Here is a 109249-nt window from a genome sequence, read left to right as displayed (position 1 = left end):
GGCTAAGAAATGCAGCAGAAGGAGGCCAAGGTTGGCTACAAGTAAGCCTTGCATCCTGGTTTATGGATGCCATGCTAGCATGGCTCCATAAGCAGGAGAAATCAGCCTTCTCTGGTAATAAGGCAAGCACTAAGAAACATATTGCTTCAACTGACTCTTTTACTAACAGTACTGGCAAGACTTCCTCTGAAATAATCCCCCAATAAAAAAATCAATAAATACAGGGCATTTCCAAATCTCATCCATTGCTCATTGCATCCCTTTGTTACTGTGGTATGCATATTATAACTATTTTATTTTTTAAAGATTTTTACTCTTGAATGCGTTCTGTTGTAAACTGTTCCGAACATTTCCTTTGCAGATTAAATTCAGATAAAATGATATCCAAGCAACAAAGAACAAATATATAGATTGTTCCGTCACATCAGTTCTTACATGAGGATCAAGCTTTTTTCCCCTTACGAACAAAACATTGTGTTAGTATACAGCTTGCAAATCAAAACAAAGAGCACCTTTAAGTTAATGAGGCTTATTCTGCTTATTTTGGTAAGCTGTCAGCTAAAGAACTAAAATAAAGTGTGTTTGACAGCCTGTAATGACATTAGCTACGGCAACTTTTACAGTTGTTCACTCCTGCTGCCCACAGACCATAAAATAATGAATTAATGTTTATCCTGTGTGGTGACAGGATAAATGAGAAGGTGGTAGAAGTATACTAATGAGTTAAGTCTACATGTTGATGACTTCCATGCTCCTGAAATTAAACAAAACTTCAATTTGGATTAGTCAGTGACTCATTCTCTCCCTTAAACACAGGAATCAGGAATCATGCTCATAAACAAGACACTATGCAATAAGACTATTTCATTCCGCTGCTTGTCTGCCAATTTTATTTATTGATAGATCTTTGTATTACTTTGTAATCACCTTGTTGACCATGTAATTTGTATTCCCACCTTTAGATGCCCAGTAATGTGTTAAAACATGTTCAGCTCAGTATATCATGGAGCTAAAAATAGTTGGAACTATTTAATACAACATATGTTTGACTTTAACTGCTGAAAATAGTCCAAAGGGTACTTTAGGGGTTTTCCTATCAAAGAACTTCAGGTAATAAATAGATTATAGATCTATCACTGTTGGCATAGAAATGCCCAAATGTAATGCATATCGGTGCTGTGGCACTAAAAATCCAAGATCAGCTGAAGTCCTTACACACTCAACATGAATAAATCTCACACCATGGTAGGTTTAAGCTGTATCAGTCTGTTTTGCCTCCAGAGCCAGGCGGCTGCCAGTCCGTCATTTCTCCAGACACCAGCTTTCCTTTTCCCTAGTCTGGTTCCAAAGGGTTTGAGTTTGAATCAGACTGACTTTATGTCCAGTACGTAAAAGGACTGCAAAAGCTGAACAAAACTTTTTAGTGGACATTTCTGGTGCAGGTGTCTCTAAATCTTTATGCATGTTTGTGTATAACTTTATGAAAAGCGACAGTAAATGTGCACATCAGAACTAGATTTCATGTAAGCCTTAGAAAGGCAAATACCCACTATAAGAGGACTGCAACAAATAGAAAAATGAAACAAGTAACTGAATCAATAAGAACTGATAAAATCAAGAGCACAATACAAAAGCATTTGTGCGATGGGGATTCCTTTAAATCATTACATTAAGGGCGCAAAACATAACCGACTCTTACACAGTGAAATCCCATAATCATCATCTACTTTCACGTCCACACTCGCACATACCATATGCTGGTAACAGACCCAGTTGAGGTTTAATTAAAACAATTACATTGCTTTTAATTCATGGCATGCTAATGTTGCTGGCATCACTAAGTCTGCTGGATAAATTTAACAGGATTACAAGTTCATCTGAGCGAATAACTAAGTAAACAAACAATTCTGAAATCAAGAAAGCTGTTATCAACCCACACAGAATAAACACACTGCCCATCAGAACTGAAGCTGGCATCAAATACTCAGAACCCATGACAAGCCTAGATTTCATCAATGTCCAAAAACATTTTATTGTCTCTCTTTATCTCTTACGTAAATTAATATTATTTATTAGATGGCAAAGCACCAAACGATGTTGTAACAAACTATCCATCCATCCATCCATTTTCTGCAGCTTATCTGGGGCCAGGTCGCGGGGACAGCAGTCTAAACAGAGACGCCCAGACTTCCCTCGCCCCAGACACCTCCTCCACCTCCCCAGGCGTCCAGGGGGCATCCAGAACAGATGGCCGAACCATCTCAACTGACTCCTCTCGATGTGAAGGAGTAGCGGCTCTACTCCAAGGTCCTCCCTGGTGACCGAACTCCTCACCCTATCTCTAAGGGTGCGCCCAGCCACCCTACGGAGGAAGCCCATTTCGGCTGCTTGTATCCGGGATCTCATTCTTTCGGTCATGACCCAAAGCTCATGACCATAGGTGAGGGTAGGAACGAAGATCAACCGGTAAATCAGGGGCTTCGCCTTTCGGCTGAGCTCCTTCTTCACCACGACAGACCGATACAGGAACCGCATGACTGCGGACGCCGCACGGATCCGTCTGTCGATCTCACGCTCCATCTTACCCCCACTTGTGAACAAGACCCCGAGATACTTGAACTCCTCCACCTGGGGCAAGGACTCCCCCACAGACCCAGAGAGGTCAAGCCACTCTGTAGCTAGCCGCCCCAGTGCGTGCTGAAGGTCCGGGTTTGATGGAGCCAACAAGACCACATCATCCGCAAAAAGCAGAGACGAGATCCTGTGGTCCCCGAAACGGACTGGTTGGGCGAATTCCCATAAACCCTCGAGCACCCGCCGGAGAGTGTAGAGCATTGTTCCTCTTGGATCCGAGGTTCGACTAACGGCCAGACCCTCCAGTAACATAAACCATTGCATTCAATTCATATACATGAAAATGTCAAGATATGGACAAAAAAAAGGACTTCAATGCAGGAATCTTTAACCCTGTCAGTCTAGTTTGGATACATATTGCTGGGCATCTCTGGCTACTGAATGATGGGTGTCGTGAAATGCAAAACTTTCTACAGCTGAGCCACTAAAGCCAACAGGCCTGTGTTTACACAACAAAAAGGCTAATTTAGAAATTCCCTGCACCAATTAACATAGTTTATGTATGCTGGAAATTGCAAACAAAATCAAATGGCGCTTATGTAGAATCAGACATACATGAAACCAAGAGAGAACCTTTCGCTATCTCTAAGGTTAAATAATTAGTCAGCACAAAGTGTAGCAATTCAGGGGACAATAATCAGTCAATCAGTCCCGCACACACAAACTCACATACACACCTGACCTACTGATTGACCTACTGATTTCTATGCACTGAGCTGCAAAGTTGGCTGTAGCTGTCTCACACTGCTAGCTTTAAAAAACTCTGTGAACTACAGTATCTCCAAACCGCTGACATCTTGCTTCTCTCTGTCTACCTGCTCAACTTATTAGGGGCGCGCACCGGCAGTAAAGTAGTATCGGTGCCGTTTTATCCAAGTAGTTTTATGAGTTTGAGTACTTAAAGATGGTAGGAGACCAATGGTGAAAACTGGTATCCCACTCAGGGATACCACTCGCCACTCTTTTGAACAATTACTAACAGACACAGAAACACAGCAGAGAATAACATTAAAACCTGTTCCTACCTGTTTATTTGGATAAAACAAACAAAACAATTGATCCTTAGACATTGACAAAGTCGCTGAGCTCTCGTGCACAAAACTTCCGCTTCATGCGTCCCTGCGTGACCTGACAGCAACCTAACCTCTCACTCTGTCCCTCTTTTTTTTATAGATTTAAAAATTCATAGACAAGACATTCAGTTATTTAAATACAAAAAGGAATGTAAGAACAGATATTTTATTGTGCCAAATGTAAATGACAGATTACAGTGAGAAAGGCGCTGAACCCAATATGGCAGGTGCCGGATATTGTTCTGGCAGGATTTGGAACAAATTAAGCACTGCTCAACAAGGCATCCATGTCCTCAGTTCAAATCACACCCCGACTACGTGCCTTTTCTTTTTCTGTACATGGTAATGTTAACATCTTTCACGCATGCGCATTGAGGGTAAAACCCATTGATCTCATCTCATCTGTGCGATCCCCTCACGAGGGGCGAAGTGGGGATCAGGAGCTGGTTGGGAGGGGTTTATCGGTGCCTGTTGCATCCTGTATATTAAACGACTCAGGATTAAGCTGATTTTTGGCAAGACTCAAAAAATTCTTGCACGACTCAAAAATCGGCCCAAAGCAGCAAAAAAATCAGCACAGTGTATCCCCGCCTTAAAGCAGTGCATCTGGCAGGTGTGATAATGGTGTGATGATTCAATTCAACTCTCAAGCAATTCTTACCTGACTGTCCAATAGGAACGTGGCCCCCGCCCATGACATTATTTTCAAGGTTTATAAAGAGAGAAGAAAAATGTTTTGATAGAAAGAAATGTTTTCACACTGATAGCAAAATACATATATATATATTTGACAGTTAAAAACATATTTTTTATAAGTATTTTTATTTTTTTCTATGGTATGAAAACTTTTTTTCACTCATAACATGCTTTTTTGCTATCAGTGTAATAACTTTTACTCGCAAACATTTTTTTCTTCTCTCAGATCATTTATTTTCTTGCATACAATAAATGTAAAAACTTCGACCAATGTCGGCACCAATGTGAGAGGTACAGAGAGCGAGTTAGTGCTGGATGCATTGAATACAATCTTAAAGAGACATCGAGTCCACTGTTTCCCCAATAGGAAGAAACATGGAGTTAGCTTTCGTGCCTTGGTTCGTTTTGAGCTGATAAAGAGACTCTATGGTCACAAAAATCACAGTCGTCTGTAGCGCTAACTTTCGGCAGGAAAATTATGTGCCTGGCGATATAATAGAGTTCAGGATGCGAAGCCAGGACCGGGTGACATTGATGGCAGGTATGGTCCCATCAGTCGGCAACTGCGGGTTCACCAGCAGCAGCAGCCTTGAGCCCAGCTCCCAGTGGCAGAAGTAAACAAGGATCTGTCAGAGAAGCTGCCCGACAAAAACGATAACTGAGCACCGGAAGTCTTACGTTTTGGTTATCTGAGTCCACATATAATAATATCATTGAAGCATGTGATGTCAATAACCCCTTTTCATCGAAGGGGGCTAGGGACAGAGCATTACATGCAGCTATTGCTACTGCTAACAGAAGGAAGTAGGAGAAAACACACTAAATAGCATTTAAAACCAGAAAAAGCATAATATGGGACCTTTAAAGACTCTTGGACTGTTTTAATTATTTTTTATAAACTGTACAATTTGTACAGACCAACCACCGTGTCACATGTTGTTTGAACAGTGTTACCCATACTGCAGAAATAGCAGCTTTGCCGTGCCAGTGCATCCATAACTTATTAAGAATGGTTTTTAATTGCATACACATGTAAACAGAGGTATTTGTTGCTACATTTGACTTAAAATGTTTCTGTTGTCATTTCACTGCAGGTGTATTCTCATATAACTGGAGCTGCAGCTTTAAAAGAAAGTCTCAACTCACTCTGTGCCCTGAGGTATCTTATTCTAGCAGATACATATCAGAGAAAACAATGCATGGATAAGATTTTACTTTAACTTTTTTGGATCTGTCCTCTGAAGCCTTGGGTAAGTCCTTTGGGTTGAATTTAAGTAGGCAATACACTTTATTCTTTATAGCCGGGATCTATAGCAGCTTGTCAAAACAGTCTGGAGATTATTGCAAGTGAAGACCATTCCCTGCAGTTAATAATTCCCTTGTCAATAATGCATGAAGTCATGTCAATCACAATACTTGTGTTTATCTGGCCTACACCAAGGTTATTCCTCCTCTTTTTCTCATCTATTATTTCTTCTCATGCAGACAGCCCTCATTTCCCCCCAATATAGGTACATTTCCCTCTCATCTTTCCCTCAATCCAGGTCTTCTTACCATCTCTTAACTATTATTCAGCTATGTAAATAAGTGATGACCACCATGGCATGTTTGTGAGGTAATTTGTTTTCTCTGCCAAAGGGCACATCTGTACATATGTGCTCTCTAATGACTGTGAGCGTACATTCACGTTATTGCAGCTACACTTCTGAATCCCTGCTGAGCCATCACAAGTCACGGCTCTTCAAATTAAATAACACAAAATTTGATTAAAGTAAATGAAACATTGCTGGGGAGCATGAGGACGAGAGGATGGGGATTGAGCAAGGATAGATGATAGGGGAGGAAAAGAGGGAGAATGGATAGCAAAAAAAATAGCTTAAAGGTGAAAGAGAGGTTGAAGAGAGGAAGAGGCGAAGGAGAGGAGAGAAAAGGGGAAGGTGAATTTAAGGTGGAAGAGTGAGTGATGGAAGAGTAAAGAGAGTGGAAGAGTGAAGAGAGGTAAACAAAGACTTGATGAGAAGCCAGGAGGGCTGTGTTTGTGTTCTGGTTTTTGTGTGTTAGAGCCAAAATTTGAATAACCTTAGATCTTACTTTGCAAACCTTATCTGAAGGAAATGCATGTCTTTTCATGTGTGTATCAAGTGACAGGAATACTTAACTCAGCTGCCATGGGGATTGTCATGGAAACATATTAGCTTACTGAGTCATATGTTCATTGGTGAACACTTGGAGCTGTGCTTATTTTGAGGACACACGATCAAACCTTTCATGGTAAATGATACAGTCCCATGGCAATTTACCATTTGCAGAATCACAACAAAAGGCTGTTTTTTTTTTTACCATACCACCATTCACTATTTGAGGGGTAATGCTCTGCCTCTCTGGTGGAGAAGTGTCCCATAAACTCAGCAGTAGGTGAATAGTAGAGCTCTATTTCCTCTTGTTTTAATGGAGCACTAAACCTGAAACAGCGGGCAGACTAACGGGGAGGGGACTTTCATTCAGTGGTGGGCAGTAAATCAACTGCTGCTAGTGGGCAAAAGGAGGATGACACCAGAGAGAGTGATGGAGCTCCACCTGCAACCCCTGACACCCTCAAACCCCCCTCGACCTGTACCCTGTTCCATTCACCCCAATGGTCTAACCTTCCCCCACCCTCCCCCGTCCAGCCATTTCTCTCTCTCTTACACTCCTCTGCAAGTTTTCCTCATCTCTTTCCAGTGTCTGTACCTTCATTCAATTTACTCCCTTACCTCTCCCTTTCACCAACCCTATTATCTCGGTTCCTCATCGACAGTTGCATTTACTTTATCACAAATGACTCCCATCCTTGATTCCTCCCCCATCCTCTCTTTTCACCTCCTGCTGGCATGATCCCCAGAGACACGGAAAAGGAGGTCAGCCTCGTCACAACATAGGCTCACATTTCAGCATTCAGACAGCCAGGTTGCAGGATTGATGGTTTGGCCCAGAGAGGAAAGGTAGAGAGCAGACATCCTCTACCGCAAAGAATACAAAGAAAGTCGAAGAGAGCAGGTTAGATAGTCAAAAGGAGCTAAATAAAATATCCTGTTTGAGATTACAACTCTTCAAAAGTAAAAAGAGAACAAATGGGAAACACTGGATCCTTTTGTTTGTTTTTTTGCGAGATTTCTCAAGTTAGTGTTTAATTTTTAAAAGCAGTTACAAAATGTATCTGCCTTGTCTTTTTGTGCCTCTAAAGATCTTAAAGTAGCATTAAAAAGGGTTTACAGCCAACTTGACAGCAGCTAAAGAAATAATGCAACGCTAGTTTTTTACTTCTTCCTACTCCTTTTTGAACATGTGTACTTATAATTTATTTAAATACATAAATGTATGGGGTTACATCCAGTATGGGGGTGTGCGAGAGATTTGCAGGGTGGGAGGCAATATCAATAGCCTAAAATATCAAGAAGTATTGGCTACCTCTTACAGCAGGATGGTGCTCCATCGCATACTTCCATTGCCACATCAAAGTTTCTTGAGGCAAAGAAGATCAAGGTGCTCAGGACAAGCCAGCCCAGTGACCAAGACATGAACATCATTGAGCATGTCTGGGGTAGAATGAAAGAGGAAGCATGGAAGACGAAACCAAATAATGTTGACGAACTCTTGGGGGTATGTAAGACTGCCTTCTTTACTATTCCTGAAGACTTCAACAATAAATTGTATGAATCATTGTCGAACCGCATGAATGCAATCCTTCAAGCTCATGGAAGTCATACAAGATAATAGATGTGGATCTCACAGCACCACTACTTAATTCACTGATGTTATTCAACATATTATTGTAGTTGAAGTCAATTATTTGTTTAATTTTCACATTACTCTTTGCAGATGACAACTTGTGTCTTGCCAAAATCGGACCTTCCTGTGTTCGTTAAATGATCAATCTTTATTCATTGAAGCAAATTTATTTTAGTGTATTAAACATAATTTGGGAGTGTTTGAGCTTTTATATGAGGCATTTCTAAAACCAATTGATTTATTAAAAGTCAGGTTATATTTAGTTTCCAAAATATAGATAAGTAAAAATGGGAGCTTCTAGCTATACCTCTCCTGTTGAGAGCAGTCCTTTTTTTTGCTATCTCAATTGTAATACAAATTTGTTATAGAAGATATGTTTGTGTTAAGAAAAGCATGTTAGGATAGTTTTGTGTTGCTATAGATTGTCTTGAAGAGGCAGACTTCTCTTAATGTGTGTTATATTCAGTCACAGTAAAGACTGACAAAATGATGTGCTTATTTTACAGAAACCATAAACAAATTTTATGTATTAAAACAATTTGATTAAATGAATAACTCCTCTAACTTCTTTTGGTATTCTATTTTATCCAAATATGCAGTGATGATTGCTGGGTTATATGTGATCATGTGATGTAGCTAGTTATGCCCAAAATCTGAGGCAAGCTTAGTGCACATCTCTGAGCGGACTGAAAAATCCACAAGGCCTTTCAAACACAAAAGCTGATGTCAAAAACGACAGGAGAGAAAGAAATAGGATTAGAGGGTAGCAAAGCTCCCTAAATCAGACTCTTTTGGTTTTACAAACAGTCACCAACCCACAATTGACACCCTCCTTCATAGGATCAATGCAACAGCCATGCAGCAGATAACGTGAGGATAGACGCTCTAACTTTAGCCACAAATACTCCTGACATTAGGCCAGATTATTCATTTTATGATAAATTATACCTACATGTTGTTACAATCTAACATGTGTTAGATTGTAACAACATGTAGGTATAATTTGTTGCTAAATATATAACCTAATTGTGTGTTTGTGTGTGTGCTTGGGCACTAGGGCCTGTCAAAATAGCTTGCACTGGGGCCCGTCGTGACTACCTTGCACCACAGCTTAAATCTATCACCGACAGTAATATTTTCGATCATTCCTCAAAGCTTGTGGTGAGGGTTGGAGATCAACTTGCATACCAGGTCAGTTCAATCTTCCTAATGAAGGTTTGGTACAATGCTTGCATTCTGTCTGGAGCTGCATAAATAAGAGTCCATTTTACTCTCACTCATGAACAAGATCCCAGTGAACTACACTTGAGGCAGAAAATTACACCACATAGGAAGCAATCAGCCATTTCTTCGCAGCTGAACCCTGGCCCAAGACACAGGTCATCACAGATTGGATGAAGCCAACCCATAATTGCAATTCAGAGGTCCAAAGAGCAAACACCACTCTCAAACTACTTGTAATTTGATATTAAGTCCTGAAAATTACAAACAGAAAAGGAGACAAGAGGCAGCCATAGGAGAAGCCATCAACCCCTGAGAGTGTGCTGAAAATGCAGATCCAACTCACTTTGGTTATACAGGGAATATCTGGCTATTAGCAACGATCCTGGTACACCAAGTTGGTGATACCAATAAACAAAATCAACCTCAAAACTGCAAGTATTTATTACATGATGTTATTCAGTGATTTGCTTTAGTTTGAAATTAACATATTGCTGCTTGTGTGCCAAATTCTAACGCTTACCACATGCATGAGCATCACATGTTTGACACCTTGCTGATGCAGTTGCTGAATGAAACTGACACAGAACCAGGGTTGGATGGGCTGGGTCTAAAGGACAATTTCACCTTTAAACAGGACAGCCAATCAGAAGTTGTTCATCGATCAATTGTTTTGCAGCCCTACATAATTCTTCTTCTTCTAAAGTCTTTCAGGAGCTTTGGAGAAAGGAAAACCAACAAGACAGAGTGTGGGGGAAAAACATGCATCTATTTTTTTACCAACAGAAACATTAACAACAATTCAGTTTAAGTCTATATGTTATGACATAACATGACTAGGCTATATACCTTTAAAACTCAATCTAACTTTGATTCAAATAAAACCCAGAGCATTTCTTAGCAGCAGCAGCAGCAGCGATAAAACGTTGGCATGAGAAGATTGAATCTCCCAATCGATCTTACGGTTATCAGTATGTGTGTGGCCATGTGTGCCCTTCTCTGTGACTGTGATTGTGTGCATGTGCATGTCAGGATAAGTCATGTGAGACTCTTTGCAGAGTATTGATTCAGCAACAAGAAAATCAAAGACAAGCTAGGAAGAGAGATGTCATTGTAAATATTAAAGGCTAGTTTGTGTCACACAGCAGCTTTAAACCCCTTGTTGAATGCTCAGTTGCTCTTTTCCTGTGTGTGAATGTAAAGAAGAACATCAAGGACTGCTAGGATGAATAGGAAAACAGAAATAGAAACATCAATCGCTTATTTCAGACTTGCAAAGAATATGATGAAGAGGTTTTATGCAATTACACTGTTGCTGGTGTTAGGAATGGGTATAATGAAGGCTGTGTCTAAACTATTTTTTTTTTTTTTCCTCTGTCTTTGTGTGCTTATCAACTTCATGAAAGGAAGAGCCAGAGATATAATGGGGTTAGAATTAGGCAAATGATAAGAGCATGGAAAGGAGTGAGTTTGAGTGAATGAGGTATTTGGTCTTGGGAAAATGTGGAATCAGGCAGAGTTGTCATGTTTCTCTGTATAGGTTTGTTGTTGTTTAGTTGTTGATGTATGTGCTCTGTGTTTGCCCACTATGTGTCTCTATACAGTATGTTTGAGTCTAGTTATAATGGGACTCAGGAACACATCAGAGGAAGGACACAGGGATCAAGGACATACTTAATATGGAGAAGAGCTTCCCAATAACATGACAAGCTGACGGCAGAGTAACAAAATCAAAGCACCTTAATTCCTCTCACTTAAAATCTCATCTCTGAAAGTGCATTTCTCTTGTGAGCTAAAAATGCTCTTATTCAGCAAAAAAAATAAATTAAAAAAAAGACAATTGATCATTAATTTTCCCTTTGTTCTCTTTTGGTAAATCCCAGATGAGATTATTCAGTTAGCTGCCCGTGCTGTGGTGTACTGGGGAAGCTAAGGTCAAAGGCATTTTATAAGCTGCTGTTGTGTGATAAGAGGCACACTACTCAAACTTCCTCTGGGCATTGTGAACTTCGGAACATCCTTCAAATCTGACTTTTTTCGGAAGTTTCTCTTACTAGCTAACATTAGATGACTGTTAAAATTCCCATTTTATTAATGCTGTGGTGAAGACTTACGCACTGGTGCATAGGTACATTTCAGTATTAATTGACTAGTTTGATTTTCTGATACAACAGTCCCCTAAACAACCCCCTTTGCATCAGCTTTCAACAATTCCATGAAATGCAACAGTTTGTATGAAGTGCAGGAAAGGTGCAGGACATGCTTTTATATTAGTAACTAAAGATGCACTTATTGCCTGTAAGTAGATCCAAAAACTAGCTTGATTTCAAAACTAGCTTGATTTCTCTATTCTCCATCTTCACCCTTCCCCTCTGTGCTCCCTAAAAAGTCCCGCCCCTCACTTACATGCACTAGCGCCATTGGTCGAGAAACGTATTTCAGCTTGTGCTTTGAGTGTGGGCTCATGCGTGCAGGCTCATGTGAGAGGCTTAATAGGTTAAATAAAAAATGAACCTTCATCCAACATTGGTCGAAGTTTTTACAGTCTGACAGCTGCTACAGATGATGGATTTTCTTTGTTCTTTTTTCAGAGCACATAAGATCTTAATTACTGTCAGGACATGAAGACAATTTCAACCAAAACATTAAAAAGTGTATCTGGGGGAAATTACCTACCCTACCTTAAATGTCTGGGACATTTTAGACAGCCTATCCCTTAAATGTTCCTGTGTTGCTTGTCTACTTGTCTCTCTCAGTAGAGAGATGCAAGTCACCACCAAGCTCACCACCAACTTTAGAGAAATTAACAGAGGTGTAACAGAAATGAGAGGGGATCAGCTGAGCAAGCAGGATAGTGCAGTGCTGTGTTATGGGCCTGTCTGACTATGTGTGCATGGAGCTCCTGCTGTGTTGTGCTTCTGCAATGCCAATACACAATAAGAATTCACAGACTGGGACACCAACATTACACCTTTGCATAATCAATATGAATGTACAAAGACATCATGATGGCAGATCTTAGTTAGGGCACTTTAAGCTGTTTGAAAAGGGCATAACATTTTAAAAAAACCAAAGCAGTGAACAAGCAAAAGTTTGACGCTGTAATAAAAGTTTCTACTTATTTATTAAAAGGCCTAAGTGTAAATGTATGTTTGTGCAGTATCTTGCAGAGAAGAATGTACAAACACACAATTTTCCTTAATGTTTAATGTGTCACAACCATTGAAAAAACTGAGAGAAGGACCCAATTGCAAAAAGAAAATTATTTATTTCAACAAAAAGGCAAACAAAAACTTACTTAAATGCTGATCCAAAAATAGTCCAAAAGAAGAAAACAAAGGGAGCCACACGAAATGAAATGAAACAAGGAACATGGGCCTGTACTAGGAAGCAGGATTGGAGGTTAGCGAGGTAACTTAAGGGTCAACCCTGGGTTTTCAGTCCTACGAAGATTGTTCACTTATTATCTGGGTAAATCATCATGGTAATTATGCTGCACACCTAACCTGCACTGGAACAAGTTATGTTGGAGATTAGAGAGCAAACAGTGAAAATCTCTGTTCACTTACCATCAGATTTTTAGATCATGGAGCCCCTGGAGCGGATCGAGAGGGGAGAGGACACTTCATGAGTCCTGCATGATGTTACATTAGGCTATAGTCCGTTTAGTTAATGATTCTTTTTTACTGATATCAGAGAACAAAAAAGCACCGGAGCATTTGAGTTGTGTTTTTAGGATGTACAATTACGAATAGCTTTGTCTGCTTTTAAATTGTATTTTCATATTAATGTTTAATGTCTCCATACTGCTCTCTTTGTGATGATCAGAGCTGCAGCTGAAGCACACACAAAAGTGTTATAGGCCCACTCGCCACTTTAAAGAGTCAGAGCAACACATTTCAGTTCAGAGAAGAAACAGGAGTAATTATAGTCAGTTCTAAATGAACTAATGATGGGACAAATATAATAAGCCGCAGTTTTTACTTTAATACTCGCCAATTTTTCTTTTTAATGTCATTTTGTCCTCCCTGCATTTGTTGCTACAGCTGTGTAACTTTAGTCTTTTGGAGCCAGTTAGTCTTAAATGTCTCTATATAGTTAATATACAGTAGTTTGATCAGAGTTTGTAGATATGACAATCTGTTAACAGCAGACACGGTGATGATTGTGCCCCTTTATGTGAACACGCATTCTGAAACTCTGGGTTGACGAATCAGGTTGATAACCAGCTCTGTAGGACTATTAATCACAAGCTCTTATGTCAGAGTTAGTTGAAGCCAGATCCCCCAAAGAAACCCTGAATATGTTGAACTCGCGTCGTAGTACAGGCCCCAGGAAAACTAACATTGAACAGGAACATACAACACTAAACTGACACAGATGGGAAGAAACTCAAAAACTTAATAGACAGGGTAATCAACACAGGTTAGACAGGTGAGGGCAATCAGGGCAATCAGACATGAGGGAAAACACACAGGCAGGATTAACGCAACACTGAGGACACTGAAGACACAGAACTCAAGAATGTAACTACAGTAGAACATATAAGGAAATCATACATGGAAAAAATTACACAATAAAACAGGAAACATTATACAGGAAAAATGTTATTTAATTTAAATGGTCATCTATGCACACTATAATACTGTAAGAAAAAAAAAAAAAGCTGTTTAATTAATCATCTTGATGCACTACTCACCGATGCAATATTATCTTATTTAGTCTTGTACATGTTAGTCTTCAATTACTTGTTTATATTTTTAGTTTATTGTATTTAATGTTTACCTTTGTACAAAGAGAGCACGTTTACATTTCTTGTGTGTTAAACGTACCTGACCAATAAAGCTGATTGTGGTTCTGAAATCTAAACTCTGAAATACAACATAAACAAGACAAAACCATGACAATCTGCTGGGTTCACATATTAGTTCAGCCCAGCTTGTCCTAGAAGTTTTATTCAGGGGCTGGTAAAAAAATGTCTGGAAAAAGATGCAGCATTTTCATTAATACATTTTGTCAGCCTTATGTTGTAGATGGAGTATTATTAATCTTATAATACTGACCTTACAAAGTTTCTAAGTGTAATTTAAAGGGGAGAGAAAGTAAGCAGAAGATTCAACAAATTTTCCTTGAAGTTATGTTTTTGTTTTTGTTGGGGGTTTTTTTAACAAGAACTGAAGTATGAGCAAGACACTGAGCTTTATTTTTTTAATTGGATGAGAGCATCTTCAAAACAGGAAAGCACAGATGTACCCTGTAATGAGGGATCTACTATGTTTACATAGAGATCTGTCATCTGAATTTATCAAACAAATTGGAAGCAAATGGAAGTTTAGTCTGAAAGCAGGAAACATTTTGTCTCAATTTTTTCTCTTACATGTGCAAACAACCCCCCTTAAAACGATACCCTAACGCACACACAATTTCACAAACACACACCTAAGGCATTGTTAACTACTGACACAAGGATTCTCAAGAGGGCGAGAGAAACTGTGAGGTTCACGTGAGCATCATGGAACCTGTAGTGCCCTGCAGCATGGTTGGACCTGTGGTTATTCCACTTCATCACTGTCGCTGCCAGTTGGTCACATGATCAGGGACGAAGTAGGCCATAACAGGGGGGAGACTGGCAGAGTAAGAGAGAATTCTGTGTAGAGAGAGGGAGAGATATAGGAGACAAATCAGAGACCGAATTAGCATAGTCAGACACAAATACACTTACAGACACTTAATAATAATATAATATTGCAAAAAAAAAAAAAAAAAAGGGAAAAGATGCCAAATCATAGATGATCGAATGAACAGCCGGAGGATTTAGTAGGTTGAGCCAAAACAAACACACATTAGCCTCAGACAACAACAGAGCGTGTTGCTTTGCACAGACATCTATCAATCTGCCGTGCGCACTTTCCTCTGCTGAGTCATCTCCTTCAAATTGTTTTTGTTCAAGCCAATTCACATCTTAAAGCGGAACAAGTGAAGGATTGACATTTGGGTTGCAGAGTTGGAGCAAATGGAGTGGCTCAGATTGGCTCCTCCAGATGACACCATAAATGTAATTAGTTCAGAGTGTGTGGGGCCTAATGTTTGTTAATACCACTTAAAAACAATAGGCTTCTAAAGACTATGTAATTAAAGCAACTATAATAGATTTTCTTTGGCAATTGATCCCTGAGAGGCAGTGGAACATGATGCAAAAGATTTGGATGCTGTCAGAGCTGAGCACAGAGACGAGAGCCGCTCACCTGACCTAAACTCTGATGGACCAGAACATTACTACTCTTACTGGACTTCCTGTGTATTTATTGAGTGTTTATTGAGTTTTTATTATATTAACAGTTTGGTTTTACATGTCCAGAAGTCTTAGAAGTTTTCTTTCTGGCCATACTGTAGGTCTAATATTCACTCTCCTTTAGCTCTGCATTTAGTCTCTGCAAACTCAAATATGTCAGTCTTTTGCTGCGAAATGCTCCACAAAATTCATCAGCAAACATTTTACGAGGATAAAATACCTCAAACACAATCTATCTGGTAGTAAGCAACGATCATCTCAAAATTGTCATTTGCACACAGCAGTGTAAAATTCTCCAGAAAGAAGTAAGGAAGCATGATATTTTTTGTATTTTTTTTTTCCAACGGAAGAGTGTTCTATTATTTATTCTATCTTGTTCTTTATATTGTTACTTTTTGTTACCTGCTACATTTTTTATTGTATATGCTGCTGGAACCTAAATTTCCTTGAGGGAGTCATCCCAAAAGGATCAATAAAGTTCAGTCTAAGTCTAAGTCTATGTCCAACACAAATGGGAATTGATTTATAAATATATTGGATGAATAATATACACGTTTAAATAAGGACGGAAACATTTATTATTCATAAAGCCAATATCTAATTGTTTACTTAACCTGAGGAACTTCTTATCAACTAATGACTTGCAGTTCACTGATGCTCTCTTGAATTTCCCATAGGATAAATAAAGCATCTATCTATCTATAGGGATGATTATATGATTATAGGGATTCTGGAAAAACTTTGGCCACAAACAAGCTCACAAATGCACTTCTATCAATATATAATCTGATAAAGATGTCACCTTCACCAGATCTGTGCCGCTAAGCCAAATACAGTGACCTCCGACTCCAGTCAATGAGAGTTGATGCTAATCATAACGTATATCTGACCCAGCTCATGTGGAATGACCTGTAAATGTTACTTTGAGTGAGGGCGGCCTTCATGGCAGAAAATGATGCCGCAATATGGGGTGGATCATAATGTAAGCTTGAATTCAAATGTTTTGGAGTGGAAATTCCCATTGGACCCAAGGATGCACTGAGAGACGCGAGGAAACAAAGCAAAGGAGAGAAGGTGCAAGGAAATATGTTTTAAGAGACACAAGGCGTCCTTTCCCTCTAAGTGTAAAATTAAGTGATCTCCATGCACCTTCACATGAACAACCTGCAATCGTTTAAAAAACATACAGACCATCTCTACTGAATTATTAGACAAATTTCTGCCTCTGACTCTCACAGGGATTTTGCTTATCTCTTTGAAAGAATTGCTTTGAGCATTATATGTTGATTAGGAAAATGACATTAACAAATGCCATTTACTTCAACACTGTTGAGTCAACCCAAAACTTTTAGTTGTGAAATATTTTGAAGCTGAAATAGATATATTTTTGGAATGCAATACTTCTGTTATTTAATAAAGGCCCAAGTGGGATACCTGTATTGCAAAATTATTAGATTTTGAGAGGATGATTGGCTTGATTCAATTTCTGTAGAGGATTGCCCTGACAGCAACTTGTGCTGCAGCTGACTCAGACTGTGTGTGAATTACTAAGCAACTGAGGGAAGACATTTACACTGCAGGGTCTTAATATGTGTGTGCATGTTAGCAGGTTTTAAAGAAGAAAGTTAGGCTTTCATGTTTATATGTATGTGTGTATGTGTGTGTGTGTGTGTGGGGGGGGGGGGGGGGGGGGGGGGGTGTTACAGTAATCTGATGCTGATAGCTTTTTCCTCTGTCATTACTGCATGGATTTGCATCTAATTGACAAAGTTTATCAGCAAAGCGAAGTCACCGTCTGTCTAGTTGTTGACCGGTTGATACAATAAGAAATAAGATGTAAGTTATGGAGCCTTGGCTGGTATAATGAGAAGAGGCACATACTAAAAATACATAGTCTACATACAGTGCACACGTACCAAAAAGCAAAATTTCCCCCGGACAGAGGAATGTACTCAACTGTGTTGAGTTGTAGCCTTTCCTACACTTTCTGTCAAATAAAAACAGTGCATCTTTTTATTTAGGGATTCAGCATATGCCACATAAAGTTTCTGGAAATGGAGTAAAGAATGAAGAAAAATATCTAGTGTTTATTTTTGCATAACAAAGCTTATATACCTCTATTGTGCATGGTTTGGCATTTTGATACAAATTACATTAAAGCTCCTGTGACAAGCTTTGTGCCAATCCTATCCTATCCTTCTTTCTGCATCTTGTCTCATCTCCCCCATCCCATTTTCAAGCCCAGCACAGATTAGCAGATGGCTGTTCCGTCATGAGCCCGGGTCTGCTGAAGATTTCTGCCTGTTAAAAGGAAGTTTCTGTCTTGCCACGCTATGACGGATTAAGCTAAGCTGTTGTAAAATAGCAATAAGTAAGGTCCTCTACCTGCTTTTTGTAAAGTGTCTCGAGATAACACCTATTATGAATTGACGCCATACAAATAAAGATTGATTGATTGATTGATTGATTGATTGATTGATTGACAGTACAAAACTATGATCCAGAGACAACCGATAACTACACGCACCTTCAGAAAGTGGTCTCCCGAGGCAGAGGAGGCCCTCAGAGACTGTTTTGAGACCACTGACTGGAGTGCCCTACAAGAGACCCATGGTGATGACATTGAGGGGGTCACACACTGCACAACTGACTACATGAACTTCTGCATGGACGTTGTGGTTCCCACTAAAACTGTGCGCTGCTTCCCGAATAACAAGCCCTGGATCACCAGCGATGTCAAGGAGATCCTTAACAGGAAGAAAAGGGCATTCAAGGAGGGAGACCAGGCAGAGCTGAAGCGGGTGCAGGGGGAACTCAAGGTCAGACTCCGAGAGGCAAAGGAGGAGTACAGAAGGAAGGTAGAACAGAAGCTGCAGCAGAATAACATGAGAGAGGTCTGGGAGGGCATGAAGACCATCACAGGCTGCAAGAAGAAAAACAACAACGCAGAAGACGGGGACCCTAACCAGCTCAACTTGTTTTTTAACAGGTTCGACAGCCCCGTCGCTGCAGCCAGTGCCTGTCCCCCCAGCACCCCTCTACACACCCCCTCCCCCCCTCTCACTCCTCCCCCCCCCCCAGCACCCCTCTACACCCCCCCAGCACCCCTCTACACACCCCCTCCCCCCCTCTCACTCCCCCCAACACCTCCACCAGAACAGATACAACCTCCAGTGACAATCCATCCCCCCTCCCCCCCACCATCACCAGAGACCAGGTGAGCAAGGAGCTGAAGAGACTCCGCCCCAGGAAGGCAGCAGGCCCAGACAAGGTGTGTCCCAGGATGCTAAAGGCCTGCTCTGCTGAGCTGGGGGAGCCACTTCAGCACATCTTCAACATGAGCCTGCGGCTCGGGAAGGTTCCTGTGCTCTGGAAGACCTCGTGCCTCACCCCTGTCCCCAAGAAGAAGAACCCCAGTGAGCCAGGCGACTTCAGACCAATCGCTCTGACATCCCACGTTATGAAGACCTTCGAACGGCTGCTGCTCCAACACCTCAGACCCCAGGTACAACACGCACAGGATCCACTGCAGTTTGCATACCAGGCAAAGGTGGGCGTGGACGATGCCATCCTCTATCTTCTACACAGGGCTTACTCTCATCTGGACAAAGGGAGCAGCGTGATGAGAATCATGTTCTTTGATTTCTCAAGCGCTTTCGACACCATCCATCCCCTCCTACTGAGAGACAAGCTGACCGAGATGAGGGTGGACTCGCACCTGGTGAGGTGGATCACGGACTACCTCACAGAGAGACCACAGTACGTCAGACTGAAGGACTGCACATCAGACACGGTGGTCAGCAGCACCGGAGCACCACAGGGGACCGTGCTCTCCCCTGTCCTGTTCACCCTGTACACCTCTGACTTCCAGTATAACTCTGAGCTCTGCCACATGCAGAAATACTCGGACGACACTGCGATAGTTGCTTGTGTCAGGGATGGACAGGAGGAGGAGTACAGGAGCCTGATCGAGGACTTTGTGATGTGGTGCAGTGCCAACCATCTGCAGCTAAACACCTCCAAGACCAAGGAGATGGTGGTGGACTTCCGAAGGAAGAAACCACATCTAGAACCTGTTTCCATCGGCGGGGTCGACGTGGAGGTGGTCAGGACCTACGGGTACCTGGGGCTGCAGCTGGATGACAAGCTGGACTGGTCGCCTAACATGGACACTACCTGCAGGAAGGGACAGAGCCGTCTGTACTTCCTGAGAAGGCTGGGGTCCTTCAACATCTGCAAAAAGCTGCTGCAGATGTTCTACCAGTCTGTGGTGTCCAGCGTCCTCTTCTACGCAGTGGTGTGCTGGGGAGGAAGCTGCAAGAAGAGTGACGCAGCACGCCTGGACAGACTGGTGAGGAGGGCCGGCTCTGTGGTGGGTACAGAGCTGGACTCACTGGTGACAGTGGTAGAGAGGAGGTCTCTGGACAAAATGCTCTCCATCATGGACAACACACACCACCCTCTGCACAGCACCTTCACCGGGCAGAGGAGCATGTTCAGCGAAAGACTGCTGTCACAGTCGTGCTCCACGGACAGACTCAAGAACTCTTTCGTCCCCCTGGCAATAAGACTGTACAACACGTCACTGTCACGGTAGGGAAGAAGCGCACGGTGATCCCTGGACTCTTTTTTTCACTTTTTTCTCATTCCTCATCTGCACTGCTGACCTCAGAGTCAGCCCCCAGTTGGACACTGTAATGCATATTGATAGTCACCTTACTGAGCACTGGTCACTTTAAAGATAATCACCCTAATCATGTCTGGTTTCATCCTACTGTTGTGTTATGCTACATCTGTAAGGGTTGACATGATCACCCTAATTAGGTCAAGTTTCACTCTATTGTCTTCAACACTTAATGCTAATCTGCTCCCCAATAGTTGGGTACTCAATGATAATCACCCTAAGCACTCCTGGTTTCAGGTTATTGTCTAGGACACTTAATGCAAATCACTGCTCCTTTAAGTTGGTGAGCCAATTTACATTCCTGCATTGACTGTTTAACGACTGTACTCACACCTCTGGCAATACCTCCAACACCTCTGTACATGCACATGTAACTAGTTTCTAGAAGGTCAGCACTTTGTTTCTAAGGCTCTTTAACTGTTTACAGGTCTCTTTTAACCAACACATGTTTTTCTCTCCTCACAGGTTATGTACGTTATGCTATATTAGTTTTAAGTCTAACTGCTAATGCTAACTGCACAGGTTTAACATATAATTATGTTTATTCTTAGTCACATAGGGGCTGCTATATCTTGTTTGGGGGATTTTGTATACAGAGGGGAGGGGGGAAAGCGGGTGTGTATTGTAACTAATGTCTTGTGTCCTGCCTGTCTGTATACTGCTACTGGATGCCTTGAATTTCCCTCGGGATCAATAAAGTATCTATCTATCTATGTATCTATCTATCATATTGATGTCTCAATGACCTAATAAAGTGTCCCAGCTGCCACTAGGTCAGCGTCAGACACGGAAATTAACACTGTGCAACCAAAACAGCCATTACATTTTCCACATGCAAACTATGACAGAACAGGAGGATTTTCTTTCATTGCATAACTTCACATCAGCAAAGAGATTACATACAGTGACTACCGAGATTGACATAAAATGTAAGTGGCAGAAAACAACATGAACATTTCAAAGCAGGCCAACTATTGACACTGCAAACCGTATATGTGACACTCAGTTAGTTTCAATAGAAACCCCAAACAATTCTTTTTTAAAAATGTGTCTTGCACAGCTGATGTGCTCATAGCGCCACTTGGCGAAAAAAGAGTGAAAGAGAGAGCTGTTATAGGAGTAACATAGATGATGCTAGTTTGAAACTTGACTGTTGCCAAGCAACATTATCATTGTCTTCAGAATCACTGAGATTTGCTACTTACATTGAACTAACCCTGTTTGTCGTTTCTTTAAAAATTAAGCACAGAACACTTGTGTGAGTGTATTAAGATAGAGTATAGCAGTTATTTCTTCATTCTGAATTTTAATGTACATACTTTACTTAAGATGTATTTGTGTTGTATTTTGATTGTATTTCTGTTGGTACTGTGCTTGTGTGTGTGTGTGTGTGTGTGTGTGTGTGTGTGTGCCAGATCCATGAGAAGACACAGGAGGCACAATTGAAGCAGCAGCACATATTAGGGGACATATTATGAAAAAATCCCCTTTTACAGTGTTTTTGAAAATACAGTATAATTGGGTAACCTGAGTGTATATCGACCCACAAAATTTGAAATAAATCCATCCAGTCCTTTGTTTGTGGTCTGCAGGAGTCTTACCACACAGAGAAAATTGCTCCGTTTCAAATTTTCCCAGTTTGTGACATCACAAGTTGGATTCTGGTAAGAAAATACCCTACCCTCCCCTGGTATCTCCACCCATGGACTCCACCTCCAGCCTGAGCAAAACTTGTGCACAGGTCCGCCATTTTCATTGTCTCTACAGAGGAGTGACAGCGTCTACGGGAAAAACTCAGGAGGGTCTCATTGTATTTAAAGAGACACATACCAAAACAGAGCGTTCTGAGAGAGCTGCCAACCCTGCAATTCTGCGTTTAAAAAGAACAACTCATCAGTGAGCATTGATTTCTCCTCGATGACAATTGTTAGTGTACACTTTTTTTCTCAGAGCCTCTGTCATTCCTTGCCATGTTCATCAAGGTGTTTCCAAGCATGAAAGTAGCACACTTTTAGCTGCAGTGGGGCAGAGCAGTCATGATGGGATCAACATCTCTGAAGAAGCCATACATAATACTCATTATGAATTGACGCTATACAAATAAAGATTGATTGATTGATACGTCAGCCCTCTAATCTGTGTGTAACTCGGCTTCCTTATATAATTCTACGGGAAAAAATGGCTTGATTCCGTTTGTATTGAATGTGTGAGGAAGTGTGAAAGAAAAGCATTTTATTTTAACCACTTGGTTGTGAATTTCCTTGATGACAACCTGTCACCTGACTTTATAGTCATCACATGCATCACGTTCATGGAGAGAAAAGTATTTGCATTTTAGCTTCTGCTGAGACGAGGCCTTCAGCATCCAATTACTTCACTCCTTTAATGCCTTCAAAACAAAACGCATTCAAAGATTCTCTCATTCTCTCTGTGTAGGACACAATTTCCGACAGCGCTGCTGAGAATGCAATCGGATCTCTTAATGTACCCATGCCCCTTCTCTCATATCACTCTAATCTGTGTGCCATATACCATCAGACAGTCAGCGAACACAGATGTGAGAAACAGTTTCAGGGTTTCCATAGTTAAAAAGGTTGCGAACCAATCTAGGGGTCAAATGAACTCTCTGAATGATTCTCATTCTTCCAAATCTGAGATCACTGTGGCTGCTGCACATGGTGATGTGATGAGTTTCTGTGAGGGGAAACTCACACCTTCATCCACCTATCTCCCTGACTCTTTTTTTGGTTCTTGGAAATAATTTTGTGAGTGTAATCATAATCTGGTCGAGGCAGATCTATCATTGCCATTTAAACATGTTGTGCAAAAAAAGTCAATTTACCATCAATCACTGATAGGGAGAGTTTAATTTGTATTGCAATGGGGCCAACAGTCCACCTCATTTTGCCCTATTTAAAAACATGCATATACATGTGTAAAGAAAACACTTGGGTAAGACCACAAACTCCATCATGTTGGATTGTGAATTGTGGAACACATTGATTTTGAGTTGCCAACAACGCTGGTGTCACAGCTTCCTTAATAAGGACAGAAACAGCCAGAACAGTGTGGTGTATTGCTCAATATTTCCATGACTGCATTATATTACCTGTAGTTGAAGTGAGACCTTTGATGTTTTAAGGTTAGGTTTAGGTTTAAGGTTTAAGGTTTAAGGTTTTAATCTGGGGTATATGGGCAAATAACTCGAGGAGTACTCAGGGCTATAAAGTGCCTTTTGGTTTCTCTATGAACACAAAAACATTTCTATCATGAATCATGGTCTGGACTGAAAAGGTCACTTTGTAATGACAATGTTTGCCATTATCACCTGTGTTTTCTTTTTTGGCTAGTTACTCCTGGATTTATTTATTAAAAGCTCAATCTCAGTGCTCCATAGTCTGGTCTTTAAGTCTGGAGATAGGCAATGACTGAGAATAACAAGCAGCAATGAAAATATCAAACTATTAATAAGAATGTAATATTCTAAACACAAGCTGTACTCCTGATAAATGCAGAGCATATGAAACGGGTGTTAAATACAAGGCCTCCAATGATTTGATGCAAGGCCTGTGGGTCCTTTCCTCCAGGTCCTTCCCCGCACTCCCACTGTCCTCGCAAATAAAGGCAAAGAGCCTCAAAATACAAAATAAATCTAAAGTAAAAAGTACAAGCAGCTATGAAGATTTAGAAATAAAAATCCCCACTTCTCCTGAGAGCTTTTAGTGTATTTCATAAGATTTAAAGTATCAAGTCAAAATCTTTTTCTTCTATGTCATTACTTATTACACACTATTAAGTGATTTAAAAAAAAGTCCTCTATTAGGACATTTTGATAGTCCTTTTAAACCTCTTACTAGGCATGCAACGAGTCTCAATAAAATATTGAACCATGCGGTACGGCCATCTATGGTTCAGTACTGACTTGTGAATAGCTTGTTTTACATTATTGTTTTTACGGTTTGGTGTTTAACTAGTTTTTCATGCATTGTATTGCTCTCTAAATTGGTTCTGCCTGTGAGTCAGCATGCAGGGATGAGTAAACCCCACTAAGTAAGTTAATTGCCAATCACCAAGGACCAAAGTTTGGTATTGCTGACAACAACATTACTTTAGGCATTGCAAGCAGTGAGCAGCAGCTACGACTTGAGGAAGCATAGCCGTCTTTAAAAACATTTCGCTTTCATCATCAAGTCTAATGACAAGGAAGAGAAAATGGTAAACAAACAAATGACTGTCTGTAAACATTGTTTTACACGTATCGCTTAGTTAAATGGAAACGTTTCCAATATTTCTTCACATCTGCGATGCTATCACCCAGTAAAACTTCCACCAGATGTGTGTACTGGATGTACGCTTCGGTGTGTGAGGGCTTTGTGCTCCCTCGTCCATTAACACCCACTGTCTGCATCCAGCTGCAGCGTGGAAAGCACAGCACTGGAGCGCAGAGAGAAGTAAATCCTGAAGCAATTTTACAGATACGACAATGTACATAGTATAAGGCACCATATAAGCCTTATAAACTCATGAACACAGTCATATGGTCATTTTTCTGAACCGTCAAAACACTTAACACTGGAAACACTTTAACAGCCCGGGCCGTCAGAACCAAACTGAGCAGTAAAGACCAGTAGACCGAGGAACCGTGGTATGACTGTGTTGTTGCATCCCTACCTCTTACTTTCCTATAAACTACTTTGTAAGTCACTAATGCCAAATGAAAGTGATTATATGATCTTTTGAGCCCTCTGGTGGTAAACCAGAATACTAAAACAATGGGCCTCATTTACCAACTTTTTTAAAAGAATCTAAAATCCACTTCAGCATTTTTTGGGTGACAGATTGTGACATTAACCAAATATTTTTTTTAGCTAGGATTAGTTTGTAGCTAAGAACAAAATCTCATTGACACTCAAGAGAACTCTTTGATCATCACCCTACAGCTGATCCAAATCAAGTAGCCTATGTGTCACCTGAATGATGTCTCAGTCATGTCATCAAAGATGCCTAAACAATGTAAATGTGCATTTTTAAGTAGACGTTCTTGTTTGACCATTGATAAGGAGTAGTATGCTTACCTTAGTAGTACGATTTGATTAACTGTACTAAACTTAACAACACAAAAAGCAGAACTGAACTTCATCGCCACAACATGGCCATAATAATAGGCTTTGGAATAGGAGATGGAAAAAAAAAAGTTTTCATACCAATACAAACTATTACAGCGCACACAAGCATATTCTTTATTTTATCAAATTAAATATTTACATTTTGAATGGATTCTCAGTTAACTGTTAAAGTGAATCAGAGCTGGGCTTTGCTGCATTTTTTGGATTTTTTTCTTTTGAAATATTTCATTAATCACTGAGTAAAAGTCAGGTTAACGCTATTATTTTTTAGGGACATACTTCTCACAAATGTAGGACCTGTGGACATGCATTACTGGAAAGATGTCAGAGTGGGGCTGTTACACAGGGAGCAAACCAGGGTTTGTTGCTGTGCTCAAGGGCACCTCAGCAGTATTTGGCACCTCTCCAGCTACCAGAACAACTTTCGTATTTTGGTCCGCACTGGGACTTCAACCATTAACCCAATACGTACTAAGCTACTTAGATATAATGCCACATGAGCAACATGTCAACTGTGCTGCACATGGCTAAAATGTTCACATTGAATTTCCCTTGTGATCAATAAAGCATCTATCGATCGATCTGTCTATCTTGAAAGAAACCCCTTAATATGCCTTTTATTTTTATATCTTACTTTCTTTAATCTCATCAGTTGGAAGCATAAACTAATCTGTTGATAGAACAAGATTCCCTTGATGTTGTTCCCAGTACAAACTGGTTTAAATTCTTGGATGTTTGGATAATTAGCGTTAGGGTAAAAACCCAAAGGAAGTCCACCTCCTGGTTATCACCTGTGATTTGATTTATTGAAAAATCCATACACACTGGTAAAGAATGTAAGTGAAGTTTAATATGGCACATTCAATCATTCAATTGTCAAGATGCCAATCAATCATTGTATTATTTTAAATACAGTGAATGTTATTTTATGCAAATTCAACTGAATATTATACATTTTAAAATGTCTAATGCAAACGTGCATCATTATCAATTTAAAAACAGCTCTTTGTCTGCCAGATATCAGATAGAAAATAAAACCGCTATGAATGATCAATGTTGCAAGAAAAAGACATACACATGTGGATGTACAATAACGTGTGGTTGAAAAAACATTGAAAAAGAAATTAGTTGAGCAAAAGAGTTTTTTGACACAAATCAAACAAATCCCTTCAATAACACAGAGAAAAAAAAATCATTTTAAGCTTGGCAGGAAATGACCATTTCAGAAAAACAACAACCAATACTGAATTGAATACAAGCAAGAACCCACAATGACTGACCTGATAAGAGTGTATGGTGATATTATTTGGGGATTTATAGTCAAAAATAAATAAAGTTAAAGATACAAGCTAAGTCATGTAGCCCATGTGTTTTTAACTAAACAATAACACAATCTCATTTAAAACAAAGACCAAGGTTTGACACTCAATCATTTATAGCCATAAAAACATCAATGTTCAGTTCATAATGAAGTACATACAATACACCGATCCAAATAAGAAAACATGTCTTTGTTCTCTCTGAAACTTTTATTCTGGCGTCTTGGCCAGGACCCTCCTGAAAAAAGAGTTTGTATATCTTGAGTCAGAATATTTTCCTGCTAAAGTAAAAATTCAATTAAGATATGTTGGATGCCTGGCTGGAAATCTGGCCTTCAGTCTCTCTGTTTGTAAGATCTAATGAGGAGTGTCCAAATTAAATGTTTATAGAGGTTTTCTAATCTCTGTGTTTGTGACATGTTCTGACTTTAACACATGAATTAATACTGGAACTTAAAATAACCCTTTAAAAGTAAACATCGAGCTAATAATTAAAGTGGGAAACACACACAGAGACTCAAAGCTTCAGTGATTGTCGCCAACACCCTGAGAAGGACATAAGCTGAGGATAAAAAAACAAAACAAAAGAAAGCCATCAATCTGCTATTTCTTTCAATCAGTCTAGATATGACATTAATCCCAAAATTAATGCAACTCTAAGGTTAAGCACAGTAACAACATGATACAAGTTAAAACCCAAGTAAATCAAATATTTCAAAAATAAACTTAAGGCACTGAAAACAAAACACACAAAGGTTGAAATGGTTGACCCTTTAACCATCTTAATGACAAAAAAGGCACTGTTTGGATGTCAGTAATAGCATGTAAGGACCAATAAGTAAATACATATGAAAAACAAAGAGAAACACTGCATTTGAAATGTTTACTTCGTCACATCTTGACACTTTCCTTACTCTACTCAATTTGCTTGGAGTTGCAACAAATTTTCATGACTGAGTTTTCGAACTACACTTCATCCAAGAGGAGTTTTTTAAGTCTTACCCAACGAAAGCGTGCTAATGTATGACTCAGTACTCATTTACTGTGGCATTTGGTTATCTTTAAAGGTATTCTTTTTAAAAGCGTTTGAGAATCCCTTTGCTTCTTTGAAAGAAAATGAGCCAAATCTTTGTATTTCTAATGAGAAATTACTTAAATTACAGGATTTAATCTAATGTAGGAAATGTACCTTAAACCTGTCTGTGACACATTTGAACTTCAGTCCTTTCCAAAATGTTGTGAAGGTATTCATGTGTTATTTGTCGTTAGGATGTGATTGTCAGCTATGTATGCTGTAAACAAAAAAAAAAGAAAAAACACTATCAGCTAATCAGAACTTGTTCATACCTCCATCCTCAGCCCCAACACATAGGACAGCCTGTGAAACAGTAGTAGATGTCTGTTGCTTCGGTTGATTTCAAAGTCTTTCCAAAGCACATAGTCATGCCGTATGTACGTGTCTGTCAATTTACCATACCTTTAGAGATAGCACTGAGCCTTAACAGCAAGTGTCCTCCTCCCTCATTTTGCAGGATTAGACTCAAACCTCTTCAAAGTAGGCCATTTGAGACATGTACGCAGAGTTGCGCTGCAAATACAAGAAAAGATGTCATTGATACCTTCCATCACTACTTCATGCGCACCACATTTCAAATTTTTCAAGCACCAGAACAGTTTTGTTTATTTAAACAGGAAACCTAGCGGGGTTTTTTTGCAGGCAGAAAAGCACTGAATGTGCTTTGCATTAAATATTTGTGCGCTGAAAAGAAAAGCGCTGCATGTCCGTCATGTCTTTATATTTGACATTGTTTATACCTGATCAGACACCGAGCAAAGAGGATGTGAATTTAAGTACGATCCATAGGAGGCTAACATACGGGAAATGTCATACATTTGAAAAAGAGCGCCAGTGATGTCAACAGCACCTTTCTGAAAAGTTAGAAGAAGTTAAAAGATGTTCACTTTTAAAACTTTACCGCTTGAAGCAGCCGCACAAAAAAGGCAGAATGCTTCTTAAAAAGGCACAGAGTGTTGTAATTTTTCTCCAGGTGGCCGCTTTCTGGTGCAAATGCTCTCTACCCATTGAAAACAATTGAAAAAATGTGGTGACACTGAGAAAAAGGCTAGGTAGACACAGGGCCTAATAATTGTTATTTTACCCCAGCTTGGCTTAAAGGTGTGCACAATAGTTGCCTACATAACCTACATAGCCTATTTTTACTGATATGTTGTCTTTCAAAGTGCCTTCCAACCATTTGGCACCATTGGATCTATACATGACTCAGGAGTATTATTTCTAGATTCTTTCAGATATAAAAATTCAAGTTGTCATACGTACATTGCTGTGAGGTATGTAGACAGGAGGCTCCTGGACGTATCCCCTAGCCTCACTGCGGTGGTTGTAGAGGCCGGCCTGCTGCTGCTGCTCCTCCAGCTTCAGAGACTCAATCTCTGTCTTCAGCTCTTTCAGTTGATCCTGCAGGTGTTTACTCTTTTCCATGTACTCCAGCCTGCACGAATGGATAAAACATATCATTAACAAGCAGAGTTAAACTGTCACACCAGACAAAATTGCTGAAGATTTACACTCACCTCTCTCTCTCAATCTCCATAGACAGTCGTTTCATATCAGAGTCTTTGAAGTCGAGGCGTGTCGATGCAGATTCATAGGCACAGTCGACGGCTTCAGGGGGAGCGGGGGGAGCGGGGGGTGTAGAGTAGGCTGCTATGAGCTGGACGACAAACAGATGGTGACTTGTGAAGCTAAAAGAAGTATTTATGCAATTTCTAACTAACTGTTGGCACAATGGAAAATAGGCTAACAGTTAGTTCGGCTTTGATTTTTTTTAGGTTTGGTTTCATGAGTTTTATTCAGCAACTGCATAAAATAAAAGACAACTGTACAAAAAAAATCACAATTGCTAATTTTTTGAATGCAAGAAATTGCTGTAAATATTTTGTTTTTTCTTGTTTGCTGTAAAGATTAAGACAAGCTTGTCATTTTTACCACCAAGTATTAATAAAGCTGTGCTCACACATCTCACAGCTAATGCCTGGTTCACATGGCAGGATTTTAAAATTGTCAGCCAAACCTTAGAGACCACACACATGCTGATAAATAATGGGCGGTTTCACAGTTTTGGTTGTACGGTGTGTGGTGTGCAGCCACACGGCAACATCAACACACCGCACACAAACAGATTTCACTCGTGAACGTCCCCTGATCAGACGGGAAATTTCACAAAACCTCTCGAGATCAAACGTACTTTGATTTATGGATTACATAAGAAATCTGTCACTGTTGGGAATAAATAAGTACAGTTTTGAAATTAACAATACATGTCTTTCTAAAAATGACTTCAAAATTGTCCTAAAACCCCAATAAATTGACTCATATTGTACTTGAATCTAATCTGTAAACAGTTTGTAGTACTGTCGCTAATCAACCGCATTAGTTTATGAAAGGCAATAAACTCAACGTTTACATGAGGCAACAGCCATTTAAACAAAGAGAGGCCTCGTTCATTACCGAAATATAAACTATGAAGGAACTGCAGAGTGCACTAAGGTAAGTATATGATCATCACCGTACAGGATATGTTGTTTTGGTGATCTCCAGAAGCTTCTGTTTGGCTCTCCGCTCAGCATCCTTTGCCTCAGTCAGGTCCTGTTTCAGGTGATCTGCCTCTTTCAACCTGGAAGCAAAGGTTTGGTTTGTTCAAGGCTGCTGAGTATTGCTGAATAAATATGCAGCGCATACTCTGGAGTATGCAAGCAGAATAATTTGTTTTTCATTTATTCTGCATGAAGTCATTGAAATTGGTAACTAGTGACTGGCATTATTATTATCCATTAGATTAGAACATTTGCTATTTGTAGAGCGATTAATTTTTTTTTTTTTTTGGGGCGGCAGTAGCTCAGTCTGTAGGGACTTGGGTTGGGAACCGGAGGGTCGCCGGTTCAAGTCCCGGCACGGACCAAGCCCGGAAACTGGTCTGGTAGCTGGAGAGGTGCCAGTCCATTTCCTGAGCACTGCCGAGGTGCCCCTGAGCAAGGCACCGAACCCCAAAACTGCTCTGGAGCGCTCGCTGTGGGCAGCCCCCTCACTCTGAGACCTCTCCATTAATGCATGTCACTGGAACCCTGTTTGTGCATGAGTGTGTATCTCGGCCTATGTGTGTGTTAGACAGAGTGTAAACCGAATTTCCCCTCGTGGGATTAATAAAGTATAACTTCTTCTTCTTCTTAAACTCACAGGTTTTCCCCTAAGGGAAAACACCTGTAAAGGAGGCATTTGAACTTAAAGCCATAAAAGTCAAGGTAAATGTTCAGATATATAACTTGTAACACGAGTGAAGATGATGCCAAACCTCCTCTCCGATTGCTCAACCAGCTTGACAGCCAGCTGTTCTGCCTCCCTCATCTTCTGTTCCATCAGCCTCTTCTCTTCCTTGGTCTTCATGGCAGTGACCTCTAACCTTTGCCTCTCCTGCTCAGCATCTGCAGCTTTGTGGGCCAACAGCTTGGCCTCCTCCTCAGCAATCTGAGCTTTCTCTGCCAGGAGGTCCGCTGTCTCCTCGGATCGCAGCTAGGCAAAATACATTAAGTTTGAAATATAAAACAGAAAACATTGTACAAACTATTTACATATATGTCAAGAGAATTTATTGTTTTCATGACTTATCTGTTGCAATTTCAAGTGCAGTCTTAAGTTTGTCGTCCTTACAGGAGCTTACAAAGACGTAATGCAGTTTGTCTAAAGAACTCACCAGTGCTTCATTGGCCAATCGTGCCTCGTCTTGCAGCTGGAAGAGTCTACGTTCCATCTCTTCTTTTGCTCGTTCTGCTTCCTCCCTCATCTGTTTTTCCCGTGCCAGTATCTGCCGTTCCATCTAAATGAAGAAAATCAACGATGTTTAAATAATTAGGATTGATGCTTTTAAGAATACTGTCCATCCTGTCTTGTTTGTGTCTTTCATTACTCCGGTGGAGCTAAGAGAGGGCTAACCTTCTTCCGAGCCTTCTCCTCTTTAGCTTGAGCCTTCATCTGCTGCACTTCGATAGAGTCAACCTTCCTCCTCCTCATGAACAGATCATGATTACCAATGCACAACTGTAGGATCTAATGATACAAGTAAAACAGCAACATCTTTTTTCACGTGACTTTCCTTTAACTGTGTTATAGTTGAAGACTAACTTGGACAAAGAGGTAAACTAACCAGTTTGTTGACACGCAGTTGAGAAGAGTAGAACTTGAAAACATCTTTCTTCTTGTCAAGAGGTTTGATTGTGAACTGAGATACAAGAAAGTTACAAAGCTTATTTTTTTTATAAAGTCTATTTCTAAGCATTCTTTCACAACAAAACAACCATGATGCCTTAACAACAGTAAGACTAAATGTGTTGTCTTAATCAACAGGACAGTGATGAGGACATGAAGAACATTACAATCCAATTAAACAATTGAAAGAGCTGTTGCCACAAGCTGTGGAACACTTTTTTTGACAAATCAACTGGAAAAAAACAGGAAACACAGAATATCCTGCCTCAATGCTGGTTTTAACCTCTTTTTCGCTGTAAGAGATGTTGCGGATGCCGCTCCAAGGGAAGGACTTGTTCGGGTTGAGTTTACTGTTGGGACTGTAGATGTGAAGGCCCTGGGCATCTACTCCAAGCAACAGGTCTGTGTCCCTCTTATTTTGCTGTTAATGTAACATGCAAAACAAAAATGTAAAGCAGCATGACAGCAATGTGTGTAGTTGGATGTATAACTGACCTAGATTGACAGAATGAGGAGTAAGTAATTTACACTCACAGTGATGGCAAAGTAGCTGACCCCATACATCTCAAGGTCCTGAGCGATTTTCAGATATTCCATCTCAGCCTCATCCCTGTGTAAATGGTGGAAAATCAGGAAGAGAAATTGTATAAAACTATTACACATTCATTGCTCCAGAACTACTGAATCTAAGATTACACCTTCTATGAAGGCATTATTTTTTTCTTTACAGATTGGATTTCAAAAGGTTTCCGAGGTTAGTCTTACCTGGCAATGCCTCTGTGCTCTGCATACCAAGCTGTAATCTTCTCCTCCCACATATCTGCTGTCATTTGGTATTGCATTAATACCTATGGAAAAAATATAGGATCACAGGAAATGATTATTTCACTTGTTTCCTGTAGTTCTATTCAAATAAAGCTGATTTGTTTTAAATTATAATTCTGTGAGCCTTGTGTTGTGAGCATTGATATTTGCAACGTAGCAAAACAAAGAGTGCAGAATAGCTTCTTGAGCAACCAGCTGCATAATATTTTTAAGAAATGCACAAGAAGTCTCATCTTAACATGAGAATTCAAACCACTTTTTTTCCCCACATCTTTTAGTCACTGTATTTTCGTCCCTGAAACAGACATAAAAAAATAAGTGGTTAATCAATTTTCCTTTTAAAATACAAAATAAAAGTAGAGAACTCTTTTTTCCTTTCTTAATATCTGTTTCAAAAACATGCAAATATATATTTTCAAATCTATTGTGTGGACTTCACTCTTTAATTTCTGTTTTTAAACCACTCCACAAATTGACTATGTATACCAAAAAACATGTCGTTTTTTTACGTGTTCTTTTTATTCTCTTTTTTAAAAAATAAATAAATAAATAGAGTGTATTGTGGAATTTTCCTGTTGTTAAAGAGTGAGATAAAAAGAGAAGAAGATCTATTCTACAAAAACCTCCAAGATCGATCTGGTCTCAATGAGTATTTATTTGCAGCGTTCAAAGACTCCTCTCTCATACGATGTGGAGAGAAAGAAGCCCAGAGTAAAGAAAAACATGAATATTTATCCATTCCAGAACACACCCCTATCACATCACAACAGGATAACTGTTTACTTGGCAGGGTACAATCTGTCCCTGGGGTCATGGGAAGAGCCTATCCACTATTCTTGAGGAAAAGAAGACAAAACATCCTTATCAGAAGTATTGTGCGTGCAGTGTTCTCATACATTTCAACACATTTATATATGACAGATTATATGAGACACGAATAGTACACATAGTGTAAAATTTTCCATCACATGTTTTGTGGTGGTAAGGTTATTGGAAATATTAGACTTGACGAAGCTGCAGAACAATGACAAGAGATACCACAGCATGAGTTTCGTAGATGGCCAAATATACAATGAAAGCAGAGTAGGTCCAGCTTAATGACACTCATACTACAAGATTATCTGGGCAGATATAATGAGATCTGAAGTAGAGAACTTTTCTCCTTTGGAGTGTCCTGTAGGCAACAACCACGTTGGTACAGAGCCCTATCAGTTTCAACCGTTAGCGTAGGCTGCAAGTGCTGTGATAGCTGACACTGAGGACAAGAAGGGGCAGGAGAGGAAGACAGATCCCATCCCTGTAAATATACTATATGTACACACAATATCAGACGAAAGTCAGCCAGTGCGAAAGCAAGGTAAACAGACAGGCAATTAACTGGAGTGTTTATTGTTATTGCATGGCCTTTGGACCAGTCTTTACATTTCACTGCACATCTGTATGAGTATTTAAAAAACAAAACCTTAAAACTGAATTAAAGAAGACCAAGTGAATAACCATTATGTTCAGCTTTTGTATGAAGTGAAATGTGCACAGAAAGATGTACTGTTGACTCACTCTTTTTGGCAAAAGCTCATCTTGGGCCAAGAAACCCGGCTTGTGAAAATTTGGGTCATAGTCCCCGTACTGAGAGTGAAAACAGAACAGCCAGTTGGAAATGAGGGGGAAACGGATGATAAAGAAGGGGAGAAAGTCAATATTAATGCTTATTTTTCATATCACAAAAAACTTAATATCAAGTCTAGCTGAAAATAGAATACACACTGTGCTTTACACTTTTGCAGTATACAGCCAGGATAATCATACTACAGTTGCAGCAAATGAAAGAATGGGCCTTCTTACCTTGGCTTGGACTGCATATGATGCCAATAAAACAGATGCTTCTGGGGAACAGAATATCTCTTCATCTAAGATCTGTTTCTTGACCTGTACAACAGTTTGAGGACTTGTATGAGCAAGTTACATTTTTCAATTCCTTTCCTGAAACATTTTACCTACACTAACAAATCTATAACCGTGTTTGTGCTCAAACACATCAGATCAAATTATGCTTTCAGGGAGAGGTTTTCAGCTGAATTACCTGTAAGAAGAAGAGGTGTTGAGTTATTTCTTGCACCAGCTCTTCTTCTACCTTTTCTGGGAAGAATTTAGCCAGGAAATGAAATGTTATGGGAGAGTCCTTGGGGACCTCCTGATCCAAGACCTTGATGAAAAGTAAAACAATAATAGAGAACCATATAAGTGTTTTTGTTCGACCAACACGCACAAACACTAAAATATAATGCTAAGATCAGTGTCTTTGTTTTTACAAAACTTGACTTTATATTTTATTAAATGTAAATATGTAAAAAACTTATCAGGCAAGAAAGTAGAGCGCATGTTAGTTTCTGCCTTTCAGTATTTGTATTTACTTTCTGTTATTTTACAGATTTTGACTGTTTATCCGAGAAAACAACTCCAGGATGTCACCAATAATTTACATTTCAAATGCTGCAAACAAATAACTATCTGAATTGTGCATAAGATTTTAACCTTATAGTACTAAAAATTATAATTAATGTGTGTGTGTGTGTTTTTTTCCCAATCCTGAGCCAGTAGGACAAACCCAGGAACCCCCATCTTTACTCACTCGTTTCTCTGGTTTCAGCCAAGCGTAGGTATCCTTTACTGTGTACCTGAGTCCAAAGAACCAGGTTTCCCTCAAACCAACAGTGCGACACACCAGGTCAAAAAGGTCTTTGCCTTTCCACTTGACCTGAGAAAATCAGCAAGGGGTAAGTGAAGATGTAAAAAAAAAAAAAAAAAAAGATGCATCCTGATTTTATTGACATAAAATATTGAAATCGACAATTCTACACAAATTGTCTTAAGATTAGACAGCTTAGAGAGACAACTTGTGTACTAAAATATTTCCTTGGGAAAAGCTTAACTAATGCTTTTCTAAGGAAGCTGTAAAACACCTTTAATAATTATATGTAAGAAACAAGTTCAACTTCTTTCTATTTTCTCTCAAACTGCAATGCACAGATGCCAGATCTGTAAAACCAGAAAATGCAACATCTAAAAAGTATGCCATCACTTAGGTATAAGTACTATTATTAAATGTCCAAGGCTGTTTAGGTCATTATTCAGTGAGCTAATCCGGGAATCTGACTCAGCTAAATTTATGAGACAATAAACAATTTTTAAAAAACAACATATGGCTCAACATTAACCAGATCATAAAAATAAAACAACTTTTCCTGTAGAGAAGGATGAAGCATTGATTAGTTTGAAATATTGACGTAAATTTAGTACCTCACAGCTGAACTCCATCTCAGCATCCATGGTGACAACTTTGACTTTAAAAGTCTTCGGCTGTTTCTTTTTTAGCCCTAAAATAGACATTTTCAGTGTACTGCTTCCAAGAATCCTGCGGGGGGTGGGGGAGAGAAAAATTCAATATTTAATTGTGTAACAGCTTTCAGTAAACAAAAACAAGTTAAAATGTAATGTAATGTAAATGAGTTGTTAGAATGATAGTTAATATGGAAGTTAACACATTTAGCAGTGAGACACATCTTTCTCTACTTTTAAATACAACATACATCTTAAATTCATATAAATCTCATTACCACAGGTACGCTCTTCTCCCGTCCTACAAGGCTCAGATGAGCCTAAGCTTTTCTGTGAGGAAGACCAATACTGGCTAACTGCGTTAGCTTTACAACTATGCCACGAAAACGGACCAAAACAAGCTATAAAAAGAGCTGAACTTTCGAAAGCTATCCATGATGAAATATATTATACGAAGACTTAGTACCTTTCAAAATTGTTTCAACATCGCATTTGGAAACAACTTTACAGATGTTATTAATAGCTTAGTGACCTAGCTAGTTAGCTCGACTCTTTAATATCAACAGGACTTTCCAGAACACTTTTGTTTTGACTCCTGAATACTCTACAGGTGGAAACATGAATAGCATCCTGGGATAACGATACTGCGCATGCGCGTGCTTCGAGCACAAATGTCGCCTTCAGGGCTTGTTGGAAATAATGGGCTTCAGGATGGTTTTAGTAAACAGTATTGAGACCTTATGTGGAAGATCATCGACTTAACTTGTGGAGCGCAGTATATTTTCCAACTAAATGTTAAAAGGACGAGGAGGTACACAATATGCCCGGCTGACACTGCGGCTTGGTGAATATCGACCAAAGGCGTCTAAACGTTTCCTGGTCATTACATTATGACCCTCGTGACTGCAGTCAAGTGAGCCGGTGTTGTCTGCAGACTGCAGCATAGTCTGTATTCTACAGTAGTATTTAAAAAGTTGTACCATTATCTTTGTTCCAGCAGTCTGAAAGAAAGTAGTTACATGCAACTGTGCCTGTTCCGTATGTACAGCTCGTGTGTTATCTTAAACTAAACTAAACTAAACCTTGCTAAGCAGTTATCATTGACATAGGCAGGTATTCGTAGTGTACTATGTGTGATTGCCGAATGAATTAACTATAAAGTTACCATAATTACAAATTCGGTTTCATTTGGCTTCACATTTGACATAGTCACCAAAAGCAATCACTGTAGGAACACACTATCACAGAGTACAAGCTCAGCTTTTCATGTGAATGGTGTACAGCCTACTCACTGGGGTAGGATACTAAGCTGTTTACACTAACATCTTTATAGTCTTTAATTATAATCTCTCTGTGTAATTATAATGAAACATCTAATAATTATACTTGTCTCTTGATTTTCCATTTTTAAACAGATTTTTTAAAAATGTCTGCTGGTAGGACATTAGAAAATGTTAGGGCGACAGTCTTATCTGCTCACAAGAACTCCACCTTAGAAGATAAGATCAGCTTTTACGATTCCTGGGCAGAGAACTATGAACAGGTAAGATAACTTAGGTAAAATGAATTATTAAAAAAAAAAAAAAACATTTGTCAAGTTGAAGTGAAGTGTCTTACCTGTGCTTGAATCTGTATTTTTTGGAAATAAAATGCAGTCCAATCACAGTGTATAGCTGTCTTGTAAAATGTAAAGTTTACATTTTTATATATCTTCCAAGTAATCGTGTCTTACCTTTACTTGAATCTGTATTGTTTGGAAATGTAATGCAGTTAACTTCATCTATAAGCCATTTTTTTTTTCATATTTCGTTTTAATAGGATCTGGTTGTTCTTGACTACCGTGCACCAGGTCTGGCAGCAAACATGATCTCCTCTCATTACCTCGGTGACCGTGAAGCAGCTGTTGTGTTGGATGTGGCCTGTGGTTCAGGACTGATGGCTAAACAGGTAAACTCACCATCGAAGGAACAAACTTCAGCACTCAGCCTCTGTCTGAAGAAAACTGAATTTAAAAGTGCAACTTTCTTATAAAAGTTTAAATGTAATTTACTTATCTTGGAGAACATCAAGCTAAAATATGTCTTGTCAAATATAAATCTGTGGGGTGTTGAGTTGTCTAGTTAAACATCTTTTCCCAGTGAATGTAATCTTTTATCTTTACTGAATTGTGCGTTGGATCAGAACCTTTTTTTTAAGAAACCTTTTCTTTTTAAAACCCCTGTGTCCTTAGTTCTTGGTTTTAAGTTGAATAGAGTACCCTACATGTGTCATTTTTGTACAGATGAAGAAACTGGGATTTGGCCATTTTGTTGGTGTTGATGGAAGCAAGAGTATGATGAAAGTGGCTGAACGGAGTGACCTCTACCAGGATCTTAAGCAGTGTATGCTTGGAGAGGAGCCTCTACCTGTCCAGTGGGGTATTGATGCTTCATTGTTTCACTTTTTTCATAGATCTTCAGTATTTGGAGAGAAATCCTCATGCAGGGTGGCTAACTTTAATTTGACATTATTATAGACCTTTATCTATGTTTTCCTTTGTTTCCCCTCTGATTTATGTTACTGTTAAAACCCTGTACGTATATATGTATATGTTATCCGATTTAAAATTACAGAAAAAATCTCTAAATATTATACTATAAAATATTGTGAATTTTGACAATTACCTTTATCATATGCAGTGGTTTGGTAACTACGATGATCTGTTTCTCATCTTCTTCACCTTTTTATCATCAGCTGGATTGTTTGACATAGTTGTGATCACTGGAGCGCTCAGTGATGGTCAGGTCCCTGTTAGTGTAGTCGGAGAACTTTGCAAGTCTACCAAACCAGGTGAGAATTTTTCTTGGCGTGTGTTGATTCCATGCCATTTTCACTGCAGTAATGACAACCAGTAGCTCAAAACTGTATATATGATTGATAGCATTAACATCCTGTTTCCACTAGGTGGCAACATTTGCATGACCACCAGAAGTAACCATGACAATCTGGACTACAAAGCAGCTCTGGAGCGTGAGCTAGAGCAAATGGAAGAAGAGGGGCTCTGGTCTTGTGTTGAGGTCACTGAGGTGGAAAAATGGGAGAGAGCGGTGTCAGACAAGGAGGATGGTTATATACCTGGTGCTGTGTATCTCTATAAGAAACTATAGGAATAGAACATTTAGGATAACATTGAGTCTGGATTTATGATGTTGACTTAATGTTTCAGTTTTATGTTAAATAACATACATTCTACATGCTAAACTATTTAGCAACAACCAACATCCCTTCTTGGCAACCACTTTAATTTAATACAGATGCACAGTAACTTTCTTAATACAAGAATAACAACAGATCCAAGAGGACTGAGTAATAAATAAAGGTTCAACCTAAGTGTGTTTGCTGATAGTTTAATTTGTAGTTTTAGCTCATATAGAGGCAATGTGTTCGACTTTAGTCTCAGAATGAGAATTGTTTATTATTGCCAAGTACATGTACATATAGTCATAGACTCAGTGTTTTGGTGCAAAAAAATAGCGAAGAACTAAAGCAAAGATAGTAAGTAGCTATAAAACAGCTGTGCTGCTGCTGATATTAAAAGCAATGTAAAAATAATTCTAAAAAATATTTTTAAAAAATGCTTTGTTGGACCTGTGCAGTTGTGCAGGTATGTGCACGATTAACAATACAAATAAATGGCAGTATAATTTTCCAAAACAGGGTGCAGTATAAACAGAAAATATGCAAGTCCAGTGTTCAGAAATGTAACGCTTAAAATCTGTTTTAGTTTTAATCTATATAAAGACCAGCTAAAATCTCTTCATGGGAGCTTTAATAAAGACTGAATAAGATGCACTATTTTTTATTACAAAGGTAGACACATTTGACTTCGTGCTATTTTATTTTCACTCATGGAAAGCAAAGAGAAAAAAGCATCCATACCTTTTAAATTGGGAAGCAGTAGCTCAGTCTTTTGGGGCTTGGGTTAGGAATAACAAATACATTACAGACTGATTCTGGAATGTGTCTGTTATGAGAGGTGCCAGTTTTCTTCCTGAGCACTCCCAGGATTCCCTTGGGCAAGACCCTATCTGTTTGGGTGCTTTTTCATGTGCAGCCCCCCACTTCATTAGTGCATGTCCATTGGATCCTATTTGTACGTGTGTGTACTATAGCCTATGTGTCGAGCATGTCTAACAGTGTGAAAGTAATTTTGTGGACCATCATATGTTTAGGAATACAGATTTTGTTCCTCTTCATTGACGGAAGTGACACTCGGATCCATGTTAATTAATGTTAAACAGATGGGGATTCACCGGGACTCCTTTATGTTACGTCACAGTCGAATGCGGAAGTAAAGCGAGCAAACGTACTAAAACGTCTCCAGGAGACCCTGTGGGTTATTAATTTATGAATTTCTTTAAAAATGGCATAATTAAGTCATTTTCATATGACTAGTTCACTGGTGTCTTTAACCTGCAATATGCTCTTTAAAGTAGGCTACCTCCCTCTTTTGAAATAGCTATTAGCCCCATTTTGACCAAAGGCTCCCAGAACTAAAAGGTTCAGGGACATCTCTTGAAGGAACTAAAGTAAAGTAAAAGTATTTTTGCAGAAGTCAAAACAAGTAGTTTAATCTTGATGAACTGTGAATAATGTAAAATACACTTAAAGTAAAACTAAACAAGTTGAAAATATTAAAACACTATAAAGGTTTGAAATCCAGATTAAAACTGTGTCTCTTCTCTTACTTGCTTTTCTATGTATTTTTTAGTTTAGTTCGTTTTATCTTAAAGTCTTACTTATTGTTAAACATCCCTGGACCTTCAGAAAGTATGTAACGCTGAGCAGTGTATTTCTTAGGGGTAAACTTCTACCCCAGAACTACATTTCTACCCTGGTAGATCTGGTGGAAACACATAGTTCTGGGGAATAGTGCTGTTGAAAAGGGGCTATTGGCTTTGACAAGTGGGGTGGAGTGTTGTGCAAGATGGATCCAATGGGAAGAGAAGACAATTTTGTAAAACCGGTTTTTCTGTTACAACCCTTCTCTAATTTTCACCTTTAGGCCTTCCTACCCCAAAAGCTAGGTTTTGTCCATTCATGATTTCTTTCCTGAAGAAGCAATTGAGGCTACCTTACTGTTTATTGTGTTTCATCTCATAGTTGGATTTAAAAAATGTCATGTCAAAGAACATTTGAAGCTGTTAAGGAGAGGGTTGCATTGGTTCGTGCAACAGCTGGGGCTTGGGACAAATTGGCGATGTATGACACCTGGGCAGAGAACTACGATCAGGTTGGTATTTATCATCCTTTTTCGATCAGTTATACCACGGCAGGATTGACACTATTTAAATAACAGTTTACCCCCTGTTCTTGTAATATTCTTTTCGTATCCTTAAACACTCCGATGACATTCAGATAAACATTGAGTAGGCTAGCCTAAGCCTATAGTCAATGTCTCCTAATAATAAAATACTACACGCATGAGGCTACGTGTCCATAAAGTTAACGAGACATAGACTACAGAGAAAAAAGAAGCGCGACTTTCTTTGAGTTATCACACTCCCTGTGATCGCTGCATGCGACCACAACGACCTCCGTGAACCTAATTAAACGGCCGAATTACCAATCAATCAATCAATCTTTATTTGTATAGCGTCAATTCAAACTTCCTTTTAACAGGCAGAAATCTTCAGAAGACCAGGGCTCATGATGGAACAGCCTGTGCTGGGCTTGAAATGGGATGGGGGGGCGCGGTTGTTTGGGCAGGCCATCCTCATCAACAGTCCCAAGGAACCTAAGAGAGCTCAGGAGCTCCCAGAAAAAGGAGAGGTTAGAATATTTAGATTGTGACAAGCAGTAATAAGATATGAAAGCAGAGGGAGAGAGAGATAAGAGATCCTGGTGCCAGTTCCCCTGGTAGTCTAGGCCTATAGCTGAATAACTATGAGCTGGTCTATACCTGATCCAGCCCTAACTATAAGATTTATCAAAAAGAAAAGTTTTAAGTCTATTCTTAAAAGTATCTAGTGTGTCTGCCTCCCGGACCCTGATTGGTAGACAATTGCAAAGGAGCGGTGCCTGATAACTAAAGGCTCTACCTCCCATAGTACTTTTAGGGACTATAGGCACCACAAGCAGGCCTGCATTCTGGGAGCGTAATGTTCTTGTCGGATAGTACGGTACAATTAACTCTTTAAGATAGGATGGTGCCTGACCGTTTAGAGCTTTTAAGTGAGAAGAATGATTTTAAATTCTATTCTTGATTTTATAGGGAGCCAATGGAGAGAAGCCAATACAGGAGTAATGTGGTCCCTTTTCCTAGTTCTAGTCAGAACACGAGCTGCAGCATTTTGGACTAGCTGAAGGGTCTTTAGAGATTTACCAGAGCACCCTGCTAAAAAAGAATTACAGTATAATCTAGAGGTAACAAATGCACAAACTAGTTTTTCAGCATCATTTTGTGACATGATCTGCCTGATCTTAGAGATATTACGAAGGTGAACATTATGTTTTATTGTTTCCTATGTTGTTCGTTCTCCGCTCTTTTGTGGATGTTGTCATTGACATGACGTTTTGTTTATAATTTTAGTGAACCACTTCAGTAAAGTTAGAAAGATATTCACAGATTCGGCTTTCCCGGATCAATAAATCACCAGCGGAACATTGTTTTTACAAAACCGATACCTCTTTAGAATAACATAATTTAATGTTTAAAAACAAGTAAAATTACATGAAAGCAGATTTCCTCAAACTAAATCTTGTAGTATAATCAAGAGGAGTTCACCTATATGTGCTGTGAGTTTGCTGACACTACTTCATGTTATAGTTCAGTTATTGATTATTTTATCACATAATTTAATGTTTAAAAATCATTAAAATCACATTAATGCACATTCTCTCAAACTAAGTGTTGTAGTATAACCAAGAGGAGTTCATCAATGTGTGCTGTGAGTTTGATGACACTACATCATGTTACAGTACCGTTATTGATTATTCTATTACATAATTTAATGTTTAAAAATCATTACAGTTACATTAATGCACATTTTATCAAACTAGGTGTTGTAGTATAATCAAGAGGAGTTCCGCAATATGTGCTGTGAGTTTGGTGACACTACAACACTCCTGTATGAAGCTATTGATTTTTATTCTTGAACCTTTTTTTAGTGTTGCAATTTGCAGACGGTCCCTTAGCATTCGAGCCACAGTCGGCTCCCATAGAGGCCAATACAATTGCCCAAGCGCGGCGGACGGCTCGTTTTGAGGAAAATCGGTTTGTAGCTTGTAGTCCACCTTGCTGTGATTCTAAAGAGGTATCGGTTTTGTAAAAACAATGTTCCGCTGGTGATTTATTGATCCGGGAAAGCCGAATCTGTGAATATCTTTCTAACTTTACCGAAGTCTTTCGCTGACCATCAGCGGAATATTGCTTTTACAAAACCGATACCTCACATCATAGCAGGGTGGACTGCAAGCTACAATCGGATTATCCTCAAAACGAGCCGTCCTCTGCGTTTGGGAACTTGTATTGTTCTCTGTGCGCAGGTACCGTCTGCAAGTTGCAACACTTGAACATCTACAAAAATAAAAGTAAATAACTTCACACTTAACAGTTGTAGCCTACTGTCATCAAAATCACTTTACACATAAGTGATCTCTTGTCGTTTGGACTACATTAGAAAAAATACTTTATTTTTTACTTTACTTTAATATTTTTAGGATTTTTTAATTAAGTTATAAAATAGTAATAGCTTTACAATGACATGTTGGAGCATCATCAAACTCACAGTTTACATAGATGAACATCTCTTGTTTATACTACAACACTTAATTTGATTAAATATGCTTTCATGTAATTTTAGCAGTTTTATCTTTAAAGTAGTAATAACTGTACTATAACATGATGTAGTGTCATAAAACTCACGGATGAACTCCTCCTGATTATAGCCTACTATAAAACTTACTTTGATCAAATGTGTATGAATATCATTGTATTGATTTTTTTTATAATTTAAGTAATAAAATATTAAAAAAACTACTGTAGCATGTTGTAGTGTCATCCAACTCACAGCAAACATAGATGAACGAGGTGTCGGTTTTGTAAAAGAAGTGTCCTGCCGATGAGTTATCGGTCCAGGAAAGCTGAATCTGTGAATATCTTTCTATCTTTACTGAAGTTAAAGAATCACTGATCTGATTTTCTTTCTCAAAAAGGATGTAGTTACTCTGGACTTCCAAGCACCAGCTTTTGTGGCAAAGATCATCTCCTCCCATTACAGCGGTGACCCTGAAGGTGCTGTTGTGTTGGATGTAGCCTGCGGTACAGGAATGGTGGCAAAGCAGGTGAGATTGACCATAACAAACAGAAATCATTATGGCTGTTGTACTCTGGCAGTGATGGCACCTATCTCTGTCTGTCTGTGTGTGTGTGTGTGTGTGTGTGTGTGTGTGTGTGTGTGTGTGTGTGTGTGTGTGTGTGTGTGTGTGTGTGTGTGTGTGTGTGTGTGTGTGTGTGTGTGTGTGTGTGTGTGTGTGTGTGTGTGTGTGTTCACAGATGAAAGATTTTGGTTTTGCACATTTTGTGGGCATTGATGGAAGCAAGCTTATGTTGGAGGAGGCCAAAAACAAAGGACTCTACCAAGACTTGAAGCAATGCATTTTGGTACAAGAGCCACTTCCAGCGCAAACTGGTACAGCATAATTGTTTTTTTCCTTATCAACAAGCTAAAATTTGATTTATTGCCAAGTAAATATGTAGCTTTTTTGAGGTAATAAACTTCATTTACATGATTCCAGTACAAGATATTTGCAGGAAAGAAATATATCAATATTACTATATTAAATATAGTAATATTACTTTTTTAAATTTGACAAATAAAAGTTGAGAACTGCAACCTCATAACCAGATGCTCTTAATCCAACATCTAATTTATAGATTTCAGTCTCTATGAGCTGACTCTTCACTTCCTCCTGCAGGATCATACGACGTGGTTATAATTTGTGGAGCACTAACTGTGGATCATGTTGCTGTGAGTGTGATCAGAGAGCTGTGCCACGTCTGCAAACCGGGTAAATGAAGAAAAAAAAAGTGGAGATTTTAATCCATACTCAATGAAAATTATTATTTCTATCTCACCCTTACTTGTTTTCTCCAGGTGGCTTGGTTTGTATGGCATGCAGACATGGTGAAGACAGTGTGGAATACAAAGCATCCCTGGAGCGTGAGCTTAAGGAGATGGAGATGGAGGGACTGTGGAGTTGTGTCGATGTCACTGAGATAGAAAAATGGTCAAAATCATTGACTGCTGCAGGGGACAAATACATATCTGGATCTGTGTACCTCTACAAAAAAGTGTAATGCAAAATAACACATAGCTGCTACACACAAATTGTATAACAACAGACACTGTTGACAATAAAAAGTCAAAGAGATGCAAATTAAACTGAAATAATTCACTCCACACTTCTGGTGTCAAGTGTCCTTTTTATTGTTCAATATGGACACATTTCTGTAAAAAGAAATAAGATGGTAAACATACTGCAATTATATACTGCTTTGAAGGTCTTATGACAGGGCAAAAAGCAAACAATGACTTTTTCTATAGCTTATTGAAAAAACCCCCCAACTATGATGCAAGTCAAACTTAGTCACTTGTATTTAGCAATTATCTTGAGGTGACAGTGGTGTATTCTATACTTGCAGTTTCACCTGGGCAAAATGGCCTAAAAATGTACATTACCAAAGTCAACACGGTAATGTAAGATAGGACCTGAAAAGCATAGAGGACTAGCTCTCTCTCGCACTCTCTCTCTCTCTCTCTCTCTCTCTCTCTCTCTCTCTCTCTTCTCTCTCTCTCTCTCTCTCTCTCTCTCTCTCTCTCTCTCTCTCTCTCTCTCTCTCTCTCTCTCTCTCTCTCTCTCTCTCTCTCTCTCTCTCTCTCTCTCTCTCTCTGAAAACTACAAACTCGCTTCTGTAAGAAAATTAAGCTTGATTTACAAATTCTAGTTGTTTCTATTGAATTAGCCAGACTTATATCTCCAAACTATATAAAATGTATTAAGGAAGACTATGTATTTCCTCAAAGTTAAAAATGAAGGTTCTTTTTTGTCACATATATTTGCAACAAGTACAATCACAGTGAATGTATTAGTCTTGATGCAGCAGAAAATGAGCCAAAATACGACAAATTCATAAAAAAGAATGACAAACAATATTGATGTTATATATTATATGTTAATAATTCATCCCAAGGGGTGCTTTTATCCTAGTGCTGTACAGGCAGGCTTGGTTCGAATCCCACTTTCTCCTTTCCCACACTCTCTCTCCTTGATATCCAACTCTACCCATGGTCCTGTCTCTCTAATAAAGGCAGAATAAGGCAGGGTAGTCTTTTTTAAAAGTCTGCAGCATTTATCTGTTAGGGCCTGATGTCTTGATGTGTGCCTTTGATAACTAGGTGGCCCTTTTTCATAGATTATGAAAATGAACATTAGTGCGAAAAAAAATCATACTGAAGGGGCCCTCAGGTCATTGTGTGTGTGTGTGTATCTATATATCTATATTTATCTATATATCTATGTCTATATATCTATATATTATATATGTATGTATATGTATATATGTATGTGTGTGTATATGTATATATATATATATATATATATATATATATATATATATATATACTAAAACTTGATCTTAAATGTTGTTAATTTTTGTTGATGTTCTCATTTCTGTAAATTCTTGCCAACTGTTGCAGTTTTAGTAATGCATGAAAGTAAACTTCTACTGGATTCAATGTTGTATTGAGTTTGTTTTCCAAGACAGAATGATTCTAATTTTAGTAGATAATGATCCATCCACACATGATGTCAAACTGGGGCACATGTTTTGTAAACATGACTCACTGAAACCTAATTTGAATCCTTTAGAAAAACACCACTCCTCTCCTAACACTGCACACTTCCAATTTAAGCTTCACTCTCTGTCAAACCAGTTTGTCCTGTGGAAAGTTAATAGCCACGAAGATGACCGAGAGCTCAGAGGTTGTTGTAAACATTGAATGACATGATCTTTTCAGCTCATGTGTCATATGTTAATGGTTTTAATGCATTTATACGCAGAAACAGGCAATATGTTGTTCAATCAAACAGTGCAATTCGTTGGCAAGTACATTTCAAATATTCTTTAATAATATAACATCATGAATCACATTTTATAGTTCTGAGAAAAGCCAAAATCAACACATTTACAGAGATATCTGGTACTAATGCAGCTGCATAAGATTTTTTTTTTTTTTTTAACATTTTATCACAAATAGATGTTTCAAGGCTGCTGAGAATCTCAAAGGGGCACATCAGAAATGCACACAGGTGTTGCTATTTGTCTAGCAGTAGCAAATAAGCTAGAGATTCATCCTCATTCAGTGCATATGAACACTGGGGTAAATCATTGATCCCAGTCTCAAATAAGGAAGCTTTTATAAAAATAAAAATAAAAAGTAGACAACAAAGGCATATTTCATTGCACATTTACTCAGTTTGTTGTTGTATTTGTTTTTAGTTCAGTCTCAGTGTTATTCTTCTGCATGTTAATGACTGTTGTCCAAACCTCTTCCTTTTCCTATAAACTCAAGTCCATTCAGTCCATTGGTCAAAACAACATGCTTGAGTAAAGAGATGTACTGCAATTAAATTCTGAATCAACTTCATGAACTACATGTCCACAGTCAGCACTCAGAAAATAAGCAAACTTGTACTTCTAAACAACTCTTAATGTGTCAAATTTCACATTGTATTATTGTAAATGCATTGTATGAATATGTTAAAGAATTACAGGTATGTTTTTGCTGGATTTGAGGATGTATCCTCATTGTCACTCTTGATTGAGAAATTAGGTTCCATTTCTGCTTGTTTCAGCTGAGACTTTGTAGAAGGAGCCTCACTGATTTCAGATTTGGTCAACTCAGGTCTCTTCATCTGGGACTTTGTTGACGGTGCCCACGATCTTTCTGACTGCTGCCTTGATTCTAGATCAGGGTCATCTTCCCAGGGAGGCCTTGTGAACATCTGAGATTTTGTGGATGTTCCCTCGTTGCTTTGAGACCTCGGAAACAAGGCTCCAACAGGCTGAGCCTTTGCTGAAGGTACTCTGCTGTGATGAGAACCTGTTGGGATTGACCCATTGGAGGACCGGACCACCAGATAGCGGACCGAGGGGCTTTTATCTTCATTGTGGGCTTTTAAAGGCCAATTTGAGCTTATGAACAAACCCCCTCCAAGGATAAGCAGTATGGATGCTCCCCAGCCGATGTAGAGACTGGCTCCAATCTCCCTCCGCTGGGCATCTATAGAGGCACTGTAGAACTTCCTCACAACTGCCCCAGCTGCCCAGGAGGTGGGAATCAAACACAGCAGCCCTGTGGCTATTAACACTGCACCCGCTGCCAAGGCCACCTTGCCCTTCACCCCGCCTCCTTCTTCATCCAAAAAGCGAGTGCATTTCCCCCCGACAAAGGCCAGAATGAGGCCAATGCCTCCAACCGCAATGGCCAAGATGGTGAGAGCCCTGGCGGCCTGCAAGTCTGCGCTTAGGGCAAGGAGCGAATCATAAGGTTTACACTGTATCTGCCCTGTGCTCTGGACCACACAGGTCATCCAGATCCCCTCCCAGATGGTCTGGGAGGTGACAATGGTGCTGCCCACAAAGGCTGTGACCCGCCACATGGGCATGATGCAACTGATGATGACCCCAGCCCAACCCAGGAGGCAAAGGGCGCTGGCCAGCATCTGGATCCCCATCGAGGCCATGATGGAGGGGTGGAGGAAAGATCTATGATGCTGCTCAGTGTATACTCACAAAGTGTTGTAGTCTCTTCTGTGGAATGTCTTCAGCGTTTACCTCTAGTTCCTTCTCTTTTGGAGTGTCTCGCTTTTGTTTGTCAGTCTTTCAACGCTGTTTTCACACGTCTTCATCTTTACATGTTGCTTGAACCTTTCCTTTTCTTTCCACAGATGCAATATTCTGGAGTATATATTCCAGCAACAGAGTCCTATCTGAAATTTTCAGCTGTCTGACAGCTTTAACCTAGTATGAGGCGTGTCTCACTTCATCCTCTGTTCATTTGTTTACAGCCTACTTTCCTTCTGCTCCCCCTCCTATTTTGTATGCCTATCCTCTCCTCCCCCATCCACTTCTCTCACCTATGTCTTCTCTCTTTGTTTCTTTACCTGAGAGTGCTCTTTCCTCCTTGTCACCTGAGCGGCTGCCTTCGTGCTGTAGCCAAGTAGTAGATGCACCACACCTTCTTTAGCGGGAAAAACAAAGGGTAGGAGGTTGTCCGAAAATAAAAACAGAAAGGGGAGAGAGAGAGATAGAGAGAGAGAGAGAGAGAGAGAGAGAGAGAGAGAGAGAGAGAGAGAGAGAGAGAGAGAGAGAGAGGTTTCTGTGAAACAGTGACATCACCTAATCCGTCCCTCATTGTCTTCATCGCAAGAGAGGAGTTTAAAACAATGATCTTTGGATAAAGCAGGAAGCATGATAGGTCTCAATGGACATTAGATTTGATCACAAGATGCATAATCACGAGCTGCAAAAAAGTATTTTTTTATTCTGTTCTTATCTTTTTGAACAAATACAAAAAAAGAGAAAGGGAAGTGGCAAGTACATGTCAGTGGAGGGGAGAGCATGATTCATGCATTCTTGTAACAAAGGAGGATGTGAAACACAATCTCCAAAAACCAGTTTCATTCTTCCACTGGCTTCTCCACAGAAAAACCTGTTTTAAAACACACATGTACACAGAGATATGTAAGCACACACACACACACACACACACACACACACACACACACACATACACACACACACACACACACACATACACACAGACACATACACAACACATGAATACACTCGCTTGCACAGTCCTACCTGTGGTCTAAATGTTCTTAAGTGCTTATCAGTGCTGTGCTTTGAAATATATGAATAAAGCACCAGAGGAGGTTTGTTACCCTGTATAAATCTGCTTTCTCTTTAAATGCAATGAGCACCCCCCCTGAATTTTCCCAGTAAACATCACTCCTTTGTAGCAAGAATACAAATAGTGGCCCTGTGTTAATGTTTTGATGCAGGCAGGGAGTTTATGGGTGGAATACCAGGGGAGGGGATGTATTTTATTTTTTATTTTTTTACCAGAATCCAACTTCTGATGTCGCAAGTTGAGAACATTTGAAATTTTTGTCTGTGTTATAGGGCTTTGTACAAACAAAGGGCTGGATGGGTTTAGTCCCCATTTTGTGGGTCGATAGAGACTCAGGTTAACCAAATAAATGTTCAGAAACACTGTAAAAGTGGATTTTTAACAAAATATCCAGTTTAAGGGAATACATGTTTCGATTCATAATCAAAGCTTTAAGGAAACAAGTTTTTGAAAATATTTTTAAAATGATGGCGACACTGTGTAGTATTCTTTATTTGTGTTAATTATTATTCATTTGGGGTTTTTTTTAGTATTCCACAGCAGTGTTATAAGAAATGGTGACCATGGCCTTAATTTCGAACTTCAACCATGAACTCCAACACAAATGTCTTTTTTTTTATCATTGGGCTTTTTGTTTATTTAGCCCACTTTTTGGCAGGAAGAACACACATACTCTTCCAGTTTGTAAGAAGTTAGTCAGGTGCACTTGTAAAAAACAAAATGTTTTGTGTGGTAACACAAAGACATGTCAATATCTTCAAAATCTCAAACAGATGTCTTGAACATATAAAACCTGCCAAATGGAGAGATGGAAAGAGGCTTTGCAGCAACATACTCTCACATGCACAATCATAGTGTTTAGTAAATTCAATCATTTACATAATAAACAATATAATGTTAAAAAAAAGCAAACTGTGTGGCTCAGAAAAATATAACTACTAAAAGTTGATTTTATATAAATATATGTGTCTCATACTGATGCCAACACATACGCTTTGAATGTCATTATTTCTTTAAAGGGATACTTCAGCCATTTAAATGAAGCTTTGTATCATTGGAAACATGTTTCTAATGATACACAACTTCATGCAAATGGGTGAAGTATCCCTTTAAAAACTGTTCAGGTGATTTTAGGCGATACATAAACAACTAACCAGTCAAATGAAATTTTAAAAAATCACATATTACAGAAAACACGTGAAGATGTTTTTAGAGAGCAAAATACATGCTTATCTTACACTTAACCAAACACATATTCTAAATGGTGAAATTCATCATGGCACAAACAGAGGCTAAACTCTTTGTCTCATCTCTCTAACCAGACTGTCCCATTTCTGTTCCATGAAATTTAAACTTAGGCCTTGCTGCTCTCCTCAGAGCGAGCCTTAGAGTACTTCACAACATACTCATTCTCATCTCTGGGGGGACAAGAGCTGCACAGGAGGCCCCCACCCAGGAACAGCAGCCCTGCTGCACCCCAGCCAAAAGTGAGGCCCCAAGCTCCCTCCTCTGAATGTTGGTCAGGATTGGGTTGTGGGAAATCACAAATGATGGTGTTGGCGGACCAGCAGATGGGAATGAACACCAACAGACATGCGATGATGAAGACAGTTCCACAAGCAATGGCCACTTTGCTCTTCTGCCTTTCATCATCCACAAAGTTGGTACACTTGCCCCCTACTATGCAAATACAAATCTGTCTGCTACACCTGCGATATGTCAGTCAAGAAAACAGATGACAGAACGATGAAGTGAATGTTCAGTGCAAGATTTGTGGCGTTACAGTTGCATACTATAGAAATATTAGTTTGATGTTTAAAACACAATTGGATAACAGCGGAGACCGAAACAGGCAGTCTTGCGTCACGTCATCAAAACAATAACTGGAGATATACTTCCATAATTTTTTATAGAAGGAGCCTCAGAGAGCTCAGGGTGTTTGTCAAGCCGGAGTACAAGATACCAAAAACATTTTTTATTCAAACATAACATCTCAAATCTTGAATGAAAGGAAGCACAGAGAAGAATAATTTCAAGTGGGCTACCAGATTGTGCTTCTTTTCTGGTGGCCCAGTTCTTTTCTTAAGCATTGTACACCCCAGCCTCCCTCTGAGCTATCCTGAAGGAGTCATTGTTGTGCACTTGGGCTACGTGCTCCATCACCCTTGGTGCAGGACGTTCATACATCCTAAAGCTGTTTGGTCTAATGACACCAGGCCTCAGTATGGCCATGTAGGATGAAGGGTCACTGTATTGAGAGTTGGTGTTGTACGGCATGTAGGAGTAGTTGGAGGGTGGGGATCTCTCCTTTTCCCAACAGACACAGCAGAGCAGAATACCACTAAGCAGCAGCAACACAGATGAGGCAAAGCCAATGTAGACCGAGGAGCCCACCTCTCTCTTCATGGTCGCCGCCACAAACGGGTCATTGTAGACTGAGACAGTTGCTGCAGCTGACCAGCTGACTGAAATCAAGCACAGGATTCCTGACAGGATGCACAAGGCTCCACCAAGAAGACATGCCTGTAAACATAAAGTTGTCCTATTAACAATCAGTACTTCTGTGTGGAGTTTTTACTAAAATTGTGTTCATTGCCCTAAAAAGAAGATTGAGACCATTACTGGTGAACTTAGTTGTGGAAGTGTCATTTCTAAATAGCAATATCTAGAATTTTACAATCACAATCAAACAGAAATTTCTAAATGATTCCTTTAAAATAGCATTAATTTGGTTCTGATATATGTGGCATTTAACCACTCCCAAATGTATTTTAAGCGTGTAACCTACCCAAGTTAGTGTAACTTTATTTCAAGGTCAAGGTTTCTTTATTTGTCCGTCGGGAGAAATTTGTCTCAGATATGGGGAAATTGTCGCATAGACAATACATAAAACAATTAAATAAATAAATACATCAGATATTTCCCATGTCAAAACATTAGCTTATCCCTGCTGCTAAGGTACCCAAATATACAATTAAGTATAAATACAGACGTCTTCGATCATCAACCACCCTTAAAGCAATTCGAATAGAACATTTTGAGGTAAAAAGCTAACAAATGTGTTCATCTTTCTTTGCCTTAATCTACTATCAAGAACTGATTGAACTGATTGTTTATTGTCCAATAGATTTAACTGTCTCGTTTTAAATATCTATAGGTCAAATAGCTCCAGCTGCACTGGAAGTGCTGAGAAGATTACATTTTGTCAACAAATTAGACAGACACATTCCTGACCCTGATGAAGGCCACAAGCCGAAACACATTATTTTAATTTGTAAATAAATTTGATCTTCTTACTACAAGTGTTGCTGAAGCTATTTGACCTCTTCTAAGCCTTTCAACTTCATGCACCTTGTCAGCTCTTAAAGTGTGTGCCAAAAAATCCTTGTTTTAAATATCTGCAAGGCCAAGTGAATTTTATTTTATGAAACTTAAATTGTAGTAGCATGACTGAGGTGAACTTTGTCATGTTTGTACTTATGTGACAATAAATTTAGTTCCTACTCACTCTGCCGCCTTGGAGCCAACAAAGCCCATAAGATATGTGGTTCTCCAAGCAGAGCTCAGCCTGTGGTACCTTACCTGTACGTCATTCTCCACTCTTTCCTCCAAATGTCCTATACTCTATCCAGGGTCCTGTCAAATAAGGCATAAAAGGCCAACCCCCCCCCCCCCCCCCCCCCAAAAAAAGATACGTCTTGGAAAGATAAACGAAACATGACTACAACTTTACAACCTTCTTTCTGGAGGCAGAGGACGACGACATGTAGGTGTACGTTGGCTCCAAGGGGTCACGGGGAGCGCTGCTACAGTTGGCCACGCCTCCTCCAAGGAGGGTGATGATGAAGCCCAGGAAGCCGGCAAGTATGGAGATGAGTGTGAGGGCACGTCCAGCCTCAAGGTCTAAGGTCAGTGTTATGGAGGTAGTGTGTCTCTTGCACTGCATCTGACCTGTGGCCTGAAGGATACAATGAATCCACAGCCCATCCCACACCTGAAACAGAGAGAGAGAGTCATGATGTGAGATGTTATGTTGTGTGATGGAGCATCTTACGAGGGCATTATGGTGAGTTTAAGGGTAAAACTTGAGTTTGGGGGCTGCAGTAGCTCAGTCTGTAGGGACTTGGGTTCGGACGCCGAATAAAGTCCTGATCGGAACAAAAAAAATTGAAGTTGGTCTGGTACCTGTTTTCTGAAGAGGTGCCAGACCACTTCTCGAGCACTGCCAAGATGCCCTCGACCGCGCTTACAGTGGGGGAGGCCGCCCTACTCTGAAATCTCTTCATTAATGCATGTCCACAAGTCCTACTTGTGTATGTATTTGATTCAGGCCTATGTGTGTGACAAGCATGTCTTAAAAAATAAGAGTGCAAACCACAATTTCCCCCTCAGGGAAACAATTATATAGAATTAAAAAAAGAAAAAACAAGAAATAATAGAAATGTAATTATCTGTAATCTCTAATTATTTGTGTCATGGAATGGAAAAAACCTGGTAAGCAATGGGAATATAGCATGCAGTATATAACGTTTATTTCTCTGTCACATGCATAAACTTACTGATTGCGCAGTCACAATATTGGCTCCCACAAAAGATCTCTCACGCCACATCGGTAATCCACATGTCACACTCACTGATAAAACACCGATCAGTGCCAGAGCCAGGCCCCCAATCTGCGTGCCCTTGCCCCCCATTTGAAAAACATGCAGTGCGTTTATACTTCCAGAGTTGTTGAGAAATAAAATATCCACTGACACTCTGGAAAACAAGGTATACTCTTAAATATGTCTTGGCAGGAAACAAAGGACGGAGTTACTGTACATTTCTCTTGTCTCGTGTCTGTTAAAATAAAGAGTAAGCTGCTGTTGTTATCTGTTTGGTTTTCCTCTTATGTTAAGTGGTCAGATGACGCAAAAATCAACAGAGATATGTAAACGTGCTGTAGGTTAGATATCTTATCAGCTTTCTGTAAATACACAGAGTGCTCAAATAACTCTGAGCTAAACACAAGTCTTGTTTTTCAGGTTTATTTACACATTGAAAAGAGCATCTGAATGGATCAGCTCCTGTTACTTGCAAATGCATTTAAAAAATTGCAGTTTGAAAATAAATAAAAAACAGGAAAACAGAACTTCTGTACAAAAACTCAAGTATACAAGGTGAATTTATTGTGGGTTTAAATTTAGAGAAACAACCATTCAAAATCTAAAGATCAGTTACTCAAAGGTAATTTCCATTCTTCTTCTCAACAATTGAACTGCTATTATAATTACATAATTTAAAAAAAACATGTTCATGAAGCTCATTACTTTGCCATATGCTGATATGTCATTGTCACTTGTAAAAATAAATGTAAAGAAACCTGCTGTGAAAAAGTTATCAACAAAATCAACTTTCATCATTTGTGTGATACAGACTGAACACTACACCAAGATGGTTGTCATGATACAATGATTAGCTTAAAAAGACTTTGTTTTAAAATATTTCCATGAAAAACAAAACCTTAAACATAATGGTAGTGTACAATTTTAGTGTACCTTTTAATTATTTTTACAGAGATCATGTATTTATAAAATATTACTTGTGCATTTTCAACAAAAATGACAAGAAGAGTCTTGATCAGTCCAACAGTTAACACATTACTGTATGTTTTGACCACAGTCTGAGTTTTATACACATCCTGGCCTTTCTCCTCTGTATCCTCAGCATCTGTAGGTGCTACACAAAACCACTCCTCCTATGACGAGCAGAGCTCCAGAAGCCCAGCCCACATATATTGAAGCCCCGAGCTCCCCCCTCCTCCCCTGAACGGCCAGGGGGTTGAAGAAACCAGTGATGATGTTATGAGCCGACCAACTGACAGGAATGAGGCACAGCAGCCCTGCCACTATAAACACAACACCCCCAGCGAGACCAATCTGACCCTTAGTTGGCCAGTTGTCACGAAAGAAGTTTGTGCAGCGGGCCCCAACCACAGTCAGCCCAATGGCCACCACACTGACAGCTATGGAGACGCAGATCAGAGCCCGGGAAGCCTGCAGTTCCTGTGGTAATGCCAGTATGGAGTCGTAGGCTTTACACTGAGAGTGACCCGTGCTCTGGATCACACAGTTCATCCATAAACCCTCCCAGAAGACCTGAGCAGTGACGATGTTTGCACCAATAAAGGCTGTCACCTTCCATGCAGGAAGTCCACAGATGAGGATGGTGCCCAAAAAGCCGATGATTGCTAAACACACACCCACGAGCTGAGTCTGCATTTTGATAAAAAATAAAAATAAAAATCCAAGGCAGGTGGTCAAGTTTGCCACAAAGTCAAAAACAAAAAAATCCACCCTCTGAGCCAGAGATCATTTTGACAACAGAGCTCTGTGTTGTTTTTGGTTTTCAGAGCAGTTGTGGGAAGGCAGAGCATCGGGGAGGGGACTCTGCTACTTTTCAGGTCAGGTTTCTTGCTCGTCCTGATTCCTGCTCACTATGAAAAGGTGGGAGGAGATAGATGCCAACAAAAGAAGTCCTGTATAAAAAATGTGTTGTGGCTGAGTCTTGTGGCTGAGAAAAAAGATAAAATAATCCTTTATTCATTTTGCAAACAGAGAAATATGTCTCTCCTTTTAAAATCTGTGCTCTTTTGTAATGTTAACAAAGAGTAAGGTCCTTCACCTGCTTTTTGTAAAGTGTCTTGAGATAAAAGTTGCATTTACACTATACTTATTTCCATATTAAGTAATTGTATTCCCATTCTTCCATTATGACCACTTCATAATGATTTACATTTAATTTTATTTATAGAGAAAATGAACATGAGATTTCCCTGGTGAATTCCTACAGGCCACTTTATTTCATGTTCGGGTATCAGTATAGCAATCAAGCAGAGTGATTTCACCTGTGCTAATTAGGTCAGTGAGCCTCAGCTGACCTGCTGGCTCTGCTTTTTAGAGGTTTTGGCCAAAAATCAGGAAGAAAAATAAATCAAATGTATAAGATAGTCAGAGGAATAAAGCTTATGAAACAAGATACAAGGATTTCAAGTTAAACGTTTTAAATTACTTTAGCATTTTGTAAATTGTTTTGAACACTTGTAAATGCACACTGCAAATATTGGTTTAAAATTTGGGTGAGGCCGAGTCTAAAAATTATGTTTGATGCACATTGGTAAATGCATTTAGCAGCCATGTACCCAAAGTTTTTAGTAAGAGGATATATTACTTCTAAGAGAAATTCAGTCGCTAGCACAGACAGTTTTGTTTTACACCTGGCTCATGTAAAAACCAAGCCTTTTTAAAAAAAAAAAAAAATTGTTTTAAGTAGAAACCCCTTTGTACTGTAAAGCTGGTATTCTCATGTTGGCTGACTGTCATGGAACAAGTGACACTAAACAGCACTAAGCCATCCTTAATGCTACTTTTAGCACCTGAGCTTCTCTACCGCGTCGCACAGGATTTTTGAGAACAGAATCACCAAGCATCAATTGTATCATGTATTAAAGTCTGCGTTACACTTTCTGGGAGAAATTTAACGGGTAGAAAACAGTAGAGGCACCCAAACAAGCAAGGTTAAAGTCATGAATAAAATGGTTTATTAAAATAAGCAGTAATATTACACAAACATTTGAAGAAAGCAACTTTTAAGAGTTCTCAGTCCAGTTTCTTGGAGCAAGAAAACAATGCCGACGTGATGATGAGCTTGGCTTTCAAACATAGGCGCCACCACTGGCTGCTGAGCGAGGGGCAGAATATTTAATAGAGTATCTGTCATCCTTACGTTCCTGGCAAGAACAGCAGAGAAGTGCTCCTCCAATGAGCAGGAGTCCTGCAGCTCCCCAGCCAATGAACAGTGCCGCGCCAAGCTCTCTCCTCTGTGCATCGCTCATAATGGGGTTGTAGAAGTCCCTGATGACGACATGAGCAGACCAGGAAACCGGGATCAGGCACAGAATTCCACCAACGATGAAGAACACTCCCGCAACAATGGCCACCTTGCCCTTTGCAACCTCATCGTCAATGCAGTTTGTGCACTTGCCCCCAGCAACAGCAAACAGGAGTCCCATCAAGGCAATTAGAATAGAGATCACCACCAGGGCCCGGGCCGCCTGCAGATCACGGGGTAAAGCCAAGAGGGAATCGTATACCTTACACTGCATCTGTCCAGTGCTCTGCTTCACACAGTTCATCCACAGGCCCTCCCAGAAGACCTGCGCCGTCACAATATTGTTTCCGATAAAAGCAGACACCTTCCACATGGGCAGGGCACAGATGACAATGTCTCCCAGAAAACCGATGGATGCCAGGAAGATACCAAAAATCTGGAGGCCTGCAGATGCCATGATGGTCAGAGGTTTAAGAGCAGCTGTGTGAATAGTTAATTGCTGTTGCAAAGTAATATTACCTAGTTTCTGAACTGCAGTTTTATACCAACATGGTTGATGTGCTTCCCCCTGATTGGTTGTTCATAATTGTTTAAACTGAAAACACCTGTGGTCATTAAGTTTGTGTCATCAAATGGAGAACAACACAGACAGTGGTGGGAATGCAACACATATGGCCACTGCCATAAAACAAAAAGTTTGTATTAAGTGTTATTCACATTATGGTTGATTTGTTGTGTAAGTCAACATTTGATTTAGTGATGGAATTTTGACAGATGTTGTAAATCAAAAGTTGTAAATAAAGAAGATTCAAAAACATACACGTTGCAGATATATGTCCACATGTGACTTTTGTTTTAAATATCTAAATGACAGAAAAATGTCAAGGTTAGAATTTCAGCAGAATCATTGAATTTATTTCCATATGAATCAATTGTATTTTCGTTCTTCTATTAAGACCCATTCATAATTCATAATGATTTACAATTAATTTTATTTATAGAGAAAACGAACATGAGATTTCCCTGGTGAATTCCTACAGGCCACTTCATTTCATGTTCTGGTATCAGTTCAGCAATCAAGCGGAGTGATTTCACCTGTGCTAATTGGTCAGTGAGCCTCAGCTGACCTGCTGGCTCTGCTTTTTAGAGGTTGTCTTTTTGTAAAAACGAATATCCTGTCCCCTCCGTCCAGAAAAAAACTTAAGTACACACGACCTCGTTTTCAGAAAAAACTTCATCCACTCGTAACCATAGATATATAAAAACACCGTTTTATATATCTATCTAAAAACACCGTTTTATATATCTATGCACGTAACCGCAGAAACTGCGTTTTTAAGCACCTTAATATGCATGCCAGACCTTTGGGTGGCAGTAGTTCCCCAAATCCATACAAATCAGAGTAAGCTTCCGTCTCTTGACGTCACTTCCACAAAACAAATAAAAAATAACCGTCCTTAATGTCGTCCTTTGCCTATTTTCTTAAACATGGAGCAGTATCTGGGCTTGTATAAACAAGCCATAAAAATGCGCTTGGACAAAAAACAGAGCCAAAACAGTTGTGAGCAAAGATATATAAAAACACGAGATGACTCACTCGCGCTATTCGTTGACGGGGAGCGACGTAGCAACGTGGCGACCATCTTGGGTCAGGTAGCTTGGGCCGGTCAGTACATCGACGTTAATGATGTATGTTCTATTTAAATAAACATAACTTGATAACATTTCAACCGATTTTCAAACAGATTGATTTGTTATAAACGTCAGATACATAGCTGTTAAATATTTGGCCGGGAAACACTCGTACCTTAATATCCTAAACTTGACCGGTATGGGCAGAGATGTATATTTCTACATACTCAATGCATTATTTTAACCATGATCTTTCATAAATATTGAACAGCAAAAAGCAAAGGCTACACACACAAGGCATTTATATTAAATCATTATAGCATTTAATTGTCCCAGATATGTTACATTAGTAATTATAACTAAATATAACAGTGACGTATAATAGCCTCTGTATTTACTTTAGATATAAAGATCAGTATCGCTGGGTGGAATAGAGAAGGAACAGCATGTTTGTAATAACTTTAACAAAATAGAAAACAATTCACAGAGATATTGAATAATGTACAATCCATTAGCTGAGTTTTTTGCAGTATCCAACCACACCAATCAGCATGTTTCTGGTCATGGTCCATGTTCTCCTGCTGACTCCCTAAAGTAAACAAACAAACAAACACAATAAACATTGCAATTCCAATAATAAAATGTAAATAACAGCTAACAATGCACACATACACCTGTAGATAATTTAGCCAGACACTTACTGTGTTGTATTTTGTTCAGGACCAGCTGAAACATGTAGACAACAGATTAAAGATATAAGTCTGAGGTCAGCTGAGTCAACTGTAACAGTGTGCTCCCACGGGGGTCTCTAAGCCAGTTAGACAGCTAATAAATACAACAACAGCCAGACAGACATCAATGAGGTTGTATAAAAACGTCATTGGTTTTGTATTAGTCTATAAATTAATTTTGATTGTATTCTCAGCCTTGATAAGTTGCACAAATAAGCACGACACAAGTACGTTTCACAATTAAGTCGTTTTTCGAAAACAAAAGAGGCAATTTCAACATGTACAAACATCATGTGTCATACCGACTTATAATGAAGTTTGTAATAAATGAAACTGTAAATTTGTCAATAATTCATGGAGTTAACACTATTCTTGTTTAAGCTTATCACTCACCTTCCATCTGCTCCCATAGAGCGCAGCACGTCAGCTGCCTGACCCAAAATTGCGGCCTGGAGCTACATCGGAGAATCCTGCATGCATCATCTAGTGTTTATATATATCTATGGTCAATACTGTTTCCAAATGTAAACAAAGGTTGCATATGTGACGTAAGAACATATTTTGTCGCAGGCAGTGACGTTTCGATACGCAAAACTTACCCTCCTCCTCATAATTAATTTACCGTCATATCAAGATTATTATTTGACCTGTAAAAGTAATGAAATTGAGAGACTTTGAATGATCTTCGTCTATCTCTTTTTTTTTTCTGCTCGCATATTTATTTTCACTAAGTGCCTATTGCAGCAAATAATGTCATAAAGATAGCTGGCAGTTAATTTGTTATAGTTATAATGCGTAAGTATTTTATACATTACTGCTATCCTGTGTGTTCACCATATGAATAATCTCACCAAATAAATGTTTCTGCATTTTCCTCCTGGCTTATCTTCTAACTCTTTTAATATCACTGGTCAACTTGTTTTGTTTTTTATTATTGACACATTTGGTTTTCAAAAAATTTGAAGCCTGTAACAGCTTAATCAACTATTGATATCCCAAAAAATGTACATTTTATTGTTGAAACTTACAGCATCAGGCATTTGCTCTGTCGAGCATTAACTGAACCACCATGGCTTCATCTTCTTTAGGCTCTCAGAGCTCTGTTGGGGCACCAGAGGGCGTCTTTATTTGATAGAAACTCTGAACCCAAAGGCAGCATGATGGATGGTTTTATCTTAGCTGAGGAGGGGGGGGGATGTACTTGAGGACATCTGTGTGTTGTATAAAACTTTAAACGGTTGGAGAGGCTGCCCCAGTGAAGAACTTAACACAAGAAGTAGCAGGAGCAAACAGAAATGGTGTCTTTAGGGCTGCAAATTCTGGGCGTAGGGCTTGCCGTGCTTGGTTGGATTGTAAATATACTAATATGCATGCTGCCCATGTGGAAGGTGTCTGCTTTCATTGGAAACAACATTGTGGTGGCTCAGACCATCTGGGAAGGTCTGTGGATGAGCTGTGTGGTGCAGAGCACGGGACAAATGCAATGCAAGGTGTATGACTCCTTGCTGGCACTGCCTCCAGACCTCCAGGCTGCTCGAGCTATGGTGGTTATCGGCATCCTGTTTTCTCTGTTTGGCCTGTTGATGTCTGTGGTTGGAGGGAAATGCACAACATGTGTCGGAGACAAAGTTGCAAAAGCCAAAGTGGCCATCTCTGCAGGTGTTTTCTTCATCCTGAGTGGGGCTCTGTGTCTGGTGACTGTGTCTCTACCTGCTAATACCATCATAAAGGACTTCTATAACCCAATGGTTCCGGATGCCCAGAGGAGGGAGCTGGGTGCCTGTTTGTACATGGGATGGGGAGCATCTGGACTGCTGCTAGTCGGTGGGACTCTTCTCTGCTGTCAATGCCCTTCAGGACGAAACCACTACAATGGAGCAAAATATTCCCCGCCTAAGTCAACAACACCCGGAAAGGAATTTGTTTAATTTGCTGCACTGAACTTTACATACAGTCCAAACCTGTTTTCTTATCAAGTTGGGATTTGTACTAACTTTTTTTTTAAACTAACACACTATAACCTTTTATTTCTGAAACGTACATGAGACTGCATGCTAATGGTATTTAAACAGGTAGAATTTTAGTAGGGTTAAAAACTGTATAAATGTTATGCTATAATGTCATTTAACATTTTTAATGCCATTTGACATTACACTTATCAGGATTAGCCTCCTGTGCTTTCTATATATTTCTGCAACATAAACACTTGCCACAGAAGGGTCTTTTTCATTTGGATTGTTTTTTTTATTCAAATAAACAGAATTTTGCGTCAACTGTAGGGTTTTTTTTTGTCTGAAGTGGAGAAGAAAAGTAATACATTTGCTTAAGTGATGAAAGTATGTTAAATTTTGTCATACTTGTGAGAATTTATATTTTATGCCTGATTTAAGGTCAAGCGCTGCCCTTTTTCCACATATTATTTTCATATGTTGATACAATAAATTACTATAAAAGTATTAAACGTTTCATGATTAATAATACATTGTTTATAGATTGAAATACAAGAGAGTCAATTAAGAGTTAGTACAGTGCACAGATTGGAAAGCCTATTACAGCAAACATTAGTGTTAGAAAGAAATTCATTTCAGCTTGATGATGATGGTAATAGTAAATAGTAAAAGAAATCATCTTATCTCCCTTACATTACACACCAGAATGAATAATCCAATATTATATGAAACATGTAACGTTGGCAGGTCTAAATAATGAATGTTTTTACAATTGATGGGCAATTTGAAATCATTGTGCTGATTGTAATAGTTTAATGTATATGTATATACAAATATTGTATTCAACATACAAATGGGTCACTTTCAGGAGGACTTTAAAAATGTTCATATTGTGGCCTTGCTACTCTTTTGTTCTGACTACACCTGATCTCATCTCTTATTGTCCAGAATGGACAACCAGCACAAAAGTGAAAAATTACAGGGAAACATTGTTGTTCTTGTCAGACCACTTTAAAAACTCGCACAAAAAAAAGAGAACCATTAAAGAGCTTCAGGATAAATCATCCTGACAAGACTTGGCAGATGTGCTCTTGCTGTGCAAAGCGTAAATGTCCATTCCTTGGAAGCATTAAATAGTTACTTAGCAACATGAACCAAAGCATACACTGTCTGTGAAATCCATTAAAGACAAGGCACAAACTGTAAATAACGCTTTCATTCAATGGCAGTGAATTACGAGATGGCAAACATTTCAACCAGATACAGTAATTCCCAGGAATCTGCTTTCTTGACTTACTGAGAGGTTGGTCACAAGTTTTTGTTGAAAAGTCAAGTTCCAGGACTATTACTATCTGTGTCCGCCAGTGCAGAATGCACAAAAAAACAATAAAACATAAGAATAGGACCAAAAAAGCTTTATTTGTAACATTTGAACAACAGTAAATGACAGTCTTCATTTAATCAATATACAGTTCAAGTTTAGATGATCAAATATTCAATTCAAAAATAATTGCATTCATCCCAACTTTTAAACATTTTCTAGGCAGCAATCTAAAAAATAATTACATTTTAGTTATTCTGTATTCACATGTATTGTGAATGGTACACCATTTTGACACAGTCTTTGGAAAAAAGTACAAATCCTAAGAATTCATATTTATGTCCAAACATTTTGAGTCCTTAAATTCACAGTTATGGAAATATTTTTGGTGATAAAAGCAGATGTGAAAACCTCTTTTACATCATTTCATGGATTTAATCAGAAAAACAAAATGAAACATTACATAAAAAACAATGTATTTTAATGTGCCATTATTTAAAAATTGTAATTAAAAGGTTGTTTTTTTTAATAATAAACTACATGAATATCTTTTTTTTATTTAGTGGCCAGCAACAGTAACTTTTAAGAAATCTGCAACCTTTAAGTGAGAAGTCAACAGAACTGAGTGAAAAATTGAAGCTGAAACACTCACACATAATCCACATTTGACGAAGCGGTTCTTACAGGGGCAAACTTGGCAGGTATGTAAGGTCTGCTGTCTTTGGGGGGACAGTTGTTGCAGAGCAGGCCTCCTCCCAGTAGCAGCAGCCCGGCGGAGCCCCAGCCGATATAAAGTGCAGCTCCAAGCTCCCTCCTCTGAGCAGCAATCACCAGAGGGTTATAAAAGTCTCTGATCACAGCATGAGCCGACCACGACACTGGGATCAAGATAAGTAGGGCAGCGATTACAAAGATTACTCCAGATACAATGCAGGCTTTGGCTTTGGCCACTCCGTCCTCCATGCAGTTGGTGCACTTTCCTCCGACCACAGCCATGAGCACGCCAAACACCCCAACTATCACAGAGATGACCACCATGGCCCTGGCCGCCTGCAGGTCTTGAGGTAGAGCCAACATTGAGTCGTACACTTTACACTGCATCTGGCCCGTGCTCTGAACCACACAGTTCATCCACAAGCCTTCCCAGATCACCTGGGCAGTGACAATGTTCGCCCCAACGAAAGCGGTGACTCTCCACATGGGCATAACACAAGTGATGATGGTGCCTAGCCAGCCGATGAAGGCAAGCAGCACACCCATGATCTGGAGGCCCTGAGAAGCCATATTTATGTTACTGCAGCCAGAACCCAACCTCAAGGTCTCCCTCTGAAAATGTATGGCCTTGGAGATTTCACTGTCACTCCAGCTTGACCAAGTGTTAGCTTTGCTCTGATAATCTGAGATCTCACTGTGAGAAGATAACTACCCACTTTTGTGGTTTGAACTTTCAGGGTGGAGTTTCTGTGCTCCCAGACAAAAGGGGGGAAACTGAAAACTGATATCCACTACCCTTGTTTTCCCTGAGTTCATTGTTCCCAAACAAGCAAGGTTTGTTACCCCCAAGCAAGGATTCCAGCATGTGAACAATAGCTCTGAATCCACCTGTGCTAACACAAACACATGCATGCATGCACACACACACAGCTCGTCACTTAAAGAAAGCAACATACGCACACACTTTCTTTTCTTCATTTTTTCTGAAGATAGAGAAAGATAATGACTGACCCAATCATTATTCAACGAGGTACAATACTCCTTTGAATGTCTTTTTAAAAAAAATCAATTTAACAATATAAATATCACCCAAACCATCTTAATATCATGGTGTCATATTGAATACTGGTTTGCATGTTGAGGTACTTTGTACTTTAATTCACATCAGTAAAAATGTATTCTAAGAGGAAATAGGCATGCATAGTAGAAGCATTAAAGATATTAGCATATGGATGTACTGTATCAAATGCCTGCACGCTCTTAGTCTGAACAAAGACCTGTTTTTCTTAACCACACCTAAACCTGATCTACAGGATATTCTACCAAAAGATGCTTCTCAAAGGCGTTGACCATTTTTTTTAAAGGATCATTGTTAACTGTAGATCGATGCAGCAACTGTTACTGTCCTAGGATATAAAATAATAACTATTGATTAAAAACAATAGCACCTAATTCAGGTGTTTAGTTTAGTTTTTTCAGTTTTTTCAGTTTAGTTTTGAAAAATAACACTTTCACATTATGTCACACACAGGTGCTGAGAGAACTTGAAAATGATCAAAAGAGCACAAGAGTTTGTTACAAAATATTTATTTACAGCATAGCTGGCATATCATGAATTTCTTACACATGGTTCGTAAAAACAACCCACAAACATTATTTAAAAAACAAGAGGTTATAGAACATTGGTCATTATAGAAAACACTTGAAAAATAACTAGAAATCATTTGCGATTAACTGTGTTAACATGTTTTTCCCTCCTTTGGCTGTGGTTCCTTTCTTGATAATCAATTCCCTCAAACTCTCTCATGACAAGTAGAATTCAGGAATACCTTTGTCTCAAGTAAAATCCTGAAATTCATCCAGGCACAGCCCAGTAGCTTTAGCACCAGTTCCTGTACCAGTAAAATTAAAGTAACTCTACGTCTGCTTCAGACATAGTCTTTTCCAGATGCTGGTGCTGAGGCATCAGATTTGGCAGCCTTGTACCTTGCAGTGTATGAGTCTTCTTCCTTCGGTGGGCAGTTGCAGCAGAGCAGCCCTCCTCCAATCAGCATCAAAGCGCCTGCTCCCCATCCGATGTAGAGAGCAGCACCCAGCTCTCTCTTCTGGGCACTGACCAACAGGGGGTTGTAGAAGTCTCGGATGATGGTATGGGCTGTCCAGCAGACAGGGACGAGGACAAGGATCCCAGCTGCAATGAACATAACTCCAGCTGCGATGCCCACCTTGGATTTGGCTGATTCATCCTCCACACAGTTAGTGCACTTACCCCCGGCTACAGCTAGCAGGATAGCCAGGATGCCTACCACAATGGCAAGAATGGTCAGGGCCCTGGCAGCTTGGAGGTCAGAGCTGAGTGCCAGCAGGGAGTCATAGACCTTACACTGCATCTGCCCAGTGCTCTGGTGCACACAGTTCATCCATATACCTTCCCAAGAGGTCTGCGAGGTTACGATATTGCTGCCAATAAAAGCTGTGACCTTCCACATGGGAATTGCGCACACAATGATGGCCCCAATCCAGCCAATGACACCAAGTGCTGCGCCCAGCATTTGTAACCCAGCAGACACCATTGTAGATCTGTTGACTTGTTCTTCAATGAAACTTCTTTGTCTGGTCAGCTGTGAATTGAAAGTTCTCTCTGTATGCTGTACTTCCTCTCTTGAAGTGACAATGTTTTTTCTTCGGCTGTGACCTCTTTACTCAAGGATTTTCTGAATGGTAGATGCAAAAGAGAGCAGGTACATATGATCTCCACTGTGAAAGAGGAGGGGCCAAGAAGCACAACAGCTTTCTGCCTTCAGTCTTTGTTCTTCAGCTCCACTCCCAATTACAAAACCTGTTTAACCTCTCTGAACCATTGATGTAACAAATAAAAAGATTAATCAGCCCGGCATAAAGCACCATATACATGATAAAATCATCATTATATCACATCATTATAACAAGTATCTTATTAAAGAAGTTGGCTGTAAAATAGGATTTATTTATTTATCTCCCCTCTTCACCCCCCTCCCCCATACCCAGTTTCACCTGAAGCAGCAGGAGGGTGGAGCTAAATCCTGAGTGCCAGGTGACTCAGTCTGTTTTGAATGACAAAACATCCGACAAAAACTGGAGACTGACCAAATATGGTCTTGTGATCAGTGCTTTTGTTCCATCACATATTCACAAAGTATTACTGGAGTTCAAAGAGGTACAATAATGCTTTCAACTAATCAGTCAATCAATAAAGAAACCAATCAATGTTTAAAAAATAATAGTCTTTGACCAAAGTACCATTGTGAGTATTTTTTATAATACTAACACTAATACAATTTTTTTATAATTAGTAATGACAGTTATAATGTAAAAGATTTGGTCCGTAAATTCAATTGCTTCTTTGCAAATGTTGGGCCTGAACTGGCAGGACAGCCCAGTTACTGTGACAACCACTGAAAGCAATGATAAACTAAGATAAACAGAAATCCCAGCTTAATTGTTCTCATATCAATGGAAGAGAATTAAATAATTAATTTAGGGATATTGTTGAAACATGTAAAAACAATAGATCTTCTTGTTGTTTTGAAATTGACATGTCATTGTCATTTAAACATGTTAACACGTCTTTTATTGTGCGTACGTCTCCTCCAAATTGCAGCCTGCAGTGCGTAACACTCAGCTCTTGGATTAGTACGTTCCTTTCAAAGGTGTTAAATTCAGACACCGTCACAATCGCTGCAATTTTTGCATTTTCTCCTCCCAGTATTTTGCACGCTGAGGCAGAAACGCCTCGTGTTGCATATTCATTAAGACAAACGTACTATTTGGACAATATGAGTTGTTTTGCTCATATGAAAGACGCAATCCTCACTGCACGCTGTTAGTAAATCAGATTGCACATTTGCTGGTGGTTTTTTCGCACACGCTTTAATACACGCAAACGTTTAGTAAATCAGGCCCATGGAGTAAAATTTTCCATAACACCCTTTACAAACGTACTCAATTCTCCAAAATTCTGGAAAAACTATTCAATAACCAATGAGACACAGACAGACACAGATTAGTTACTGACAGTGATTTCAGATTGAACACATAAACATGACATGCATTTATAGCATCGATTGAGGAAATTACATCTATAGATTACAAACATCAATTCAAATATTTTTGTTGTTGTCTTTTTTGCCTTTTATTTAATGTTGGTTTATCTTATACTTTTTTTAAATAAGGATATGTTCAGAACTATATGAACTATGAAAATATTTCTTTCTGGGTATGTGTGTGAGTGTTCACACACATGCACACATGTAGCACACGCACATTTATAAGAATATATGTACAAGAATTATATATAGCAATATATTCATTTATTTGTTTATATATTCATATCAAAATCTATTTTTGACTGAAAATTATAAACCATTTATGAATGTATGTTTATATACTTAAACAAGCTAAGATAATTATATTAGTTTTTGACAGAACAATAAATGATTTATGGAGGAGTGATGGTATTAAATAAGTTTATATTTCTTTCAACTTATTTTTGGAAGTGTCAATTGAATTAACTAAGTTTTTTAAAAATGTATTTTGTATTATGTTTTTAGTTGCTTATTATTGTTGTTCTGTGTGTTTGTTAATGTCTTTTCTTCTCTTTAAAAATGTTTAAAATAAAAAACTTCTTGAGATCTTGTGAAATAAAGACATTGGGTGACTGTTTTATTCAGTCTGTGCTTGACCTTTAAATCAGAATAAAGCCTGATTGTAAGTGTGACCATATACATTTTGGTTCTTGAAAGATCACAAGAACCGTCTGTTCTTAAAACGGATGTCAAACAAGTAGTGTGAAAAGGCAACAAGAAGAAGGGTCATATTAAGAGCAAGCGATATAATTTACTACTATCTGAGAGGTCCCCACTTTACATCTTCTAAATGGTGTAATCATGCAGACATACAAGAAATAAAAGCTCTCTAAAGTTTAAATCCTCTGTCTGCTGTACTCTGATTTGCCCAAAGGGAGGCAGTAGCTTCCATTTTCAAATTGACTGTCAACATTATCACAGTGGGAGTGTACTTAGGTGGACTTTATGAAGAAGAATTTGAGATATTATCTAGCCTGAATTACCTGAAAGAGTCAACATACAGAGGAAGCACAAATGATACGAATGCTGTCTTTTAAAAATAGTGTTTCAAGTTTCATGCAATTTAATATAGCTTTAGATTTCATTTGTTTTCCTTTTATGATGGAATTGAAAACACAACACTCATTATTTTTGATCAGTTCTTGTTGCTCTCTATACATTTAGACAAGGAAGTGAATCTTTTATGAAAGTGTTACATCCCCACTTTAAAGACATTTTTACTGCTGTTTGCTGAATCTCTGAGCAGCCATTATCCAAGGTTCCTGACCTCTTTGTAAGGATGTATTACTTAGTAACCCAAGAGCACTCATAGAACAGTATCACATAATAAAAGCTGCCAGTAGAAAATCCAGCCAGCTTTAAAGACGTAAGTTTAAGAGGTTGCTGATTGGGCAAGACATATTTCAAATCTTTCATGCCACGCTATGACGGTTTAAGCTGGGCTCTTGTCAATAAGTATAGGTTTTGTACCTGCTTTTTGTAAACATAACAATGAGCTCGGTCTTTTTACCTGCTATTTTGTAATGTTAACAGACAAAGAGTAAGGTCCTTTTTGTAAAGTGTCTTGAGATAACACTTGTTATGAATTGACACCATACAAATAAAGATAAATTGATTGACTGAAATCTAAATACTGACTCAAACACTTTTTCTGGTTTTATGTGCTCTCGTGTGTTAGGCCGCACTACGGCATACATTTTAGGACATCCTCAGGTCTCAGACGAAGGTGTCAGACCTCAGACGAAAAAGCATCAGTTCTCAGGAAAACCTCCGTCAGGTGTCAGACCTCAGACTAAACGGCCTCAGATGAAACTGTCTCAGACTAAACGTTGTCAGACCTCAGACTAAACTGCCTCAGACGAAACGGCCTCACACATATTTATTTTTAAATTCGAGGGGGGGTGACTAAAAGGCCTCAGACATAATTATTTTATTTATTATTTTACTTATGGCATAAGCAAAAGAGACAGAATGGTGAGTGTTAACTAAAACTCCCTGTGTAATAAAATAATTATGTCTGAGGCCGTTTAGTTAGATTATTATAGATTATTATCAATGCAATACGTCTTCTGAAACATCATTTGCACACACCCAGATCGACTAGATGAAAGATAATGAGCCTGTTTTCTCAGCAGCTGGATAGGAGGAAGAACTCACACTGTCAGATATCAGGCTATAGTAACGGAAACAACATGGATAATTCCCCTGCATACTGAAACTCATTTATCAGCACCCAAAAGAAGTAGGGGCAGTTAGCAGAACTTCTTCAACTTGTGCAAAAACACAAATCCAGTCAAACTACATGAAAGCTACACATGACTTTTACTCAGTAGAGCTTTCAGTCGAAATAGCAAACCTGATGGAGAACTGCTTCCATGACTTCAGTTAGGGTATCACAGTATTGAATTATTAAACAAGCAGGGCTTGAGCTAGAATTTATGAATAAGACTTAAGTTATTATAACTCTGTTTTAAAAACTAACCCACTAACTAAAAAATAACCCCAACCCTAATTCCCCCAAACCATTTTGAAAGGATTAGAGTTAGGGCCAAGATAAGAGTCAGAGATAGTTGGGTGTAGCCATTTTATAGAGTAAACAGCTATATTATTGCGCCATAGCAACTATATAAAATGATTTCCTGTGAAATGAAGTAAGGAGGGAATTTGTTTATAATCCTAATCAGAAGTTTTTTGATTGGTTGCTATATTGTTTCTTTCCTTCCTAAATGCCCAGATAATCTCAATGAATTGCCTTTATCTTATCATAGTTATTGGGTTACCTATTCTCTTGTGAATGTGCTTGTGTGCTAATATGAACACGTACACAAGATAGAAGTGTCAGAGTGTAACAGTGGTGCTGAGGTGATCACTTGGGTTGCAACTTGTTTTAAAAGAAAAGTGACAGTATTATGTAAACCACAACACATCTCTAATCCTCTGGTCTGATGCAATACTCCCTTTACTTGTTCTGTTTATTATATTCACACTGGTCTGAATCCACTTTATTCTGCTAAGTATGCTTATTTATGGTCTTTATGCACTATTCCACTTATTCTGTCTGAGATCAGGTCTTATATCGTATCCATCATAGCACTATGGTCACTTTATTTTTCAGTATTCATCTTGTTTATCCAGAGCTAGTATATATTTAGACTGTTGTTTCCTGCCATGCATCACTATCACTTTATGATTCACTAGCTGCATATAGCTTTACAGTTATATAAAATATGTGTACTCTATTACTGCTCTATAGTTCTGTTATGTCTGTTCATTACTACTTTACATATGCATCATGTCTGATAACATCTTAGTCTGATCACTGTCCACTTATATCTTCTCTGGCACTACAGTTCTTTTTACACCTGTTTCAATAGTCTACTGCATGACATCTTATACATCTGTTCACATGTCTGCTTTCATCTGTTTATATGCATGCCCTTTGACATCTCACGTTGTCGCTGTCCTCTGAATCTAACTCTATGACTTTTTTTTAACTTGTACTAACATCTAGACACTTTACTCTCTGCTGTTCTTCGTATCTAACTCTGTGATTGTATTCTCACCTTTACTAACACCCTTGACACGTATTCTAATAGACAAATAAAGTTTTTTTAATTGAATTGAATTGAATTGAATTGATCCTATCAAACCTTTATTAGATCTGATTAACATTGTTGTTAGAACGTTAGTGTCTGAAGTCTGACTTATAAGACTGACAAAAGTTGTTCACCTGTGCTAGAGTTATCTTTTGTATTCCAGAATCTATAACACAACAATAAGACACAAAGTTATACAATTGATGTTACTTTGTTTTAAAATACAAGAGCACTGTAGTTAATCAAATCAATCAATGAATCTTTATTTGTATTGCGCCAATTCACAATCTAGTGTTATCTTGACATGCTTTACAAAGGGGCCTACGGCATAATAATCAGGAAGGAATTTCCTTCCCCGGCAATGCGGGTCATGGAAGCCATAGTTACACATCTTTAAAATATTTTAATAGAGTATCTAGTTTGCCATTAACTCACATTTAATTGTTGGAATACACATAATACTGTGGGACCCAGTGGATGCTACAAGTTTCTGCAGTAAAACATGATGCATTATGTCACAATGCAAAGCAAAAAACCCTAGTGGATATTTGTACATATATCATTTACTGTCTCATGTGGTCAGTGATAAACCACATAACAAGCTCCCTTGGCCACTCATTACCTCCTGACAGCAATAAAGCAAACACACCCAGAGCTACCATGGGCTAAAGGTTAAACCATAAAAATACTCTCCATTCGAGAACAAAAAAGGCACACAAAATAGCAACAACACACCCAGGTGGTAAATGAGGCCAATGCCCAGGACTCACCTGATTGGTTTGGATTGGTGAGTGATGTCATTACTATGGAGGGCATGACCACTTAGTAATAAAACATTGCACAGATAAGGGTCATTATCTCCTAAACTGCATCAGAACTGAGGAGACAACATTTGAGCAGGAAGAAAGCAGGGAAGATTTGAAAGAAGCATACTCCGACAAAACGAAACTCCTGGACTCTGCAGCAGAAGCCACGGCCTGAGAAGGAGATACACCTGATGGAAGGAAGCATCCATAAGGACGAGCATAAATAATAAAGGACCTTAGGAGGGAATAAAAGAACTGAAAAAAGGACGAATAAGGAAAGACAAATATACTGACTTTCAGTTTGAAGAGGGGGCCCTTATTTCAATTCACGATGGTGTCTTTAGGACTTGAATTAACTGGCATCATTCTGTCAGTACTTGGCTGGGTTCTGACTGTGACCAGCTGTGCTTTGCCAATGTGGAGGGTCTCTGCCTTCATTGGTGCCAACATCGTCACAGCTCAGGAGTATTGGGAGGGGTTGTGGATGAGCTGCGTGTTCCAGAGCACAGGCCAGATGCAGTGTAAGGTCTATGACTCCATGTTGGCTTTACCTCCGGACCTGCAGGCTGCTAGGGCGCTCACCGTTGTTTCCATCATCCTTGGGCTTGTGGCTCTCCTCATTGCCATGGTAGGAGCAAAGTGCACCAACTGTATCGAGGAAGAGGGGGTCAAAGCTAGGGTGATGGCTGCTTCAGGTGGGGCTTTTATCACAGCAGCTCTGACACAGTTGGTGCCTGTGTCCTGGTCGGCAAACACCATTGTAGTTGAGTTTTACAGTCCAATCGTCCCCAGTGGTCAGAAGATGGAAATCGGAGCAGCGCTCTACCTAGGCTGGGCTGCTGCAGCCCTGCTGATGATTGGTGGGTCCATACTCTGCTGCAGTTGTCCTCCACAAGAAGAGAAACCAATGAGGTACAGCTTGCACCCCCAGAGTCGGGTAGCCTACTCGGCTGCACCAAGATCGGTTGCTCAGAGCTCCTACAACAGGAGGGACTATGTTTAAGTGGAGAATGGCTTCCTGTATCCAGTTACCAATAAATATGTTCAGAATTATAGCTAAATAATAACCACACCAGTTAAAATGAAACTGCTTGTTCACTGGAATATGGTAAATGGGACAAAGAAAAGGTTTGGAAAAAGCTCGTTGATAAAAAGCTTGTTGATACTTTTATGAAGAACAAAAAGTATTCAAAAAATATATGAAGATGCTCGGTGGTTCTGTTTAATATAAAAACTGTTGACTTTAACCATTGTCCCAACGTAAGCAGGATAACAGCAAATTTAACAAGATGTTGCCAAATAGAAGAGATTGCATATATATTTATTGTTTTTACCTATAACTGGTACTTTGTAAATAGTCCTATAATGTTGATCATGTAAATACATGTACAGGTGTAATTACTACAACAAAGCAAACGACTGTGACTGGTTTGACTGTAATCAGCCAGAAAATGGCTCTATTTTGTGTTATATGTCTTTCTGTTATTGCATGAATAGAGTCACATATATGAAATGTTATATGGCCAAGCATAATGGGGCCCACAAATTGCTTGAAGACAAGGTCAACACCTAAGCATTTACAGTTTAACAAACCACAGTTTTCTTTATAGTGACTTGAGAGGGTTTTTACTTTTTTTTTTCTTGATTACATTACACATTATGTGGCTGTGTTAGGGTTTGTACCATTTCCTACAAAGGTAGTTGCTTTGAAATAACTTTCTATTTTTTAATAAATATACAGTGTATGTAAGAGAGACAATATGAATCTATTTAACTGATTTATATAATCAACATGTCAAAATAATAAAGATTTCTTTTCTATTAAACATGATTTTGGACTTATTTATCAAGCATGAATTCTTCAAGATGATCATTAAAGGTTTCATAGATGTTATGAGATCCACAACAGCATGAAATAAACAGTGTCAATAATGTTTTTGAAATTAGATGTCCCCCCGAGTACTTAGGTCAGAGTTGCGTAATTATTTTCCTTTATATTTTGTTATTCAGAAATTTGGTGGAAGGGAAGTTTCAGTTTGGTGTGTGATGAGCCTTTGAAACACAGGTACCTTCTTTTTCCTGTTTTGAATAGTCAAATAAAGTTCCATATGGCTTGACTCAGACACTCAACAAACCTCTTTGAAAAAAAAGGACACCACTCAATAGTGTTTTTACTTAAGAGGGGTAAAACTCAAGCATAAGTACAAAAAGTGTATCAAAAGATCCAAAAAAGGACATTGAATTAATAAAGATTGATTAATTCTTTGTGAAAGGTGCTATTTCTAAATATTCCTGATAAATTACTGTAAAAAACAAAAAGATGTGTCCATGGGAAACAATGTAGCATATTTAAAGTACAGTTACAAATCACAAAAGATCTTTAATTATTTTAAAAAGTGTTTATTAAAAGTGTTATTCCTAACAATTTTTCATTATGAATCTTATTTTAATTAACTTGAATTTAGCAGTTAACTTTAAAAAGACATTTGCCTCCAAGTATGTTTTATTATAAAGGTTGTGCTGGGTTTAAAAAAAAAGAAAAATGTCCAAATCCAAATAACTTACAAAAATGTTATATATGTATTTTAAAAACCTTATTTAAACATTCCTATGTGGCTTTTTCACTGTGCACCAACCTTCCTTACACACAGTGTATTGAACCAGGAAGTGTTTGGTCAGAGTAAAGGCTTTAACCGATACTGAGAAGATCCGTTGTCTGTATGCTTAAGGTGTCAGGAAACCAACCTATTATGTTTTCTCTCAGTTCATATTTGCTCTTGGTGCAGTTATTCCGGTTTTTTGGGATTGTTATCCTAACACCGAATCCTAAATATATAAGAGACCCACATGATTGTAACCAGGAACTAAAAAATGATCAGGACAGAGTCTACTTTTGTAGTGTGTGTTTGCACAATTGTGTGTGTGTGTGTGTGTGTGTGTGTGTGTGTTCGTGTGCGTGTCTGTGTGTGTTTGTGTGTGAGTGTTTCTGTGGGCGGGGGGGATATGTTTCTATGCTTACCCACAACAAACTTTCTAAGTGGCTGAAGCTATAGTTTCCTCTCTATGGTTAATGGTGACATGTATGTTAGTCAGCATGTATTTTTAAGACTAAACTTAGATGAGAAATAATTAAATAATCTTGTTTATAATATAGCTTGGAATTACTCATCATAACATCATCTATAGGGTAGATGTAGATGGTGTAAGGGCAGAGCTTTGAAAAGCTGATTTCAAGTCAAGAGGCAGCCATCTTACCATTAACAAACCCCTACTAACAACACATACAAAACAACCACACCTTGCCTCCATTACATCCATCCTCACCTGCCCTGCCTAAAACTCCCCTCCTCCACTGTATGTGAACAGTTGTGGGTTGTTGGGTTTGTTCTGCAGACAGCCTCCTACTGACATCATCACCAGGGAGACTCCTCCTAGCTCCCCTGAGGTATAAAGGATTTCTTGTTTCCGTGGCAGCATCTCATAGCTAAACCACACCCTGTAACAGGTGCTCACACTTTACAAGGACCAACAAGGCAGGTGAATATTCATTACACTCTGAAGGGTATTGTTTGTTTGAAAATCTGCAGACTTCACATTCGAGTTTTGTTCTGTCACCAGACAAAAAGCCAGTATGTCGATGGGCCTGGAGATTGTGGGCATTGCACTTGGAGCCCTTGGATTTATCATTGCCATAGTTACATGTGCACTGCCAATGTGGAGGGTCACAGCCTTTATTGGAGCCAACATCATCACTGCTCAGACCATTTGGGAGGGTTTATGGATGAACTGTGTGACCCAGAGCACAGGCCAGATGCAGTGCAAGGTTTACGACTCGTTGCTGGCTTTGCCACAGGAGCTGCAGGCCTCTAGAGCCATGATGATCATTGCTATTATACTGGGTATTCTGGGGGTCCTGATCTCCATCGTCGGCGCCAAGTGCACAAACTGCATCGAAGATGAGCCGTCAAAGGCTAAAGTGATGATCATCTCTGGTATCTTTTTCGTCCTCGCTGGACTTTTAGTCCTCATTCCTGTCTCCTGGACCGCCAGTGTCGTTATTCGAGATTTCTACAACCCCCTTCTGACCAATGCACAGAGGAGGGAGCTTGGGGCATCACTCTATATTGGATGGGGAGCTGCTGCCCTGCTACTGATAGGAGGGGCGATGTTGTGCAGCAGCTGTCCGCCAAAAGAGCAGAAGTACAAGCCTCCTCGGATGGCTTACTCCGCCCCACGCAGCACTAGCGCAGGAGGAGGGTATGACAGAAAAGACTATGTTTGATTAGTTACAGTTTTGGATTTAAAAAGAATGAACATGTTGGCTGTAGCCTACATTTTTTTGTTTATGTGTGTTGTTTGTTAGCTGTTAGCTATTAGAGAGTGAATCCTACATCCATAAAGACTCCGAAATGAAGAATGTGTGTACAAAGAATATCCTTTTGATTTGCTGGCATTTGTATTTGCAATATTTTAAAGTCATTCTTCTACCTATAGAAGGTAACCCTAACCCTAATCCAACAGTTATGACTTCAGAATTAAAGTGATTCTTTTAGCATGTTAAACAGCGTTCCTCTAAGTTTATGTTGTATTTATACTAAAAACCTTTGTTGCATTATGTGAATTTGATCACCTGTTTCTTAGTGTATGTAGGTGTGTTTGGCTCTATCATAAGCTGTTGGCAGAGCAGGTGTTGGGTTTCACTAAAACTTTCAGTTAAAACGCAGTGTGTGATTTTCATGACAATACAAGGAAGAGGCAGGTATCATTTTACATGGATTTGGTTATGTGATTGTTCTGTGTGTGTTTCTATGTGTGTTTGCATGTGTGTTTTGTATGTGACATTTGCTTCTGCATCTGCTGAGACTGAAACCAAATATGGTTCCATGATATGGCCAGGTTTATTCCTTTCCTCACAGTTTCACTGTTTAAGGACACTGAGGGTTTTATTTTAGTTGACAAATTTCAATTCACTTAAATTGTGAATTTATATGTATGAGCTTATTTTATATTTCTGTATTTGCCATATATTTTGACTATTCATATTTGACTTTGTAAGTCAAGTACAAAGTAAGTTAGTCACTTTGTACTGTTGTTATTGTTTCATAAATAAGTTATAAACACGTTTTTGTCGTTTTAATGTGAAAAGAGGCTACAGCTTGAATAATTCTTTAAAACGAACAGTAAGGGCTGATTCAAAAAAGGACTGTGTGGCATTTGAACCTGCTAAATGTATGCAAATAATTACACATTTTGAACAGTCATCTGCGAAAACTGTTTGGGGTTGGAAAGTGTGATAGCAGGAGCTACAGGAAGAAGGAAATGCATAGGGACAAACAAAACAACAAAAACAATTAATAAACAGATGAATAGCTACAATACCAGTAATAATATTAACAGTAACAACTGAATATGATAAAAGATTGATTAATATTAATAGTAGCAGCTATAATGACTATGAAATAGAAACTTTGTTTCAAATGCTGACAATTAATCTGATTTTTGGAGGCTGATTTACAATAAACGTGAAATCATTTCCTCTTGCCTCCCAGCTTATTATCTTTATGTGGGAAAAATAGTTCTACGTCAACACATAAGCACAGGTCCCCACAGAGAAAAGGGGAAGATAGATTCTCTCTGCATTTAGACACAAAACACTGATATATACATACAGTAACTTAGATATGAGAAAGAGCCTATAGAGGGAGAAAAATATGTATATGTACATTTTTGGAGCTGACCATGAACAATGTTCTATTACTTGCTACTGTCAAATACTTAACTGTACACAATAATACAAGACATTCATACATCAAAATGTTTGCATTGCTTGTATTTTAAATGTAAAGATTTCAATAAAATGTTTAATTGAGTCATGTTTTTTAATATGTCTTCGTTCATTAAAAATACAAAAGGCACTACCCAAAGCATGTGTCACCAAAACAAACAAAAGACTTTCCTCAACAAATTGTTTTAAAAGTTTAAAGCTGAGCTGGTGCGGAGAGTTAGGTTTCAATTTAGCCAGTGGCACAGTTCATTTAAATTCATGATCAGTTAAGCCAGCGCCGACTGATCATCAGATGAGGCCGGTATAGACTTCAGGTACAGTGAAACAAAAGGTTTTAGAAGATGGAAAACGGTTGACTTCTTGGATATTGAACAAAGACTGTACAGAAAGAAACAACATAAATACATACTAAGGCAAAAAGAAAGCATCAGAATCGGTTTTATTACCAAATGAATTTACATACATGAGGAATTTTTCTTGGTGTATTGGTTAACAAGGCTAAAATAGATTAGAATAGCATTTAAAGATTGTCAAATATAAAGAATAATAAAAACACAAAATGTAATAATTTTTTTTTACTGAGGGTGCATGAGAGAAAATACATTTAAAGTCTGGTGGGCGTTAATGTAGCGCATTACGACACAGTTTCAGCCTTCACATTACTGTGATGTTTTAGACTGTGGGGCTGATGAGAGTCTGTGTTATGTGGGAGGAGGGGGAGGGCAGGGACATTGTTCATCAGGCTGACAGCTGAGGGGAAGAAACTGTTCCTGTGGCGAGAGGTTTTGGTCCTGATGGACAGAAGTCTCTTACCAGAGGGGAGAGCCTACAAAAAGTCCATGTACAGGGTACCTGCAGCGTACCAGACTGTGATGGAGAAGGAGAAGATGGACTCGATGATGGCAGTGTAGAAGTGCACCATCATGTTCTTTGGCAGGTTGAACTTCTTCAGCTGCCGCAGGAAGTACATCCTCTGCTGTCCTTTTTTGATGAGGGAGATGATGTTCAGCTCCCACTTGAGGTCCTGCGAAAGTTAACACACAAAAACAGACAAAACAACACATTCCAACACAACAGGGCAACCATCCATGGCGCCATCTTGATGGGATTAATGGCTGTTTTGACAAGGGTCAACCTGGTTAAGGTGATATTTTGCATTTTATTATTTATCCTAGTCATGCTGCGTCCTGTTTCGTTCCTGCCCTGTGTGTCAAGCCCCGCCCTGATAATCTGCACTTGAGCCTCATTGCTCCCTGATTGTTTTCCTGAGTGTATTTACAGTTTTTTCAATCGCTAACAAGCGCTTTGTCATGTTTGGGGTTTTTGTGTGCTTTTCCACGTGTTTGTTTTGTTTTCCGTGTCTGTCTACTCCCTCTGTGTCTCCCTTCCCCCCTTAATTAGTTATTGGTTTCAGGTTTGCTCACAGGTGTCTCCACTTCAATCATCACGCTATTTAAGCCGGCTCCTTCCATGCAGCCGGCGCCAGATTATTGTTCAGTCCTCATGGGGTTGTACCATTCGTGTCAGCTCTTGATTCTCTCGTGTTTTTGGATGCTTGTGTTACTTGTTGTGATTTTTGACCTCTCGTGTTTTTCTCCTCTCGTGCGTGACCCACCCCAGTCCCTCCTGCAACCTCGTCTTCCACCGTTGTCTTGTTCGTCTAGTTCTGGCTCAACCTCACGCGTGTTTGGACTCGGGATTTTGGGATCACTTATTAAGTCACGTTATATGTATAGTAGCACTTTTATTCACATCTTGTCACTCGTCGTTGTAAATAAATGATTGTTTGTAACCTATTCTGTCTCTGAGTCGTGCGCCTGGTTCCAAAGACATTCTGATTCGTAACACGCTTACCCATGCTTCAGATGCTTTATCTAAACTCTTAGCACAGACTCACACTTTACTGTTTACAACAGGAGATACAGTAAAAATACTTTTTACGATATGATAAAACAGAAGTTTTACAGTATTGCTTACATTGAACAAAATATCCATGAAACACAAAAGCGCATTCTGAAAAGCTTATGAAACTGGACATTGAATTGAATATACAGTATTATACTACACTCCTTGACTCTCTCACTGTTGCTCTCAAAAGGAACAGTGTCGAGCTGCTTCATCAGTACTCTGTGTTTGGACAATGTCCGCATGATGGTTGTGAGGCTGATGCTATCGATATTGTCAAATATCTCATGGTCCTCCATAATTCTTGTTTGAATTTCATGCAGTTTTATTGCATTATTTACAACAACCATTTCTACAATGGCAAGCTCTTGATCATTATTGAGGAGCTTTCCTCTTCCCCCAGAGGGAGGAAGACGTTGCATTCTTTAGAGGGACAAAAAAAACTGTATGGCCTTATTGACATGTCAAGTGAGAATAGAAACAATCCATGTAAAATGCAATCCTTACCTGTTGGTTTGTTGAAAGATGCGTATAATGGACCGCCTCAAATTGGGCTACACTCTTTCACCAGCCTCCCTTAGTGAAAGATCATGGTTGATTACATGGTCAATGATAGTACCTTGGGCACGAATTTCATCACTGACTACTGTTCTTGCAGCCCTTGGAATGCCACCACCAGGCATTCTTACAACTCTACCTTGACCTCTCCCTGGGCCTGCTCCTGTTCTTCTCACGGCATCTCTCACTGCTCCTGCTCCTCTCACTGCTCCTGCTCTACTGCATCTCCCACTGCTCCTGCTCCTCTCACTGCATCTCTCACTGCTCCTGCTCTACTGCATCTCTCACTGCTCCTGCTCCTCTCACTGCATCTCTCACTGCTCCTGCTCTACTGCATCTCTCACTGCTCCTGCTCCTCTCACTGCATCTCTCACTGCTCCTGCTCCTCTCACTGCATCTCTCACTGCTCCTGCTCCTCTCACTGCATCTCTCACTGCTCCTGCTCTACTGCATCTCTCACTGCTCCTGTTCTTCTCACGGCATCTCTCACTGCTCCTGCTCTACTGCATCTCTCACTGCTCCTGCTCCTCTCACTGCATCTCTCACTGCTCCTGCTCTACTGCATCTCTCACTGCTCTTGCACCTCTCACTGCATCTCTCACTGCTCCTGCTCTACTGCATCTCTCACTGCTCTTGCACCTCTCACTGCATCTCTCACTGCTCCTGCTCTACTGCATCTCTCACTGCTCTTGCACCTCTCACTGCATCTCTCACTGGGCCTGCTCTTCTCCCTGGGCCCCTTGCTCTTATCTTCCTCGTCCAGGCATTACAGTGATTGTCTGTATTGTGTTTTAACCCTTGCCACTGAGTCTTAGCCAGATAAGAATCAGCAACATAAATCAGCTGTGTGTCAATTATTCAATTGTTTGTTTATTATCAGCTGAGATATATTGTTTTTGAACTGATATCATTGCAGAAGCAGAGGTTTTTATACTGTATCTAAGGTGTGGAATATTGTTTTTGCTATTGTGGGATGTTGTGTGTTAACATTTGTAAATAATACAAAAACAGTCCATGATTTTGTTGGGAGGTTTAGCTTGTCTGTTAAGAAAATGTAAGCATTGTGGAAATGTGTTCACTGACTGCATATTGTGTGAAAACGAAATGAAATGTGTGAATGGTATGGCTACAAAAGACCGATGCAAAACCAAACCATGACAGTTTTATAGTGCCCTATCAAGCCCGGATAACATATGTGTTGCACACTTGTACACAAATGACCAAGCGTGCATGGGATTTTTATAATTCTTTAATTTGCTCTGAGACACAAACACATCAACTTAGCGTGGCTGCACACTCTCTGACGTCTTGGTCAACTGAGCTACGCATGGCATCAAAGACCCTCTGTGCTGCCCTGAGCTGCCCCAAAAGTGCCTGTGTTTTACACTTCTTCAATCCACAAATATACCCACTCAAAATATCTAGTGTCCACAAACATGCCTGACATAACACGGGCCTCACATATGCACAGCTCATGTTAGGGCTCTTTGGGAAGCTGATTTTGGCGAGGCTGTTTCAGATGACGAGTGGGACGGTGTTTGGTTGAGCTCCACAGGCTGCCTGTTTACCAACAAAGCTGGGAGTTGCATTTTAAGGTTGTACACAAGCTTCAAATTACTCCCGTGAAACGTACCAAATTCAACCCTCTGCTTTGAAAATACTGTAATCAGTCCCTCCAGGATTTCGTGGAGTTTTTGGGGGATTGTTGTGGCCTAAAATGCCTGAATTCGCGGCAGCTTTTCCAAAAAAAATGCAATGCATGTTGCAATGTTTTTAGCTGTTTTTTGCAATTAAATTGCAGCAGGAAGCAAAAATTGCATTATGCGCACACACACACACATTTGTGTGTGGCCAAGCTCGCCAAGCTCTTTCATCTTTTCCGAAAGATGCTATTGACTTCCCGTTTGCTCTTTTCAAAATGTCTGATATTCCCTGTATTTTATATCTTCCTACAGATCGTATTTTTTATCCAGACATCTACGCTCTGTGTCTGATGGGTTAAAGAACGATCTCACTTCTTCCACTAGAACTTTATCATTCTGGCTGAAGGATAAACACGTAAATTTTTTTCAAATCTGGGACCCCTTTTTAGAAAATATTGGAGACGATGGGGCCCAGGCTCTTCGGAGTGGTCTTTATGGCCTTGCATGGGCTGGAGTTTACGGGGGCACTCCTGGGTCTTAATGTGCTGTCCGCATATTGCTGTGTTTGATCCCCTTGGTACTCTGATTTTGTAAACCTTCCTGGAGAGTTCTGTAAACAATAAGAAAAGAATGAAAACTATATTCGTCAAGGATGTAAGTATTTGTATGCATCTGTGTTTGTGTTTCATGCTGTACTGACAAAGTTAGTAAGAGAGCAGAAAAAAATGGACCCTGCTAGACCTGTCTTCAAATCATCAAATTATCAAATCAATTGACAGGAACAGTTTCAGTACCACTGAGTGCTGATCAGTTTGGTCAGCACCAATGTTCCCTCTAATTTTTCATGTGTCTGGGCATACACACAAGCTCCCTGAGCACACTAAGGACCACTGTGAGCAACATCAGATGTGTACGCTGTGGCCACACACCAGTATCATACCTGTACAAAACCTTGGATCAAAGCAAGTTACATGGCTTATTAAAAGAATCGAATTACAGCAGCAATTTTCACTAGTTTACTTTTTAAAGTGATTTGACTAACTTTAAAGGAAAAAGACAAAAATCTTGTTGTTCATGAGATGTGTAGTATGTTTTATGTGAAGAGTCTTGCTTGGCCATGTGAAGAGTCTTGCTTGGCCATGGGAAGAGTCTTGCTTTGGCCATGGAAGAGTCTTGCTTTGGCCATGGGAAGAGTCTTGCTTGGCCATGGGAAGAGTCTTGCTTTGGCCATGGGAAGAGTCTTGCTTTGGCCATGGGAAGAGTCTTGCTTGGCCATGGGAAGAGTCTTGCTTGGCCATGGGAAGAGTCTTGCTTTGGCCATGGGAAGAGTCTTGCTTGGCCATGGGAAGAGTCTTGCTTTGGCCATGGGAAGAGTCTTGCTTTGGCCATGGGAAGAGTCTTGCTTTGGCCATGGGAAGAGTCTTGCTTTGGCCATGGGAAGAGTCTTGCTTTGGCCATGGGAAGAGTCTTGCTTTGGCCATGGGAAGAGTCTTGCTTGGCCATGGGAAGAGTCTTGCTTGGCCATGGGAAGAGTCTTGCTTGGCCATGGGAAGAGTCTTGCTTGGCCATGGGAAGAGTCTTGCTTGGCCATGGGAAGAGTCTTGCTTGGCCATGGGAAGAGTCTTGCTTGGCCATGGGAAGAGTCTTGCTTGGCCATGGGAAGAGTCTTGCTTTGGCCTGGGTGAGGTCCAGTTGTGGCCTGGGTGAGGGTCCTGTTCTGGAAGAAGTGATACATATACACCTTTCAGACATAACATTTTGTTCACATTAAAACATTCACATTTTGCACAATGACGTGTGCTGTAGCTTGTGATACAGTGTAAATTCCTGTAACTCTGTCTGTAAAATATGTAATTACTCAGTTTTTTATTATCATTTCTACTACCCATACATTGTCTAGTAGTAACATCATTTAATGATTAATATCCATAAGTAAAAAATCTTTGTAAATGTCACTAGAATATGCACAAATCTGACTTAAATTTTACCTTATTTTTCACGTCTGTCCTTCGCACTTCTCCAATGGTTGTACACTTTGTCCAGGTTGATGGCTTCGTCTGCTTCTTGCTTTGACTTTATGCGCATCAGCTGGTCCAAATGTGCCACTTCAAGACGATTTCTGTCACCCAGTTTCACCGCTTGTTCTTCTATTTGAACATATTCTGACAGCCATTCCATCTTAAAAGAACCGCATTTCTTTTTCACAATGGCTTGGTGAGTGGATGTGTCGCTGCCCGTTCGTTTCGCCATGATAAGGGGTTAACATTTGCTTATCGTAACTCCACCGCACTGTTGTTAGCTAGCTAACCTGCGTGGCGCGAATGGGCAGGGTTAATATGCAAGCACTGTCAATGATTGGCTGCGCATATCATATCATTGGCTGGACACCTGTCACTCACTGAGTTACGTTGCAAAATGGTACAGAAAACAAAAATATTATTGTTATTATTATTGGTTTAATTGATTAGATAAGATTAGGACTAATATTAGATATTAATTAATACGTTTATGTTGAATTTTATTTTATGCGCTGCATAGATTTTCTTGTGCGCTGAGAATGTGCGAGCAGTGCGCGATTGCACAAGCGCGCAGCTTAGAGGGAACATTGGTCAGCACCATTAAAAGGCAAAGCCTACCAACACAAAGCCTAAGCTGTTACTGTACACTTTCTGTATGCATCGGTTCAAACATACTTTTTTTTTTTTGCAGATTCTTTCTGAGCACGTTTATTTGTCCCAATCAAAGAAAAGGGTTCCATTTCTTAAGCCCATTCAATCCTTTTCAACCAATATATTCTTATATTAATATATTCTTATATTATTATTTTTTTTATTTTATTTTTTATTTGGTGTAATAGCATGACAAACAGGTAAAATATGCATGATAAATAAAGCACAAAAACTGGCAATAATGATAATATAATACAAAACAGAAATGGTGTAAGACAGCAGTGACAAAATACAGGACAGAATAAGTAATGAGTGAAGGTAGAGCAGACACGTATCAACTGATTACAACTACAAAAGGCATTACAAAACTACATGAAATTAAATAAAAAAGTTCATTAAAATAATGTTGAGAAACGTTTTATGAAAAAGTTTGTATGTCATTTCCCACTCGGTTCAATATTCAGAAAACATGACCATGGACCAACAATCCATTGTTATGCAGATGACAGTCAAATTTATGTGTCGCTTAAAAAAAACAGTGAATAGGCTATTCAAGAGTTATTTGAGTGTCTTGAGGACAAAAGCCTGGATGGCTCTTAACTTTTTAAATTTTAGTGATAAAAAAACGGAAGTTTTTGGTTTTTGGTGGTACCTCTGGGAACCCTCCCGTAGATCTGGGTTCCTTGGCCCAGTATACTAAGCAGTCCATCACAAACCTAGGGGTTAAAATGGACCCTGAGTTAAGCTTGACAATCAAATCAAGGCTGTTGTTAAATCTAGCTTTTTTCACTCGAGGCAGTTGGCCAAAATAAAGCCAATTCTTCTGAGGCAGCACTTTGAGACAGTAATCCAAGCCTTTGTAACCACTCGGCTGGATTACTGTAATGCATTGTATGTGGGGGTTAGTGGGTCCTCCATTGCCCATCTCCAGATGGCACAAAATGCGGCTGCACGTCTTTTAACTGGCATTCGTAAATATGACCACATTTCCCCTATTTTAGCCTCCCTCTACTGGTTGCCTGTGCATTTTAGGATCCATTTTAAAATTCTTTTATTTGCTTTTAAATCTCTCAATGGTCTTGCCCCGCCCTACCTCTTTGAGCTTCTACACGCTTGCACACCAACCCGCTCTCTCAGGTCAGCTGATCAGCTGCTCCTGAAAACCAAACGGAAGCTCAGAGGGGACTGTGCGTTTTATGTTGCAGCTCCAAAACTATGGAACAATCTGCCTCAGCACCTTAAATAGGCCTCTTCTCTGTCTGTTTTTAAAATCACATTTTAAAACCCATGTCTTCTCCCTGGCCTTTGACACCAAGTAAGATGTTTATTTTATTTATTTTATGTATTTTATTTCTTTAACAGCTTGCATGATTCATGTTTTTTATGCCTTTTAAATGGTTGTGTATTATGCCTTTTTAACTTATTTCATTAATTTATTGTACAGCACTCTGGTCAGCTGTGCTTGTTTTAAACTGCTTAATTAAATAAAGTTGGATTTCCAAAAATACTGTATAAGCAAGCATGGAAAGAGACAGTTGATTAGTCACATTAACAAGTAAGATCATTTATCCAATTTTAATCAAATTAATTTCTTTTTTTGTAGTATGAATAAACAGAAGCAGCAGTACAGTCTTCAGGATGCTCTGAATATCATCACGGGAGATGACAGCGATTTTGAGGGATTTTAAGTCCCCCCTTCCTTAAGTTGGGGACTTAAAATTTGGGGCTGTTGCTCTGCCTCAGGAATCCTTTGTGATTTTGTAGTTAATCAAGGGGGCACTGGCAAAAAAAAACTTATTGGATTGGGGGGTGCTGTTGTGGTCAAGCTGTGTGAAATGCTCCCATCATACCAAACTACAAAGTATTTGCAGTATTTTCTTCAGTGCCATCAGTACCCAAGCTTCTTGAGCAAAATATCTACTTTGTAGGAACATTCTGGAGAAATCGCTTGGCTGGTTGTCAACTTGAAGATGAGAGAGGCAGTGGCCATTGTTAAGTAGTATCATAACAAATTTGTTGATTGATCTCATCCTACTGTGCCATTGACCCCCAAGACAAAGCTTGACGCTAGAGCAAATCAGACAAAGCATATGTGGAGGTCAGCAGGCCACACATTGTGAAAGAGCACAACACTTTCAAGGCGGGCATAGACCTCTTTGATGCATGCGTCGCAAGAAGCAAGTACCACATGAGATCAGGAAGATTTGTACCTCTACCTGTTGTGGCAAATCATGTTAGGCCTGGTCAATGCATGTTTGCTTTACCACTCTGACTGCAAACTACTTGGTGTCAGAAAGCCACTTGAAACAAAGGAGCTTCCTTACAGAGGGGGCGCCCAGCATTGGACAGCCCATCTCCATCATCACTACCATGCAAGAGAGTCCGTACTGGTGTTCCAGATGATGTTCGCACAGATCACATTGCAGACTGGCCTGCAAAATGTGAGAAAATAGATTGTTGCAAACTCTGCAAAGTCAATGCAACCGCCACTCGTCTCATTGAGACGAGTCTCTAAAGACAAGGTGGTACCAAGATATTTCGACCATTTGCCTATTGAAATTACCCACACCACAACTACAAAATATTAAACTCGAACTTTCCAGCAGAAACTGGAATGACTCTCCTCATTTTTCACATTTCCTGGCAATGGCTTAGAATAAGTGAACAAGTGAACTAGACTTATTTAGCATTTATACCCACTATTCATTTATTCACACACCACACAAAATATCTCAACTGGAACATCTCAATGTTTAAAATAAATCAGTGCCTTGTTGTTGGAAGTGAATAAGTGAACTTCAGGAGCACACTAGGGCAACAAATGAAAGGTCAAAACATTATTACGACGATGGGGTGCAGAGAATACAGGCCATTGTTTGTTCAGAGTCTTCAAATTACATTGATTGGACATTCGAATGTCAACTTCTGTTTCCAGCAGGAACATGTGACGTTGACAGGTAGCAGATTCTACACAAACATGATGATGACAGGACAGCAAAGTCCAACAGATAGAGACACTGAAGGTATTAGCGGAGGTTATCACAGGTTTTTTTAACCTTGTTGACTGATTGGATGTGTTTGTGAAACAGATACTTTTGGTTGTAAAACACTTCAGTAAACATGGATCAATAAATCATTTTAAATATTGTGATATGGATTGTTATGATATGGCAAAGCATTTAAGAAACATCCCTTTAGCTTAATGGACTTTGAAGAGTTATGATAAGGTAGTGAAGTTACAAGACACAAAAAGAAGAGATGAGAAGAATTAGCACAAAAAACATTTTGTGTGTGCAACTATTATCACTCACTTAAACATCAACAGAGACAAAAATCAATGAAGACGAGAGGAATCAACATTTGTACAAGTCTTCTGTGAACATTTTTATCCTCCTCCTCATGATTATATATTGATTGTGCCTACATATTTTCATATAAATTGTATTTCAAGAACCTACAGGTCATTCCTGAGTTGTAAGAAATGTTGGAAAAATCCAAATTTTGTAATAATGTAAACCGATTTATCACAGTTTCCTCTCTTCAGTAACATGTAGACTTCAACATGAAAACCAAAAGAAGAACATGACATCCGTTTTAAAAAAAAAAAAGAAAAGTAGAAGTAAAGTTTTTTTTAAAGAGGGATCAGTTTTAACAATGTCCTTTAAAACGGTGTACTATTACTTTTTTCCCTGAATTACAACAACTGAAAACAGTCAAATGGGAACTGTGCTTTACGGGATGTTGTTCTTGTGCATTGCCATCTGACACAGCTTTTGTTGAAAGGGGATCATTCTATCTCAGTTATCCAGAGTATTCATATCATTCTGCAACGCTTATCAGTGAGCTTTGAGCTCCATTTTATGACATTATGAGTCATCAAACCATTATCTGTAAATAAAAGAGCAGTTATGGAACACTAATTTGAGACTAAATAGGAAGAAATATTTTTGCCTTAACAGTAGGGCACAAAAAATTGGAAATATATTGGAGTGTGAGAAAATACAGGAATTTATACCAGAGTTTTTATGTTATTACATCGGTTAAAATGTAATAATACTTTCATTATCCTGGCCATAAAGACTAATTTCTGCCTTCTAACAGTGTGTCTGGTTTCTTTATGAAGTAGAGACAAATCCGGAGGAAACAAATAGGTGAAAGCGATCAATTTTTTGTTATCTTCCAAATAAATTAAAATGTGTAAACTTTATGTTATCAACCATTTGCAATGCTGGTAAAAGTTTGGTTGACAGGTTTTTCCACAGGGCCACGATTCTACACACATTAAAGAAACTGAAAAGACCATCAGAAGGCATTGACTAAATATTTAACTATAAAGGTTTAAGACATAAAAAAATATTCTGTTGGAAGAAATGTGTTATTCTCATAATCCTTTATACCTCTTGGACGCTGAAGTTCCTGGGAGTGTGTCCTAATTTTGATCAGGAACTCTTTTGGGCTGTCAATGTACAATTTATGTCCAGTGTCACCAGTAAGAAAATAAAGACGACAGACAACCATTGATGTCCAACACAGAATATACTCTATAACATCTTGTTAATATGTTTATATGTGTATGTATCAATAGCCCTTTTCAGACTGATTTTCCGTAAAAGCGACCTTTAAGCTCAGCCGTCATTATATTTTTGAACATTTAAATTGATTGTGCAATGGTAGAATATTCTTGTCCCAGTTTTTAAATTAACATTGGTTCACAGCACAAAGCACACGGGGAGCTCCAACTAAACACACAGTCAGACATGCACAAACAATGGGCTCCCATGCTGGCTCTGCTATCCAGTCTTGCCCCTGTAATGGTAAATGGACTTGAGCGTATATGTATGGTGCTTTCTTAATCTTCTGATTACTCAAAGTGCTTTACAATGCAGGTCACACCTAACCATTCACACAATGATGGTTGCTATGTAAGATGACCATCAGAAGAAACTAATCCCATTTATACACACGCACATGCAGCTGACGAAGCAGTGGGAGCAACTAAAGTAAAGTAATATGTTGGGAATCAATCCCCCAACCTTACTGAAAGGTCTAAGTAATAGGCAAATAAATGGAATCACTTTGTTTTTAAGATAAGATAAGGTATAACTTTAATGATCCCCAATAGGGAAATTCGGGCGTTGCAGCAGCAGCTATACAGAAATAAAAAAAAGTCAAAAAACAAATAAAATAGTAACATAAATACAGTTGAAAAATAGTAGAACACGATATATACATAGGACTATACATAATAGGGACAGGACAATGAAGAATGATGTGCAGTGAATGGCATGTTAAAGTGACCAGTGAAGATTTAAGGTGTTTAGAGGCAGCGAGTTATCTTCATTTTTATTTATTTGTATAGCGTCAATTCATAACAGGTGTTATCTCGAGACACTTTACAAAAGCAAGCGAGTTATGTAAACAGCAGATTGCCAGTTATACTGTATAATATAATGTAGTGCAATAAGAGACAATATTCAGTTGTATAGAATGTATACTTAAATATAACTTTTTATTCACTCCATACATAATTCAATATGGTAGAATGAAAGAGTAAAGATTGACACGGTTACCATTTGAGCTCAGTTCTTCATCTGATCTACCCATTTTTTTTTCCTCAGTAGCAGCTGTATGGTTTTTACTTTCAATAACTGGATGATTTGACACAAATTGTTTTAGTAGTGTTTTGTCATACTCACTAAAGTTCTTAAAACTGATTCTTTTTGCTTCTGCCTTTGTTTTGTCTCAGGTTTCACACAATCAAATGGTGTTTTCAATTCCACTCCTGGTTTTTATGAACACCATTAGACCAACAGCATGTGCTCATACTTAACCTGATGACGTTTAACCCAGGTGGTCTCATTGAAGCTCATTTACCTTACTCCAGGACTCCATAGTCTCTGAAAAACTAGACCAATCCCAGTTTAACTAGTATGGCTTAAAGGACTGATCCTGGCTTAATCTAAGCCCTGTCTGTGAAACCGGCCTATGGTATACTTAAACCCAGGCCCGCCCCTCCCTACACGTAGAACACGCACTGTGCGTAGGGCCCCACAATCCATGGGGGGCCCCATTTTGCGCAAGTGAATTGAATTTCCCTCGGGTTCAATAAAGTATCATCATTCTCTGCAAATGCACAAAGGATGCGCGTGCATTTTGCCAAGAGGCGCGCGTAGAGCACCGCCACCAAGTCAGCCCGAAACAGGAGAGAAAAAAAAAGTGACGCACTGATTGAAAGCGCGATGCATCACCATCTGACCAATCAGCGGCCAGATGGGGCGGTAGGCAGTTGCTTGCAGGTAGAGAGAGAGAGAGAGAGAGAGAGATGGCTTCCAAACGTCAATACGATTGGGGAGCTAGCAAAAGAAAGAAAAAGTCCAAACAAGAAGAGCCTCGTGCTTCACTTGAAGGTGGGTATGTTGTTGAAATAAAAAAGAAAAAACTTTGTGGCATATAAACATAAACAGCTGGCATGTCTGCTCGTGCTAATCATGAGACAGCAGAGACGATAATTGTGTCTAGATGTGGACTGGAGATTAAATTTTCAAGCGGCCCTGATGACTATTTATTAAATGTCTTGTTAACTGAATATATTCAGCTTTATTGAAAAAAAGTAAAGTTATTGTTCCACTGTTGATAGAGGCTGTTCATTTGATTCATTAGGGCCCCCACTTGGCCAGGGGTGGCCCTGCTTAAACTGCACTTAGCATACTGGTCCAAGAGAAAGCAAATGTCAAGAAGCACTCAAAACGTTGTGCTAACAGTTATTAGAGAAAAACTGACACAATGCTAAATAGAATAAAAAAGCACACTCATCCACCAGTTCCCTTTTCTTTTTTCAGTCTGGTTTGAATCAAGATCTCCCCTAGGCCTCTGTCACATGCTATCTCTATGGTGACAGCTTATAGCGTTGCTTTCTCCTTGCAGACACGTCTCCCATAGCAATGAATCCTTTGAGTAACAGCAAGGGAGGCAAGGTTGTCTGATTCAGTAGAGTAATGGTTTGCTTGACAGGAACCACTAAAGAATGCAAATCAACTGTGCCAATCCCATACCAGCCTAGAAGAGAGAGAGACAGAGAGGTGTAAGAATGGCCAAACTGATTACATTACTAACATACTGAGGGAAACAGAAGTTAATTGTAATCTAAAACCTTGGTGGGCCATGTTGAGGCTATTGTGTCAGAGAGGCTGAAGGGTGACTTCAATGAGATGTTAAAAATATTGTGGTACAGGTGAGGGAGATATTAGATCTTTTGGTTTTCACCTACTGAAAGCTAGCAAGTTATCAATAGTCATGATTAAGTCTGTATAATAAGTAGCCTGCAATAAATTCAATAGTTAGGTTTGAAACTTGAAAATAAACCATTGGAAATGTAGGTAGGCCTAAAAGCTACCATTGTTGTTCCTTATGCACAACACTTTAAAATAATAAAGGACAGTAACAGAATAAATACAGGAAATTAAATAATACCAAGTATTATTAGTTACATTAGTAATCATATTGTTCATAAGAAAACAGTATCTACAATGAAAAGGACTTCCAAACATATTGTTTGGCTAAAATCACAACACTGGCACCACTTAGTGGTTCAATAAAGTAATACACTTACAAAATGCATTTTGATTCTACTTTCTACAGTCATATTGATAAGAACATTTAAGCCTCTTGTTGCGGCTTCCAAAATCAAACCCTTTTTGGCCGCTGAGAGTCTAAGGTTGGGTCCTGAGGTTTCCAAATTTGTGACTCGCCAGGAGGTTATTATGACAGATAACGCTGAGATCCGGATGCGTTTGGTGCATTTATTATGAACAGACACAGAGCTATCAGAGCGTATAAGGATGGATAAACGTAAAAAGGTGATGAATAAATGAATGAATAGCGCTAGGTAGCGTGGCGTGGCGGTCAACAAAAATGATGGCTTCTTATCCAATCCTGACTCTCTCATCTGTGTGACAGGTGAGTGCGCAACTTTACACACACACTTGCACACGCCTACTCCCACGTGAGTCACTGCCTCTACAACACACACACACAAACACACCGTGCAACTCATCCCCAACCTGTATGTCTCCAACACCTCTTGTATAAACATATAGGCTATTTGTGTTGCTCTCGGTAAAACTTCTCACAGAAGCTTTTAAGCAGAATAATTATCAAATTTTGATCCAAGTTAAATCCAGTAGGTACAGAAGCCGAGAACAGACATTGATTTTTTTCTCTGTTTTCTCGTGATAACAAACTAATGTCTTTCATTATCTCGATATCACAAAATTTGTTTTCTCATGATGATGACATAATGTCGGATTTTTGCCTGTTGGTTAATGTGATCGCCTATAGAACTGCCATTGTCTAGTCCAGATTTTTCCCGGGGAGGTGAAAATGGCAGTCACATTATGGATCTACATATAATGACTTATTTAAATCAAGGCCTAACACAGGCAGAAATTTCTTAGTGCCTTTATGTTAGTTGTGGATTTAGTCCTCGTTATTTAAGGAGAAAACTAGCTAAGCTATTGGAGGGATGTCTTCCAGGAATTTCAGGCAACTGGAGACTTTAATGGGGATTTCATAGACAAGGGTCTCATCCAATTCTGCTTCCTTAAGATTATCCAAGTAAGTCATTCACTGTCCATGTCCTCAGTACAGTACATTTCAGGGCTGTATTTCCTTTTTTTTGGGATCATTTTGCCCCCTACTCCACTTGTCTGTATACCTGTCTGTAGGCTCCACCTGTCATTGAGACAGACACATGAAATAAGACGTAGAGTTTATTGTGTTTTACCGACTGGAGCTGTCATTGTGCACAAATTATGCATGGCTGTGCGCTCTTCATAGTGCCCTTTTTAACTTGAACCTCGTTGCTCATATCAAATCAAACTTTGATTAGAAGCTGTGACACAACTAAGGACAAATTATTCAAATCAAAATGTTGATGAATTACACATGATTTATCAGCATTATGTGTATAAATGTGCTTTTGATTGACAGTTTACACTTAAGTTCTCTTTCGTCTCGAGACTATCTCTCCACCCCGTTACATTCTATGTACGGGGATATGATCCCTTGCTCGTCAGAGTCCGTGGATATTTCTTTAAGACACACCGGCTTAACCGGGCACGCCCCACAGCTCACCTATAAAGCACCTGTGCTGGCGTGCAATCATTGATTGTTTGATCTCCACTCAAGTCAGAGTGTTCACAATCTGTGTGATTTCGAAAAAAAGAAAAAAAAAGAAAAGAAAAACAACAACTATACCACCTAAGAACAGGAGAAAAAGGGTTTTCAGCAGTTATCCACTTACCAAAGTTGGGCGTCTGTCCATGGCAGCCTCCCTGGATTGCTGGTAGTCTGTTCTATTCCCTGGGGCATCGTGTCTGGTGACCTCCCGGTCACGGTGCGTCTGGGGGAGCCTGATTGGCGGCTGTGTCCCCACCGGCATTTCCTTGCGGTGCCGTGAGCTAACGCGTCTGGTGGGTACCCGTGCTGAGCGCAGACAGAAGTCGGCTAACAGCGTGGTGACTGTATCAGCCGAGCCAATTACGGTTCTCAGTTAACTGCAGTGGCAAAGTGTTCTTATGAACGTATTGCTCACGGTTCGTGAGCTCACGCGTTCAGAGGATACGTGCCGAACGCAGGCTGTCTCGTCAACATCGTCCAGCCAGTGTATTGCTCGCGGCTCGCGGGCTAACGCGCTAGCTGAGACGATAACGTGTCTGTGTTGGGCGCAGACTGTGTTGGCTGCAGCAGACACCCATAATCCCCCAAGAGAGTAAAAGAGGGCTTGTCAACATCGGGGAGGTCCAGCCAGTGTATTGCTCGCGGCTCGCGGGCTAACACGCTAGCTGAGACGCTAACGTGTCTGTGTTGGGCGCAGACTGTGTCGGCTGCAGCAGACACCCATAATCCCCCAATGAACGTTTCCCTCTTCTCAAGCCATAAGAAGGGAGGCGTATAAAAAGAAAAAAGAGGAAAGGAACTAAGAGTTAGCTGACAGTGTGTTTGCCGGTTGCCGTGCTTCCGCATAATTACCTGTAGCTCCGCGTGTAGTGACAGTGCCGCCCCTGGCTACTATGGCTTCCCGGGAGGGACATTCCTGTGTGGGCTGTGGAGTCAGCATACCTCTGGAAGATGGGCATGATAGAGGTAATGGCATGCCAGCCTCCCCTACCAGCCGACAACCGGTTAGCCTGGCTAACCTTGGGGGCGGATCAGTGGGTGGTGTCTACCATGACCCGTGGCTACCGCCTTCAATTTTATCGCAAACCTGCCGTGACAAGATTGCCAACCTTCACCACTGTAACCAATCCTCAGCAGGCGCAGATACTGCGGGAGGAACTGTCCACTCTTTTGGAGAAGAGGGCCATAAGAGAGGTGGAGCGAGAAGACCAATAAGCCGGGTTTTTCTCCCGTTACTTTTTAGTTCCGAAGCGAGATGGGGGTCTTCGGTCAATTCTGGATCTCCGGAGGCTCAACCAGTTTCTTCGGCCCGTGAGGTGCAGGATGCTCACGGTTCCCAGGGTGAGGCAGGCCATTACTGCCGGAGATTGGTTTTCCACCATAGACCTCAAGGATGCGTACTTCCAGATTCCCATCTGGAAGGGCCATTGGCGCTTCCTGAGGTTCGGCTTCGAAGGCAGAGTGTACGAGTTTTGTGTCCTGCCTTTCGGGATATCTCTCGCTCCCCGAACATTTACAAGGTGCAGGTGGTTCCTCTTGCCCTTTTAAACATGCGACCTGTACAGAGGTGTCTGTTGGGTCAGGGCTTGCATCCACAAAGATGTCACCAAACAAGGGTGGTTGTCTCTCGGAGGCTGCACAGTGCTGTCCAGTGGTGGAGAGACCCAGCCAACATCAAGTTAGGTCATGCTCTGGGGCCGGTGATTTATCGCCAGCTGGTCTTCACAGACGCCTCCCTACTGGGTTGGGGTGCCGTTCACGAGGGCTGCGGGATCAGTGGACACTGGTCCGGCCGTTGGTTGAACCAGCATATAAATGTCCTGGAGCTGAGGGCTGTTATCTTCGCCCTCAGAGCACTACTGCAGAGACTGAGAGGACATCATGTCATCGTTCGGACAGACAGCACAGTGACAGCTGCTTATATAAACAGGCAGGGGGGCCTGCGGTCTCCCTTTCTGTGCAGACTGGCAACCACTCTGTGGCAGTGGGCTCAGCCCCTCTTTTGCTCCTTGAGAGCTGTGCATGTGCCGGGTCTGTTTAGCTCAGCGGCGGACATAATGTCAAGAGGGGGCCCACACCCTGGGGAGTGGAGGCTTCATCCACAGGTGGTCATGGGAATCTGGCGTCGCCTGGGCAGAGCGGAAGTCGACCTTTTCGCTTCACGAGAGTCGGCTCATTGTCCTCTCTTTTTCTCTCTGAAGAACGACAATCCTCCTCTGGGGTGGGATGCCTTGGCTCATCCTTGGCCACGGCTTCTGCTCTGTGCCTTCCCTCCATTCACTCTCCTTCAGCCCCTTCTCCGAAGGGTGCAGTTGGAGGGAGTCAGGCTGATACTGGTGGCACCATTTTGGCCCCACATGACGTGGTTTTCGTCAATCCCGTCCCTGTTAGACGGCGTGCCATGGGAGCTCCCGCCTCGGCAAGACCTGCTGTCTCAAGCCAGTGGGACCCTCTTCCATCCATTTCCAGCAGGGCTCAGGTTGGTGGCCTGGCCCCTGAAAAGGACAGGCTCCTTGCTTAGGATTACCAGAGCCTGTAGTGAGAACAATGCAAGAAGCACGGGCACCATCAACAAGGGCTGCTTATGCTTACTGTTGGGGTTTGTTTACATCTTGATGTGGGGCCCACAACGTGGACCCCTACCTGGCTACGCATCAGGAGGTCCTGCAATTCTTGCAGTCTCAGCTAGAGGCTCGAAAATCAGCTGTTACGCTGCGGGGCATGGTGGCACCCGCCTTTTGACCCTCTTGAGGAGGTGAATCTGAAATGGCTCTCCTTTAAGGCAGCATTTCTGCTGGCTGTAACTTCTGCCAGAAGAATAAGTGAGCTCCACACACTGTCTGTTCATGCAGACTGCTGCAGATTCTCTCCAGGTGGCTCTGGTGTAGTCCTCCGACCCAACCCGGCATTTCTGCCTCAGGTCTTATCTAAATTCTATCTGTCTCAGGTGGTCGAGTTGCGGTCACTCTCCTCTGGCACTGATGGTCAGGAGGGAGAGCAGAACCAGTCTGTCTTGTGTCAGGTCAGGGCCCTGGCTCAGTACATCCGACGTACACAGGCTTTCAGGAGGTCTGACCAGCTCTTCATTTGCTTTGACCATGGACACTTGGGCCCTTGTCAAAACCTCGACTGTCTCACTGGGTTGTGGAGACTATCCAGCATGCATAGGCCCTCTCAGGTGTGCCTGCTCCATCTGGGATTCGGGCACACTCGACTCACAGTGTGGCTACCTCATGGGCCTTGGCGCGGTGCTTCACTCGCTGACATATGTGCTGCGGCCACATGGTCAAAATCCACATTTTCCAGATTCTACCAGCTCAACGTGGCGGCCAGTCCCTCCTTTGGGGAGCGGGTGCTGGGTGTAACTTCTCGGTAGACAATGGGGTCCCTCGGTCAGCCTAGCGGACTGGCTCATTCAGCCCCTCTGCCTGCTAGGCTTGGACTTTGCGTCTTGCGGCGCCTTGTCCTGGGTGGGCATGTAAATAGTGTATATTTGTAAAAAGTTCATTTGTTACACACTGGTGTATGGGATTGGGTTGCACTGTCTCCCAGCTGGGTGTCTTAAAGAGTTACCCCGTACATAGAATGTAACGGGGTGGAGAGATAGTCTCGAGACGAAAGAGAACGTAGGGTTACGTTGTAACCTTGGTTCTCTGAGTGAAGAGACTATCAAACTATCAATGATTGCACGCCAGCACAGGTGCTTTATAGGTGAGCTGTGAGGCGTGCCCGGTTAAGCCGGTGTGTCTTAAAGAAATATCCACGGACTCTGACGAGCAAGGGATCATATCCCCGTACATAGAATGTAACGGGGTGGAGAGATAGTCTCTTCACTCAGAGAACCAAGGTTACAACGTAACCCTACGATACAACATCATGTAATGTCTCACTATAAGGGGGTCCCTGCGCTGTTCTTCTATATACCAAGGGGTTGAATACCTCTGAATAGCTACTACTACTACACTGTTAACATAAGGTTTAACACTGGGTTCTCATAGGCCTACTCGGGACTTTGTATTCAGCATTTGACCCAGCTAGCTAATCGTGAAATATCTAACTCTTGTGTCCTCAGGTCAAGCATAAAAGGGAAGAAGGAAGGAAAGAGGAAGGCAGGTGGGAGGAAAGAAAGATGTGATAGGGGAAGAATTAAGGAAAAATGAGCAATGAGACAAGGTTGGACAACCATCGCATTCGACCAGGTGGAAACAGAGACCCTAATTATCATGGAAAACCATGTCTGGTGTACCATGTACCAGAGCACAAGACCATTTGCATCCACTACAGTTTGAAAGAGTGGGGATTGTTCTCCAAGACGACATTTGTCTGTGGAAAACAGACATTCCCTGTGACCATGAGCTGCATGAGCTATGTTTGATTGTGATGGAAGAGAACAACATAACACAGTGTCATAACACTGCACAGACAATACAACTTTACAAAGACTTGAGGCCTTTAATAAGAGCACTCCTGCCAGAGCCTCATCGCTGTTATTGCTGTAGAATACAGACAGATGCACTGTCCATGGTTCGAAACATGAGGATGGCATCCCGAGCAATGAGGACTCAAAGGTTTACATTTCTCAAGTATCATTGGACTTTGTGTCTCTTTAGGTTGTATTGAAGAGGGAGATTTGGGTCCGAGAGACAAATTTACATAAAATGGGGGTCGTGCCCCTTGAACAAATGTGTGGATCAAGTCATGAGATGTTGTAAATCACTGTAATGATCGACTGATTAGTTGATGTCATCAACAAATCTGTAAAGTTTGGAGTTTTCCATATGCAATAATTCAAAAGGACCTCGTCAAATATCATGCTTATCAAAGATGTCATTGTATTCTTCAAGAAAATGACTAATTTAGCATGATAATAATGCATCAGAACTGACTTATCTAACAAAATATGAGTAGTCACATTAAAAGTTAAAAAAAAGCCTGGGAAACTACAAACAGTTGAAACCTTTTAATTGATGAAGAATTTTTATTGCAAACTCATACAGTGCCTTGCGAAAGTATTCGGCCCCCTTGAACTTTTCGACCTTTTGCCACATTTCAGGCATCAAACATAAAGATATAAAACTGTAATTTTTTTGTGAAGAATCAACAACAAGTGGGACACAATCATGAAGTGGAACGAAATTTATTGGATATTTCAAACTGTATTAACAAATAAAGAACTGAAAATTGGGCGTGCAAAATTATTCAGCCCCTTTACTTTCAGTGCAGCAAACTCTCTCCAAAAGTTTAGTGAGGATCTCTGAATGATCCAATGTTGACCTAAATGACTAATGACACACCTGTGTGTAATCAAGTCTCCGTATAAATGCACCTGCTCTGTGATAGTCTCAGAGGTCAGTTTAAAGCGCAGAGAGCATCATGAAGAACAAGGAACACACCAGGCAGGTCTGAGATACTGTTGTGGAGAAGTTTAAAGCTGGATTTGGATACAAAAAGATTTCCCAAGCTTTAAACATCCCAAGGAGCACTGTGCAAGCGATAATATTGAAATGGATGGAGTATCACACCACTGCAAATCTACAAAGACCCGGCCGTTCCTCTAAACTTTCAGCTCATACAAGGAGAAAACTGATCAGAAATGCTGCCAAGAGGCCCATGATCACTCTGGATGAACTGCAGAAATGTACAGCTGCGGTGGGAGACTCTGTCCACAGGACAACAATCAGTCGTATACTACACAACTCTGGCCTTTATGGAAGAGTGGCAAGAAGAAAGCCATTTCTTAAAGATATCCATAAAAAGTGTTGTTTAAAGTTTGCCACAAGCCACCTGGGACACACACCAAACATTTGGAAGAAGGTGCTCTGGTCAGACCAAACCAAAATTGAACTTTTTGGCAACAATGCAAAACGTTATGTTTAGCGTAAACGCAACACAGCTCATCACCATGAACACACCATCCCCACTGTCAAACATGGTGGTGGCAACATCATGGTTTGGGCCTGCTTTTCTTCAGCAGGGTCAGGGAAGCTGGTTAAAATTGATGGGAAGATGGATGGAGCCAAATACAGGACCATTCTGGAAGAAAACCTGATGGAGTCTGCAAAAGACCTGAGACTGGGACGGAGATTTGTCTTCCAACAAGACAATGATCCAAAACATAAAGCAAAATCTACAATGGAGTGGTTCACAAATAAACATATCCAGGTGTTAGAATGGCCAAGTCAAAGTCCAGACCTGAATCATATCGAGAATCTGTGGCAACAACTGAAAACTGCTGTTCACAAACGCTGTCCATCCAACGTCACTGAGCTTGAGCTGTTTTGCAAGGAGGAATGGGCAAATATTCCAGTCTCTCAATGTGCAAAACTGATAGAGACATACCCCAAGCGACTTACAGCAGTAATCGCAGCAAAAGGTGGCGCGACAAAGTATTAACTTAAGGGGGCTGAATAATTTTGCACGCCCAGTTTTTCAGTTTTTTATTTGTTAAAAATGTTTGAAAAATCCAATAAATTTCGTTTCACTTCATGATTGTGTCCCACTTGTTGTTGATTCTTCACAAAAAATTACAGTTTTAAATCTTTATGTTTGAAGCCTGAAATGTGGCAAAAGGTCAAAAAGTTCAAGGGGGCCGAATACTTTCTCAAGGCACTGTAAGCCAGTGCTTTCATTTATAACATGAACTTGGCCTCAGGAAAGTGTAGGGTCCTATTGGGAGGGGCACTGCATTATTCAAAATCAAATCAGGCAAAACAAAATCATTTCTTAGAATTGGCATATAAATGAAATGCATATAGTGCAACATATAGGAGGGCAGAACGTAGTTGGAAAAAATCTAAACTTCCAAGTCCACTATCTGCACATGAAAGAACTACTACTGAAGCTGAATTAGATGATCAAAACTACACGAACCAATTATTTCTCTGACCTAATAAGTAAAAATAAACAAAACCGAGGTTCCTGTTCAGTACTATTAATCAACTAGTTAATCCCACTCCCCCCATCATCCACATCTCATCCCCCAGCGACTGTGAACTCTTCCTATAATTTTTCATCGACAAGATCAAGAGTTTGAGATCAAACTTCTCCCTGGCTGACTTACCCTATTCTCCACTAAACCACCCCAACCTAATGTCGGAACTAACTCCAGTGTCCTTACAGAGCCTTTCCACTACACTAGCCCACATGCGTGTTACGAGCAGCCCTCATGATACAGTCCCACCCAAATTCCTGAAATCTATATTCTCAGTCCTGGGCCCAAGTATACTCTCCATTATCAACCACTCTCTCACTTCCGGCTCTGTCCCTGATTATTTCAAAGTTGCCAGTGTCCAACCCCTTCTTAAAAAACCCACCTTAGATCCAGGTAGATGGAAGTTTCATCTTCTCTCTTAGTCTGTTTATTAAATATTGTTTTCTTTGCTCTGTATCCACCATCCTTTCACTTGAGAATAACTCCTTCCAGTTTCTGCCGAAGACACGGTCTCCATATTGAGGAGTAAATTTGCTTCCTGCTTTCTTACAGTGCAGACGCTTTATCTTCTTGCTCTCTGCTTTGCTTACTTTCTTTTGCTGATATCTTCTTTTTTCAAAGCCTAATTTAATTCAGATCTGGTTCTGGACTTTAATTAATCATCAGGAGGACTATATCCTTTGATCCTTAAATTCAGGAGGTCTTTAGCCATATTTTTAAAAATGTTTGATCTTGTCATCACTACATGACTGTGTCCTGACACGAGCACAAGCCTGTGCCACAGCACAAGGTTTTTGCTAATCAGCAACAAGACGCCTCCCTTCTCCAAGGATGATTACCACAAACTTCTTGAGAAAATTGCAGCGCTGGAGAGAAAGATGAATCGCCTAGAAGTGAATGGACTGTGCGGGAATGAAACCACATTACTGCTAATACAGAATAGTGGACAAGAGTAAGCTAACGCATGGCTATGGAGCACAGAGACCTCTACAAAAACAAAGGTGGGCTATAAATCTATGAATGGTAGACCTCCTTGGAACTGTCTTGGTGCTAAACCAAAGAATAAGTCAATTCTCCGGGAAATTGGAGGAACGATAGCAGGCAGAGCACAAAGAGCTGAGATATGCTGCACTACCTCCCCCGCAAAGTGCCTCCTCAACCCCGGTATCTACAAGGACACAGCCCTGGACACCTGCAAAAGGGAAGGCTAGGAACAAACTTCCCCAACAACCGAATGTGGAGCTACAGAACAGATATGCCCCTCTGCTGCAGAGCCCTGGATCTCCATCTGGTCCTCCATCCTCTGACACCAGGGTAAGGACTGAAAACATGCCAAAAAGTTTGAGGGAAAGCTAAAGCCTGGGCCTGAAACTCTTATTGTGGGTGACTTTGCTGTTAAAGATGAACGAAGGATGTGCAGTAAAAGAACAGAAGTGCTGTGTTTTTCCAGAAATATGGTCTCTGATCTAGCAGAAAGGATCCTGAATATTGTGGCTGAACGTCCGACTATGAAGAATGTCATACTGCACATTGGGTCAAATGATGTCACAAAGCGACAGTCTGAAGTTCTGAAACAGGATTTCACTGATCTGCTGAAGATGGTCAGCTCTTTGGCTGTGGATGTGTCTATCAGCTGCCCTATACCAACAGATAGATAGATAGATAGATAGATATATAGATATATAGATAGATAGATAGATAGATAGATAGATAGATAGATAGATAGATAGATAGATAGATAGATCCACATCCAAAGAGCTGACCATCTGACCATCCACCAACAGTCAGAAGAGCAGAGGAGAGATTCAGCAAGTTGCTGACACTGAATAACTGGTTTAAAGCCGCAGGTAATGCTCATTCAATGAATTTTATTAACAATTTTAACATTTTCTGGGAACACAGACATCTTTTCAAGGCAGATGGATTTTGCCTGAACTTGTCAGGGGTGAAGCTGTTTACCTCTAACCTATTTTACTCCCTGCCTCGACCATCAGTTCTCTCGGCCAAGGACATGAGACAAAAGAAAAAAGCTTTAAAGAAAGACAAAACACTCAGAGATGAAAACAATCATCAAGAATCACAACTGTCAGCATCTGAGGATGGACTGAAGGAGGAGAGACATCAGAACCAAGAGGAGGGGTATACACCCGCCATCGACCCCCTCATCAACACCTGTGAAGTCTCACTGCCCCTGCCCACCCGATCAGATCATCATCTCCCTCCTCCCTCCACCTGGAGTTCACTGACCAGATGAAGGAGATGATTGATAGTACGTATTTTCATGGATTCATACATTTGTGGATATATCTTTTAATTGTGTCAACCATGTGAGAGTAATTCATTTAGGTTTGTGAAGATGTACTACATACATGTGTAAGAGATCATATTACAGTAGTAGCAGAGTTATATTTGGTTTGGAGCCAAGTGTTGTCTGAGAGATTTAGCTTAACATAGATGTTTGACATTTGAGTCAAGGAGATGAGTTCTTCATGCCTTATACAGAGTGAAGTGTTTGTGGGCTGTCTTTCTAGCAGAATATAAGGAACACTGTGAAGAAGAATACTTGGCCAGTGATCGTGAGATCCTGGTCAGCACGATCCCAGTGATTGTGAGATCCTGGTCAGCACGGGTCCAGTGACTGCGGAGTCCTGGTTCACTAGCATGTGAGATTGTGAGCAGCATGCCAGTAACTGCAAGGTTCTGGTCATGAAGCATGTCTGAGCTATTGTTTGTTATGTTTTTATGTTATTTGACCATGGATAAATAAATCTAAGATGATCCACAAGTCTGTTTGATAATGTCCTAATCATTCATTTAACACAGATACAGAAACCCCTACCGTTTCAGTGGAATCACGAATTGATTCTAACTTACAATGATCGATGTTGGATTAAAAAGTACACCCTGCCCTTCTCCCTTTTTCTCTTCTATGAACACCCGACGACACCCTCCTTCGTCTGTTCTGATACAGGAGTCAAAGCAACGGCGCCCTGCCCCCCCCCCCCCCCCCCCCCCCCCCGTTCCTTCGCGGGTGAATCATGTTTTGTTTCCTCAAATTAATAAGGATGAAATGCAGAATGTTACAGGGTCAAACTGTAACATTCTGGGTCCAAGCTGCGAGGATATCAGCAGCCATGACTCTCTCCAGGATAAGCCGGGGCCCTGCACATCAGTGGTTCCAAAATCTCTGTGATGACAGGTAATAGAATAAAAGAGAGGAGACTGCCAAGAAACAAAAGGCAGTTGTGTGATTTTCCAATTTTATCATCTATTCCTCTTGATCCACAACCTGTCCCAAAAAAATTAGCAGACGTAGCTCCTAGGAGCCTAAAATGATCACTAGCAGGGAAATCATTTTTAATCAATGATTTTAATATTGAGCATAAGCTTGATTTTATGTTTTTAAACTTGGTTAGACCAAAATAGCAGTGCAGCTGTTCTTATCGAGTCAGCTCCTCCCAACTTCAGTTTCATAGTTGAAGCCAGAGTGCACAAGAGAAGAGGAGGAGTGGCAGTTTTGTTTAATGATTCTTTCCAATGTAAGCAGTTATCTTTTTGAGATTTTGCTTCTTTTGAATATGTGGCCCTTCAGTCAAACCCTCTAGCCATGTTCTGAAATATTTACAGGCCACCTAAATACTGTGCAAACTTTTTCAATGATTTCACTGAACTGCTGTCATATGATCTGTATTGACTTTGACCGTGTTATTATTGTTAGTGATTTTAACATCCATGTTGATAACCCCAAGGACAAAGGGACTAAAGAACTGTGTTACACTCTGGATAGCTTTGGACTGACTCAGCATGTGACAGAGCCCACACACAATAGAGGACACCAAGGTTGTTGTTTCAGATGTTGCCCTCTCTGATCACACCTGTGTTTTATTTGAGAGTACTATCTCAGTATACAAAAATATTCAAACAAAAGTGATCACAAAACGGTGTATCACTGAAAAGCCAAGTGAAATCTTTAACCAGGTTTTCTTTTCCACACCTGCCCTGTCCCGGGGCTCAGGAAGTGAATTTGTAGATAACTTTAATTCTAAAATCACAAACATTATTAATTCTATTGCTCCCACTAAGGTGAAGGTTGTCTCTGATAAGAAAAAATCTCCATGTAGAAATTCGACACTTGTAAGAAATGGAAAAAGAGAGTGTCGAAAACTGAACACAGGTGGCGTAAATCTAATCTCCAGATTCATTATGACACCTATAAAGAGAGACTTCAAGTTTATAATTTACAAATGAGAAATGCAAGGCAATCCTTCTTCTCTGACATCATCACCAGAAACAACAATAATGTTTGTGCCCTGTTTCCTACTGTGGACAGGCTAACAAACCCTCCTGTGTCAGTAGCACCTGAATTTCATTCCACCAGGGCCTGTAATATATTTTCCACCTTCTTCATTGGAAAAATCCAGAAAATTAGACAAAATGTCAGTAATTCAAAATCAGGATCAGAACATGTGCTGTGTCCATTTATAACCAATTTAAACAACATGACACAATTTAATCAAATCAACCTTAAAAACCTGTAGGACATTATACAACAATTAAATTCCTCCTCCTGCTGTCTTGATATCCTGCAAACAAGTTTTTTTCAAAAAAGTTTCTCACGTCATGGCCCCAGTTTTTGTAAACATGTCTCTTTCCTCAGATGTCTTCCCACAGGCCCTGAAAACAGCAGTCATCAAGCCACTATTAAAAAAGAACAATCTAGACAAGTCAATAATGAACAATTACAGGCCTATATCAAATCTTCCTTTTTTAGGTAAAATAATCAAAAAAGCAGTTTTTCAACAGTTAAATAACTTCTTGACATTGAGCAACTATTTCGATGTCTTGCAGTCAGGTTTTACACAAAATCACAGCACTGCGACAGCTCTGGTCAAGGTGTTTAATGACATCCGTTTAAACACAGACAGTGGCAGAACCTCATTCTTAGTCTTACTTGATCTCAGTGCTGCATTTGACACAGTTGACCACAATATATTACTCAATCGACTGGAAAACTTGGTTGGAGTGTCTGGGACAGCACTAAACTGGTTTGAGTCCTATCTAAAGAACAGGGACTTCTTCATGTCTATAGGTAACTTCAAAACTGAGCAAACAAAAATTACTTGTGGAGTTCCCCAAGGTTCAATCCTGAGGCCTCTTTTGTTTAACGTCTACACGCTCCGACTAGGTCAGATTATAAAAAAACAATAAAATAAGTTATCATAACTACGCACACGACACATAAATATATATTACAATGTCGCCAGGAGATCATAGTCCTATCAAAGCACTGGGTAAATGCATAGATCAAATCAATGAGTGGATGTGCAGAAACTTTCTCCAGCTGAACAAAGACAAAACCTAGGTTGTTGTTTTTGGAGCAAAGGAAGAGCGACAAAGAGTCAGCACACAGCTTGAGTCAGTTAAACTCAAAACCTAAGACCAGGCAAGAAATCTGGGCATAGAGATGGACTCAGACCTCAATTTTAAAAGTCACATAAAGACAATTACAAAATCAGCCTACTATCAGTCGTCTTGATTACTGTAACAGCGTCTTTACAGGTCTGCCTACAACATTAGTCAGACAACTGCTGCTGATCCAGAACGCTGCTGGTAGAGTCCTCACCAAAACCAAGAAAATGGATCACATCAGTCCAGTTCTGAGGTATTTACACTGGCTGCCAGTCTGTCAGGGAATAGACTTTAAAATCCTGCTGCTGGTTTATAAAGCGCTTAATGGTTTAGGGCCAAAATACATAAGTGACCTCCTGATTAACTACTGTACGAACCGCCCAGACCGCTCAGGTCGTCTGGTACAGGTCTGCTGTCTGTCCCCAGAGTCAGAACAAAACATGGAGCATTCAGTTTCTATGCTCTGGAACAAACTCCCAGAAAACTGCAGGTCAGCTGAATCTCTCAGCTCATTTAAATCAAGGTTAAAGACACACCTGTTTGTCTTTAACAAAAATATTTTAATAAAGGTTTTACTCTGCACTGTAACTCTTAATTCCTTTTATATTCTTCCTTAAATTAATTTTATTTGAATTATTTTTACTTTTAAGTTTTAATAATTTCCGTGATTTTTTAACTTTTTATATGATTTTAAATCACTGATTTTTTATTCATTTGCTGAGTATTTGTATTTGCAAATTGGTGAGAGTTGGGCTGTCGAGCATCCTGCGGGGGTGTCTCGGAGGTCTGCGCCAGCTTTCTGAGCTGTGACTAGACACACAAAAGATCAAACTGTGAACTCGTATCCTCGGGGAGACGTCCCGGGGTGGATTATTAAAAATACATTTCGTTACGAGTAAGACCAGGAGGTGAATCTGTATCCGGCGGGATATAAGACTTTAACAGTCACAGGGACTTTAAAGCACATGTGTGTGCACAATGAACTGATTATCTTCGTTCGTTATAAACAGACCCAAAACGATTTTAAGAACCTATACATCGTTCTGAATAAGTAATACTGGATTGTTTAATGTATCTCTTCTTTCCTCTGTCATGATGCTTTTGATGTCTTGCGTAAAGCACTTTGAATTGCCTTGTTGTTGAAATGTGCTATATAAATAAACTTGTCTTGCCTAGAAAGTTTGTCTTCTCCAAGGAACTTTACAATTTTCCGGAACAATGTAAAACGTAAAAGCCGATATAATGTATGTATGTATAATATATTATTCACCAATCAATCCATAATATTTAGACAAAGCAGGCTTTAAAAGGGGTCTTTACAGAGAGATTGATTATATATTTGACAAGAGAACACTTTTCTTTGCTATATATCAAGATGTGGTACATATGAGTATGAGTTACATTTAGTCTTTTTTTTTTAAATTGTACTTTTAATAAAGCATTTGTTAAATTTTAAGTAATATTGTTCTAAAGTAACAAAAAACACTGTTTTTTTAAGGAAAATAACTCATTCTATACTTGTGACATGAGTCACTAGTGCCACCTTGTGACCAACATCTGCAACACCATGTTACTATGCAGCCTGCTAAAAATCTGCCTCACATTTTAATTTACATTTCAACAAAGAACACATTAGTCAACTTTAAGAACTAACTGATACAAGAGGAAAATTTAATTAAAATGAATGAACTACACTGCTACATATACTGTATTTGAGTAATGCATATTTTGAGTTTCTTATTCGTGTGATTAATTTATGTATGTATGTATGCATCTATGTATTGGCCTCAAGTGGTGTTCTAGCCAACAAACCAGCTTGAACCTGGTGATAAACCTTGAACTAGTGCCCAGCCTGAACATTATTAGTTTCTCCATGACAACTAGAATGACAATAGCTGGTTTAAGCTTGATACCAACTGAGCCACCAGTTCAACCAGCTTGATACCAATCAATTTAGCTTGTGAATGTAAATACAGGTAATATGCCATTTTCAATGTCCAAATTTATCATATAAATGATTTTTTAGACTTACAACAACCAAATTGGACCAAAATAGTTTTTAATTTGTCCTCGGCCATTCTTGCCAGGTTCTCCTTTTCTCTCAGGGCTGACAGCAACTGGTCCATGATGATAATGATGATGGGAAATATTACCATGGTAGCAGCAAGCTCAACCAATTTGAAACACTCTGTAATCGTGGGAAGCGTACATTTG

At 39.8% G+C, this 109249-nt stretch overlaps 12 protein-coding genes and 1 long non-coding RNA gene across 16 annotated transcripts; 5 read left to right on the top strand and 8 right to left on the bottom strand.

Moving 5' to 3' along the window:
* Positions 1–14224: 14224 nt before the first annotated feature.
* nf2b (NF2, moesin-ezrin-radixin like (MERLIN) tumor suppressor b) lies at positions 14225–36331 on the bottom strand. Of its 2 annotated transcripts, none has more exons than XM_079356602.1 (16): positions 36217–36331; positions 35549–35674; positions 35000–35122; positions 34762–34845; positions 34477–34545; positions 32860–32942; positions 32629–32704; positions 32378–32515; positions 32033–32107; positions 31822–31935; positions 31583–31705; positions 31184–31401; positions 30406–30508; positions 29406–29545; positions 29152–29323; positions 14225–15039 (listed from the first exon to the last, which is right to left on the bottom strand). In XM_079356602.1, the coding sequence occupies exons 1-16, from the start codon at positions 36304–36306 to the stop codon at positions 14986–14988; spliced, it is 1788 nt and encodes a 595-aa protein (XP_079212728.1). In that variant the 5' UTR covers positions 36307–36331; the 3' UTR covers positions 14225–14985. The 2 variants fall into 2 exon arrangements, with proteins under 2 accessions (XP_079212728.1, XP_079212729.1); XM_079356603.1 differs by lacking the exon at positions 14225–15039 and adding an exon at positions 26323–28401.
* A 183-nt stretch (positions 36332–36514) lies between these two features.
* On the top strand, positions 36515–39417 carry LOC306832163 (methyltransferase-like protein 27). Of its 2 annotated transcripts, none has more exons than XM_079356613.1 (6): positions 36515–37066; positions 37671–37798; positions 38074–38202; positions 38537–38672; positions 38989–39084; positions 39199–39417. In XM_079356613.1, exons 1-6 carry the CDS (start codon positions 37048–37050, stop codon positions 39399–39401), a joined length of 711 nt encoding a protein of 236 aa, XP_079212739.1. In that variant the 5' UTR covers positions 36515–37047; the 3' UTR covers positions 39402–39417. The 2 variants fall into 2 exon arrangements, with proteins under 2 accessions (XP_079212739.1, XP_079212738.1); XM_079356612.1 differs by having other exon boundaries at positions 36515–37099.
* A 1774-nt stretch (positions 39418–41191) lies between these two features.
* LOC306831708 (methyltransferase-like protein 27) lies at positions 41192–45803 on the top strand. Its single transcript, XM_079355922.1, has 5 exons — positions 41192–41527; positions 44452–44580; positions 44792–44927; positions 45214–45306; positions 45393–45803. Exons 1-5 carry the CDS (start codon positions 41411–41413, stop codon positions 45593–45595), a joined length of 678 nt encoding a protein of 225 aa, XP_079212048.1. The 5' UTR covers positions 41192–41410; the 3' UTR covers positions 45596–45803.
* Positions 45804–48066: 2263 nt separating this feature from the next.
* Positions 48067–49044, bottom strand: LOC306831168 (claudin-4-like; the record flags this gene model as incomplete). The annotated part of the gene is made up of 1 exon (XM_079355114.1): positions 48067–49044. The coding sequence occupies one exon, from the start codon at positions 49042–49044 to the stop codon at positions 48067–48069; it is 978 nt and encodes a 325-aa protein (XP_079211240.1).
* Positions 49045–52259: 3215 nt separating this feature from the next.
* LOC306831740 (claudin-4-like) lies at positions 52260–59789 on the bottom strand. 2 transcript variants are annotated; one of them, XM_079355960.1, is made up of 3 exons: positions 59429–59789; positions 53953–54210; positions 52260–52739 (listed from the first exon to the last, which is right to left on the bottom strand). In XM_079355960.1, the coding sequence occupies exons 1-3, from the start codon at positions 59438–59440 to the stop codon at positions 52299–52301; spliced, it is 711 nt and encodes a 236-aa protein (XP_079212086.1). In that variant the 5' UTR covers positions 59441–59789; the 3' UTR covers positions 52260–52298. The 2 variants fall into 2 exon arrangements, with proteins under 2 accessions (XP_079212086.1, XP_079212087.1); XM_079355961.1 differs by lacking the exon at positions 59429–59789 and adding an exon at positions 59181–59363.
* On the bottom strand, positions 55641–56557 carry LOC306831747 (claudin-4-like). Its single transcript, XM_079355968.1, has one exon. It carries the CDS (start codon positions 56474–56476, stop codon positions 55919–55921), a length of 558 nt encoding a protein of 185 aa, XP_079212094.1. The 5' UTR covers positions 56477–56557; the 3' UTR covers positions 55641–55918.
* Positions 57815–58614, bottom strand: LOC306831745 (claudin-like protein ZF-A89). The gene has a single exon (XM_079355966.1). It carries the CDS (start codon positions 58540–58542, stop codon positions 57910–57912), a length of 633 nt encoding a protein of 210 aa, XP_079212092.1. The 5' UTR covers positions 58543–58614; the 3' UTR covers positions 57815–57909.
* A 381-nt stretch (positions 59790–60170) lies between the features above and the next one.
* LOC306831748 lies at positions 60171–61123 on the bottom strand. The gene is made up of 3 exons (XR_013780119.1): positions 60842–61123; positions 60419–60542; positions 60171–60306 (listed from the first exon to the last, which is right to left on the bottom strand). It is a non-coding gene; the product is annotated as an uncharacterized lncRNA (long non-coding RNA).
* Positions 61124–61350: 227 nt separating this feature from the next.
* LOC306831746 (claudin-4-like) lies at positions 61351–62645 on the top strand. Its single transcript, XM_079355967.1, has one exon. The coding sequence runs from the start codon at positions 61744–61746 to the stop codon at positions 62374–62376; it is 633 nt and encodes a 210-aa protein (XP_079212093.1). The 5' UTR covers positions 61351–61743; the 3' UTR covers positions 62377–62645.
* Positions 62646–64366: 1721 nt separating this feature from the next.
* LOC306831744 (claudin-4-like) lies at positions 64367–65002 on the bottom strand (the record flags this gene model as incomplete). The annotated part of the gene is made up of 1 exon (XM_079355965.1): positions 64367–65002. One exon carries the CDS (start codon positions 65000–65002, stop codon positions 64367–64369), a length of 636 nt encoding a protein of 211 aa, XP_079212091.1.
* A 1039-nt stretch (positions 65003–66041) lies between these two features.
* LOC306831743 (claudin-4-like) lies at positions 66042–67107 on the bottom strand. The gene has a single exon (XM_079355964.1). The coding sequence runs from the start codon at positions 67003–67005 to the stop codon at positions 66361–66363; it is 645 nt and encodes a 214-aa protein (XP_079212090.1). The 5' UTR covers positions 67006–67107; the 3' UTR covers positions 66042–66360.
* A 5937-nt stretch (positions 67108–73044) lies between these two features.
* On the top strand, positions 73045–74087 carry LOC306831741 (claudin-4-like). The gene has a single exon (XM_079355962.1). The coding sequence runs from the start codon at positions 73290–73292 to the stop codon at positions 73959–73961; it is 672 nt and encodes a 223-aa protein (XP_079212088.1). The 5' UTR covers positions 73045–73289; the 3' UTR covers positions 73962–74087.
* A 2362-nt stretch (positions 74088–76449) lies between these two features.
* LOC306831742 (claudin-3-like) lies at positions 76450–78737 on the top strand. Its single transcript, XM_079355963.1, has 2 exons — positions 76450–76495; positions 76577–78737. Exon 2 carries the CDS (start codon positions 76590–76592, stop codon positions 77238–77240), a length of 651 nt encoding a protein of 216 aa, XP_079212089.1. The 5' UTR covers positions 76450–76495; positions 76577–76589; the 3' UTR covers positions 77241–78737.
* Positions 78738–109249: the final 30512 nt, after the last annotated feature.

The sequence above is a fragment of the Symphodus melops genome (assembly GCF_947650265.1).
Source record: "Symphodus melops genome assembly, chromosome: 11".
Classification (NCBI taxonomy): Eukaryota; Metazoa; Chordata; class Actinopteri; order Labriformes; family Labridae; genus Symphodus; species Symphodus melops.
The sequence above is the reverse complement of the archived record's forward strand: the minus strand, read 5'-3'. Positions and strand labels throughout refer to the sequence as shown.

Bases quoted from the DNA above. Each gene is read 5' to 3' on its own strand.
- nf2b (XM_079356602.1), bottom strand. From the start codon at position 36,306: ATGTCTATTTTAGGGCTAAAAAAGAAACAGCCGAAGACTTTTAAAGTC. The intron at 34,546-34,761 runs GTAAGAAGGCCC...TTTCACTCTCAG, and splicing joins CATATGCAGTCCAAGCCAAG to TACGGGGACTATGACCCAAA. The intron at 32,943-34,476 runs GTGAGTCAACAG...TTTTTTCCATAG, and splicing joins ATGAGCTTTTGCCAAAAAGA to GTATTAATGCAATACCAAAT.
- LOC306832163 (XM_079356612.1), top strand. From the start codon at position 37,048: ATGTTAAAAGGACGAGGAGGTACACAATATGCCCGGCTGACACTGCGG. The intron at 37,100-37,670 runs GTGAATATCGAC...ATTTTTAAACAG, and splicing joins CCGGCTGACACTGCGGCTTG to ATTTTTTAAAAATGTCTGCT. The intron at 37,799-38,073 runs GTAAGATAACTT...TCGTTTTAATAG, and splicing joins GGGCAGAGAACTATGAACAG to GATCTGGTTGTTCTTGACTA.
- LOC306831708 (XM_079355922.1), top strand. From the start codon at position 41,411: ATGTCATGTCAAAGAACATTTGAAGCTGTTAAGGAGAGGGTTGCATTG. The intron at 44,581-44,791 runs GTGAGATTGACC...GTGTGTTCACAG, and splicing joins CAGGAATGGTGGCAAAGCAG to ATGAAAGATTTTGGTTTTGC. The intron at 44,928-45,213 runs GTACAGCATAAT...TTCCTCCTGCAG, and splicing joins GCCACTTCCAGCGCAAACTG to GATCATACGACGTGGTTATA.
- LOC306831747 (XM_079355968.1), bottom strand. From the start codon at position 56,476: ATGCAGACTCAGCTCGTGGGTGTGTGTTTAGCAATCATCGGCTTTTTG.
- LOC306831745 (XM_079355966.1), bottom strand. From the start codon at position 58,542: ATGGCATCTGCAGGCCTCCAGATTTTTGGTATCTTCCTGGCATCCATC.
- LOC306831740 (XM_079355960.1), bottom strand. The intron at 52,740-53,952 runs GTTGTAAAGTTG...TTATGTTTACAG, and splicing joins CCTCTGCCTCCAGAAAGAAG to GCATGTCTTCTTGGTGGAGC.
- LOC306831746 (XM_079355967.1), top strand. From the start codon at position 61,744: ATGGTGTCTTTAGGGCTGCAAATTCTGGGCGTAGGGCTTGCCGTGCTT.
- LOC306831743 (XM_079355964.1), bottom strand. From the start codon at position 67,005: ATGGTGTCTGCTGGGTTACAAATGCTGGGCGCAGCACTTGGTGTCATT.
- LOC306831741 (XM_079355962.1), top strand. From the start codon at position 73,290: ATGGTGTCTTTAGGACTTGAATTAACTGGCATCATTCTGTCAGTACTT.
- LOC306831742 (XM_079355963.1), top strand. From the start codon at position 76,590: ATGTCGATGGGCCTGGAGATTGTGGGCATTGCACTTGGAGCCCTTGGA.